Source organism: Rattus norvegicus, chromosome 3 (assembly GCF_021556685.1).
Source record: "Rattus norvegicus strain SHRSP/BbbUtx chromosome 3, alternate assembly SHRSP_T2T, whole genome shotgun sequence".
Lineage (NCBI taxonomy): Eukaryota > Metazoa > Chordata > Mammalia > Rodentia > Muridae > Rattus > Rattus norvegicus.
Genome location: NC_141536.1, coordinates 121481543 through 121614379, shown reverse-complemented (window position 1 = coordinate 121614379; position 132837 = coordinate 121481543). Strand labels below are relative to the sequence as shown.

Sequence of the window (132837 nt, the reverse complement as noted above, 5' to 3'; positions counted from 1 at the left end):
GTAGCAATAAAAAAAGGAAAGGGCGGGGGCTCCTTTGAACACACTTAAACACTGGTGGAGTGGAGATTTGGTTTATCCCTTTTGGGAGATAGCAGTAAGTTGTCTGGTAAAAGAAGAGATGCTATTATGTTCACATTTTTCCAGTCTCTTTACCAAAGTAGAGGTCAGAATTCTGTCTGTCTGGATGAGTCTTAGTGAACATTCTTCACTAATCTCCCTCTCAGGTTAGGATAAACTATAAGTATAGTAAGTGGGATTCTGCTTAATCCTAGTAATTTAACATTAGTTGCCCTTTGCAAAGTCTTTGCCATCAGAATGTAGAGTCACCAATGGGCCCTTTCCTGGAATTGCAGTTACTTGGGTGGAAACTGTATGATTTAGACAATATCAGTGCTTTAAAAGGACAAACTGCTTGTCAGATTCCTGAGTTACAAGTCACTAAAGCAATGCCTGCCCTTTCCACTCATGCTCTCCGCACAGGTCTTAGGCACACAATAGATTACAGGTTGGCCACTTGATTATTTTGACTATTAGCAAATATTGCGCAGTGCATTTTGTTTCTCGTACTCTTAACAGCTGTGTAAAATAAGGTGCCAAACCAGCTGGTCTGCAGACTTATACTTACTGGAAAATCGCTTGTCACCTGTCTCTAAATATTTTACTTTGTATTTAGGGTTTTATTTTTTGAAGCAGGGTTGTGCTGGGTGTCTAGAACTCAATGCCTGTCCCAGGCTAGCCTCAAGATTCCCAACTCTCCAGACTTACAATCCTCTCCAACTTCCTAAGTGTGCTGTGATACATGGCTTGCACATTTCTGATTTGCAACTGTATTTTCAAGTAGCACAAAGCAGAATGATTAAAAAGCAAGTTTCTATTGTCTATTAATCTCTGCTTTAAAACTACAGATCTGTTCTTATGAGTTAGCAGGACCGTGAGTCCCTCGCCAGATGACATAAGCAGTTCTACTGGTTAGTTCAGATAATAGCCTTAAGAAACCATCTATGAGTATGAGAGCTGGGAGAATGACCCCATTTATAAAATGAGGACAGTAAGTCAGGGTTCAATGCAAGTCAGAGAATGTTGTGTATTGAAATGGGATTTTTGATAAAAATAATTTTTAATGTGACTCTCTAAGGTATACTTGGTAAGCAGTGGGGTAGAACAGAAAATTGGAAGATAATACAAAAATTAGATAGCTTGACTACTAGTTTTTAGGGTACAGTTCAGCTCAAAGGAATGTACAACAGATTGATAGACTAAAAACACGAGGAATAAAGGTAAAGAGACTGTTAGGTTTGTCCTCACAGTGGTGATGAAAAGCCCACCTCTTGGGAAGCTACTGACTACATGCTTCATTGGTTTTCCAGATATCGGATGTACAAGGCTTGGCTGTTACAAGGTGGGAATAAGCTGGGATAACTGAAAATTCTCATCTCCATCGTTCAAAAAACAAAAACCTTCATCAGCCCATAAAGAGCAAGAAAAAAACTTCTCTCTTGGCCTGGTCTCTGTGCAGACAAAGGAGTTTTCTAAAAGCAAAACCAAAAAAGTAAACAAAACATTTCTAATGTGAAGGCTAAGGAGACAGGAGGGTGAGGGTGTGCTGGCAGAAGCAAGTTCCAAAAAAAAAAAAAAAAAAAAAAAAAGCTCTAGCAAACATCCCCAGCATGGCTTAGGCATTCTTTGAATTCAGTGTGAAATGACAGTCACATGAGGAAGCTGCTCAGCATACAGCAGATATGAAGTTCAGACTCTGAAGCCAGGAATGTGTATCAGAAGTTGGGAGGTTGAAGAAGATGGGAGATAAAGGCAGACAAAACATAAAACATATTCAAGGACACATAGATTACTAGTCACACAGATGCTGGCAAGCACCCAAGCACACACTTGTACATGTGGATTTCACTCATGGCATTAGCATATGTGTAGACCAGCACAAAAGCTGTGGGTAGTTTCACAGTCCTCCACAGTCTAGCTGACAAAGACAAAGGGGGAGAACATTCACTTCTGCTCTCAAGGGCATATTTCTGCGAAACACACAGAAGTATCTTTCTTCCAGGAATATAGCATGCTTCATCATTGTTAACTGTAGGTTTCTGAATGTCTAATGTCAATTAAGTCATAATGCCCTGAATGTCTGGTGTCAGACACGTTTTAACTGACTCAAACCAGATGTCTATATTAGCACCATGTTGTCCAAATCCTATATTAGCACCATGTTGTCCAAATCCTAATTGCCTCAAGAGTTTTCTGTTCCCTATAATAGGATTAGATTGCCTAAATCTTTGAGATAATGAAAATATTAAAACAAAATTTGAAAAACTTTCCAAACAAAAGGAGGTTTAAAGCAATAGAATACTATATTTAATGTTCACCTTCATTAAGATCATTACATAATTTCTGCCCACATGATCCACCTTACTCTGGTGAGACAACGCAGAGGGGATTTCAACTTTGATGGCCCTTTAACCATTTAATTGTGAGATATTCTTTGGAATATTATTACATATCATCATCATCATCATCATCATCAGCTTTGGGAAACATCATAATGGTATCAATATACTACAGCTTAGGACTTCTTTTTCTTTTTAAAGATTTATTTTTATTTATGTGAGTACACTGTGGCTGTCTTCAGATGCACCCAGAAGAGGGCAAATCTTATTGTTGCCTTTACAAACAGTGGAGGCAAAGAATGGGAAAGCTCCCAGAAGGCTAAGCTCTCTTTCCTCTTCCTGCTTCCCATAACTCACACTCCTCCTCCAGTCTCTTCAAGAGTCTCCTCCTCAGTGAACCACAGTCCTCATTAGATGTTTGCTTCTGTCATTTTAAGGTTGCCCAGGAAGCAGGTGATTTCCCTATAGAAAGGCATGTGTGCCTGTGTCTTCCAAATCCTTCATCACATGAATATTCAATTTACAACCTCATGAGGGAAGTTCTTGTTTTAAAGGCATTCTCCAATTTCTTATATTCATTCTATAAGTATTTTTTTTCAAATTGGAAAACATTGCACTTGCGACTCCCTCATTGTTTCACAGGTCTGCCTTTCACACCAAATATTCACTATTGACCTAGGAAACATTTACTATGAGGGACAGTGGGTACCAGCACAAATCTAAAGGCAGATTGCTTGCTTGACTATAGTCCCATCCACATTACTATGTGGGCCAATCCTTCTAGCCAGCCAGATCCAGAAATATAATTAACTTTATCTCTGGAATGAATACTGAGCAGAGTCTAATTCATCAACCAGATCAATGTTTGCTAAGATTCCTATCATTTGTTTTCTACTCAGATGCAAGATGCTACACTTCAATCTCCTCTGCCTCCTTCACTCTCTTCTCTAGCCTTTTCCTGACTTCTTTTTGCACATTACCCTGGGTTTCTTGCTTACAATTGCCAAATCCCTTTCTTCCTTTTTTCCTTCCTTTTTTCTTTTTTCTTTTCACTCCATTCACAAGCCATTTTTCCAGCTCCGAAACCTTTATATTTGAGTAAAGCAGGTTCCAAGGAAGTCCAGGTGGAATGGAGAGCTCCACCAGGTTTCATCATGTCTACCCAAGAGTGATTCACTTGGAAGTTGGTTGTGGATTTCTCCAACATGGGAAAGAACTCTCCTCTTCATCCATCCCTGTCACCTTCACCAGTGCCTCAAGAGTGGACACAATGGTTCTTGGGGCTTTTCTCTCTATGCACTTTAGTATGCTATCCCCACTCGTGGCCTACTGTCTTTTGAGCACCACAATGGTCTCTATCTACGGAAACAATCTGCATCAGAGAAAGCAATAATATTTAGCTTTCTTTAGAAGAATAGACTAACTCAGTGGGGCTTAGAAAGAAGTTAGTCTCACTGTGGAAGTTTGTTTTTTTTTTAAATGGCCTGATTAAAAAAACTATAACTTTTTTGCTTTAGCTAAAATCCCACAAGGATTCATGGTATGACTCAGTGAAAACTGTAGGACAGATTTTTCACTCTTAAAAGCCCGAGGCATACATGAAGGCATCATTGGGCAGAAGAAGATGCAGATAGACCCGTCCAGTAAGTATTTCTATTTCCATCAACCACCATGAAGTAATAATCTAAGAAACCTTCTCAACTCTGATTCTCTCCCCCTCCCATTCTGTGTATGCCTCTGTGTGGGCATGTATCTGTGTGTACTGATGCACACACACGTACAGTGTCTTTATCATTCCCATTCTGTGTATGCCTCTGTGTGGGCATGTATCTGTGTGTACTGATGCACACACATGTACAGTGTCTTTCTCTATTGCTCTCCACCTTACTGCTTGACACAGAGTCTCTCATTGAACTTTGATCCCACCAGTTTCCTTTTTGTTTCTGTTTTTTAGTTTTGTTTTGCTTTCTTCTATTGGATTTTTTATTTACATTTTAAACATTATCCCCTTTCCTTGTTCCCCCTCCAGAAATCTGCTACCCCATCCCCACCCACCCACTCCCTCCCACCTCCCACCTCCCTGCCCTGACATTCCCCTACACTGGGGCATCAAGCCTTGACAGAACCTAGGACCGCCTCCCATTAGTGCCTAACAAGGCCATCTTCTGCTACTTATGTGGATGGAGCCATAGGTCCATCCCTGTGTTCTCTTGGGATGATGGTTTATAACCTGAAAGCTGGTGGGGGGGGGTCTGGTTGGTTGATATTGTTGTTGTTCTTATGGAGTCGCAAACCCCTTCATCTCCTTCAATCCTTTCTCTAACTCCTCCATTGGGCACCCCATTCTCAGTTCAATGGATGGCTGTGAGCATTGCTTCTGTATTTGTCAAGATCTGGCACAGCCTCTTAGGAGACAGCTATATCGGGCTCCTGTCAGCATGTACTTCTTGGCATCCACAATATTGTCTAGGTTTGGTGTCTGTATATGGGATGTATCCCATGTATGGCAGTCTCTGGATGGGCTTTCCTTCAGTCTCTGCTCCACATGTTGTCTCCATATCTCCTCCTATGAATATTTTTGTTCCCCCTTCTAAAAAGGTCTGAAGCATCCACACTTTGGTTCTTCTTGAGCTTCATGTGGTTTGTAAATTGTATCTTAGGTTCCAGGGATTGATTTCAGTTCAGCAGACTTGATGATAAGTGTGTTTAATCACACACATAGATACTTTCCATGAGGGAACATGCATTAGGGATCCATGCAGCCCAGTGTAGGAAACTCTTTGGAAGAGGCCGCCTTCCTGTTAGAGTGTCAATGAAGGCAAATGAGGAAAGATGACAGAGTATCTTCAGAGGTAGAACTCGCATTCCAGGTCCTGTCCTACTTATGATTCCAAACATTTTGAGAAACCAGATTCCTCAACAAGAATTACAGAGTATTATTAAATGTCGGAATATTTTTCACCAGCAATGCTGACTCCTGACTGGAAGAATCGTAAAATTATTTTTCCTTTTTGCTTGGCAATATCCTGCTCATGGGACCATCAGTTTTAACTCCACCATTTTATATTTCCTCTGCCTTTGAGCCTGTTTCTCCATTGAGAAATTGTTTCCTGCATATGGAAAATGATGCCATCTTCTTTCTGGAAACGTCAGTATCTATCAATACCGTAATCACATTAACAGACACTTTCCTGTTGCTAAGCGCCAGAAGACCAGGCTAATTTGTATGATTCCTATCGGCATGATTTCTGGAAAATCCTATTAAGATAAAAGTGCTGAGAGCTGTGAGCTGGCCAGTGTCCCAGTGTCTATCTGTTGCTCTCTGAGCAGATGAATGTAGTGCCTAGGGGGGCTGCAGAAGGTAGATGTGGACAAGGCTATGCATGGTCACTGTTTACACAAGTGACATAAAGAGACAAAAGGGACAATTGTCATGCATAATAACTTGAAGGTCTCCTGGTGTTGATAATGTTAATATATAACCAGTTGACTTTCTGTGGAAATTTATTATTTTCTCCTAACACTAACTTTATCTTTTTTGAATGTTAATTTTTCCTTTTTGTGGACAAGAAATACAACAGGATTCGTGAACTCCGTGGGTCTTAATTTTAGGAGTTATTCCTTGAGGAGAAAGAAATCCTGCTTAGGAAAGAGAACAGTTTTATTGGAATATTGTCTCATAATAACCTAGAATGGCAGCCAATTCACGTCTGTCGTTTGTTCACAAAAAGGCTTGCCCATCTCTGAAATTTTAGAGACATAACAACCCAACCCAAACCAAACCAAACCATGACAAACAACTGAACACATTGCTTTTGTAGCTCACAGTGAACTGATACACAGACTTGTGTAAATGAAGCCTACTTTGTCCTGATTATACCAAGGCTACTGATGTGAAAGAATTGTACAATGACCACTAGAACCTTGGAAAGGTTCTGTTCCTTTTTTTTTCTTCAGATATAGTGATGATCTAATTTACTAGACTGAAAGGGCCTCTCTCAGCACTCGAGAGATGCTGGATTAAATCACGTTAGCACTACCCCGCCACTGCCTGAGGGTTACTGCATGTCAGCAAAGTTGGTGCTCTGGTCACAATGTTTATCTTATACTTGAACAGAACAAAAACGTCCTTCTGCTGGGAATTTAAAAATGCCAAGTGACTTTGAGTAGTGTTAACTATATATTTTATTTATTTCCAATCACAGAAACTCTGCGAGTGATGTCTTCTTTTCTCATTGATTGGGCGTCATATTAGTTTGTGTGTGTGGTACCCAGGTTTGAAGAAAGGGCCTCATGCATGAGCCAGTGCTGCCCGCAGTCCTTGGCAAGCCTCTTGGAAATAGAATATTCGGAGACAACTTGAAAGGAATGGCATGTTCTCCTCTCATGACAGAGTTAATTTTGGTTAAGTGCTTACATGTCCTCATCTATTTGACTTTAGTCATGATCTTTGCATATGTTACAAATTTCAGTTGCTAAAAATTAGCACATAATCCTCGGCTTTTAAATTTTCTTTTAATATTGAGTGTCACAGTCACAGAATAAACACACACACACACACACACCATCCATATACACATTCATACATATGCAAATACAAGTATACAAACACATACATTCTCACATGTGCGCACACCATTCCTCATCCCAATATGCTTTGGGAAAAGAGTATAAAACCAGAGTCACCATTTTAAGGGGGCCTTGGGATTTTACTTATTGAGACATCCTGTTACCATGTAGGAGTTTAGAGAGGTTTCATTTTCTCTGCTAAGTAATGAGTTCAAAGCCAGGAAATCATCTCAGAGACAGCAGGCAGCAATAAGAAACACATTTTATTTCAGTTTATGAAACACACACACACACACACAGGGGGGAGGGAGGGAGGGATAGGAGAGAGAGAGAGAGAGAGAGAGAGAGAGAGAGAGAGAGAGAGAGAGAGAGAGAGAGAAAGAGAGAGAACAAAGCACACTGAAGAAAAATTCCCTGCAGAGCAGAGGAATGACTGAAATCCATTTCCCCTGGAGCCCTAAGGAAGAGGTTAAATGACCTGGGACAGTTCCCTCTCCCATTATTTCTGATTGGTCACATTAGACAAATAAGGGGGAGGTCTAACCTTCAGTTCAACATGTTCAGGTCTATCCTTGAGCATATTTAACTAGGCTGAACCAGTCAACAGGAAAGGAAGCTCTGCTAGCAGGAGAAAAATAAATCCCTACAGGTCAGCAGTGCAAGGGTGAAGCCCAACAGTTTGCCATTGTTGTTGTTAATCAATGTCCCCTTTCCCGATCTGTCTAGCTCCTGGACCCTCAGTCCTATGCCTGATGCTGTAGGTGCTCTATCATTTATGCACTGGACACCTGGTGAGCCAGGAGTTACGCTCATCTATGTGCAGGGTAACTACAATTTCACATAGACTAGAGCAGCATGGCAGGATGTAGATAGGAGAAATCCTCATTTCTTGTTTCTACCACATCTCCTGCCATTTGGATACAGTGTCTCAAGTGACCACCACAGAAATTACCATTTCCAGGGAATAATGCTTTCAATCTGTCCATAGCCTAAGGTCTGTATGGCTATTGTTTGCTGAGATTATACATTGTTTTTCTGTTTCACAGTGATACCAAATTATATGTAATGGTGCCTGGTATAGGACATGTATGATGGGAATTTATTTATAATGGGAATCAGAGCATTATTATTATAGTGTATAAACTATTTGCACATTTATCCAACACTGGGTAATGCATACAACACAGGGTGAAGCACAAATGAACTTTCAAGAATTTTTAAAAGTATATAAAATTTCACGTAAGTAACATAAAGACTATATTATGTGTGTTCATGTATGACCCAAAAAGACACTAAGCAGATTGTTCCTTCATTCACCCTGATCCCTTTCCTAAGTCTATTTGATTTTAATAAATTTGCCGAGTTACAACACACTTTTTATGTAAAAGTATCCCCATTGAAATTACCAAGGTATCAGTCTCAACAATTTTCTTGTCTTTAAATATATTAATTTTTTGTTAATTTTCATTTAATCCTTGAAACTTCCATACATATATACACTATATTTTTAAATTTATTCACTTTATATTCAGTCCGTCCCCCATTTCCCTTCCTCTTCTCCTCTGAGGGAGTGTATTCCCCATGCCCAGTATTCCCCAACCCTGGCACATCAAGTCTCTGCATGCTAGACACATCCTATCCCTTTGAGTCCACATAAGGCAGCCCAGTTAGGGGACATATTCCACAGACAGGTAACAGCTTTAGGGATAGCCCCGGACCAGTTGTTGGGGAACCCACATGAAGACCAGCTGTACATCTGCTACGTATGTGTAAGGGAGGGCCCAGGTCCACCCTGAGTATGCTCTTTGGTTGGTGATTCAGCCTCTGAGAGCCCCCATGGGTGAAGATCAGTTGACTCTGTTGGTCTTCCTGTGGAGTTCCTATTCCCTTTGGACCTGTAATCCTTCCCCTTACTCTTCAATAAGAGTCCCTGAACTCCATCCAATGTTTGGTTGTAGATCTATGCATCTGTTTTAGTCAGCTGCGTGTTGGATCTTCTCAGAGGACAGTTATGCAAGGCTCCAGTCTACAAACTTATCAGAGTATCATTAATAGTGTCATGGATTGGTGTTTGCCCATGTGATGGGTCTCAAGTTGGGCCAGTTATTGTTGGCCATTCCCCCAGTCTCTGCTCCATCTCCTGTCCTTGCATTTCTTGAAGACACGATATATATTTTGGGTTGAAAGTTTCATGAGCGGGTTGGCATACCTCTTTCTCCGATGGGTTTCCTGCCTGACTAGAAGAAGTGGTCTCTTCAGGTTCCAAATCCTCATGGCTGTGAGTCTCAGCTAAGGTTACTCTCATTGATTCCTGACAGCCCCCCTCTTCCCATGTCCCTCGGACCCCAACTCCTGCCAGCTATAGATTTTCATTCATTCTCCTGACCCTCTGGCTTTCTCTCCTGTCTCTCCCCAGACCTAATCTTGAAAAGCTCCTTTTCCCTCCCTATCCACTCTCCCACCCACTTCCCTCCTCCTATCTGCCTCCTGTTACTAATTTATTTTCCCTTCTAAGTGAGATTCAAGCATCTCCATTGGGCCTTCCTTCTTGTTTAGCTTCTTTGGTCTATGGAGTGCTGTATGTGTATACAGTGCTCTGTGGATAATATCCACTTATGAGTACATACCATGCATATCCTTGTGGGTCTGCATTACCTCACTCTGGATGATAGTCTCACGTCCCATCCATTTGCCTACAAAATTCATGATGTCTTTGTTTTTAATGGCTGAATAGTATTCTATTGTGCAGATGTACCGCATTTTGTTTATCCATTCTTCAGTTGAAGATCATCTGGGTTGTTTCCAGTTTCTGCCTATTACAAATAAAGCTGTTATGAATATGGTTGAGCAAGTGTTCCTGTGTTATAGTGCGACATCTTTTGGGTATATGCCCAGGAGTGATATAGTTGGTTCTTGAAGTAGAACTCTTCCCAGTTTTCTGAAAAGACTGCCAAATTGATTTGCAAAGCAGTTGGTGTACAATATACCTTAATATATAAACCTCTCCCTCTCTCAAGAAACCCTCATTTCATCTCCCTTGCAACTTCATGTTCTTCTTTTATGATGAGCACTTTCTCTATTAATTTGGTTTTTAGCCCTTTGGATCCAATTAATGCTCTTCCTATGCTCAGTAACATGTATCACCTATGTGGACATGAAACCTACCAGTGGCCATTCGTGAAGGAAGGCTTACTGCTGTCTCAGCAATAGGGTCCTATCAAATTCTGATGGCAGCCAAGAGAATGGCAATAACCTGCATTGTTTTAGATGCCTCTGGGACCTCACTGAACCCATGTCACTTGTGGGGAGGTAATCAATGTCTAGCACTGAGATTTTCATTTAATGATATGTCTTCTGAGATCTGCACAGTTCACTAATGTAGGGTACTTCTGTTTAAGTGCTTCCAAAAATTATATGTTAATTGCTTGAAAACAAATAGGATACTCATAAGACTTTCTCATAACTCATTAGTTTTGGTTATGTATCCTATACCCTTCTTTCCTGGCTACTTTTATGTGAGCCTGACATAAGTAACATCATAGTAGAGGATGGTGAATTACTTCTCTAAGGATGTAGGCAAGCCTGTGGGAGCATTTTCTTCAGTTGTTATTGATGTTGGCATGTATGTCGGTGCTCAGCCAATTGTGGATGGTGCATCCCTAGGATGGTGGTCCTGGGTCCTATAAGAAAACAAGATGAACAAGCACTAAGCCAAGCCGGTAGGCAGCACCCCTGTATGACCTCTGAATCAGCTTCATGCCTCAAGTTCCTGCTCTGTCTGAGTTTCTGCCCTGATATCCTTGATGATGGACTACCATGTGGAAAAGTAAGCCGAATAAACCATTTTCTTTCCAGCTTGCTTTTCATCATGTGTTTTTATCATGGTGTTTTAAAATAGCAATTTTAACCCTGGCTAGTTCCTTCCCATAACCTTCCTGTCTCCATTCCTGCTTAACTGCTTAGCTCCCAATATTCTCCCCATTTTTCTTTTCAAATCATATATTGTTTGCTAACCTCTCTTCTCATATCCTGTATAACATATCTTAAAATATGTATATTCCAAGACCACAGGTTCCAAAGGATGCATACTTCCTGCGTACTTTGTTTTGTTTAAGTTTCTACCTGGGCTCTCATTTCCCCATCCCACCAGCACTCCACTCCCTGTTTGAGTCTTTCTGCCACCCGTAGTCCCCCCTCTACTTTCATTTTATCTATGATCTATAACCCTGTGTCCACCCCATCAATGGCCTATTTCTAGCATTCTAGATTCCACATGTATGTGTGTATCCCATATTAAGACACAAAATAAGGAACTTGAAGCTAGGACACTCATATGAGAGAACTTGTGGCATTTGTCTTTTGGGATTGGTTGAATTCACTGTGTATCCCATATTAAAACACAAAATAAGGAACTTGAAGCTAGGACACTCATATGAGAGAACTTGTGGCATTTGTCTTTTGGGATTGGTTAAATTCACTCAGTATATTTTTTCCAGTTCTATCCGTTTACCCACACATTCCATAATTTCATTTCTCTTACAGTTCAGTAGTATTCTATTGTATATATTTTCATTCTCCACTTGTCAGTTGATTGATATCTATTATGCTTCCATTTCTCAGTTGTTATCAGTAGGTGGTAATTAACACAGGTGAGCAAGTGTTTCTTTAGTAAAATTTAAAGTCCTTTGGGTGCATTTTAGTAGTGGGATAGTTGGTTATATAGTAGTAAATCTACGTCTAGTCTTTGGATAAAATCCCCTACTGATTTCCAGAGGGTCTGAACTGCTTTACATTCCCAGTAACAATGTGCAAAGATTCCCCTTTCCCTCCATTCAACGTGCTGTCATTTTGATTTCAATGATCGCCATTCTCACTGGTGTGAGGTAGACTCTTAAAGTAGCTTTGATATGAATTTCTGTGATGACTGAGGACGTTGAACATTTTTAAAGTTACAAGCCATTTATAGTTCTTATTTTGAATATTTTCTATTTTCAGTTTCACACCTCACTTTTAAATAGAGTTGTCTGCTGTCTTGAATTTAGATTGTTTGAGTTCCTTGTGTATTCTAGACACAAACTCTCTGTCAGATATATGACTGACAAAGATTTCCCTTCATTTTGAGGGTTGCCTCAAAATACCTCTTTTCTTTGATGCATGGAAGCTTTTTAGCTTCCTGGGATCCCATTTGTCCTTTACTGATCTTGTTTCCCGAGCTGCAGAGTCCAGTTTAGAAAGCCTTAACTTGTGTCTGGAAGTTGAAATTGGTAGGATTCGCCCAACGTTTTTCTCTAATATTTTTGGGGTTTCAGGTCATATGTTGGGGTTTTGGATCCACTTAAAACTGAATTTCTTGCAAGGTGTGAATTTATATTAAATTCAAGCCCCAATTTGTTGAAGGAACTATCTTTTATTCAGTATATTTTTTCATTTTCACCTGATAGTTATGTACATGGAGCTATATATGGGTTCCTTATTCTATTTTATTAATTCATGTGTCTTTGGGTGCCAGTACCATATTTTTTCTAATACAATGGCTCTGTAGTATAATTTGAAGTTATGTATGGTGAACCCCTCTGAAGTATTATCTTTTATTCAGGATTTCTTTTCTATTTTTGGACCTTAGTACTTCAGTATGAATTTTGAGTTTGTTTTCTCTGGGTCTGTGAGCAAAAGACCCCTAGATGGTAGCAGTCAGTGTTGGAGGAAGTTTCAGTAAGTCTTTAAAATGGTGATTCTTGTTTTACATTCTTTTTAACATTTAGATGTTTATTAAAGGTTTACTATCTTAATATGCAGTAAAATTTTGAGTAATTGTACAAAAAACATAAACGTAGGAGTTTTATAATATATATTCTAACCATGATTTCCTCTCTCCTAGTTCCTCCCAGAACCTCCCCGCCTCCCTACCCACACGTTTGTGTTCATTTTCTCTTCAAAACAAGAATAATAACAACAACAGTAACAACAACAACAAAGACACAAATAAAAGCAAAAGAACAAACAAGAAACCGAAAACACACAAAATTGGTACTCAAAATTTACAGGCAAATGATCAAAATAACAAAGAAATACTCAAACAGAAAACTGAGATTAAAAAGTCTATAAAACGGTTGAGTTCAATTTGTATTAGCCAACTATTTCTGGGTATGGGACCTGCCCCAAAGTGTAGTTAACATACCCACTGTGATTCATTGAAGAAAATTGTTTTTCCTTTGCTAGAGGATATCATTTTCAGATAGTTGAGTGTGTGAGCAGAATCCAAATCCACTTACCCTTCTCAGTACTTACCTCCTATCTAGCTTTGCATAGGTTACCACAGAGCCTCTGAGTACATAAGTCCAGTTGTGTCTGGAAAGCACTTTTTCCAGGGAGTCATCTCTCATTTGTGACTCTTACAATCTTTTTGCTGCCCTTTTCACATAGATTCCCAAGCCTTAAGGTCATTGATGAATACATCTCATTTAGGGTTGAGTTCTCCAATGTCTCTCACTCTCTGCACATCGTCCAGTTGGGTTTTGTAGGTTTGCTCTCATCCATTTCAAGAAGAAGACTTCTTTGATAAGGGATGAGTGAGAAGCCTCTTATCTACCCTAGGAGCATAGCAGAATATCATTATGAGTCATTTTATTGCATGTTCCCTTAGCAGAAAAGTAGTATTAATTTTTCCATTACCTGTCTAGTTTCAGACTTTTGACTACTTTAGTAGTGGTAAGTATGGGTTCCATCTCATTTAGGCCTTAAGTCCAATTAAGAAGTAGTTGGTTACAACTACAATTATCACAATAGTACTATTGTGATACTATCACACTAACATATCTTGAAAGGAGGTCACTGTTATAGGTCATAGGATTTGGAGCTGGGAGATATTGATGATGAGATTCTCTACCAGAAGTCATCATAGTACCATCCAGTACCATGAATGCTAGTCAGCAGGGATGACTTCTAGTTAGGTACCAACTTGACCTCTCCATTTGTAATGAGCTATGTAAGTGCTGTCTTCAGCAATAGGTTTTATCATCAAGTTTTATAGAACATTCAACGGCCTTGGCAATAGTTTGTGCTGTTTGGGGATAGTTAGGAGAACTCCTTGACCAATGACTCAACAATATGAAATCCATTTTGAGCACTGGAGGTTTTACTTGGTGGTATCAGATGTCTAGTTGTGGCATCATCTCTGTTATTTGGAGACCCATTTAGACTCCTTTCATATGTTGACATATTTTAGGAAGCTTCTATAATATGATTGTTCCAACTGGTCATTAGTGTTAGTTGTCCTTCTCGTATCCCCTTTTGCACACTTTCTTCCATTCCCCTCCTTATTTAATTCTCCTAGATTCTCCACAGTCAAGATGACTTTTCCCCTTCGATCCATTCATTTACTTTAAAACTGCATAATTTCATCTTTTTAAAGAGCTGAATAATGTTCCATTGCATAAATGCATCATATATTCGTTACCCGTTCATCAGCTGATGGGCATCTAGGCTGTTTCCAATTTCTGTCTATCATGAATAGAGTAGCAGTGAACATGGATGAGAGAGTGTCTCTGCAGTAGTATGCAAACTTCTTTGGCTATGTGCCCAAGAGGTACAGATGGATCTTGAGATAGATTGATTTCTGGTTCCCTGAGGAACCACCACACTGACTTCTTTAGTGGCTGTTCAAATTTGTGCTCTCACAAATAATGAATAAGCATTCCCCTTGCTCTGTACCCTCACTAGCATGTGCTCTTATAAGATGAAATCTGAAAGTAGTTTCAGCTTGCGTTTCCCTACTGACTAAAGATATTGAAGTGTTCTTCAGTGTTTCTCAATGATTTGTGTTTCCTCTTTTGAGAACTCTGCTGATTTTCATTGGGTCATTTTGATATTCAGGTGTTATTTATTTTGTTGTTGTTTTTGTTTTTATTTCTTTATACATTTTTAGATAATAACCCTCTATCAGATGTATAACTGATACCTTTTCCAGTCTGTAGCCTTTTGATAAAAGCAGATGCTTTTTAGTTTCATGAGTTCCCATTTAATAATTATTGGTCCTAATACCTATGCTATTGTGTTTTGTTCAGGTTTTTCCCTGTGCCAACGAGTTTGAGACCATTCCCCCATTTTCTCTTCTATTAGATTCAGGGTATCTTTTAACCCATTTGGAATGGAAGTTTATTTGGGTGATAAATATGGATGCATTTCCATTTTTTTCTTTGTTTTACTTGCAGCTATCTTGACTTGAACCATTCAGTGCATTTCTTAGAGACTACTGTAGTAGGGTTACTGGGTTCTGGTGAAAGCATGTAAGTTTCGTTGTTCCTGCTTGTGCTTTTGTGCTGGGGTTAGAGGTACATTGTGGCATCTGGAGTTCTGATGTTTTGGGCGTTTCTTGGGTGTTAATGTCTGCTCTTGTCTCTGTTGGGTAAATGTTCAGTTCTTTTTGTTGCTGTTGTACTCTCTGGATCCTAGGCAAATGTGGTGACTGTGTAAGGAATGCTTCTGTTAGCTAGTGATGGCAGGAAGGAATGGAGATCAGATAGGTGAAAGGGTAGAGGGGCCTGTGGGAGAGGAAGAGGAATTGGCATTTATATTAAGAGGTGGAGTCCCCAGAGAATTGAGGTAGGGTTGGACAAGGGACTTTTGCAGGCAAGCTGCAGGCAGAATGTAATGTTTTATAATATTTTTTTGAGATTTACTGGAATGAGTAAAGTTGCTTGTGTATTTGTGTATGTGTGCATGTGAGTATACATGTATGTATATGTGTACAAATACATGTGTATTTGTAAGTATGGCAATGTCTGCATTTGCATGAGTGTAGGTTTGTGGGGTTTCATTAAATCCATAGATTTTTTTTGTAGCATGGCTATTTTCACAATATTAATCCTATTAATCCACAAATGTGGGAAGTCTTTTCATCTTCTGGAGTCTTCTGACGTTTTTCTTCAGAGCATTAATGTTTTCATTGTAGAGATTTTTTTATATGCTTGGTTAGGTTTTTTCCTGAGCATTTATTTATTTTTTGTGGTTACTGTGAGTTAGACTGTTTCCCCTATATCTTTTTCTAGATTATTTTTATTGGTGTATAATAAGAGTCCTTACTGATTTTTGCATGTTAATTTTGTACTCTATCACTTTGCTGAAAATATTTATCAGTTTTAAGAGTGTTTTTTTTTGTGGTTTCCTGTGGACAGAATCATATCATCCATCAATGAAGATGCTTTGACTTCTCCTTTTCCAGTCTGTATCACTTTTATTTCCTCCTATGTATTATTAATTAATCTAAGACTTCCAGCACTACATTGAATTAGAGTGGAGAGAATGTATGTCTGTTATCCCCATTTTCATGAGAGTGTTTTGATTTTTTCCCCTCTCCATATATATAATTTTGTTGTATGGTCCATCCATCCCCAGCCTTACCATGACTTTTATCATGAAAGAAAGTTGGCTTCTGTCAAAAGCTTTTTCATATTTGATGAAATTAGATTAGGCAATTTCTGTCCTTAAGTCTATTTATGTGAACAACACTGATTTCCAAATGTTGAACTTTTCCCAGGTGTCTTAAACAAGGCGAAGTTGTCATGAGTCACCAGGTCGATTGGTCCTTAATTTTCATTTCTGTTGTGTTTTAATCTAATGAAGTTATCAGGGTCTAGTTTCATGAAAAGAGTCCAGAAGCTTGTTTTTAATAAAAAATTTAAGTGGCATTTTTGTTTGTCCATTTTTAAAGATCTGGAAGAATTCTGCTGCATGCATCTGCTCCTGAGGCTTTGGGGGGTACTTTTAAATTGCTGCTTCAATTTCATCACTAGTTTTAAGTATGTATTTCATCATGGTTTAATTTTCTACATTATATGCATTTAGAAATTTTCTTAAGATTTTAAAAATATAGTTGGATAGAGGCTTTACAGTGTGCCCTTATATTCTGAATTTCATTGTTATTTTTGTAATGTCTCCTTTTAAAAGAATTATTAATTAGGCTCCTTTCCTTTTAGTTAATTTGGTTGAGAGTTTGTCTGTTTTATTTATTTTTCAAAGATCCAGATCTTCATTTCATGAATTCTTTGTATTATGTTTTTCATTTCTATGTTGTTAATTTTGGTCCTGAGTTTGATTATCTCTTTGGTTCTACTATTTTGGATTAGTTTTGCTTTTGTTTTTCTAAGGCATTTTGGTTCATCATGAGATAGTAATTTTAGGTTTTTGTTTGTTTTGTTTTGCTGTTTTTGTTTGTTCTGTTTTGTTGCTGACACTTAGTGCCACAAACTGTCCTTTTAGTATTGGCTTCTCTGTGTTCCATAGATTTTGGTATACGGTGTTTTATTTTCATTAAATTATAAGATTTTGTTTATCTACTCTTGATTTTTTGATGTGGTTGTCACTAAGTGGTGTGTAGTTAGTGGCTGTGAGTTTGGGTACCTCCTGTAGTTTCTACTATCATTGCTACTCAGCTTCATTCCATCATGGTTAAACAGAATGTAGGATGGTATTTCAGTTTTCCTGTGTTCATTGATAGTGCTTCGCATCTTAATATGTGATTCATTTTGGAGAAGATAGCATGGATTTGTGAGAAAGATATGCATTCTTCAGTGTTTGGGTGAAATGGTCCATTTGATTTATGATGCCATTTAACTCCAATGATTTTCTGTTGAATGTCTTTGTCTAGATTGCCTACTTGAGAGAGTGGGATACTAAAGTCACCAACTATGATTGTGTTGGGGCTAATACGTGGTTTTTAGATAGTATATCTTTCATGAAATTAAAATTATAGAAGTATATATTTTATGAAATTGTGTATACCTGTGTTTGGTGTGTTTGTGTTTAGAATTGGAATATCCTCCTGGTTATTGTTCCTTAATAAGTATGAAGTGACCTTCCTTATCCCTTCTGACAAATTTTGCATTGCTCTGTATTTTGTTAGACACTAGACTATTAATGTCTACTTTTTTCCTGATCCATATACTTGAGAGAACTTTTTACATCCCTTTACTCTAAGGTAGTGTCCATTATTATGGTGAAATCTGCTTCTTACAGGAAAAAAAATAGACCTTGATTTCTGGTCTAATCTGCTACTCAATTCATTCATTTCTTTCTCTCTCTCTCTCAATTCATTTCTACTGGGGGAATAGAGACTGTGATGGATAGTTCTGTGTCAGCCAGCTTGACACATGCTAAAGTCATCTGAGAGGAGGAAACCTCAATGAAGAACATGCCTCCAATAAGATCTGGCTGTAGGTACGCTTGTAGAGCCTTTCTTTAATTGGTGATTGATATGGAAGGGCCTGGCTCACTGTGGCTGGGGGCCACCACTGGGATGGTGATCCTAGGTTCATAAGAAAGCAAGCTAAGGAAATTAAGAAGACCACACCAATGTGCAGGACCCCTCTACTGCCTCTGCATTAGCTCCTGCCTCCACACTTCTTCCCTGGCTTGACTTCCTTCAGTGGTAAACAATTATGTGGAAGTGGATGACAAACAAACGGTTTTCTTTCCAAGCCGCTTTGGTCGTAGTGTTTTCTTGCAACATTAGAAACAAAAACTAAGGCAGAGAGCATTAATGTTGAGTTATTATTGAAATGTATGTGTATTAATTCCTGTCATCTTGTTGGTCTTATATTTTCTTGGGCATCATTTGTTTAACTGCCCTTGCAGTGTTTGTTTGTTCGCTGTGTCCTCTTTGTGTGTTTATTATTTTCTTCAGACTGAGCTACTCTATTATTCTTTGTAGAGTTGGCTTAGAAGTCATTAATTCTACTGATATGTTTTTATGATGGGTAGTTTTATTGCTCTTCAGTTGTAGTAGTTTGGTTGGGTATAATAACATGACTTGGTAGTTGTGGTTGTTCCAAACTTGGAATACATCTTTGGAGGTTCTTTTGGCCTTAAACGTTTCTGTCAAATAATCAGGTATTTTATGATAGTAACTCTTTTTATAAGAGTTGGCCTTTCTCTATTGCAGCTTTCAAGACTAATTCTTTTGTCTATGTTTTTAATGTTTTGATTATAGCACGTTGTGGAGAGTTTCTTTTTCTCAACTGTTCTCTTTCTTTAGTTTTTCTTAGGCCTCTTGTACCTGGATATATATCTATATTTATTTTCTAGGTCTTCTAAACTTTTTTTAATGATTTCATGGAAAATATTTTATGACTTTGGTTTGATATTATTCTGCTTTGTATGTGCTTATAATCCAAAGGTTAGGTCTTGTCGTTGTCTCTCAGAGTACTCTAATATATGTCTTCATATATTTCCAGTATATATTCATAAGATTAAAAAATTTTGTCCTGACTTTTACTGGGTAATCCATTTTCTCTACTTTGTCTTCTCTCCTTGATTCTCTGTTTTCTGCATTATCTGTTATGTTATTGATTGAGTCTTTCCACTGAAGTTTAGTTCAGATTACTTTTCTTTTTCATTTCCAGCATAATTTTAGTGCTTTCCTTCAATAAATCTATCTTTGTTGCAGGATGTTTTTATACACTATACTGACCTTCTTATTTCATTTGACTCTTCGATTTTCTTTTCTTGGAGTATATTTATGTCTTCTTTTTGTTTTCTGAACACAGTTATAATCACTTTTTAAAGCTCTTTCTCTGGACTGTCTTCAAGATAGTTTTCATTAGGGCTGTTACCATAACATCAGTGATTATGACTTGATCCTTCCATAGTTTTTTTTCCCCTGTGCTGGGACTTGCACATATTAAGTAGTTTGTTAGTTCTCTCTCTCTCTCTCTCTCTCTCTCTCTCTCTCTCTCTCTCTCTCTCTCTCTCTCTCTCTCTCTCTCCTGCCCTCACCTCTCTTGTTATGTTCAAGTTGCTTTTCTGTTTAGAGTAGAATTGTTTACAATGTTCAGGAAAGGACTCAAAGTAGGGTTGAGATATGAATTTCTTCTTTAGGGCCTTGTAGAAAGTTCCAGGTGGCATAGCTGGACCTAACAGGGGAATCTGCAGTCTTCTACTTGGTGCAGGAGGATCTTTGGGATTTTTTTTTCCTGAATCAAAATGCCCAGGAGTTGTGTGTGGGTCTGCTGTAGGAAGCCATCGTGGCCTAGTTCTTGGAGTGAGGCCCCTGGGTAGTGTGAGCAGAGTTAAGAAGGGAAGCCGGGGTTGGATACTTGGTTCAGGCGCTATTAACCACTTCACATGTGATATGGATCTTAGTCTTTTAACTGCTACTTACTGAGGATGTATAAGGAATAGGTTATCAATAGCCACATCTAATACTTAGAAGAGTACCAGTAGTGGTCAACACCTGCTGGAGAGCTGTCGGTACCCACACCTCTCCCTGTCACAGGACAGGTTTATGGAAGGAGACTCTATTCTGTGAGTCATGTTTAAGTGTGAGGTGCTTTCCTTTTAGATTCTTTTCGGTGGAGTTCTCCTTCCTGTCCAAATCCAGATGATTCACCTGAACAAATGAAGTTCTGATAGAAATGTACAGAGCATTTCCTGCTCTCAGAGAAGAGAGTTCAAAAAACCTTGCTGCTGAAGTTCTTTCAGCTCTGACTTCTAATCTCTCAACTCTGTGACCAGTGACACCTCCACTGTTAGTCCAGTCTACCTGTGGCCCCAAGAGCAACTCTGCTCTAAGAGTAATCTTTCTGCTTGATGTGCCTGTTACAGAAGGCATCCCTATCTGCCATCTACCTCCCATCTTCCTTCACCTGAGCAATGTCTTTAAATACAAGTAGCAGATACTGCCATGTAATTTTAGGGAGTTATGTGGACTAAAACGTGAGGAGTGTTTCTATACATAAGATGAAATGTTTTGTCTAAAATGTCTAAATGCCTAAAATTTACTTGTAAAAAAATAAGTGAACTCCTTTTCTATGCCTTCTGTCAGGAAGACTACAGTGTGTGGCTTGGAATGGCAGCACTATAGCTGTAGACATACTGTGTCACAGGCCTCTATGCTGGGGACTGTTCATGTCAGGCATGCAAAACAGCCACCTTTAGGACAAAGCTGCAGGCTCTTCCAAAGAAAGGAAAGAGGGATAGGAAAGGTATTGTCTTGGCAACTTTGTGCTCTAGCCCCACTTTAACAGTCACAAACACCAACAGTTTGTAGCCCAGAGTTGTTTGTGTGGATCAGAACCAGCTCAGTCCCAACCACCAGAGAGCCACAGTTCATTCTTTTCTTACGACTCAAAGGAAAGATCTGAGCAGATTTACTGAATCAAATGTTTGTTCCACTTTCATAACTAGTATGGTCCATGGCTGGGTGAAAACATGGGAGAATGCTGTGAGATCTGTGTGGGGTGGTTATTAAAGAGATACTCATTATACTCGTGCGTATATGTGGGTGAGGTCAGAAAAGGGGGCTTCAGATCCCTGGCGCTGGAGTTATAAGGCAATTGTGAGCTGTCCAATTTGGGTACTGGAAAATAAACTCAGGTCTTTGTAAGAGCAATAAGTGTTCTTCACGGCTAAGCCATCTCTCCAGTCCCATCTCTGGAGGATTATGAAAAATAAGACTAAAGAGCCCAACATATTGGCAATTACATAGCTTTATTTGAGCACATTAAAAATTTGAATTTCTGTGTGATAAAAAGCTTCTAAAGTCCTGAATTAGAAGTACCTGAACTAGCCTGATTAGAAAGCCTTTTACTGAAGACCTAGAGATGTAAAATACAATATTTTAAGCATATTTTACAATGTTTTTCTGAAGTGGCAAGAGAATTGGATATTCTTGTAAGTCAAAGCAGAAACTCCAGACTTAAAAGATCAAGGAACATCTGTCAGACAGGTAAAAAGCTGAATATTCTCACATGTATCTGCTGAGCCCCAAGAAGAAAGCATGCTGGGGTTCGCAGCCATACCAGTGAGGGGACAGCACAGAAAATCTCATTTGAAAATTGGAGACCAGAAGGACAATATCCATGGGGAAGGGAGTACATCGTGGATAATTGCCCATCTCACACACTGAATGATGTACAGTGGGAAAGAAAACAAAACAAAAGAAAAGGTACTAATAAGGTCTTGGGACATAGGCAGACAAGCCCACCCACTTAGGAATGCTGAGAGCAGGAAAATTAGTCTTCCCACGAGAAGAGCACACCAGCTGGCATATACAATGTCAAATAGTCAACCCTGAAAACACAAATGAAATTACTCAGAGTGAGCAGGGTGTATTTATGCATTTAGGAATATATATGTATTATATGTACATATATGTATTTGACAATAATCAGTGAGAAGAGAAGTCATGAATTTGAAAGAGAGCAAGGAGTTGATGAGGGGTTGGAGGAAAGAAAGGAAGGAAGAAATTTTATATAATTATTAATCTCAAAAATAAAGTGGATAATCTAAACACATTAAAAACACTCTACTAAGAGCAGTCATAACTCAGAAGTCAGATGTTGAGCTACAGGCTCTGTGCTGACCTACACATGGCCATTCGGAGTCTTCAGACCGACTCCCTGAGTAAGTTGGTGGCTTTTGCAAATTAACTTTTGGTGACATGTTCAGTTTTAGAATTTTGAGCTGCAAACTCTTACCTGTATATTTATAAATATATCATGACTCTGTGAAAACGTATCATCAAATAAGAGAGGAGGAAACCCAGCGGGGAATAACCACACTACTATCTACATCAACAGTAAAATTACTCAGTGTTTATCAGCACAGTGTAGAGCAAGCTGGAGTGAGCTGACCCTCTGCACCCTCCCTAGGAAACTGTCCGCCAAGTTCTGCTGCTCAGAGAATGAGAGAAAACTTTCTACAGAGGCCTGTCAACATTTACATAACCTTTAGCCTCAAATGAGAGTCAGCACCTCATAGGAGAGCAAAGCCCTCTTGTTAAAATTTTACCCTATGACCTTAACAAAAGGTGCAGAAAGGGTGCTACACAGATAGAGGCAAATTGCCTGTCTAAGACTTGGGTGTGACAGAAGATGGGGGCAGAAGGGAGAGAAAATTAAAAGGAAGAAAATTAGAAGAGAAGAGGAGAGTAAAGGAATAAGAGTATAAAGTAAAGGGAAAGCAGAAATCCGAGACATGGACAGAAATAAAGAAAAGACAGGAAAAGGAGTAAACTTGGGGGCAATAAGAAAAAGGGAGGGGATGGAGAGAAAGAGAATCATGAAGACTGGGAAAACATGAAGAGTGGGCTTCACAAGTTCTCTAATATGAATATTTAAACCTGACTGGAACAGCATTTAAGGTGTGAAAGCAAGTCAAGAATTTCACAAAGGGCTCGAAATTCCTGTACAAGATTCACATTTAGTTCCCAGCACCCGTGTCAAGTGCTGCTTACAACTGTTACCTCCAGCTCTATGAGATGGACCTTGCCTCTTCTTGTCTCTGTGGATACTGTCCTCACATGCATAAACTATCTCTCTCTCTCTCTCTCTCTCTCTCTCTCTCTCTCTCTCTTTAACACACACAATTAAAAATAAAAAATTCTTAATTAAGTTTAATGAAAATATACTTATACATGCATAACAGAAAATGCTCTATACTCAAAAAGCCTGTCAGTCAAGTATAAAAACATCTATTATGAAAAGGTTTCACAAAGATAGAGAATGAATGGCCATAATCCTATAAAAAGAAATGCCAATATAGTCATAGGGTAGTCATGAGTAGCTATGGAAACATACTTTATACCTGGAGAGGGCTGTCTTCTGCCATCTACAGCGCCTGGAGTTCTTGCTGACCTTTACAGCCAGAGAGTGGAAATAGAAATACTGAAGATGCCAAATGATACCAGCTGATGCCAAAGACGACAGAAATGACTGATTCGTCCCTTGAATCCTACCCGTAATTTCAATAAAGTGTTTCTTTAAAGGGCAAAAACAGGAAATCAGATAATCTTCCAACAAGAGTCTAAACTACATATTGGGTAAAAGCACCGAGAGGATGGAGTGTCCTTTAGCTCAGGCTTGTGTTTTACTGAGATTTAGGAGCAGGTAGTGTTCCTAGGACAGTCTTGTGGCTTGGGAACTATCAAAGGGGCTGGGAGATGTTGGGACAGTGTTATCGAAGGGTTTATTGTTCCACAAAGGAGGATGAGAAGTAAATTAATTTTATTAAGTCCAGTATTAAAAATAAAAATCTCCAAGCTCCTGTGTTTTGGCCACTGTGAGTAAGAGGATGTGAACATTTGCATGGGAATTATTCTGATTCCAGATTTGAGAGGAGGGTTGCTATAGCTGCACGCAAATGTATCCTCTAGCCATGTGAGTAAAAACTAAACATGTTTGGCCCAGTCTTTTCTTAAGGATCCTGTTGTACAGGCCTTCCATGGAAGTTTTACAAACTGTCTCTGGAGAAAAAATGCAATATTTAGACAGTGTGGTTTTCATGAATTAGCAAAGTCGGTTTGAAACCCCAACCCCTTTTATTCCAGCCACCAAGAGGTTAATTTATGAAATTATGTGAGGACCATATATGCATTTCAAAGTTTACTTTCAAGACATCACTCCAAAGCCACCAGTGGCCTCCAACACTACTGCAGGAGAATGAAGTTTGGTTGGTCAGTTGGTTTCAAAATTCAAGTCTCCTTTTTTATTCCATTTCTTGCCCAAACCCTAGCTCTCAAACAGTATTGTGAGTCACGGTCCCAGGCATGACTTGGTACAACCAGAGGCTGAGGTCAAAGATGCAGATGCTCATCTGGCATCCGGTTTTAGAGGATGATCAGCTCTTGGTCCAGAACCATACTTTGAAAAATCTCTGGCCCTGATTTCCCTTCTTTGGTATCATTAGGATTTTACCTGCTTAAAGTTTATAAAACAGTACTAAACTGCCTTACCACCCTGATTATGTAAGTTGCAAGGTACAAATAATAATTTTTAGCAGTTGTCGCAAAGGGTGGGCTGCGGAAAGGAAAGGTTCTTTAATTTGCAAGTTTGGAATCTTCTGAGCAGCAGCCAAGACGTTTGATCGACTTCCTTAATGATCCCGCTAATTGTCAAACTGGGGCAGTTAGGACTCCTTTGATCAACTTTCATAACGATTTTGCTAACTGTCAGACTAGGATGCCTGCTCATCAAAGCGACGCAGTTGGTACATTCTCACAGTAACTTTAGACTGAACAGTTTAAAGCTTTACAATGCTGTTTTTACTATTTGTGAGGGTTGTTGGAGACTGACCCCTTCAATCGCAGTTTTCATATGTTATTTATACTGATGTCTGAACCATTGGGAAACATTACAATAGTCCTATGTGTAACTCAGTATCAATCCAAGCAGTAAATCATTGATAAACCAAACAAATCCCCTTTGATGCAATCAAAACTCTTTTTCCAAAACAGTTTCAAGCTTATATTCATTTCTGTCTTTCTCGGTCCATTACCATGGACCCATTCTTCACGACTACTAACTAGTTGCTTTGTCAGGACTATCAAGGAGTAGTTTATCTCCCGCTGCTGTCAGTGATCATCAGTCTGGGGATTTTGCATGACTGTTGATTAGGCTCCATGTGCCTCCTGTGCTTTCAGGTTCAAACTAAGCTGTAGATCCCACAATGAAGTTATGCTAATACATTTTTCTCCTTGGACCCTTTCCCATCTATGAAATAAATTTAGAGATATTTTTACATAAATTTAGAGATATTTAGAGATTTTTAGAGTGTAAAATAGTTTGATTCTATACTGTATCCCATTCACTTAATGGAGCTTTGCAAAGCATGGGTTAAGACAGTTCTTCAAAGAGTCTGCCTATATAAAGATCATTTTTAGATGGCGATCCTCAAGAGAGTGTAGAAGATAACATGAACTAAGCAGGTTATTGACATGACCCGAGTGCAAAACAGAACAGTCTTTTAAAAGCCAAGGAATCTCATGCACTTTCTTGTATCTTCAAGATTCATGCTGATGTAATTGACATTAAGAAAGCATTTCTTTTTTTTTTAAGTCAATTCATAAAGTAGAAGAAGGGAATGGGGGAATATTTGCTTCATATCTGAAGCATTGCTTTCTCCTCACTGTAAGAGAATTGCTGCTACTAACACTTCAAAAGGAAAAGTCGTTTACTCTGGTCCATGGTTTCTTTGCCCCCATGCATTTGGGTAGGACACCACAAGGACAGATAACAGAGGGGAGTCAGTCATTTCTGGCAGGCAGGAAGTAGAGAGGAGAGGACAAATACTACAAGATATCAATCACCATGGGCCTTTCCTCCATGACTGACATCTTCTTATTAGACCCACCTCCAAAAATTTCTAGAACCTCCCATACAATCATCTGGAGGCCAGGCATTTAACATGCGAATTATGGTGGACATCTCATACTGAAAATCAACTCCTATTTTCACTAATGAGATTGCTTCACCCCAACTTAGTTTGGGTTTTGTCAAAATAGCACTGCCTGACCAGTGTTCAGTGGAGATCAGGAAGTGAGGCTAGAAGAGACGCCATATTCTGTCAGTCAGCACATGTTGTGGGCCCCTGGAGCCTGGAATACAAGACACAGACTGAAGAGAATTCTTACCTGAGTTGGAATTATTGTGGCTAATGCTTTACTCCCTTTAACTTCTTTGAGGACATCTTTTGCCAAGCACCCACTCATTCCATGGTACTTCGAGTACCACTTGGATTGGAAAGTGAGGCTTCAAGTTCAAGAGAGAAAGTTCTTTCAGGCTTATGCATTTGGAATTCAATGTTGAACATCTGTAGAGTAGCTCACAGTGTGGTCTACTGGGTTGAAATCCAGGCCTGGCTCGGGTCAACTCTATTGTTTCATAGCCATGCATTGCTCACCAAATATTCTCCAGCTATTCCAGGACAGAGAGGGATTCAAGACTACAAAGTCTTCCAGAATGGCACTGCCCTCAACCACACCAAGAACAATAAAAAAAATTAAACTTAGCTATAGTGCTTTCTGTACTAAAACCAAGTCCTTATGATTGTGTCAGATTTATATTATACAGAATTTCTGAGGTCACTGTATACTGATTTTACCCTATAACCTTTTGTGTTGTTTTTTTATGGTGTGTGCATTATAGAAGTATGAAAGGGAAATGAGGAGGAGGTTCCTTGTGTGTGTCAAAGCAAAATGCAAAGGGGTGGACTGTGGGAAGACCAGGTCTGATGGAGAAGTGAACCAAAGGGGCTTCAGGTCAGTCCCTTACCTTTTGATTCATTCCCCTGCTTTGTCAATTATACCAACCCTACCCTTTCTGCTACCATACCAGCTCTAATTCTGCATGCATTTGGTATATTTGGTGGCTAGCCTACAAATGAAATGTCAAAGTCTAGGCATACAATGTTTGCTCATTTGGTGTGAGCAAGAGAGAATTAAATATGAACTTTGGCAAAAGTCTATTAATAATTGACAAATAACGGAATTGTCCGGGCATAGACAGCAATCCATGAAAACCCTCCAGAGTATCTAAGGTTGCCATCCCCTGACACAATGTTGCCTCGGCTTGTCTGCATCAGTGACTATGAACAGCATGCCCGGACAGTGCTTCAGAAGTCAGTATATGATTATTACAAGTCTGGGGCAAATGACCAGGAGACTTTGGCTGATAATATCAGAGCATTTTCTAGGTAAGAAATTTGGATATTTAAGCATGTGGTCTTTTTTTAACCACACAAAGACATTGCATGAGGATGAAATGTAGTTTTATGTGACGGTATAAAAATAGTTGCCAGGATTTGTGCTTAATAGAGTGGAACATTTCCAGCATGTGAGAAATCTGATGTGTTAAATACTGGTGGATGGGTGGCAAAAGTGATCCATATATTGTCTTGAACTGTGGCAGTAATTAATTTAGCTATACATACAAATTGTCATGAATGCTGATGGCTCCATTTACTTTGCATTAGAGCAGGACAGAGAATGAGTGTGTTGATAGACTAGGACCGCTTCAAATGCAACATGGCCACCCTGTCCAGTTGAACTCAATGAGATTATTGCTGCCCATGTTGCCATCCTATTGGCTTTCTCCGTTATCATTCATTTTGCTTATGGGTTGCCCACACGTCTGCTTCAGATTGCAGGATGTCTGGGCAACATCTATCTTTCACCCTTGCTGCCTCACAGCTCCCATAAAGTGCTTCATCTCTCGTCCCACATTATTTTCCCCAGGCTTTCATAGCTCAGACACAAGACAGTAGGTGTCATAGTTTATGTTTTCTTTTTGTGTTAAAAAACAAAAAATAAGATAACTTTAAATGGGTCTCTCTCTCTCTCCCTCTCTCTCTCTTCCTAGCCAAGTAGCTGAGGGGGCTTTCCCACATCTCACCTCTTCCTGTGCCACTCCTCTTCCACTGTAGTCCTGAGTGATGGCAGTGGGGGCAGGGTTCCCTATTTATGATGATTCTTTAAAGGGAAAGGGACAGACAATATCCAGGGAGGAAATTTGCCTTCTTTCCTATTTCTTTTTTTGATCTGGAGCAAAACCACTCAGAATCTCCTTTTTGTTTCTGATTAGGAGAAATTAAATCATTTTAATCAAGGCAGTCTCTGGGTGGCAGCGGCCATGTTACACACAGGTTGATAGTGAAGCATACGGTGAAGGGTGAGATGTCTTGCCAACCTTTGAAGTAGTTGATCAGGCTTTCTCTGAATCCTTCCCGAACACACAAATGCTGGGGAAGTTGTAGATGGGGAGTTGGTTAGTAATGCAGGAGCTTAGCGTTCCTAACTTTACCAAATTATTATTATTATTATTATTATTATTATTATTATTATTATCATCATCATCATCATCATCATCATCATCATCATCATCATCATCATTAACTTCTTCAACATTTTCTGCTCTTGCAAATGTTCCTTCTTGGGGTTCCTGAGTGTTTTCCTTAAACATCTTAGCTCTACTTGGCTTTTATCGACAAAGACATTCCATGCCCTTGACTGATATATAGGGCTGGTGTCTGAGCACTGTTACTTGTGGTCACCAATCTCACTCCATGCAGTCTTCTCTACCCCTTTAGACAGCTCAGCTCACATGGTCTAACTTATTAACTTATTTCTAGTTCCATTAAATAACTCCACGTGATATCAACCCGGCCATTCACAGCAGGCTGGCCTGGGACTCACAGTCACCCTGCTAAGTCTGCTTCCTGACATATACAGGAATGTGCCAACATGCACGGTAATTGATTGACTTATACTTGGAACTGTTTCACGGACAAGATAACTACAAGCTCTGGACTCAACAGTGAAACAGATATAAAGTTCCTGCCAGCAGAAACTTGCCATTCAGTGACTACACATTGACTTAGTTCCCAGAATTTAATGGGTAGAGATGGTGTAAAATACCCACCCCCAAACAGCTACCACAAGAGAAGAAGAAAAGGACAGTAACACATACTGCCTTGCTGGCTTTGGAAATTCTAGAGTTTCTGAGGCATAGTAGACTTGGTGACCTCCAAGTTCTAACCGAGCAGAAAGAGTCTCATGGCTTCTGTGACTACTATAGTAAGTACTTCCAGTAGAATACCATCCAAAGTGTGGACTCATTCATCCCCATGACAGAATAATGCAACTGGGAAAGACAAGTGCTATGTCTTTCATGGAACTTGATGATTCTTTTGTTTCTTTAAAGAAATAAGGGGTGGGGAAAAAAAAGAAATAAAAAGGCATCGAGCAAAGTTCCTCAAAGGACAGCTGGTTCTTAGTATTTGTATTCCAACAAATGTCAGATGTGATCATCCCCCTGACATCTCAACTCCTTGCCTTGTGGTTCTCTGCATGTCCTGTAATCTCTTGATTTGTTCTATTGAGGTGGTCACATGTAAATAAGAGAATTTCTGCCGACTTTGGTAGCATTGGTTTGATAGCAGGAAGGAAGTCTCCCTGAGGCTTCTCATTCTGTTTCAAATAAAGGCTATACAATAATCAACTGAGAGGTAACAAAAGGTTAGGTTGTTTCAAAGGCATCTGTGAAGTTCATCTCCTTTTTCTTGGCCTGTACAGGGAGCCTCCTCTCCAGCACTGTCCATCAGCACTCAGATCTGACAACCATATTTTAGAGTTCTGGGAGCTTGGGCCACTTGTGTGACCCAGAAGCTAGCTGGAGATGTTTCTTGGTCTGACTCGGGACTAGCAATATCATAACCAGAAATAATACCATGAAAGGATGTATAAATTGAACCATCCAGAGGAAAATTCCCCATTGCAAATATGCTAGGATAAGGTAAAGATCAGAATGCTGGGCTGCTTCATTTTGAACGGCCTGACCAGACTAGAGTTAATTTAAAAAGTGTACTACACCATTTCTTCTACACACTGACATAAAGGCACCTTCTCGCCCAGCTTCATCACACATCAGGCTTTTCCTGACGGTTTCCTGACAGAAACTTTCTCTGCAGTTCTACTATTTAGCAGGATCATGACATCAGAAGGAGAAGCTGCCCCCTTTCTGCAGCATCTTGATTGACACTGACTAATGGGAGGTTTAAGGCCAACTCTCTGGATAAAAGCTATGCCAGCCTCAGTTGTTATTTGGGAAATATTACACACTAGTGGCATTTTTAGTATTACATAAACAGAACTGTCACAGCCTTTCTCTGCTGATCCATTAGCTAAGTGAGGAAGGAGCATTTTCAATCATTTGCTTTAAATCTGTGGAGGGAAAAGTTAAGATAAAGAAACTGGAACACTGTATGCTGGTGTTTTAGAAGTATGGAAAAGTGAATTCCGATGCTTCACCGTGGGGTAAGTGAGCATAAGGCTTCGCACTATCGAATTTGTGAATTCTTTCCAAGAGTGGTTATGTCCAAGGGAGCATGCGTCTCTCTCGAGGTTTTGATTAGTTAGAATTTAGGCCTTTATTCTATTCCAAGTGTAGGTTGAAACTCCTGTTATAGCTTCCTTTGTTCATTTTGGTCTTTTAAAAAGGTTTGTTACTCAAAGGTCCAGCTGTTCTTTCTGACTTCACAGTCTCTTCCTAAAGTAGACACCACGTGAATGCAACATAAGGTTATGATAAAGAGTTATTTGTTGTATAATTGGGGCAATAGCCATTTAAATGTGCGGTAGTTTTGGTTGTGTGGAGGTCAAAAATCTGTTGAAACTATCTGATAAAGTTATTGTTATTTGTAAAACATCAAAACCTGGAGAATGCTTCAAACGATGTACACTCTCCCGTTTCACTCATTTTATTTAATTTTGCCCAGAAACGTAGCAGTTGAAGAGCCTCTGTAATATTTGAAACAGAAAATGTATTTATGGAAAGTGTGAGCATGCGATTATTAAGGTGACTGCGCCACCAAGTGGATAAGTGTAAGGCTGTTGTTTATTGACAGAACAAGCCTTGGTTTGTAGATGGGTGACATTTATAAAGGTACCTTTTACATATGCACATGCACAAATGCATGTCCAGGAGCACGCACACACACACACACACACACACACACACACACACACACACACACAAAGTGTTCCATTGTTCTTTTAGTCATACATAAATATTAATATTAATGTCTTTTAAAGCTGATGTGTCTGTCTCCACTATTAAAATCTCTTCCTTTCATTCTAGCAACACTCTTAGAGATGATTTGTAATTAAAACCTCCCTCCAGGGCTTCTGCCTCTCCCTTCTCACTTTGGAGATCAAAGCAACGTGCTGTAAATTTCCAGGGTGAGGAACAGATTTCCAGGAACAGAACATGGAGTGTGATGGAAAATGACAGTTATGATGGCCAAAGAACAGCTCAGGGAGAAGCAAGCAAGCAAGCAAACAAACAAACAAACAAACAAACCAGCTTAGGAACCACGTGCTAAACTTATTTATCACCTCATTCAGGAATGAATTGTTTTAGTTTACTGTGTGACAAATGTTAGATTGCAGACTTCTATCAGGTCCTCAAGGTAGAACTGCTGCTTCTGATGCTCCTCCTTCTCCTCCTCCTCCCCCTCCCCCTACTCCCTTTCTCCTCCTCTTCTTCCTCATCCTCCTCCCATCCCACAGAGAAAAGAGATTTTATTCAATAAAGGGCTTTCTCCTCATTTCTCCAATATGAAGTCACTTTTTACTATATTTGCAAGAACAACCTCAACATCATTAGAAGTAGAGTTGAATCTAGAAAACCAACATCAGGACTGTTGGTTAGGCTTGTGTGTGGGTCTAAACAAGGTATTTCATAATGCCAAGTCTTAGTCTGCCCGCAGCGAGGAGACTACTTGCCATAAGCCAGTAGTACAAAATATATATTCTGCTTCTAGGAAAGAAAAATTAGCCTCCGGTAAGATACAATTTTGGATCACTGGCTTAATAACTTCTGCTCTGACTTTGAGGACTCACAGAAAAAATAATTTATAATAATTTTCAAGAATTAAAACTTTTAGTTTCTATGAACTATTCTGAGGAAAAGGCTTGACTAATAAAACAAGTAACCGAATGTTTAACTCTTCCCTTATGCTCATTGGTCAGCAGACACAGCATTTAGTAATAACTTTGAAAAATATAGTCATAATCTTAAAAGCAATTGCCTTGAGCTATTCTCTCTTACAGAAGGAAGATATATACCTTCTCCATTCTGAATGTAACCTCTAGGACTTAGTATATCGTCATCTAGATCTGGGGAAAGTGAAATAAAATCCACATTCACCCCAAAGCCTATAAGTGGATAGATGGTCATAGTGACTTTGTTTATCATCGATACAAAATGGAAATATCCTAAGTATTCCCCAGGAGTGGATCAGCACCTAAGGTTCCCTCCAGGAGGTAAAGTCTATCAGCCCAATGGTACAAACTGGTGGTAAGTGCACCAGCACGGAGGGCTGTCAAGGACCAGGTCAGGCTAGAAAGGCTGTCCACTGTATGAGTCCATCCTGTGATATTCTTTAAAAGCAGAAGTCTGAGGATGAAAGATACAGACCAATGCTTGTCAGAGGTTTGACCAACAGAAGTTGAGGTGGGGAGAAAATGTCACTATGTAAGGAAATCTAAAGGGTAACTCACTGTCTTAGATGTGGCTCTCTCTGCCAGCCCATGGCTGCCTGGTTTTGTCCTAGCTCTCAGAACTATGGGCAGACATAGATGCGTTCTCCTGTGTCAGTCTTACCTCACTAAAATTTATATGGGATTCCATTGCCATCTCCACTTTTATATTTCAAAACTGTAACAAATTCACAAGGAGTACAAGCAGCAATAAGATAAAATACCATATAATGTGATGTTCATTGTCTTGTGTACTAGCAAAGACTAAAATGCTCCCTTTTTCTTTAGCTTTAGGAAAAGGATTTGGCTTAATGAAAATTATTATTTTCTATTTTAAAATAAAATATGTTAAAGATTTGGTTACACCTTTGAAATTCTAAGATTATATATCTATTGATATATAACTTAATGTTATTTTATTATAACATAATTTAATATTATTTTATATTCCAGGTGGAAGCTCTATCCACGGATGCTGCGCAACGTTGCTGATATCGACCTGTCGACTTCTGTTTTAGGACAGAGAGTGAGCATGCCAATATGCGTTGGGGCTACGGCTATGCAGTGCATGGCTCATGTGGATGGGGAGCTGGCCACTGTTCGAGGTAGGAAAAGAGAGACAAATAAAATGCCCTTCCCATGATGCTTTCATTTTAAAAAATTACATTCCTTTGTTCTACCATCAACTTTCTATCCTGTGGTTCAGGGCAAGAGCCTCTCTATGTGCTTGGTTTTCCTCTGTGAATCAGGGCTCAAACCAGTAATTGTTGCCATCGGTTGCTGTGGGGGGAATCACAAAAATTATACGTATAAACGCCTGACACAGAGCAGTGCTCAGCTAACGTTTTTAATGAGTAGTAATATCGAGGTCTTTAAAAACAGAGATCTGAGAACTAGCTTGCCCAGGATCACAGATCTCCGGTGGCCTAGCTGGGGTTATTCCAAACTGAAGTGATTTGCATACTAGAAGAGCAAAGGCAGAGACCTAGTTGGTTCTGTTTTTTTCCTATGATATTGGAAGTTGATTCTGTTTTATGGGTGGATTCTTTTCCCAGTAGAACATTTCCTATTGCAAAGGAAGGAGCAAAGGAGAAAGGAAAAAGACTACAAAGTCATTTCTCTCCATGGCCAATAGATTAACTATCTAGTTCCCTAGCAACGTTGAATATGTGAAAGGCTATACATACACCTCTGCACATTCTACTTTACAGACTATGAAGTGTGGCTGAGGATCCTATTTGATATCTTTTGATGCCAAGCGGGCAAGAAATGAAGGGCCAAAAGAGCACGAACTCAATGCTATTTTAAAGCCTTTTAATTCTGAGAACTAAGAATCATGCAACTCTGCCTTCTTCATTGAAATGACTCCCACAGAACGCTGCCAAGAACATCAAAATTTTGCTTTGACACAAAAAGTTTGCGCGGCATGAGCATAGGTCAGAGGCTAGCAGCATCCTTAATGCTGGAGAGGCGCATGCTGCCTGAGTGCTCCCAGAGCCCAAGGGCTTAGTGTGGTAATCCAGAAACACACAGCTCCTGGGTTGGGGGTTGGGAGAGATGAGAGAGCAGACTAAATGAGTATAGAGGGGCAGGTCTATTTAAAGAAACTTCAGGCAACAAAAGTGGAGAGGTGGGCATGTGATTTTGTCGAGTGCAACAAAATTTTCATAAATACTAAAAGGAGATATTCCATAGGATATTGCAAGGTTTTTGAGGAATTGAAAAATAGTTGAGACAATAAGAGACTGCAAAGGGATAATGTTCACCTGGTGTCAATAACTGTAGAAGAAGAAAATGGTACAAAGAGAAAAGTAAGAAAATAACAAATTCATAAATGGAGACAAGAGTCAAAGGGAAATATTCCACTGATATGCAAAGGAATGCCATATATCTTATTTTCTGTATGAGAGATTATTATTTTAAGGTCGTGGTGTTTGGTGTGATTTTGGAGAAATTCAAACATGGATAGGAAGAACAGAAAGCAGAGGAAACTAAGAAATAATGTGGCAGTCTGCATCAAAGATTTTAGATGGGAATTCTACAGGATACTGTAACTTTTTTTTTTGAAAAAGATTTGTTCAAGAATGACCATGATTTTAATTTTATTTGACAGATGTTAGAAGATTTGATTTCTAGTTAGAGATACCATGCAAAAAATAACAAGCATGTCAAAAGTAGCAAAAATTTCAAAATGATACAGAAATTGATTATGAACTCTGTCTTTTGTCTCTTTAAAAAAATCTTTCTTTCCTTCTTTTTTTTTTCAATTTTTATAAGAATTTATTGTATATCTGAGCCTGATCCTACTGTCTCATCCTCCTGGTTGTTGGGATTATAGATATACTAGCTACCATAATTGAATTATTTCAATTAGCAGTAACAATTAGTAGCAAGGCACACTATTTATATGTCCTTATTAGTGGACAGAAACAATGTTAGGGAATCTGTGTTGGAAGATGGAGATGCTTTTTGTAATTTACTCATTTTTCAAAGTGATGAGTAGGAGATTATGTACTTCTGGGTTTTAGCCCATCCTTATAAACTATATTTGAATTATTGTTCAAGAAGGAAACAATGAAAAATAGATTTGAAAGAGGAGACAAAATCAGAAAACAACTCAGAGGATAGAACAGAGGGAAACAAGTAGGTGGGTGAGCGGAACTCTCCTGGTAAGTCATTCTGAGGCCACGGAACTTGGCATGACTCTCCAGGTTTGGGGACAAATTGCTAGGGTTTTAGAGAACTGCTTATATACCATAATGACATGCTATACTCTTTAACTTCCTCCCTATGGTTCCAAAGTCCCCACGGGCTTTGGCGAGGAAGGGCTGGAGTAAAATGAAAATGCTTCTTTAGAAACCTTAAGGGAGGACTGTTCATCAAATGTTATGTCCTATGGCACTCACCATGAACTGATATTAAATGCCCATTTGTTCTTACCCTTTAGACTTATTTAGCACAAAATTACAACCTTCCAGGCACTTGCCTAAGTACATCACGGCTGTCAAGTTCTCTTATTCTCAGAAAGCCCAGAGAAGCAGCTACATTACTGAAGCCTATTTCACACATGATAAACTGAGGCACATATAAGAAGAGTCACTTGCCCAGGGCTACATGATTCATAAGTGACAGGAAGTATCCAGATTCCCAGGAGTCTGTCTCCAGAACAGTAGCTTCTAAATACCCTGTGCTGCTTTGGAAATGCTCTGAAGGAGTTATAGCATCGGAAGCCATGGGTTTATAGCTTTAAGTGTATACCAAGCAGGACTCTGGGACAGTGAAACATACAATCTACCTGTGAATGAGGTGGAAGGGGCATAAGGAATAGGGTTCCCAGATTCCTGTCTTCAAGAATCCAAAAACATCTGAGTCATAGCATCTCCGTTTATAATGCAGATGTACACCAGAAAGTTCCCTCAAGGACCTCCGCCTTCTTCCGGTTTCTATCTGTGTTCTCACCATCATCTATGATGTGGCGTTCTCTTTGACATTGGAATGAATCAGCTCAGAGCACAGGCTGATGCTTGGTTCCTAATGTGGGCGTGGTCTGTGAATTTGGCCAAGCTCCGTGCATTTAGGTGTGGGATAGTGAGTTTCTTAGGCAGGAAAAGGAGGAGCCCTGGAGCTGATGCTGCCGGTGAGGGTATCTGAATTCATTACTTCTTCCTGCCGCTGTTGGCTTCTGGAGGAATGTGGACTGTGATGTAGCTTGGGGAAGGATGTAGTTAGCCACAAGTAAGTTTAAGCAAGAGTGGAGCAACCTTCATGTTTAGTAGATTGCTCTCTGAAAGGCCAGAAATTATCACAGAATCAAGAATCTATTAATTGATTTATTCTGTTATTCCCAGGAAGACTTAGGCAATCTAAGTCTGACCCTTGAAAATATTGCAAAATCTGATCAAGTTACTGTGGAAGAGTTGTCTACCTCCTAATTATCTGGCTCCCAAATTTGGTATTTCCAGTGAAATAGCCTATGTGTAAAGAAAGGAAGTTGGGGTCAAGGTCAAAGGACAGAGGTTAGTTTGTGATCTCAGGACAAAGTGTCCCATCAGCCTGGAAAACGAGAATAACTGAGGGTCATTCACATCTACAGGGAATGGTCTGACCTGTGACATTAGCATGTTCTCTTGACAGTTCTAGATCTGACCCCAGCACCATAGTCTCACAGTCCCTGTGTGGTTTCTGGATTTCTTCCCAGAATCTGACTCAAGGCCCCTTCACATTGTCTTGTCACCACTGTGAGCACAAATCGACATGACCTACACCTGAAAATAGGATCCCATGTTTTCCCATGGTCTGACAACTATAGAATGCACTGCATGCTCTGTTTTAAATTTTGAGATGCAATGATGATTCAGACAAGGAGACCAGGTTAAACTCAGGGGCTCTTTACATTTTACTGAACAGCTAGTCACTTAATGTAAGTGAGAGCTCTACATTCCAGGCGTTCTAGAGTGGAGTCATGCTAGAAAAGCTGACAGCACTGGAGCATGCCACTTGCTCACTTCCTCCCTAGACCCCCCACGTTCCCAAAATCTTCCACTTTGCATATATAACCTCTCTCAGGAAAGCACACCCTATCCATATATCTTCATAACAAAACCCACTCTTTTGAACTAATATTCTTGTCTTACACTTAATGCAAGGACCTCAAAATTTACCTTTAAAGGCTAAGCTTGAGAAGTTTAATGTCTGCAGAGTAGAGGCTGTAGGGAAACGCACAGTCTATGCTCAGTGCCGAAGGTAGTGATTGCCTGCTGTATCCCAAAGGGGGCAGCCGTGCCCTTGCTTCAGCTGGCTGCTCCTGAGGGAGTGAGGAGAGACTTCAAATATCTCAAAAGAAGCCAGACATCTCAATTTTTATGTACAATTTCTTGTTTTTATATGTTGGCCAATAAATCAAAATTCTTTAAAACACTATTTGGGGCAACAGCGTGCGGGCCAAAGCAAATACTTTTGTGGGTTAGAACTGTCCCCATGCTGTTGAAGCAAGGACAACCGATTTATGTGCAAATTCACCACTGACTGGTTTTGCATCTTAAGGCCGCTCCTTTTCACTTTCTAGGGTTACTGTCTCCTCCCCGATAAAGTCAGCTGCTAAGGAAGTCCAGGCTTTTGGGGGGATGTTCTGAAGGACCTTAGAAACTTAAGTCATCGCTGAACATGCCTGCTGTTGTGAATTTAGGGTTTTTTTTTTTCTTTTAAGTTCTTTAGGCGAAGCTTTCCCCTGTTAAACAGTTCGTGACTGAAAACCTGTCAGCATGAAACAAAACCAGCTCAGCATGGCGGCTCACCTGGCTACCTCAGCACCAGGAGACAGGGGTGTGGGTCTGGGTGGGGTTGCAGTGAATTGGTAGCCAACTAGAATGCAAGGCCAGTACCAGGTAGGGCTAGATAGCAAAACAAAATAATCATGTCACCACAAGACCCAAGAAACAAACCAGAGAAAGATACCAAAGAAAAGAGAACACAAGAATCCAGGAAAACCCTGAGGAGAGTAAATGATCTTTGCACTTAAAAAACTGGTTCAGAATAAATCACATTGAAAAATTCACCAAGTACCGAAGACAGTTCAAACTATATAGCTGCCCTCAAACGTTTTCCTGGGGTCCTGTCTTTTTTTTTTTCAAGTGTGTTTTAAGGCAGCAGTTGGAAAGCTTGGACAGGGTGTCAGTACCTGCGTGAACTTGCGGGTTTTTTTTCACACTGCACCCCTGGAATGTAGAATATGAGTGGATGCATACTTACCTTTGAATCTTGACAAAGACACAGATATTATTTGGTAAATATTTCAGAAACTCAGAAAGTGATACTTCAAAGCCCGTGGAAAGATAACCGACGTTTATCGAATCATTGGTGTGTCTCAGATTTTTAAATTTATCTCATCTGTTGCTTAACACTATCCTAAAACACACAAACCCAAATAAGTCCCTAAGGTCTGGTCTTTAACTTTATTAATGTGGAAACCGAGGCTGAGTGACATTAAACATTTTTGCTCAATGTTGTTATTCCATTAGTCGATGCTGACTGATATCCTTCCTGGCCAACCACTTCTATTTCCCAATGTCATTAATTGCAGCAAGAGACCCAAGGCAAGTCCTATGTGCCAGTCTAAGAATATTAATCAAAACCATAGCAGTTTTTCCCTTTTGATTTTTGAGAAGAAATAAACCAAAGAAAATGAGAGTCATTAGGAAATACTTGGTAGTCTTGAATTATGCATAGAAACTACAGTTTCTAAAACTCTTATGAAGTGGAGGGGTGTGGCAGGGAACACGATGGTTTTTTTTTTCTTTAGGCATTATGCTGTGACTAAATGATTGGCTGCAGGACATAACTTAACCTTATTACTTCACTGTAACAACTAGAAATTGTTTTAATATTTAGTGAATGGTAAATGTCTATAAATAAGAGACTTTTTATTTCAGTCTTCAAGGATAAAATCGCTTCTGTGTTTCACACATTAAAGGCACAAGCAAACAGTAATCATCAATCTTAGTAGCTGGTGAGACAGGTGCTATAGTTAGATTCAGAGTCTGTGTTGCAAGATCTGTAGACCACTCTGATCTCTTGCCCTTTTCATGGTCAGCTTAGCTGTTAATGGCTGAGCCATCTCTTCAGCCCAACTCTGACTTCTCCCATGCTTACTGCTATGTTACAGGTGTTCTGAGGGAAGCTCTCTCATTGCCTAGTAACCCTAATCAAGCTTTACCCCATCTTCCATGGGGCTGCATAGCCCTACTTATTTATTAGCTGTAAACATGAGGAATAATAATGAAAACATTATTTATTCTTTTATTTCGAGCTTGTTTTGTGGACAAAGACCACATGAGGGAGTGCTGGGACCTTATATAGAGAACGTCACTACTGTTTAATGCGTTCCAGGAATGCTCTGCATATTAGCAAATTCGTATTAAACTGTCACAAGAGAAGTTTATAAAGAAATCCCCTCTGCTGTATGCAATTAGAGGCTACTGCACTGGATTTGATGGGCCATAAAACCATTACATCTGAATACTTTCTGTTTGAGCCTAAAACATTCCAAAGTGACGTTCGGGATTCAGCTCTGATTGGCCACCTATTAAGGTGAGGTGGAAAGGGGAGGCACAAAGAGCTACACACTCCAGAGAATGGATTGGCAGTGGAGGACAGCATTCTGGCTGTTGAATTCTCTGGATTTTCCGAGATTAAGTGGTCAGCCTTAACACCGACTGAAAGAGCACTCAGCAGGAAGACATTGTCATTTCCTTTGCTTCCAACTCAAAACGACGCAGTTTTGAAAGTTTTATTGATTTATATATTTATGTTTTATTCTAGGTGACCGGGGAGATATATACATTTCAACATTCCTACTAGGAAAAGAACCTCATTGTTCTCAGTTTTACTAAATGCAGGCAAAGCAGTGGGCTTGTTCAAAAAGACATTTTTTTTTTTAAAAAACTTTTCTGTGAGTAGAGGGTATTTGCTGTCCTGAGTGTAATGTTTGGATTTTACCCCTCTGCCAGGGCTCCTCAAAATGGGCCTGCAGGACTGTTGCCATGTCATTTGACAGTGGAGAGGAAGGGGATGCGTGGGCAAGGAAGAGTCAGTGGGGACAGAGGGATTTGATCTAGGTATGTCTCGCTCCCAACTCTGCCCAATATTTTGTCCATTTTCACTAAGAAGAAACAAAATTAGGAAAAAAGGGGAAGAGATCACCTCACACTTTCTCCACATTATGTGAGTTAACCCTTTGGAAGGGAATATCTTATTTTGGTAAAAAAAAAAAAAAGAAAGAAAGAAAAAGAAAACAAGCACGCCAACAAGTAAATTAAAAATACAAAAATAACTAGTTCATGACTTTTAAAAAATCCTTACTTCAAGCAAATTTAGCTCAGTTTTATGGTTTGAATCTGCTTTTCTAGCAATCGAAAGTAGTGGGGGACGGGGTGTGTTACACACACACACACACACACACACACACACTACTCATATACAATCAGTATATGAAAGACTACTGTACTATATTGCTTGTAGACGTTTCGGACTTAACAATAGATGGTATCCCGATAAACCCATTTTAAGTTGAAATTATTGTTCAGATACAAGGCATTGAATGCACTAAATTTGCTGAGCCCCAGGGCTAGTCATTCATACTGGATGTGTGCTCTGTCTTTCTCTTGGTGACTGGAAGTTGTAGCTCACAGCTACTGTTCAGCATGGCAAGCAAGAGAGAGAAGCATTTGGACTATTGCTGGATCAGGAAAATAATATGGTTCAAAGTTTGAGGTATGGTTCCTACTGAATTCATATTATTTTCTTTTTGCCATGAACTAGAAAAACCAAAAGCTGATCTGTTGTAAGTTAAGGAGAATATGTAATTAAACAAACGAGTTCACATCTAAAAAATTCATAAAAGCTAAAATTCCATTTTTTATGAAAGTTCAGCATCACAATCACATTTCAGAAAATAAAATTTGTTCATCAAAAATGTCTATTAAAATTAGAATCTAGCTGTGTTATATAATTAGAACCATCATCAAATTGTATAGTAAGGATTGGCCGCAAAAAAATGTAAGCAACTGAGTAGTTTTGTGAAGAGAATGTGATTGCTTCTGTGACGTCTTAGTGATGTTAGATTGTGACAGGGAGCAATTGGAGTGTAGTGTGTCCCCACACTGAGGGAGCTAATCTGTGAGAGTTGATCGAAGTCACCCAGGATAACTTTGGTGATCTTCAAAGTCATTCATCATAAGGAAGTGTCTGACTGCATGGTGGTCTCTTTCTCATTATCTGCCAGTTATAGCAGGACCAGGCCACTCAGTTAGCACAGGAGGATGACAAAGCAGGTGAGGTGATGTTTTACTGTAACACAGTTTTGTGCCCTAGCAATGGGCTGGAACAAAACAGGCAGGTCTAATGGGTTTTGCAAGCACTTCTGTATGTTAACCAAAAAAAAAAAAAAAAAAAAGAAAGAAAAAAAAAATCTCAAAGTACAGTAGCAGGCTAGTGTGATCCTGGAAGATGTGTTGTCCCAATTCCGAGAATGACTCGTGTTAAAGGAATTGTAGGATTAAGCCCGTTTTCCTCACCTTTGGTGAAAGTACTTAAATTGATTAAAGTCCTTAAATGTTAAGGTTTGTTTTAGCATTTCTAAACAGTTTGAGCATAATTTACAGTTCACTTAGTTAATTTCCTTGGAACTCTTTTTTCCGGAGAAGCCTAATAATACTTTGAGACACTCTTGCAACTTTGGCCACGCCCTTAGTCCTTGCAGGATGAAAGGCCGATGCAGGCAAACGGACATTAAGGTGTATGTTTTTGCAAGTACTTCAGCATGTCAGACCTTGAGTTTAGAGCACACAGTGGCTTGGTACTCTGTCACTACATATTTTCCACATTACACAGGACTTCCTGTGCAGATGACAAATTCGTTTTCAGCACAGATGTTTTGGTGACTAAGCTTTGTAGGAGCATTTTAATCAAACGCATCTTACAATGTTTTAGACCTTCTGAACGAATTAGACCTTTCTCCTTGTTTCGCTCTCTTTTCCCAAAATGTAACTTTGGGAACTCAAGTCTCCTTTTTCCATAAAAGAGAGATAATAATGCTCTAGCAAAGCATTTAAAATCAGGGTTATTTCAAATTGCTCAATGTTCGGGCCTCAGTCAGAGGATGAGAGGGTCTCTAATGAGTTAATGTTTTGAATAATAATCATAACTTCATTGATGTGACTGCTGATGGAAATCTGGCCTATCAGGGTGTTTTTTTTCCATGTCAAACATAAGCATGATGAGCCTTTGTTTTATTTGATCACCCAACATCCAATTCATAAGACTCCAGGACTTGACATTGTATATTTGCAAGCCATTTTATAATTGGTAAATTATATTTCCCCGGGCTTTGATAACCACTCTTTCTCCCTTTCCATCTTTGGACATTTTAATTTGGATTCAGTCCTTAATGTATCCTTCTAATCTGAAATCTAGGAAGCTGAGAAAATGTTGGATAAAACAGCTTATGAAATACATCTGTTGATGGTTAAATGAAGTGAGGGTAGTCACTCTCATGCAGTTTAAGTCCTCGATTCAAAAACAGTAAGAGTTGAATGTGGAAAGAAATCTAGCATATGACCTGTGCCCCTCCCAACTGGGGACCAACAGAAAATGGAAAGTTGTTATGAGGATGACATCAGCAACTGTCAAGCCATGTGAGAGTTAATGCCCACTCTGTTACCCCTTGGTCAGTTTTTCTCCCAGTTTCAGGGAGTTTTATCCAAATACACCTCATGAACTTGTATGAGCACTTCAGAAAGAAAATACACATTACACGTTCTCAGGGAATGATTGATGGTGACCATCCTTGACACTCATCACCTTTAAAGCAATGTACGTCTCAGGACTCAATAGTGTGACCCATTAATCCCACTTTTGAAAGATTTAAGGGAATTAAAATTAGTATGCTAAGCATACAGTTGTATCCTATGTTCAGTTCATCATTATTCAAAATATGAAAGAAACTAAGATCCCATCAATGGATGAACAAATAAAGAAAATGTGGTGTGAACGCATGCACAATGAAATATTATAGAGTTGTAAAGTGATAGAAACCAGAAGCTGTAGTTGGGGGATGAGGACGGAGAAAGGAGGATGTCAGTCTAGGATGACAGAAATGAGAAGGCAAGTTCAGGAGAAGAATGCGGAAAGGAAGGAGTTAATCAAAGTCTAGTGTGGCCTAGAGGAATAGCTACTGGGAAGCTATTCTGCTGGATGAAACCACTCTGTATGTTGATATATTATATGATCCCAAAATTCAATGAAAGAATAGGATTTTTAAACATTTTTTAGTGGTATGGGTTAAACTCAAAGCCTTATACATACTATGCAAGTTCTCTACTGAACTATATACCCGGCCTTGAAGAATAGGTGGTTGATGTTTTCCTCACAAAACTAATCACATATGTTACTCACACAATTGAATATCTTTTCAATATTTTCAATATTTATGAACATAAAGGTCAAAAGATCACATGGTACCACCATCATACACACAATTAACACTTGTCAATTAAAATACATAGATACATGTATATGAGAAAAAGAAACATTGCTGACTATAGGGCATTTTACCTTAAGATGATGCGAAAAAGTATGTCTCTGGCCCCATGAGAACAACAATACCAACCAACCAGAGCTCCCAGGGACTAAACCACCATCCAAAGACTGCACATGGACAGACCCATGGCTCCAGCTTCATATGTAGCAGAGGATGGCCTCGTTGGGCACTGATGGGAGGACAAGCCCTTGCTCCTGCCAAGGCTCGACCTCTCAGTGTAAGGGAATGTCAGGGCAGGGAGGTGGGAAGGGGTGGGCGGATGGGTGTGGGAACAACTCATAGAAGAAGGGGAGGGGATGGGATAGGGGATTTATGGCTGGGAAACCGGGAAAGGGGATAACATAGGAAATGTAAATAAAACAATATTTAAAAAAAAACCAACAACAACAAAACGCGTGTCTCTGATAAAATATAAAGGATTTGACAGGATTCTTGGACTTCCTTTTCCATATTGCACTAGAAATTACTGCACCTGCCCCATCTCAGTTATGTGGCCTCCGTATTTACAGAGGTAATATTCACAGACCTGTCTTAAATAACTGTCTTGTGTGTCTCTAAAGTAGGCAGGACAACTGGCTCCAAGTTACTTTGCATGAGCAAATGTGCTTCCTGGATGAAAGCTGGAGCTATTGCCAAGTCTTGGCTGCTCAACCTGTTGTCACCTATTGCCATTCTAAGGCATCAGCATTAGCTCCAAGCATATCTCTGTCTGCCTGTCTGTCCGTCCGTCCGTCCATCCATCCATCCACCCACCCACCCACCCACCCACCCACCCACCCACCCATCCATCCATCCATCCATCCATCCATCCATCCATCCATCTATCTATCTATCTATCTATCTATCTATCTATCTATCTATCTATCTATCTATCTATCTTCTTTTCAACAATGCCTATGTGTATATGACTATACTGTTGTCTCTTTTGCTGATGTATGAGTACCTGACTTTTCCTCAGAGCAATGGGATAATATATGACTGGTTCTGCCCAATAAAGAGAAAGAAGGAACACAGACTTCAGTAGTTTAGCTGGGAGCTAGAGAGATTCATAGTGGTTCAAAGCACTTGTTGCTCTTGCAGAGGACCAAGATTCTATTTTCAAGCAACAATATGGCAAACTCCCAACTATCAGCAATTATCACAATAACACACACACACACACACACACAAATGCATAAGTGTGTGTGTGTATATATATGTATGTCTTTGTGTGTGTGTGTGTGTGTGTGTGTGTGTGTGTGTGTGTGTGTGTCCAGGCAGAACAGTCATGGACTTAAACGAAAAGTAAGTAAATCTTTAAAATAAAAGTAGTAAGTTAAATTTTTTCAACACCTTATTTTTAATGATGGTTTATTTTTAATGACGTTTTAACCTCTCTTTAAGCCCACCACCCACCAGAGTGGAAAAGAAAGGATATGGGGGACATGGACCTGTTTAGAAAGGGTTTTTGGAGGAACACCTACCTGTGCTGTCTGGAAATAGGCAGTTCAGTTCACATATATCAGCAGCCCCAGCTTGAGCCACTGGCAAACACTTCACGAATATATCAGCAGTCCAGTTCCATAGAGTTGGGATAGCAAATACTAATTAGCAGTGGTGGCACTACCTAGCAGAGATAGCCAGTCCTCAGACTCAACTCAAGTCAGTAGGAGGGGCCAGCAGGAATGCCAGGAGAAGATCTCAGCGGTTCCTCTCTCAGGAAAGCAAAGATCAGTGAAGATTTGAGACCAACAAGGGTAGTAGAGCCAGCTCTGTAAGAATGCTTAGCTCAGTCCCCCCACCCCCACCGCCTCGCTATCTGTCAAGTCCTTCTTTTACTCCCTTCAATCATCACATGTCCTCTAGCAATATGTTTGTCCATCTGACATCACTCTGCTAATCAGCCTGAGTCTGTGGCAAGGAACCAGAGTGAGCTGTAGCACACCACCAGAAATTTTTTGGTGTGTTTCTTTCTATGGAGTCCTGACAAATGTATCTTAACTAAACAATGTAAGGCTGACCAAGGCATGCATTTCGTTAGTGGAGACTCCTTCATCGCATGTTCTTTCATGTGCTTGCTTTAACAAAATATCCTCCTTCCACCTGTGCCTGCTTCAGTGAAATATTCCTTCATGTGTTTGCCCCTTAAGTTTCCACTTCAAAAAGTTTAGCTGCAGATGCTGGCGAGGATGTGGAGAAAGAGGAACACTCCTCCATTGTTGGTGGGATTGCAGACTGGTAAAACCATTCTGGAAATCAGTCTGGAGGTTCCTCAGAAAATTGGACATTGAACTGCCTGAGGATCCAGCTATACCTCTCTTGGGCATATACCCAAAAGATGCCTCAACATATAAAAGAGACACGTGCTCCACTATGTTCATCGCAGCCTTATTTATAATAGCCAGAAAATGGAAAGAACCCAGATGCCCTTCAACAGAGGAATGGATACAGAAAATGTGGTACATCTACACAATGGAATATTACTCAGCTATCAAAAACAACGAGTTTATGAAATTCGTAGGCAAATGGTTGGAACTGGAAAATATCATCCTGAGTGAGCTAACCCAATCACAGAAAGACATACATGGTATGCACTCATTGATAAGTGGCTATTAGCCCAAATGCTTGAATTACCCTAGATCCCTAGAACAAACGAAACTCAAGACGGATGATCAAAATGTGAATGCTTCACTCCTTCTTTAAATGAGGAAAAAGAATACCCTTGGCAGGGAAGGGAGAGGCAAAGATTAAAACAGAGACTGAAGGAACACCCATTCAGAGCCTGCCCCACATGTGGCCCATACATATACAGCCACCCAATTAGACAAGATGGATGAAGCAAAGAAGTGCAGACTGACAGGAGCCGGATGTAGATCGCTCCTGAGAGACACAGCCAGAATACAGCAAATATAGAGGTGAATGCCAGCAGCAAACCACTGAACTGAGAATAGGTCCCCTATGGAAGGAATCAGAGAAAGAACTGGAAGAGCTTGAAGGGGCTCGAGACCCCAAAAGTACAACAATGCCAAGCAACCAGAGCTTCCAGGGACTAAGCCACTACCTAAAGACTATACATGGACTGACCCTGGACTCTGACCCCATAGGTAGCAATGAATATCCTAGTAAGAGCACCAGTGGAAGGGGAAGCCCTGGGTCCTGCTAAGACTGAACCCCCAGTGAACTAATCTATGGGGGGAGGACGGCAATGGGGGGAGGGTTGGGAGGGGAACACCCATAAGGAAGGGGAGGGGGGAGGGGGATGTTTGCCCGGAAACCGGGAAAGGGAATAACACTCGAAATGTATATAAGAAATACTCAAGTTAATAAAAAAAAAAAAGAAAAAAAAAAGAAAAAAAAAGTTTAGCTGCACATGGTGCCCCACATCTGAAATCCCCCGACATAGGAGGTAGTGACATAGTGACAAGAGGGTCTCTTGTTCAAGGCCAACCTAAAACACTATCAAATTCCAGGTCAGACTAGAATGTACAAGACCAAGGAACTAAAGAGCTTTCCCCTGATATTTGAGGGTTCTATTCTTGAAGGTAAACCTTCAGGATGGTGAAAAGAGGCAGGAAAACTAAGAAACCAAAGTTCCAAGATGTCACACGGGATTCTCATTTACTTGGCAGTGTGTTCTCTTGGATATGTTATATCAAATTTATTATTATCATCACTGTGTGCATACATGCGTGTGTGTGTGTGTGTGTGTGTGTGTGTGTGTGTGTGTGTGTGAGTCAGAGGGTAAGTTTGTAGAGTTTGTTTTCTCCCTCCACCTTTATGTGGGTTTGGGGGATTGAACTCAGCTTATGAGACTTGCTTGCCAGTATTTTACCCACTAAACCATACCCTAGCTCTGGATGTGTAAAATTTAGCATGTGCTGGATCTTCAACCTGGAACAGTATTAGAAATCTTGAATGAGATTCTAGAATCAGTCAGGCTGTGCTTTCATAGCAACAGTGCCTCCTCTGAGAGCTCTGTTCAGCAGGAGGTGCCTTGGGAAAGCGTAAAATCACCTCGCAGTCTACTGTTCAACAACCACCATCTGGGAATAGAGAGGAAAGCTGAAGCCCAGCTTCATGGAAGTAAATCTACCTGAGAGTAGCAGGTCACAGAGTCAGACCTCACAGGGGTGCTCAACACCACTTGGGAATAACAGGATGAGCATATCTGTGTGTGCAAGTCACCAGAGGAGTTTTCTGACTAGAACTTTGAGACAAAGGTTGCCCAAACTTAGTTGCTTAAAACATTTAAAACATGTAATCTTTAGCCCCCCAAAATGCCCAGGGAGCTAGAAGGGTTTACCTTTATCCCTTGGGGGAAGGGGACATGTGAAATCTTTACTACTCAGTACAGGATTTAACCCATGAAAAGGGATGCTTGGATGTCAGCATCGTGTGCTACAACAGGTGTGAGTGCTGCAGGGCGTCCCAGGTATTATAAGCTGCTGGTCTGTAAAAGCTCCAAGGAACCATCTGTGAGGGGAGGAACTGAAGCCATAGTGAAGTCCTCTGATTTGAGGGACACTAAGGACAGAACAACGATTACTTCACTGCTATGGTTACTTACCTAGTAGAGTGGAAGTTCATTAATTTTCTTTTCTGAGATCAGATATAGCTGAGGCCGGCCCTAAACCTGCTCTGTTGCTACAGGAAATCCTGGACCTCTTTAAACTTGAAAATTTCACACCTCGGCTACCAGAGAAGAGTGAGCACATCTGGGTACATTTCAATCCATTTGAGGAGTCAAAAGGTCATTTTCAGATCTGCTCTTACTTGAACAGACATATTTTCAGTTCGATCTCTAAGTGGGCCTTGTAAAATTCCATATTCCTTTTAGTTTACTCTAAGGTAAAAACATATTGAAAAATAATAGCCACACTGCATCTTTATGCAGAGTGAGTCATCACAAGTGAGTAGGACTCAGAGTGATCAGTAATGTTTGCTCAGGAAGCAGGGAACCTCCTGCCTCCTGTATTATCTCCTGGTTGTAATAATGGCTTTGCCTGGGCAGAGATGATTCACTGTGCTCAAACTCTCCCCTTCCTTCCGTGGCTCTTATTAAGTCAGCAACATTTGTTAGATTCTTGTCACTAGAGACAACTGTAACTTAGCATTTATGGTCCTCACCTCCAACTTTCAGCCTCGATGATGGCAATGGCATACTGTACTAGAACGCTGAAGACCTGCAGCAGGTGGAAATTCCAAGTCTTGTTATAATTTTTGAAGATTGTGAAATTATCCAGATGCATATGAATCAAGTTTTAATACACTGTCTGGGTGGATGAGGCTGTCCATCGCACCATGTCTTTCTTTGGGTTCTCAGGCATGTTTCGGACAGTGGAAGAACTCTGTAACATTTAACAGTCAACATATGGGGAAAAAAAAAGAAAATGAAACATGCTACTTGGGACCATTGCTCAGTGACAGCATTCAGGGATTAGCATGTCCTGGGTTTGATCTCCAGCACTGTAAGTTTGAGACTGCTGACAGCCCGAGCAAATCAGAAGGTTTGGCGTTGGTATGGTCTGTGCATTGTTTTTTAACATTGTCACGTGGAATGCCTATAGATACTCCTAATATGCTAACCAAAGTCTTCGAAGACATCCATGCTTCGACTGGCCGAGCTGTGACTGAGCTCACTGCTAACTTCATGAAGGTCCCAATTATCTGAACATGCCCATTTTCTCATTCCTTTGTGAGGAAATGCTTTTATCTGTGCTTGGCTACCAGAGACAATCATGGATACCAGTCCTAGACAAATAGGAATGCTGAATTTTTCTCTGTTTTTTGCTGCCCAACTCTATATGACCTCAGTTAGGTCACGTCTTCAGGACATCTTTTTCATTTTATTTATTTATTTTTTGTGGTAATGCGATGGTTAGAAGTTCTGACTCAAGCACTCAATGCCCTCTGGTGTTGTTTCCACATTGCTAAATTTAATGAAAATCAGACAAGGATACAGATGTATTATTACCTAGCAAAATGTGTTTCTTATGGACAGTGATTTTCAAGCCATGAGAACCTATTACAGAAATTCTCAAACAAGCTCCTGGGATGAACGCTGTCAAAAAAAGATAGGGTGCACTTTAGCTCACATATTTTGTTTGAGATGACGATACCATCAAAGGTATTGGAAAAATAAGGTCCATGTTTCAAAAACCCAATCCACTTTATAAAGCACTCAAATTTAGACTTCTAATGTTATAAATTAATGCTACTATTTTGATGTTCTAGTGGGGTCAAGCATAGAGGGCAGCATCATATATGAAATAGTCGAATCCTTGGGGTATAATGGGACTGATGGAGTAAGAATCTGAAGGGTGGACCGTGAGGCCCACTTTTATAAGCTCTCCAGGAAATCTGGTTGCTGGTTTAAGTTTGAGCACGGAAGCTCTTGAACCTCTCAGAGAAACTTCATTAACACCATCCTGCTTGATTCCCCTTATTGTCTTGCGTCACTTGGACAAGTACATTTGCTCCCATTTGACACAGGTGGCCTTTCCTATATGAGTGGCTTTGGATGCTTATGCTCTACTTCTTGGAATTTTCTGCATAGCATCCAAGCATCCAATCAGCCTCTCCTCCACTAACACTTTCTACCTATTAGGGAGGAAAGCCCATCACCCGTGCTCTCTTAAATCTTCCAAGACAATTTTCTCATTTATTGCTACCTTGCTCAAAACGATGAATCTGCTTTTGATGTCTAGCTCACACATGTTTAAAAGGGGCAAAAACATAGAATGTGTCTTGGTAAACACTTAAAAAAGAAATTCAGGGCAGCAGCTTTCTGCTCCCAGACACCGTGGGAGAGAGACCCGACCGCCTGGTCAGGTGGGCACTCCTGAGGCTGCAGAGTGGAAGAGACCACCAAAACTGCTCACCCCTGCCCACATCCCTGGCCCAAGAGGAAACTGTATAAGGCCTCTGGGCTCCCGTGGGGGAGGGCCCAGGAGCGGCAGGACACCTGCCTGAGACACCGCCGGAACCTGAAGGAAACAGACCGGATAAACAGTTCTCTGCACCCAAATCCCGTGGGAGGGAGAGCTAAACCTTCAGAGAGGCAGACAAGCCTGGGAAACCAGAAGAGACTGCTCTCTGTACATACATCTCGGACGCCAGAGGAAAACACCAAAGGCCATCTGGAACCCTGGTGCACTGAAGCTCCCGGAAGGGGCAGCACAGGTCTTCCTGGTTGCTGGCACCGCAGAGAGCCCGTGGGCAGCACCCCACGAGCAAACTTGAGCCTCAGGACCACAGGTAAGACCAACTTGTCTGTTGCAAGAAGGCTGCCTGGTGAAATCGGGACACACAGAGGCAGAATTCCTCTAGGACCGGGCACGTCCTGTGTTTACCGGAAGTCCCACACCCGCGGAGCCCGGCCCGCAGCAGCTCTCTGCTCCCAGACCCCGTGGGAAAGAGACCTCACCGCCTGGTCAGGTGGGCACTCCTGAGGCTGCATAAGCTCCCGGAAGGGGCGGCACAGGTCTTCCTGGTTGCTGCCGCCGCAAAGAGCCCGTGGGCAGCACCCCTCGAGCAAACTTGAGCCTCGGGACCACAGGTAAGACCAACTTTTCTGCTGCAAGAAAGCTGCCTGGTGAACTCAAGACACAGGCCCACAGGAACAGCTGAAGACCTGTAGAGAGGAAAAACTACACGCCCGAAAGCAGAACACTCTGTCCCCATAACTGACTGAAAGAGAGGAAAAAAAGTCTACAGCACTCCTGACACACAGGCTTATAGGACAGTCTAGCCACTGTCAGAAATAGCAGAACAAAGTAACACTAGAGATAATCTGATGGCGAGAGGCAAGCGCAGGAATCCAAGCAACAGAAACCAAGACTACATGGCATCATTGGAGCCCAATTCTCCCACCAAAACAAACATGGAATATCCAAACACACCAGAAAAGCAAGATCTAGTTTCAAAATCATATTTGATCATGATGCTGGAGGACTTCAAGAAAGACGTGAAGAACTCCCTTAGGGAAACACAGGAAAACATTAATAAACAAGTAGAAGCCTACAGAGAGGAATCGCAAAAATTCCTGAAAGAATCGCAAAAATCCCTGAAAGAATTCCAGGAAAACACAATCAAACAGTTGAAGGAATTAAAAATGGAAATAGAAGCAATCAAGAAAGAACACATGGAAACAACCCTGGATATAGAAAACCAAAAGAAGAGACAAGGAGCTGTAGATACAAGCTTCACCAACAGAATACAAGAGATGGAAGAGAGAATCTCAGGAGCAGAAGATTCCATAGAAATCATCGCCTCAACTGTCAAAGATAATGTAAAGCGGAAAAAGCTACTGGTCCAAAACATACAGGAAATCCAGGACTCAATGAGAAGATCAAACCTAAGGATAATAGGTATAGAAGAGAGTGAAGACTCCCAGCTCAAAGGACCAGTAAATATCTTTAACAAAATCATAGAAGAAAATTTCCCTAACCTAAAAAAAGAGATACCCATAGGCATACAAGAAGCCTACAGAACTCCAAATAGATTGGACCAAAAAAGAAACACCTCCCGTCACATAATAGTCAAAACACCAAACGGACAAAATGAAGAGAGAATATTAAAAGCAGCAAGGGAAAAAGGTCAAGTAACATATAAAGGCAGACCTATCAGAATCACACCAGACTTTTCGCCAGAAACTATGAAGGCCAGAAGATCCTGGACAGATGTCATACAGACCCTAAGAGAACACAAATGCCAGGCCAGGTTACTGTATCCTGCAAAATTCTCAATTAACATAGATGGAGAAACCAAGATATTCCATGACAAAAACAAATTTACACAATATCTTTCTACAAATCCAGCACTACAAAGGATAATAAATGGTAAAGCACAAGATAAGGAGGCAAGCTATACCCTAGAAGAAGCAAGAAACTAATCATCTTGGCAACAAAACAAAGAGAAGAAAAGCACACAAACATAACCTCACATCCAAATATGAATATAACAGGAAGCAATAATCACTATTCCTTAATATCTCTCAACATCAATGGCCTCAACTCCCCAATAAAAAGACATAGATTAACAAACTGGATACGCAACAAGGACCCTGCATTCTGCTGCCTACAGGAAACACACCTCAGAGACAAAGACAGACACTACCTCAGAGTGAAAGGCTGGAAAACAACTTTCCAAGCAAATGGTCGGAAGAAGCAAGCTGGAGTAGGCATTCTAATATCAAATAAAATCAATTTTCAACTAAAAGTCATCAAAAAAGATAAGGAAGGACACTTCATATTCATCAAAGGAAAAATCCACCAAGATGAAATCTCAATCCTAAATATCTATGCCCCAAATACAAGGGCACCTACATACGTAAAAGAAACCTTACTAAAGCTCCAAACACACATTGCACCTCACACAATAATAGTGGGAGATTTCAACACCCCACTCTTATCAATGGACAGATCATGGAAACAGAAATTAAACAGTGATGTCGACAGACTAAGAGAAGTCATGAGCCAAATGGACTTAACGGATATTTATAGAACATTCTATCCTAAAGCAAAAGGATATACCTTCTTCTCAGCTCCTCATGGTACTTTCTCCAAAACTGACCATATAATTGGTCAAAAAATGGGCCTCAACAGGTACAGAAAGATAGAAACAATCCCATGCGTGATATCGGACCACCACGGCCTACAACTGGTCTTCAATAACAATAAGGGAAGAATGCCCACATATACGTGGAAATTGAACAATGCTCTACTCAATGATAACCTGGTCAAGGAAGAAATAAAGAAAGAAATTAAAAACTTTTTAGAATTTAATGAAAATGAAGGTACAACATACCCAAACTTATGGGACACAATGAAAGCTGTGCTAAGAGGAAAACTCATAGCGCTGAGTGCCTGCAGAAAGAAACAGGAAAGAGCATATGTCAGCAGCTTGACAGCACACCTAAAAGCTCTAGAACAAAAAGAAGCAAATACACCCAGGAGGAGTAGAAGGCAGGAAATAATCAAACTCAGAGCTGAAATCAACCAAGTAGAAACAAAAAGGACCATAGAAAGAATCAACAGAACCAAAAGTTGGTTCTTTGAGAAAATCAACAAGATAGATAAACCCTTAGCCAGACTAACGAGAGGACACAGAGAGTGCGTCCAAATTAACAAAATCAGAAATGAAAAGGGAGACATAACTACAGATTCAGAGGAAATTCAAAAAATCATCAGATCTTACTATAAAAACCTATATTCAACAAAACTTGAAAATCTTCAGGAAATGGACAATTTCCTATATAGATACCAGGTATCGAAGTTAAATCAGGAACAGATAAACCAGTTAAACAACCCCATAACTCCTAAGGAAATAGAAGCAGTCATTAAAGGTCTCCCAACCAAAAAGAGCCCAGGTCCAGACGGGTTTAGTGCAGAATTCTATCAAACCTTCATAGAAGACCTCATACCAATATTATCCAAACTATTCCACAAAATTGAAACAGATGGATCACTACCGAATACCTTCTACGAAGCCACAATTACTCTTATACCTAAACCACACAAAGACACAACAAAGAAAGAGAACTTCAGACCAATTTCCCTTATGAATATCGACGCAAAAATACTCAACAAAATTCTGGCAAACCGAATCCAAGAGCACATCAAAACAATCATCCACCATGATCAAGTAGGCTTCATCTCAGGCATGCAGGGATGGTTTAATATACGGAAAACCATCAACGTGATCCATTATATAAACAAACTGAAAGAACAGAACCACATGATCATTTCATTAGATGCTGAGAAAGCATTTGACAAAATTCAACACCCCTTCATGATAAAAGTCCTGGAAAGAATAGGAATTCAAGGCCCATACCTAAACATAGTAAAAGCCATATACAGCAAACCGGTTGCTAACATTAAACTAAATGGAGAGAAACTTGAAGCAATCCCACTAAAATCAGGGACTAGACAAGGCTGCCCACTCTCTCCCTACTTATTCAATATAGTTCTTGAAGTTCTAGCCAGAGCAATCAGACAACAAAAGGATGTCAAGGGGATACAGATCGGAAAAGAAGAGGTCAAAATATCACTATTTGCAGATGATATGATAGTATATTTAAGTGATCCCAAAAGTTCCACCAGAGAACTACTAAAGCTGATAAACAACTTCAGCAAAGTGGCTGGGTATAAAATTAACTCAAATAAATCAGTTGCCTTCCTCTATACAAAAGAGAAACAAGCCGAGAAAGAAATTAGGGAAACGACACCCTTCATAATAGACCCAAATAATATAAAGTACCTCGGTGTGACTTTAACCAAGCAAGTAAAAGATCTGTACAATAAGAACTTCAAGACACTGAGGAAAGAAATTGAAGAAGACCTCAGAAGATGGAAAGATCTCCCATGCTCATGGATTGGCAGGATTAATATAGTAAAAATGGCCATTTTACCAAAAGCAATCTACAGATTCAATGCAATCCCCATCAAAATACCAATCCAATTCTTCAAAGAGTTAGACAGAACAATTTGCAAATTCATCTGGAATAACAAAAAACCCAGGATATCTAAAGCTATCCTCAACAATAAAAGGACTTCAGGGGGAATCACTATCCCTGAACTCAAGCAGTATTACAGAGCAATAGTGATAAAAACTGCATGGTATTGGTACAGAGACAGACAGATAGACCAATGGAATAGAATTGAAGACCCAGAAATGAACCCGCACACCTATGGTCAGTTGATTTTTGACAAAGGAGCCAAAACCATCCAATGGAAAAAAAAATAGCATTTTCAGCAAATGGTGCTGGTTCAACTGGAGGGCAACATGTAGAAGAATGCAGATCGATCCATCCTTATCACCCTGTACAAAGCTTAAGTCCAAGTGGATCAAGGACCTCCACATCAAACCAGACACACTCAAACTAATAGAAGAAAAACTAGGGAAGCATCTGGAACACATGGGCACTGGAAAAAATTTCCTGAACAAAATACCAATGGCTTACGCTCTAAGATCAAGAATCGACAAATGGGATCTCATAAAACTGCAAAGCTTCTGTAAGGCAAAGGACACTGTGGTTAGGACAAAACGGCAACCAACAGATTGGGAAAAGATCTTTACCAATCCTACAACAGATAGAGGCGTTATATCCAAAATATAGAAAGAACTCAAGAAGTTAGACCACAGGGAAACAAATAACCCTATTAAAAAATGGGGTTCAGAGCTAAACAAAGAATTCACAGCTGAGGAATGCCGAATGGCTGAGAAACACCTAAAGAAATGTTCAACATCTTTAGTCATAAGGGAAATGCAAATCAAAACAACCCTGAGATTTCACCTCACACCAGTGAGAATGGCTAAGATCAAAAACTCAGGTGACAGCAGATGCTGGCGAGGATGTGGAGAAAGAGGAACACTCCTCCATTGTTGGTGGTATTGCAGACTGGTAAAACCATTCTGGAAATTAGTCTGGAGGTTCCTCAGAAAATTGGACATTGAACTGCCTGAGGATCCAGCTATACCTCTCTTGGGCATATACCCAAAAGATGCCTCAACATGTAAAGAGACACGTGCTCCACTATGTTCATTGCAGCCTTATATATAATAGCCAGAAAATGGAAAGAACCCAGATGCCCTTCAACAGAGGAATGGATACAGAAAATGTGGTACATCTACACAATGGAATATTACTCAGCTATCAAAAACAACGAGTTTATGAAATTCGTAGGCAAATGGTTGGAACTGGAAAATATCATCCTGAGTGAGCTAACCCAATCACAGAAAGACATACATGGTATGCACTCATTGATAAGTGGCTATTAGCCCAAATGCTTGAATTACCCTAGATCCCTAGAACAAACGAAACTCAAGACGGATGATCAAAATGTGAATGCTTCACTCCTTCTTTAAATGAGGAAAAAGAATACCCTTGGCAGGGAAGGGAGAGGCAAAGATTAAAACAGAGACTGAAGGAACACCCATTCAGAGCCTGCCCCACATGTGGCCCATACATATACAGCCACCCAATTAGACAAGATGGATGAAGCAAAGAAGTGCAGACTGACAGGAGCCGGATGTAGATCGCTCCTGAGAGACACAGCCAGAATACAGCAAATACAGAGGCGAATGCCAGCAGTAAACCACTGAACTGAGAATAGGTCCCCCATTGAAGGAATCAGAGAAAGAACTGGAAGAGCTTGAAGGGGCTCGAGACCCCATATGTACAACAATGTCAAGCAACCAGAGCTTCCAGGGACTAAGCCACTACCTAAAGACTATACATGGACTGACCCTGGACTCTGACCCCATAGGTAGCAATGAATATCCTAGTAAGAGCACCAGTGGAAGGGGAAGCCCTGGGTCCTGCTAAGACTGAACCCCCAGTGAACTAGACTATGGGGGGAGGGCGGCAATGGGGGGAGGGTTGGGAGGGGAACACCCATAAGGAAGGGGAGGGGGAGGGGGATGTTTGCCCGGAAACCGGGAAAGGGAATAACACTCGAAATGTATATAAGAAATATTCAAGTTAATTAAAAAAAAAAAAGAAATCAAAACCATATATGTAATGGAAAAAAAAAGAAATTCAGAACTAGAAAAAGGAAGAGAAGCCTGAATTCATCGTGGTTTTATAACTCATTAATGTTTAGTTTGTTTAGGTGGGTTATAATTTGTACAAATATGGAATCATGTAATGAATGTTTTTGGACTTTTTAAAAATCTATCTACGTATCTTTATTGTATTAAGATGCATCTATAAGTATTTTTTAAAGACTTATTTATTCTATGCCTATTAGTACATTGTAGCTGTCTCTAGATACACCAGAAGAGGGTGTCAGATCCCATTACAGACGGAAGACTAAAAAGAACATGGGTGAGGGGGTTTCTTCCCTAATAGGTAGAAAGTGTTTAGTGGAGAAGAGGCTGATTTGGTGTTTTCATGTTATGCGGAGTGTGCTTGCCGGGAATTGATTCAGGACATCTTGAAGAGCAGCCAGTGCTCTTAACTGCTGAGCCATCTCCCCAGTCCTATAAGTATTTAATAATTATAGCAACTAGAGTTCTCCAGAGAGATGGGATCATCTATCTCCCAATACAGATAACAATGTCTGTCTGTCTGTCTGTCTGTCTGTCTATCTATCTATCTATCTATCTAATCTTTCTATAATCCTTCTTTCTTTGTATCACCTATCTATTATCTATCTATTAACCTATACTACTCTATCTATCAACTCCAAACTACTACTTAAGATAAGGATTTATTTCTAGGACTTGGGTTACACAATCATGGTGGCACCTAAACTCCAAATCTTCAGACTAAGCAGAAGGCTGAAGAATTTGATGGAAGGTGATATCAAAGTCAAGTTCAAAGACAGTCAGCTGGGAGAATAACAATACCTCATGGTAACATCCAGATTTATTTGACCAAATATTTGAGCATTATGCCCTAGACAAGCTGACACATAAATTATCCTTCATAACAGTGCTATCCTTAATGGTTGTATGTATTTTATAAATTAATTATATGCACTATAGCCAGTACCCTAAGATAGTCATTTCGATTGCTCTTGGTGTCTCCACCTTCAGCTATCCTTGGGTTATTTACTTATTCTTCATCAAATGATATAATAAACAGAGGGTGAAATTCAATGCATGTTTTATGTGTTTATGCTTAAAGATGTGATTTCATGTTGACAGGTTGTATTTGCAGAGGTCTTCTTGAATGAAACACTAGTCTTAGCAGGGGGAGCTGTGTTAGGTCTACCTCGATTTTCTCCTTTCATTGCAGCCTGTCAGACCATGGGAACTGGCATGATGTTGAGTTCCTGGGCCACTTCCTCAATAGAAGAGGTGGCAGAGGCTGGCCCGGAGGCACTTCGCTGGATGCAACTCTACATCTACAAAGATCGTGAGGTCAGCAGGCAGCTAGTGAAGAGGGCTGAGCAGATGGGTTACAAGGCCATATTTGTGACTGTGGACACCCCTTACCTGGGAAATCGCTTCGATGATGTGCGGAACAGGTTCAAGCTACCACCACAGCTCAGGTAAGTATGATCTCAAAGATTCAAGTGGAGTTTTTCTTTTCCTTTCATGGGCTATTTCCAGAAGCTGCCTTCTTTCCTTTTTTTCTTTTTTCTTCTTTCTTTCTTTCTCTTTCTTCTTTCCTTCCTTCCTTCCTTCCTCCCTCCCCCCTCGCTCTTTCTTTCTTCTTTCTTCATTTATTTATTTTGCAAGCAGATACCATAGAGTAAAAGAGCTCCAAAGAGACATTAACCATAGTGATATCAATCTTATCATTAAAAGGCACTGGAAATGATTTGTTCTGTGTTTTAGAGAAAGTACTGCCATATACTGCTTAGGGATGCCACACATTTGAGATATTCGAACAGGAGGGATTACTGTATATTTTAAAAGACAAAAGATTTTATTACCAAAGTGCATTAAATTTTTTGGGAAATATGAAACAGCATACGGATTAGTTTTTTTTATAGGTCACGGTTTTATTATTATGATCCTGGTAACCTATTTTTCCATGGAAATCAAAGACTCACATTCACAGTTTAATTTTAGTTGAAGTAGGAACAGCTAGAGCAAGGCAGTCTGATTAAAGGACGGACGTGAAGGTAGAAGCAGCCATGCCTCTGACCCTTTACCTTCTTCTTCATTCTGCTCCTCTTTCATGTGATTCATTCATGGATCAAGATCATCCTGAGTGAGGTAACCCAATGACAGGAAAACACACATGGTATGCACTCATTGATAAGTGGATGTTAGCCCAAATGCTCGAATTACCCTAGATGCATTGAACACATGAAACTCAAGAAGGATGACCAAAACGCAAATGCTTCACTCCTTCTTTAAAAAGGGAACAAGAATACGCTTGGGAGGGAATAGGGAGGCAAAGTTTAGAACAGACACAGAAGGAACACCCATTCAGAGCCTGCCCCACATGTGGCTCATATTAGATAAGATGGATGAAGCAAAGAAGTGCCGGCTGACAGGAACCGGATGTATATCTCTCCTGAGAGACACAGCCAGAATATGGCAAATACATAGGCGAATGCCAGCAGCAAACCACTGAACTGAGAACAGGACCCCCATTGAAGGAATCAGAGAAAGGACTGAAAGAGCTGAAGGGGCTTGAAACCCCATATGAACAGCAATGCCAACCAACCAGAGCTTCCAGGGACTAAGCCACTACCCAAAGACTATACATGGACTGACCCTGGGCTCCAACCTTATAGCTAGCAATGAATAGCCTAGTAAGATCACCAGTGGAAGGGGAAGCCCTAGGTCCTGCCAAGATTGAACTCCCAGTGATTGTTGGGGGGAGGGTGATGATGGGGGGAGGAGGGGAAGGGGAACACCCATATAGAACAGGAGGGGGAGGGGTTAGGGGATATTGACCTGGAAACCAGGAAAGGGAATAACAATTGTAATGTAAATAAGAAATACCCAATTTAATAAAGATGGAGAAAAAAAGATTTATTAATTCACCCACTCATTCATGTTGGCATAAACCATGCATCAAATAATCTAAAATTGAACTGATATTTTATCAGGACATTCTACCTTCTATTGACTTTGAACTGTCTCTTCCCTGGTAGCATTTTAGGAACTTGAGTCAAGGCCAGAGCCTCAGTGGAGCTCATTGAGAAAGGACTCTAGGTTTCTTCAGCTCTAGTATCTTTCTTCATTGCTTTCTTTTTCTATATTCTATACCAAAAGGGCCTCTTCTTCATTTCCCATACCATTTATGATAGATGTATGGCATTCCTTGGGACTATATGTATCTAAACACATATCAAACCTTTGAATTAGTGGATGATATTTGATGTTGTGTGACTGTGGATACCTTCCAGGAAGTCTAGGCTCATTGCACAGGGGATGCTGCTCACTCTGTCCACATTTTGTTTGTGTTTGGAACAGCTAGGGCTTTAAAAACAGAAGAAATATAAAAAATAAAGCAAAGAAGTCATGTGTAGGCATCCTCTGTTTGACCTCTGAAAAAGTTCAAAATGAACAGAAGCAAAACTCTAGTCAGGTTTCCCCAAAAAGAAGACAGATCTTTGGAAATGTGACGTGATATGCATTTTAGACAAGAGTTTGCTAGCCTGTGAAAGGACCACAAAACTGTCATTTACTATAGCCACCAACATACTTAAGAGACTTTAAAGAACTACAGATAAGATTTTGCTATTGTGCTGTGTGTCAACTGGTGATGTAATTAGTGGGAATGCTTATCACCCCCAGATGGGTTTTTGGGGTTATTATTTCTGTATATGGTACCTCAAGTAAGCTAATGAAAGACTTGGTTGTAAAGCTATGCCAGCGGTCCGATGAATAGGCTACCTAGGTATGATGTAGGGAGCAAACAACTTCCAGCCTCTCTACTATGCGATCTATACTCACTTTCTTTATTTTGACTGCCTACTTTTTATAGACCTTCTAAAATAATTAGTTTCACACTGCTGCAGTTTCCTCCAGGAAACACTCCCTTTGGTCGTTTGTGAAGGAATGGCCCATTTCCTCTTTTCCTAATGACATCACTCTTAACAACCGTGATGGTGATAGAACCATGGAGTTTGCTTTGTGCTTCCTGATCTTGGTTGCAAATGCTAAGTATCTAGTCTTGTGGGCAAGAGAATACTGCTGTGTATCCTGGCTGGGACCCCTTGCTTCTCAACGCAGGGTGACTGCATGATGAGCCGCAGGCCCTCCCCCTCCCCCCTTTCCCTTTGCCCCTGGACTTCTGCCCAGATGGTGTGGAGAGCCATGAAACAAAGACCCCTTTCAGCTGTTAGTGTTCACAGGAGTGGCCCAGCTTGTCACAGCTCTGTTCTGAAGATGATCAAATCGCGACCAACACATCCAGGTTATGGGGAACATGTAAAATATCCTGCAGCTGGGCACACCCCATCCGAACCTCACACACTAGCAGGGCTTGTCCTGACGGCATCAAGGCAGCCAGTGGCTTCTGCTCAGCAGCACCTCAGTGATCCACACTCTGTTAGAAGACAGAACACACAAACTGGAGGTCAAGCCTTCCGCTTGAGGCTTCATTCATCCACACCCCACCCCCGCCCCCGATTCATCTGTGAACAGCCCGATATGAAATCAGTTTCTTTTTGCACTGACCTGACTCATAGAAGGTGAAGCCTGCTTTTCAGAAGTGAGGTTTGGCAAGGGAGGGAGACAGGAAATCCAGGGGAGAATGAGTCGCTAAGCCTGGCTCCTTCCAGCCCTTGCTACTTCCTCTGCCCGGTGGAGGGGAGGGCCCTGACTCTTGGCACCTGGGAGCAGAGAGAGTTCAGAGGGTTGGTAATGGCCACTTGGTCTATATGCAAAACATATGCGTGTGTGCTCTTTACAAACCATGCAAGTGAGAGACAGAGGGGAAATCTTCCTCTCCTGAAGAAGCAGAAAAAAAGCCAGTTTACCACGCGGATTCCAGAGCCTGTGAGGCAGAGGCCTTTTGCTTTGTCCCTGCTCCATGGACATGATTCATTACTTTGTTTACGATTTGTCTCTTCCCCTCCATTCACGGTACCAGACAGTTTAAGGAAAAGTGACAAGAGCGAATCATTGTTAGGAATGCACACTAAGGCAAAAGGTGTCTGTCCATTCCTGATCCCCGGAACCTGATACCTTCCATGGGAAAATGAGCTTGAGAGAAGGGATTGAGTTAAGGATCTTGAGATGGGAGATGATCCTGTTTCATCACATTAGATATTATATGCAACGAAGAGTTTTTGTTAGGCAGAGACATTTATGTTGGGCAGAGGAGGAACTGAGATGCTAAAGCAGAGTTTGGAACCACGTACCGTGGGGGAGCTGGGCTGGCCACTGTGAGAACACATGGGGTCATCTATTCTTGTCTAGGCAGACAAAGGGACTGGACACCCCTATACACCTTAAGTTGAGCTCATGGAAAACCATTTTGATCTTTCTAATATAATACATTTGTAACATTCCAATTTAGTTTTTATGTGTATGAGTGTTTTGCTTGCATGTGTATCTGTGCAGTGTGGTGTCCCACTGGGGTCAGAAGCAGGCACTGGGTCCCTTGGAACTGGTGTTATAGATGTTTGTAAGCGGGCATGTATGTGCTGGTAATGGAACATGGGGCTTGGAAAAGCAGCCAGTGTTCTTCACAGATAAGCCATATCACCAGCCTTCAAATTTGTGAAATTGTAAATCTCTACATCTGTGGTCATTTTGCAACGCCAATGACCACAACCTTATTGAGTTCATTTTTTATAGTAGCTTTACAATGATCTACCCATGTTGCCACACTTAACATGTGTTTTTGTGCCTTTATTTTTCCCTGTATTTACATTCCAACAAACTTGACAATTTGCATGTTTTTTGTGATGTATGGAGATCTCTTACTCGAGCATTTATTAAATACTACAACAGTGACAGATAATAATAGGTATTTGGCATGTAATTGTATAATCAGCATATGAAATTTACTGATACATATGGGAATTTCCTGATATAAGGTAACTAGGAAAAAGTTGAACAGTTTTGGAACTCCAATTTTATGGCCCTGGTCTGTCTTTAGACCACTGGGCCACACTGAGGAGGAAGTGACCAGGATATTCTCTGAACATTGTGCTTTCCTAAGCACAGAAGAAAGGCTGATGCCTGTCCTTATCTCCTGGGAATTGTGAACTTCTCTTCTTCTCTGTACTCTGATGGAAATTGTTAACGTAGCTGATTTTTATTTTCTTTATTTTTGGGAGTTTTCAGTGCAAAGATGCAGCTTTATCCTTAGTATTGTACTATCAATATTTTTATAAGTCATATGTTACCATCAATGCTCGTTTATAAGTCATATGTTACCATCAATGCTCGTTTTTATTATTAGACTATTAGTTTCTTTAAACATAATTAACTTTAGCAATTATCACTGTCCCTTGATACTGACTTACTAAAATCAAAGTCAATTTCTATGTTAGATTAAAAACTATGTCAAAAGCCACTTCCTTTACAAGGAAGAAAATTGATCTCTTTGCAGTATTTACCAGCTTAGGATTCTGAAAATTAAGTTCTAAATAGTTATGTTAATATTTTGGTGTTGTGTTTTCATTTTTTACAAAATAAATATCAGAAGGCACTTTAAGGTTTAAAGACTATATATATGCACATATGCATATGTATATATGTATATATACATACTATATTATATACATATATATGCACACATATATGTCACAATCTGAATAAAAATAGCATTCATGGCAGTTTCTTTCAGAGCCATCAGTAAAACACTCCATCGTGGTTCTCTGTCAAGATATCTGAAAACTTTTTCTTGGCTTCTGGCTTTGAACAAAGTTTAGAGTAACAACAAGGCTTCATTGTGCCCTGAGATTTCTGTAAGGCAACATTCATTCAAGTGTTGATCTGCATTGCATGGTCCAAGAATAACAACAGTTATTTATATAATTTTATCCATGTTTCTGTTTTTCCTATCCATCTCACCCTTTCACCCGCCCCTGCCGAAGCAGTGCCGCCTGTTTGGAGTGGGGGCAGGGACACTTGCAGATGGTTTCCTTTTTTTCCCTTCTTGTCGGATGATGGGATAGATTGTGCTTTTTTTCTTTTAACAGTATTATTTATGTTTGGAGTTTAGTATTATTGATGTAATGGGGTAAGTTTCTCTCCCAAGAATATACTTATTGAACAGAAAGCTTAATCCAATTCACATTAAGGAGACCACAGACGACCTAGGATTGTGACATACTGTATAACCCTAAGTGCTTTGACAAATAGAAAAGCTCAGGCATTCCATCAAAAGCCAATAACTAGATGGACATCAAGTATTTGGGGGTTCTTTATGTCTTTATGTCCCTGAATCTACAGGAGTATGTTCAGCCTACGGAGGAGGCTGCCATGACACAGTGGCTTGCTTAGGGTGGTTTGGAGCTCACAGTTAGTCTCCATTGGATGGTCTGTGCTCCCCAACTACTCCATGGATCATTTTAGCTGAAATGCCCCGAAGTGTAAACTAAGTATCAACCAATTTTGTATGAAAAGAATGTCTACAAGTGATTTGAAAATAGAATTCCTAGATGCTTCCGTCTGCCGACATGCAGTTTTAGCCATGGCTCTAAGATCTTCTCTACGTTCAGTGGCAGAGGTGGTGGAGGGGAAAATGAGCCAGGACTAATCCAACAGTTGTGTTTTCCCCTAAGAACGGCTATCAGCTCCGTTAAAGTGTGTAGGAGAGCGAGTTGAGTTCCAGCAATTCAAGAGAAGTCTTTCATGTGATTAGTGTGCAAGTAAATTTGGAGAGTGTAGACTGCTAAGCCACATGGAAGGAACCATTTGCATGCCCACATTGCCAGTCATCCATGAGGAATGATCAGAGCTGCAAGCAGAGTGACCTCTTTCTTTAGCTTGTGAGACTGTCTAAATACATCCAGGAAGGACATGTTAGAGCAAGGAAGAGGATTTCAAGCATGGGGGATTCAGTAGTAGAGGCTTGGTTGTGAGTTAGAGAACTACTTGGTCAACTAAATCAACAAGTTAGAGTAGGAGAGGATGACAGCTCAGGAGTAGCATCGCTAGGCTGTGGGTCCCTGGGAACAAAACAGCCATTGGCCCAGTGTATTTCGGAAAGTGAAGACTGTTAGCATATAGGAAAGTATGATCAGGAGAGGAAGGCAACAAAAGGCAGAATTGTGTGAAGACTGATAAAACTGTGGGCCCCTGAAGCACCTAATCCAGTGAGAACATTCTGGGATCATTATGCATACTACATCTCAGAGCGAATCCACCCAGAGGGGCAGGAGATGACACTTCCAGTTTGCTGTGTGGTAATGAAGTCTGGCACTAAGACACACGCACAGGTACATGCACATGCACATGCACAAAAGAAAGAATGATGGTTGGTGATCACTTGAAAGCCAGGCTCTTGCCAAGGTTCTATAGAAGATCAGAGTCTGAGAGCATAACCAGGCAACCAGAGAGTACAGGAGACACTTCCTGACTCCCATCAATGCCCACAGTCCAACACATCTAAGCCAAAAATATATCATTATCAGTCTAATGATACAGGCCAGATCCCCAATAATGTCCTGAGCTAGCTTTCTTCTTGGTCACTGTGTTCCGCACATGAGTTACTATTTTTTTTTATATAAAATAGGAATTGTAGTGATTCAATGTTACCTTCTAAGAAATTTTCAAAAGGAGAAATGTACAAATATGAATATATAAAAGGTCTTTGTAAACCATAAAGCAAATGGTTTCTATTATGCTGAATTTGCATGGCTGGCTGAAAATAACATCCAGTCTATTGTTTGTAGTTGTAAACTGACCGAAACAGGAAACATTTGAACATGGCCACATATCAATAATCAAAACTGATTTGTCTGAATAAAGCACACTTCTGTAAAGTAAACTTTAGGTGGCCAGTTGAAATCACTGGATGGTCACAGTTAGAACACACTCCTGCACCTAGAAAAGTTGCAGACAACCAACCCGTAAGTGACTAAGTATATTTCAGACAGGGGGACTCTTTTCCTTATTTTTCACCAAGTCAGATATAAGCTGTCTCTAATTCCTCTTCTATGTATCAAGTCAGATATAAGTTGTCTCTAATTCATATTCTATATATCTATTCTAGGATGAAAAACTTTGAAACCAACGATTTGGCATTTTCTCCTAAGGGGAATTTTGGAGACAACAGTGGCCTTGCTGAATATGTGGCACAAGCCATAGACCCATCTCTCAGCTGGGATGATATTAAATGGCTCAGACGGTTGACCTCACTGCCCATTGTTGTAAAGGGAATTTTGAGAGGTTTGCCATTTTCCTACTTTCTTATACACTGATTTTATGATCATTTACATAAAAATTCATGGCAGATGCCCTATCATTTGATAGAACAGATGATGTTGTAAATTGAAAGATGTACACTCCCCTTTCTCTCTCAAAAACATTTATGTATGTCCATATGCCTTCATGTCTACATGTGCATTTCATGTACATAGAACCTTCAGAGGTCAGAGGAGGGCATCAGATCTTATGGAACTGGGTTATCAGCACTTGTGAACCTTTATAGATACTGGAAACCAAACCTGGATCTTATAAAATAGCAATCTCCTAAGTAATTCAGAGTTATTAAGTTGCAGGTATTAATAAATCCATCTCTGCTTTTGGCATTTTCATGTATGCAAATTCTCTTGGAAACTACGAAGATTACAGTGACTATTCAGTATGTGTTCATCCATGGAAATGTCTTCTTGCCTTTAAAAATACCTTTAAAAAATATGGCCCTAGAGAGACTACCAAAACGAAGTTTAAAGTAAGGAGTTTAAGATGAGAATGTCTACTAAAACCTAGAATCTAAAGATACAGACTTGAACACATACATGCCTTTATTTCCATACGTGCTCCATGAGTGCATAGAGACTTCATAAGTCAGAGGAGGACATCAGACCTTGTAGAACAAGGTCACAGGCACGTGTGAGCCACTATAGGTGCTTCAAACTAAACCCAGGTCTTCTGCAAGAGCGGTCAGCATTTCCTATTCAAGTCATGTGTCCCTAGATTAAAGCTTTGGAAATGTAATCTACTTTGATTCTGTCATCTAATATATACATATTATCATAAAATTATATATCATAAAATTAAAGGAAGAAAATTAGTCCACCTCTACTCTGCAGTAGTTGAGAAATGTTTAAACAAAGCTTAGTGCTAACTTTTGCTTTTGAATTAAAAAAATTATACTCTACTCTGTTGAGTACTGTCATAATAGAAATGCTGTGGATTCTACACCTCAGTGTGCATCTTGTATCACACACTGCTTTAACGGTACTACCTTATCGACTGACTATTACTATGACTACTACTGCTAATTTTTAGACCTATCATCAATGATGAGTACCAAAGAAATTCTGCCTGGAAGTTCTGCACCATTAATTTCATCCACTTAATTATGCATTCATTATGCTGGCTCTGTGCTAACTTTGAAATATAACAACTTGATGACAAGTATTGGCATATAATAAAATAGAGAAGATGGTGATGGTGTATCTTAATCAGGGTTTCTATTCCTGCACAAACATGACTAAGAAGCAAGTTGGGGAGGAAAGGGTTTATTCAGCGTAATCATTCACATTGCTGTTCATCACCAAAGGAAGTCAGGACTGAAATTCACACAGGGCAGGAAGTAGGAGCTGATGCAGAGGCCATAGAGAGATGTTACTTACTGGCTTGCTTCCCCTGGCTTGCTCAGCTTGCTTTCATATAGAACCCAAGACTACCAGCCCAGGGCTGGTACCATCCACAAAGGATCCTCCCCACTTGATCACTAATTGAGAAAATGTCTTACAGCTGGATCTCGTGGAGACATTTCCTCAAGGGAGGCTCCTTTCTCTGTGATAACTCCAGCTTGTGTCAACTTGACACACAAAACCAGCCAGTACAGGGTAGATAGAAATCAATGGAATAGACTGTAGTAGATATAAAGTGTTATCAAGCAATTTTAAAGGAAGGTTAAATAATCCCATTTCAGGGTGAAAATTGATGGATGAATTTAGAATCTTATCAAATTGCCAGACTACTCCGTACAGACATACTAGTAGAATAAAGCCGCTGTAGGTAACATGTATTCAAACTAAAGAAGGTAGACTTGAGAAATTAGCATCTTAGTTCATTCCTACCTTGTGTAATGGCCCTAACACCATGTGCACCATTCTGAAGTCAGGAAGCACAACTATTGTGTGGGCTGATTGTGTGGAAACTTAGAATAATACTAGTGAGAGACTGGACATATGCAGGCGATTAGAAGATTAATACAATTGATTCTAGAGGATCAGGTTTGAATACATAAAGATGAATGAAATTTTACTTTAGTTCCCAAGTTGACTCAATTAAACAGGGGGACAGATGAAGTAAGAATGTCGTTTCGGAAGTTTTCTCATTTAACTGGCATCACAACATATATCAGTTCATACAACTTTATTCTGTGGCATAATCATGCAAATCTACTAACTTAGGTTTGATAATGGGTAGTTCATTGAAAGACACTTCCGCATCTAGTTCTGTAGCTTGCAATCACTGTACCTAGGACTGCCCCCCAGCATCACCACATCTCTTCTTATCCAAATGGATCATCTGGCTCATTTCTTCATCTTTCACAATATTTAGCGTATTATAGATAAAGTGTTTACTAGGTAAAATGTTTAGTGAAAACAATGAATCTATCTAATTAGAAAGAGCTCAAAAGGCAAGATTAAGAGAGTAGGGTTTGAAAGGAAGTTATTCATACATGTAAAGTTTATACTGTCTGGTTTGTCTGTAACTGTTTATTTCACTTATTTGTTAAACAAAAATCATCTCCGTGACAACGACTGAACCAAGGAACACATATTCTCAGCCTGAACTACAGGAAAACCTAAGGGAGTTCTGAGAAGCCTGATTCTCATCAATTCACAAGTTTTCACCTAGAAGTCACATGGGTGGACTGAGATGATTTCCTTCCCTCCTCTCCCCTTTCCTTTTCTTCCTTTCCTTTCCCTTTTCTTTTTAGCATAAGAGCAAAGATTATGGTTTTTGGAGTGTGAAACCAAGGGTAGCTGGGAAGTTCTAGAAGCATCCACCCCTACTACCTTTTTGGGAATTGCATTTTAACAAATGCAAATCGGAATGAGAGATGTAATCTGTTGCTGTGGTTAAAATCTGCCCTGGAAGAACATTAAAAAAGTTCTATTCATGTGCTTCAGACAGGATTTTGTCTTCACTAGAACAAACAGAATCTATGAACAAATTCATAATGCTTCTTAGAATTTCCGTTTTTTTGGAACTGCCTCTTTTTTCACTTTCATTATGAGTTTTTTTCTTTGAAGAAACATTTCTCTAATTAGATCTTTTCACACACACTTGGTTAGAAAATTCTTAACGAGTATTACTTCATTATCCCTGGATGACTTTCAAAAGCGTTGACACATATCTAAAATATTTTGTTCTTAAACTTATGCAAGTTACTGAATCTCCAAGTGCTTGAGATTAACTCTATGGGATTTGAACTTGTCTTTGGTAGTTTAAATATATTAAGTAATGTATGACATGACAGCATATGGTGAGTTACCCTCTGATGCTTGTCTTTCTTAAACACAACTTACTTAAGGACAAAAGTACAAAAAAAAAAAAAAAAAAACAGAAGGCCACATCATGTTCTCTGAGGATTAGTGAAAATGTCAATGATTTGTAAATATTTTGCCAAGCCAGAACATTGTGACCCTTTAAGCAGCTTTTGGGTTTGAGTTATAAAATAAATAATTAAATTAAAAATTAGAACGCAAACTCATGGGCAGGTTTCATAAGAAACCTTTTTATCTAACCATGTTTCTTCCTGTCTCACAAACTCATAATTCCATCATAGCAAGTCATTCTGTCATTTGCCCAACAGCCCTGCAATGCCTAGGGAACACGGAAAATGACTCTCAGTGATCTGGATGACATAATTTTTTAAAGTGTTGTTATTTCCTCAAATGGAAGAGGGTGTCTAATCTTATCCTGACTAAAGTATGACTTCCTTGTTTCAAAACATTCAATAAATGAGTCTTGTCCAATTTTCTCTACCTGCTCAGTGGAGTAGCAACTACTCCTTTTCATCCTTAGAAAATAGAAACAGCAGTTCCTTTATTTCTAAGTATTCAACATGTGTTGGGCACTTTCTCAACACCCAACTTCTTCACTCCGCAAACCCATATAATATGGATCACTGTCTTCACTGGGTGGTTCAAGACATCTGCACAGAGAAGGCAAGAGGCTGCTCGCTGAACAGATCAGCTGCTTGAAGGCAAATAGGAGACCGTCCACATACTTGGTCCTGGACTTAAAAAAAATCTTACTTTTTAAATACATTTTGCTTGATATCTAGACAACCAGAGGCAGCTCCAGCATGTCAAAATGTATTTTTAGCTATATCGATATTCTGTACCATGTCTCCTTGTGGCTGCAATGTCAAGTGTGGTGGCATCTCCCAGTCACAGGTGGCTATATAAATTAATAAAGATTAAAGTAAAACTTCAGTTACTGAGTCAGGATGCCACATTCTTTTCTATTTTAATTTTTAGTTAGCACACAAGATATTGAGTTCCATTATGGGATTTTAGAACCTTAATTTGTACCTGTTCAGTTAGGCTTCATCCCCATTTTCTCCCCGACAACCCTGGCCCCCTTTCTATCCTTCTACACATGCTACCCTCCTTTCTGTTAATACAGTATGTGTCCTATTTTGTTCCTTCTCTTCCTCAGCTCCTTGCTTTCATGGTCTCACGCTCTCCTTTCTATTCTTGGGGACTAAACCCACATGGATGGACACATATATGTGAACATTGAAGCCAGCATCTGCATTTGAGAGAGAACACATGTCTGTCTTTGTGAGTCTACATCACTTTGCTTAGTTAATATTCACTTTAGAATCCACCCATTTCATAAAATTACATTATTCTCTGCAGTTGGCTAAAATTCTATTGTGTATATGTATCATGTTTTCATTATCCATTCAAGAGTTGATAGACAGCTAAGTTGATCTCATTTTTCAGCTCCCGTGAATACAGTAGCAATCAACATGGATCTGTAAGTATCTGTGTGAGCATGTAGAGCCCTTTGGCGATGGGCGTGAGTAGTTTAACAGGGTCAACTGGTGGTTCCATTTGTTCCCTCTTTAGTTTAAGGGAAGGCACATTTACCCTCCCTGGGTCTGTGTTCATTTCTTTTCTTTCTTTCTTTTTTTTTTTTTTTTCGGAGCTGTGTTCATTTCTACCCCACCTCTAGCCCAGTGGTGAATAAGTGTTTCCGCTCCCTCACAGCCTCTTAAGCACTAGCTGTCTTTTGATTTCCTGATGATAGTCTGGTTGACTGAAGTGAGATAATACGAAGCAAGATTTATTTGCATTTCCCTGTAGGCTAAAGGTTTTGAACAAGTAAAAATATTTATTGACCATTTGTGTTCTTTTGAGAGAAGTATTTTCCTTTTGTTAGCCTATGCTGACTGGTAGTTTTGTTTGTGTGGAACATTTAAAAATAATTATTTATGTGTAGTTAAAGTTGTATTTTATGCATATGGGTATTTTAACTATATGTATGCTTATGTAGTACATGTATACATACATGCATACATATGCATACAGTACCTCATGCAGAAGGCAAGAAGATGGGTCAGATCTCCTGGATCTGAAGTCAAAAACAATGGTCAGTGGAGATCCAACCTAGGTCCTCTGGAGGAGCAGCCAGTACTCTCAACTGGGGAGGCGTCTTTCCAACTCATGGTACTTAAAATTTCCAGTTAAAAAATATTGTAGATATTAACATGCTACTTGACATATAGCTGACACATATTTTCTCCTATTTTAAGGCTTTCCCCCTCCTTGGTTGGTAGTTTACTTTGTTGTATAGAAACTTGATAATTCCATGTACTACCATTTGTTAATTCCTGGGTTTTTTTCCTTTGCAATTGAAGTTTTGTTCACCAAATCTTTATCTGTTCCTATATTTTGAAATAGTTTCTCTGTCTTTCCTTATAGTTTAGTGTTTCTGGTTTTTAACTAATTCTTTTATTCTTTTTTCTTTTATTATCTTTGAATTATTTTCTGCATGCAGGGTAGGGTATGTGGATCTAATTTTATTTTTCTGTAGTGCATACCCAGCATTACTAGTACCATGTGCTGGTTAGGCTGTCGTTCTCTACATAGCTTACTGGGAAGGCCTTGTGTCCATTTCCTTCCTGGGAGTAAGGGTGGGCTACCATACCCATCTGGCATTTACATGGGTCCTGGGAACTTGAACTCTGTTCCTTGGTCTTCTATAGCAAGTGCTTTATATGTTGAGCTGTTTGCTCAGCCTGACTTCTTAGTTGCTCAAGAGGAAAATAGAGTATAAAAATAGGTATGAAACACTAGAACTAAAACAAAAATGTAATTATTGAGTAGTTGGACAAAAGTCAGTGACATTTCCCCAAATAAACAAAATAACAATGAAAATAAGACCAATAAAACAGTATAGCTAAGTAGATGCTAGGATATACAGACAGGTTTAAAATGTCAAATATCTAACTGACATACTTTTTAGGCAGAAAACACACAAGGAAAGGACAGGAAGACATTGTTAAAGATATATAAGTCTGAATTTCGGTGATGTAAACCATTAGACTAAGAAACAAATTATACTATATCATAGATGATATAGGAGAAAAATAAAATGAATATAAAGTGAGAAAAATCAAGACAAGAGTTTATTATGAAGGACTACAGGCAAGACTGTCATCTGTCTTCAGGTCAACAATGGTTTGGATCAAACAAGGAGAGAAGTTTGTAAGGTTCTGTGGGAAAATAATTGCCCAACCTTGAGTGTGTTACAGCTTATCTAAGGAAATACACAAAGGGATCAGATTTAACGCAGAGGAAACAGAAGAATGAAGGTAAGCAGTAAGGCCAGAGAGAAACAACTGCAAAGCAAGCAAGAAGGCAGAGGGCTCTGAACAGCTGTCAAATGATGAGAGAAGGTAATTGAAAGGGGCTACCGAGAATAATGGAAAGCTTTGAGATTTTGATATTGAAGTTTCATAATAACTGGAACAAAGGAAAGACAACTAAAACTCTATGTAAGTCAAGTCATGCACCAAAGTCTGAAAGTCCAAGCATGAAGCAACAATAAAATGCAAAGTAGGAATGGCTGGTGTTGGAAGCCATCTTGAAATCCCCTTTCCTCCACATATTTAACAAATTTCTTTTAAAAAAATGGAAACAATGTGGCTAAAGAAATTAAATTATGAACAGATGAAATTTTTCCTCTTTCTATCAAAAAGATTGACAGTTTTCACCAGTGCCAATAATCTGCCATAGTAAATAATACACCAGTTATATAGAGAGGATTAATCCAGGATGTCTAATGGTTAGGACTCTTTAGTTCATCAAAGGAATAAATTTAGACCAGTCACTCATATGAAAAGAAAACAGAATATTTCTCTTTATAAAATGTCTTTGGGGCTGTCAATTAGAGCTTATACTTTCTAATTTTATTTTATTCTTTTAAAAGCTACAGGATAGAAAAGTAATTCTTCTACTTCATATATATATATATATATATATATATATATATATATATATATATATATATATATCCATTATTCTCCTCTCTCCAAATACTCTGTGATAATGTTTTCAAATTCATGGTCTCTTTTTCTTTAATTAGTAATGTTACACTCAAACACACACACACATACACACACACACACACATACACACACACACACTAAGTTTTAGTTAGGGTTTCTACTGCTATTATTAAACATGACCAAAAAGTAACTTGGGGAGGAAAGGCTTTATTTCAGCTTACAGTTTCACATCACAATCTAGCATCTATCATGAAGATCATGAAGGGAAGACAGGGCAGAAAGCAAGAAGTAGGAACCGATGCAGAGGCCATGGTGGGATGCTGCTTACTGGCTTGTTCCCTAAAGCTTACTTATCCTGTTTTCTTATACACCCCCAAAACCACTTGTTGAGGAATGATACTAACCACCAAAGGACTGGGACCTCCATATCCTTCATCAATCAAGAAGATGCCCTAGAGGCTTGGCTACATACCTATTTGGTGGAGGTATTTTTTTCAATTGAGGTTATTTTTGTACAAAGCTAGCTTTTACACGTTGACATAAAAGCAACCAACACACAGATGACACTGACACAGACACAGGCCTACACACACATGCACTTTATAAATAAGATTTGCTGAATCCATTTAGTGTTCCTCATATACATATTCTTTTAGGGCTGACCCCTGTTATTGTTATGTGGCTTTTTTACCCCATGATTTTGACTTTGGGAAAGATGACTCTCCAGGTTTTAGCAATTCTTAAGTTAGAATTTCAGATAGCCACTAGTAGTAATATTAGTCACAGTGATAATAGTATTAGGTTCAACAAAATAATAAATACAATAGAAGTTTTTTATGGTTCCAAGACTCAGAATAGATGGTTTCTTGTGAGGGCCCACCTCATCTCTTTCTTCAAAGAGGCAAGAAGGTAGAGTTTTTTCTTATAAGGGAAAACTCTTTCTCTCTCTGTGTCTCTCTGTCCCTCTCTGTCTCTTTGTTCCTCTCTGTCTCTCTGTCTCTGTCTCTCTGTCTCTCTCTCAACTTTTAGCTGACTTTTTTGAGAATTTCACATTATGCATCCAAATCTCCCTCATCAACCCATCCCTTTCTATCTTCCCTCTGCCCTTGCAACCACCCTCCAAAAGAAAATAACGTTTAAAAAAGTTTTATTGTGCTTCACTTTCACGAACATGTCCAATCCTAATTGCCTATCAGAAATTCCATCCGGAAATACTATATCAGACACTAAATGTCTTAGTTTCCATTGCTGTGTGGAGATACCATGACTAAGGCAACTCTTATAAAGGACAGCATTTAATTGGGGCTGGCTTGCAGGTTCAGGTTTTCAGTTCATTATCATCAAAGTGGGAGCATGGCAGCATGCAGGCAGATGTGGGGCTGGAGGAGCCAAAAGTTTAACATCTTGATCCAAAGGCAGACAGAAGACAGTTTCCCATGCTCCTGGGAGTGACAAACCCTACAGTGACAAACTTTCTTCAACAAAGCCACATCTATTCCAACAAGACCACACTTCCTAATAGTGCCACTTTCTGGGCCAAGCATATTCAAATCACCACACTAAGGTTTCAAAAGAATTTGGGAAGGACAGAGGTACTCAGACCACAACATGTTGGTGTAATATCAATATTACCCATAATTTAAAAACAATACTATTACTGTCATTCTTAAAAGAAGTTCAATTGTAGTATTCCATGACATATAGTGAAAAGTGGTATAGCACAAAAAATTACAACAATCAGAATTATAAATAGTTGTGCATCTTTTGTAATTATTCTTTATTAAGTTTGCCTTTGATCTCCATTACTAGATTGATAGATTGGTATATTTCCTGTATCTACCTGCTGAGTATGTCAAAGTCTGACTTTCAAGACAATGTCAAATTGGTTTTTTCCTAATATTACATTTAAGAGCTAACAAAATAGGGGCATCCTAGAAATAGCAGTTTAGAAAGTAAAATTTAATAATCATCTTAACAGTTTAAAATTTTAATCTATTTAAAAATGGATTTTAAAAAATAAATATACTTGAAGCACAATTTGTAAATTATAATTTTAATATCATGTTTATAATATAATCCACTGAGCAAAATTTAACTATCTAATAAACATAATAAAATAGTTACTGAAATTAAACCATCAGTGTATTAAATATTGTTTGGAAGAGATTTACTCATTGGTGGCTACTTTTATACTGCTTATCACATACATACTATTTTATTTTCCATATTGTATGTAATAGTTTTGCTAAATGGAAAACTGATATGATTTTATTAATTAGAAATAGCTAATATGGGCTGGAGAGACTGCTCAATGTTTACTGCTCTTACAGAGGATTTGAGTTCAGACCTAGTAACTCCACCTCCAGAAGAGTCAACAGCACTCTCTTCTGACCTCACTGGGCTACCATATTGATGTGATACACATGAACTCATGCAAGCACACACAAATATACACAAAGACAAACACACAAACAAACAAACAAACAAGTAATCTTAAATATATATCACTAACAGATAAAGTAAATTTTATTTAATGTTGTGACATTTGATATATTGACCATACTCCAAAGCAGGACACATGCCCAGAACAGTATCAGCCAATACAAACTGGACCTGACAGAGAAAGAAAGTGGAGAGGAAGACAGAAGTGAAGAATTTGGCAGGGAGGGAGGTGGGGAAGGATTTGGGAGTAGTTGGTGAAAGGGGATGAATATGACCAAACTACATTGCATGGCAGTCTCAAAGAACTAATAGACGATTACATAATAAATAAATAAAGTTAACAGGAGTATGTCTTTACAAAGACAAATTCTTTATTAATGATAATTTGCTGCCTACTCATAGTTCTACCACATAATTAAATTGCTCTAATTCTTAATTTTAGATGAAGAAATAACTACTAATATTCTACGTGTACTTATTAGGTGTGTTTTAATGCTGAAATTACTAAGCAGAACAGGTGGGAGAGAGGCCCTCCTCTCTTCACTGGAATGCTTGAGATTTGAAGTCCAAGCCTTTTGTCCAGTGGCTGTTTCCATGGATGGTGTCTTGTTCTTTTCAGGTGATGATGCCCAGGAAGCTGTTAAACATGGTGTGGATGGGATCTTAGTGTCGAATCATGGGGCACGACAACTGGATGGGGTGCCAGCTACTGTGAGTTTCCACTGAGATTTATCCACATATCTCTTTTTCAAATGAGGACTCTCTCTCTCTCTCTCTCTCTCTCTCTCTCTCTCTCTCTCTCTCTCTCCTCCCTCCCTCCCTCTTTCTCTCTCCTCCTCCCTCTCCCCCGTGTGTGTGTGTGTGTGTGTGTGTGTGTGTGTGTGTGTGTGTGTGTGAACACTTATGATAAAATGTGTGGTGCTATGTGATAGCTCAGATTTTCAGTGGTATGGAATTATCTAAATTAGCAAATACATGTATTTTTAACTAGCCAAATGTCTATTTATAAACTTTGAATGGGGGGCCTTGTTAACTAGTAAGCAAAGAATTATTCTTGTGAGCACTTACTCACAAGAGTACTTACTCAGGTACACTTAGGTGTTTTATGAGTTGAAGAAGGAGAGAGAAGATTCAGACATGGCAATCTAAAGGAAATGAAGTGGCTGAATCTTCAGACCACTTGGGTTAAAGTACAAGGCAGTAGGGAAAACTGCTATGCATACAGTGCTCACACATTGTTCCTAAACCGCTGAAGAGTGCAGCAAACCAAGTCTGTACACAATGGGATTAGCTGCCCAAGACTAAAAGTCATAAAGCCGGAGGCTGTGAGCTCCTTGATCCTATAGATACAATGTCTTGGGGGATAAAACATTGCTCACAGGTGAAAGAGGTGAAAAATGGTGCCCCCCACCAAAGCAGGGTGCAGAAGCTGGTCACAGCTCCAAGTGTTTCCCCAGGTTTATGCCTCACTTGTGCAAAGACATAGACTTAGTGTTCAGGCCAAATTAAGTTTGTTTTCTAAAAATAAACTGTAAATCTTCTGAAATAAAATCTAACTCGGTTTTAAGGGGAAAATACCTAAATGGTGTGGTTTCTTTCCTTCTGGCTTAGGACATATGGAAAGTTATCTAAAAGGGCTTTTTGAGATGTGGTCTCACAGGCTGTTTAGGAAACAATAACCATCCCTTTTGCAGGCTGCGTGCACGAGAGGATATACTTGACTGTGTTTTGCCTCATACTTACAGCAAATGTAAGGCCCCTGGTGATGAGGGAAATGTATGAAAACACTTTGTCTATGGCAAAAGGTGTTTTTCCCCTTTGATGGGTGTACGGGTTTTGAGGTGAGCAGTCAGAGGCTTGAAAGGAGGAGGCTGTGGTATAAGCCTTTACACTGGCTGCATAGAAGGTCTTACTTCCCCACAGACTTGGTTGCATCATAAGCACAGGCACATGGGAGGAGTTTTGAAATAGGCAGCTTGGGTTTGAGTTATTTTCTTGTCTCTGTCACATACAGGAGACAGAGCAGCAAGTCATTCAGACTCTTCCGCCTGAACTCCTCCTGGTTCTGTGTTGGTTCTATAAAGAATGTGTCTGCACCATACCGCTCTACAGTTCTCTACTTCATGCATTCCCTTGTATGGAGAAAGACTTGCTGCCTGAATTTCCAGACTAGGCATATAACTTCTGGTTATCTTGACACATTATTCTTTGGCTTATTTGAGTCCTTAGAACATTCTCTTTTTTAAAAAAATTGTGTTCAGATTTGCATTTCATTTTGATGCCAATAAGACCCAAAGCAGTTACAGTTATAATGACTTACAGTTATAATGTTCTTTTCCACTGTAAATCTCTCATCTGCCAAACACTTGCACTGAATAAGTGTTTATGCTGTTAGATTACTAACTCTCAAATTGAGTCCTTAGGCATGTTCTGTACTGTCTAAGAGGTGGGTTTCTTTTTCTTTTAAAAGGGGGGTCCCTTGGGCTAGGCATGGTGCTCAATGTTAAGATGCTTGTTAGCATAAAGGAGCCTCTACATTGAATCTGCAGCATGGAGTGTCACAAAAATCCAAAATAAAATGTAAAAGCAGGCTTTATACTTGTCATCCGTGACAGGTACTGAGTATATTAATTGGCTTTTGCAGTATAAAAATAAATCTGAACGTACTGGCTAAAATAACTCCCATTTATTTATGTGCCAGTTTTATGTTTGGATTTTGGCCTGAATTGTGAGGTTCTGGGTTCTGGTCTTGGTGGGCTAAGTCCTGGGTTCATGAAGTCAGTTGCTTGTGCGGTAGTAGATCAGCCTGGTGTGGGATAACCTCGCTCTCTTACATCTCCTAGAGTATGGGCTTGGTTTGTTTTTCACAAAGGGGTCATTTCCTAAAGTGTCATCCAGCTTTGCTATCCATACACAAAAGTACCACAGGATGCCCCAGGTGGATAGCACCCCAATAAATTAGAGTGGAGCAGAAATCATCAGAGCCGTTTTGGGGCTCGCTGAATCTCTGGAGTGGCGATTTTCTGATTGTGTTGGGTGGAACCCCTGGTGAGGGATGGGGTGTGGTCCAGGAAAGAGTCGGAGGATTGACCATGGCAGCTGTGCCTCTGGTCTCCTCTGCTCAAAGGGCAGCAGTTTGATTGATGTGCTGCTTCTTTGGTTGGGTCATTTGAGTGTCCGTCTTCAAGAGAATGACAATGAATACTATAGGGATGTGAAGGAAAGGCAAAAAGGAAGCATGAACAGGGCCATACTTAATGGGCTTGTCTGCTCACTTATTTATTCTTTCTGCCGGGATCCCTTGACTTTATGTAATGTGTGCCCAGTGAAAGCACAGCTCTGGAAAGAGAGGGAAGTTAGAATTACTCAGTGTTGGATGAGACGTACCTGTCTCTAGGCACAGAGACACAAATGCAGGCTCTGTTTTATATTCCAGGATTCATATCTTAAGTGTCCTTATTAGTGTTCTTTTAGGCCGGGTTAGGCACTGGAAATAACCTAAACAGACTTGATTTGTGTGACTTTGAAAATGTGTATTGAACCCAAGCTAGCTAATATTTTTCTTTGGTTCTGGTTTCAAATGGGGAAATATGCTTAATTACGGCTTGCATCATGGCTTGGAAATTGTAGCATTTATATGTTGATGTAACTCGCCTGAATGTAAAAGGGGGGACTATGTATAGGTAAGGGGACATATGTAAATGGATCCGAAGCATGTTTGGCAAGGCATGGAAGCCAAAAGGGAAAGGGGAAAATTGCATTACCTGCCAAACATTTAGGGGCCACTTGCCAAGAGTTGTCTCTACTTCCTCCAAATTGTAGCTGTGTTTGGTTTTCAGTCTTTTACATAAAACTCTATTTAAGTTGAGCCACTAAACTTCTAGGAGAGAAGGAGGAAAGCCTTTGAGTGATTTCAGCACAATTATTTCTGGAAAAAGTGCAATTTAAGAGTGTGGTGGCTTTCATAGCATAGGTAAATGGAGTCTGAACTTCATTTTGGATCTAAATGTTTTTGGGGACAAATGTGGGTAATTTCTACAAATTTTCACCTACATCTAATGAGCCAGTTGTATCACCTACTACTGTGGCTCTAGGGGGAAAACCCCAGTGATTTGAACTGACAATTGTTCCCTTGAATCACTACTTGGGTTTTCTGTTCCAGGCTTGGGACTAGCCTGCTGGCTGGGTTGTAAGTTTTAGGATTACCTGAGTGAGGCTTAGAGAGCTGTGCCTCCATAGCAGTCTCCCTGCAGCCCAAGCTTTGTGGAAACCAATCCTAGGGTACTCCTATCTCGTGACAAATGGCAGAAGTACAAACCTAAGCAGAAATACTGACATAGCTTCAGGTCTGTGCCCAGAAATGGCCTCCTCTACCTTCTCTGCACACATGTGATTGGCCAAAGTGTGTCATGTAGCTAAAGGCAGTGTCTAGGAGTGTACACGTACACTATGTTAATGGGAGAAGACTATATGGGGGCCTTAGAAAGGCAAGGCATTAAGAGGAGTCTGGGGTATCAGGAAGGACAATATAGCAACTACCATACCTTGTGAAGGTCTTACATTTTCTAGGATAAACTAAGCCCGTTGCCAAGAAACAGCTAAGACAGGGACCTTCAGGGTTCACATGATCATATTCCTATAAGACAGAGTAAAGTGCTTTCCCAGTTACCTAATGCTTATCTGGATGTAAAGTATGTTAGAAGAGGAAACCAGAGAGGAGCTATGCTTGCATGTTTTATATAGGGCTGCTTACAACATCTAATGTGCATTTTTAACCATTGCTTTCCCGGAAATAACATTCAGAATAATGTACCCCAGTTCATTAAAAAACACTTCACTTACTTTCATAAAAAAGAAAGTATGTAAGACCAAAGGGTTTTATAATCATGTTTATCATAATTTTTAGACACAATATTTGCATTTAAATATCAGAAACAGAAAAATTAGTGCTGGACTTTGAAAACATAGAAACTAGTCAATTCCAAATTCATGGGAGTTTGCAGTACCCAGCATTTGTATATATTCCTCCTGGAGAAATTTGTCCACCACCAATCTTAAACATACTTAACTCTTTTTAACCTCTTTTTCTTTCCCTCCGAGCCTCAGTTGCGTGGGTATGGAGTCAGTGGAGGTGACAAGCACAGTGTAACATTGTTCTTCCCCTCTCCCTAGATTGATGCCCTGCCAGAGATCGTTGAGGCTGTGGAAGGGAAGGTAGAAGTCTTCCTGGATGGGGGAGTCAGGAAAGGCACCGATGTTCTCAAAGCTCTGGCCCTGGGAGCCAGAGCTGTTTTTGTGGGGAGACCCATCATCTGGGGCTTGGCTTTCCAGGTAATTGGACAAGAAAGTAAATAAATAAAATAAAGCCGTTAAAAAATGAAATAAATACATAGAACCTGACTACTTTATTCAATACTTCAATATCTTATACTTGCTTAGGGGGAGAAAGGTGTTCAAGATGTCCTCGAGATACTGAAGGAAGAGTTCCGGCTGGCCATGGCTCTGAGTGGTAAGGCTTGGCACTCCTTGCATTTGCGTAACTATAACACAACAACTGATGGACAAAATTGACCAGAAGTTGTCATTATTTGAGCTCATGTTTTCTTAGACTTTCAGTCCATCACCATGATGATGGCTTTGTGAAGCTCCTGGCAGAAACTGAACTAGGGGCTAAGTTATAGCCTTGGAAAGCCTTAGTATCTGCTTCTGCTGTCTGGTCCCCACCTCCAAAGGATTCCAGAACCTTCAACATGGCACCAGCACTGAACAACAGGCTTTGAAAATATGAGCCTGTGGCGAACACTCCAAACTCAAACCTTAGCAGATTAGGACTTTCATTTACCAATTGTGTGTTTCCTGTGAGCTTTAAGCCAGGTTTCATGAAGCAGAGATTTGAGGGGAAAGAAAACAGAAGGTTTGGGACACTGACTTTGTAGGTGGCTTTATCCTTCCGGCTCGGAGGAACAGAACTCCGACTGGGGATGTTATGGGGTGCACAGGTTTGTGGCAGTTACTGAGCTTCAGCTTCAAGCATCCCATGAGGGATGCCTTGGTGAGCAGGAATACTTTAAAGATGAGCGTAGCATCATTGTTTTTCTCATTTCTTTTTTGTTGCTTTTATAGATTATTTTATTTATTTACATTTCAAACATTATCTCCCCTTCCCAGTTTCCCCTCCATAAGCCCCCATCCCCTCCTCTTTCGCTCTGCTTCTATGAGGGTGCTCACCCACCCACACACACACTCTTGCCTCAGTGTCGTAGCATTCCCCTATCCTGGGTAATCAAGCCTCCACAGGACCAAGGGACTTCCCTCCCAGTGATGACAGATAAGGCCCATCTTCTGCTACATTTGTAGCTGGAGCCATAGGTCCATCCCTGTGTACTCTTTGGTTGGTGGTTTAGTCCCTGGCAGCTTTGGAGGGTCTGGTTGGTTTATATTGCTGTTCTTCCTATGGGGTTGCAAACCCCTTCATTACAGTCCTTTCCCTATCTACCCCATTAGGGTCCCCAGGATCAGTCCAATGTTTGGCTGTGTACATTTGCATCTCTATTTTTCCAGCTCTGGCAGAACCTCTCAGGGGACAGATATACCGGGCTCCTGTCAGTAAGCACTTCTTAGCATCAGCAATAGTGTCTGGATTTGGTGTCAGCGGATGGGATGGATCCCCAAATGAGACAGTCTCTGGATGGCCTTTCCTTCCATTTCTGCCCCACTCTTTGTTCCTGCATTTCCTTTTGACAAGGAGGAATTGTGGATTTATAATTTTGAGGTGGGTGGATGGCCTCATCTTTCCACTGGGGGCTGTGCCTATCCACTGGATATGGTCTCTACAGGTTCTATCTCCCCTTTGTTGGATATTTTGGCTAAAGTCTTCCCTGTTGGGTCCTGGGAACCTCTTGAGTTCCTGGCATCTGGGACTTTCTAGTGGCTAACCATAGTTTCCCCTCCCCCACTGCTACACACCCACTTTCAAATTCCTGACCCTCTGTACTTCTCCCCCATCTCTTCCCCTATCTGAACTGGCCCCCTTTCCCCCTTCCCCTCCTCTCTCCCTCCCAGATTTTTTTCTCACTTCTTAATACATGAACAGGTAGAGGCAACTCGCCAATCAGTTCTACAATGTGACTAAGTGCGAAGTCAGACACCACCCTTTTAAATCTAAGCCTCCAATTCTCTTATTACACATGTTCTACCTGCAGCCTTTCACTCCCAGTTCATGCTCATGCCGAAAGTTCATTTGCTCTGTCCCAAACTCTCAAGACTTGCCCTGTCTTTCACATTTTGCCATCCAAAGGAGGTGACCCCCTTTGCCACCTCCACCATCACCACCACTTGGCTGTGCGATCGGTCTTTTCCTTTTGCAGTGAGTATCAGAGGTCTGCCTCTTTGTCTACTTTGCCTTCCCTCAGTCTCTTTTGATCACAGAAGCCAGGGTGACTATTTAACTCATGTTCTTCTTGTGATCAGTACCCGTCAATGACTCCTGGCTTACTTAGCATAGATGCCAAGGTCCTTACAATAGTTTACAAGACCCTCGTGCCTTGTTACCTTTTCAGTCATAGCTGTAACTCTGTCCCCCAAGCTGCAGAACTGAGGCTTCCTCTGCATCTTTAAAGTTCCTTGACTATCAGACAAGCTCCTGCATCATGGCCTCTGGGAGGGATCTTCCCTCATCCCTGATGCTCCCCAGATGTCTGCATAAAGAGCTTCCTCCACCCTCCAAGCTTTCATGTAAAATTTTCATTCACAAAAGGACCACCGTGGTTGCTCATCTTTCCCCGTGGTCCAGCTTTCTGTCCGGGTTTTTGCATTCCTTTTCCTTAGAATCCATCACTGTTTATAAGTCATCTGTCACCTAAGTTGTTTTTAAGACAACACACATTCTGTATTTTGTATTTCCTCTCTAAATATAAAATTCGTGACCAGGGATTTTTCCCTCTTTTATCTCACTGTAGGGCTTGCAGTGTTTAAATGATGCCTGGCACACAAACAATAAATGTTTGTTAAAAGAATTAGTAAGTGCTGTGTTTACTGAGGATTGCTTAGAGTTGGATTCAAAATGGACCTTATGCTGGGGGAGGGGAATCTTCGAGTGAATTACCAGCTTCCCCAATTGAAGGTGAATGGAGATTCATTTTCTATGATCCACAAAATCCAAATCACCCTGATGGCTGCAAGTCCCTAGATGGATTGTCTCCCTGCTACTGTGCAGCCTGAGCCTGTCAGAACTTTCAGGAGAAGAATGCCATTCTGTGAATCCTCACTACACATTTTAATTTGCTGCAGACATCTCCTAAACGAGAGCTTTCAGCCTCTGGCTGTCTATTAAATGTGGCAGAAAGAATACACTCTTTGTGTTAATAAAAATATGTGCCAGTCATTTTGTATTAAGGACTGTTTAGGTAATAAAAATGGTCTCATGCCACATAAGATTTGGCAAGCCTACCTTGAATCATAAACCTTCCATTTGTCAAGTTTTACATTCCTTGGGAAAACGATTACCTGCCTGATTATTATTGCATTCATCTCATATTAAATGTACGCATTATTTTTTTTTCAGGGTGCCAGAATGTGAAAGTCATCGACAAGACATTGGTGAGGAAAAATCCTTTGGCTGTTTCCAAGATCTGACAGTGCACAATATTTTCCCATCTGTATTATTTTTTTCCAGCATGGATTACTTGACAAAGAGACACTGTGCAGAGGGTGACCACAGACTGTAACTCCCCACTTCAACACAAAGGGTGTCGTTCTTTTCCAACAAAATAGCCACCCCTTCTCCTTCATTGCTTTTGACTTTTCAATGGGTGTCCTAGGAACCTTCTAGAAAGAAATGGACTTGCATCCTGGAAATATATTAACTGTTAAAAAGAAAACATTGAAAATGTGTTTGGGCAACGTCATCCCCTGGCAGGCTAAAGTGAGGGGGAACAAAAGATATCCTCTGGTGAGATTGGAGGTAGCATGCCGAAGTAAAAGACACTGACCTCACTGTTTATTAACCTGTCTTCTGTTTAGATTTCCTTAAGACAGTGGCTCTTACAGTGTGCGCTGGGCTTTGAAATGCCGGAAATGCCCAGAGAAACATGGGGTTTGGATTTGCCGTGTTGAGAAAATAGCACCCGATAGAATTGAAACGGATGGTGGTAATTTGTGATTTTTCTAGAGACTTTTCATTTTTTAACACCCTATTTCTTTGAAGGTGGATTTCTAGCTATATATCGCATGTCTGAATATGTCTGGCTGTTTTGTGGCACTCACTGTGTTTGAAAGGAATGTGTCTAGTCCACTTGGGACCATGCAAAGTTATTTTATTTTTGAACTCTGTCTCTTCATTCCCATTTTAAAGTAAGTGTTGACTTCCTAATTCCCCTTGAATCATTTTTATTTTCTCACTTCTCATTTATAGTCACATTCAGTGTCAAGTATATATTTTGTGGGGTCCATGGTGAATAAAGCTTTAAAATTCTTGTCCAGAAAGAAGGGAAAAAAGTCTTTCCTTTTATCATACTAATGTTCTTAATCGTCCGTGTTTTCTTTTTCTCTTCTGTATTTCGTCTATTCAGTGCCATTCTTCCTCAGGCATGGGCTAGCAGAGGCAGTCTACCAGTTGAAGACTCTGTAAAGTGACTGTAGTTCTTCCTGTAACTTGTCCTTCGTGTACCCATGCTCAGGACTTGCAGAGTGCCTGAGCCAGCAGCCAAGAGCCTGGTCCTGGGGCATGAGGGGGTATCAGAAGGGACAGTGTGTCATTCTTGGCTCAGCGTACATGCCACTTGTCTCCTTGAATGCCTTGGGGGTTCCCAGAGACTGAATCACCCATTCAAGAGCAAGCATGGGCTGACCCTATGCTACCTTAGAGGCCCCTGCACATCTGTAGCAGATGTACAGCTTGCTCTTCATGCAGATCCCCCAACAACTGGAGTGATGGCTTAGCCTGACTCTGTTGCCCTTAGCCCTGCAGTGACTTGATATGCCAGGGTGGGGTGATATCCATGGGGGCTCCCCCTTCTCACAGTAGAAGTGGGTGTGGAATAAATACAGGGAGGATCTGTGTGAGGGGGACTGGGAGGAGAGGGAACCTGATATTGGGATGTAACGGGAATGAATAAATTAATTAATGAAAAAGAAAAAGAACAGAAGAGACACGATTCCAAAGGTAAAATTGTTAGTCGTTTAAATGTAGCAGCCAAGGAGAATCAAGCCCTGAACGTGATGAGAATCCTTCTGGATCTAAAACCCTGAACACTGAGGGTTAACAGCACAAGGTTGTTAGTTTTAGTCCCAAAGAGAGCTTTCCACAGTGGGAGCTACACTTGGCTTCTGAAGTCACTTTTTTCAAACATCATGGAGTGTTGAATGAAGCCACCTTAAAGGATGGCTGTGACACTGCTTTATTGTTGTGTTTCTTGTCTTGTGATCTCCTCCACCAGCTTCTGAATCTCAGACCATTGCTAAATGATAGCAATGTAAACAGAGATTCCCCTTCTGAAATTGTGTGTGCTAGATTAAAACACAGTCCTTTACTCTGATAAAGATGGGGTAGTCGGCTTTTATCTTTTCATCTTTCCCTGTGAGGAGGAAGTGACATCATCTTCATTTCATATCATGCTGTTACTTGCTAGTTAATCAGTGAAGAAGTATTCCCAACTGGTTAGTAAATACCCTTGCTATTAGTGAGTGATATCCATCGTGGCTACATTGTTGGACGATGCCATCCTAAGATGTTGATAGTGGCTTAGGAAGTGAAGCTCCACAAGAAAGGTTTGTTCAAATTCCAATGAGAATCGCTAGAGATGTGCACATTGCCTATAATTTTGTGTAAGGTCAGAACTATGGAATGTAGATTCCTTTTTCTGTTTTAGGAGCTAGAGCATGTGTGAAACCTCATGTTGGACAGATTTTCCAAAACCAGAAAGATAGAGTTGTTTCTTCTTTTTTAAGAGAGGGGTCAGATTCACTGGAAACAATAAGGATACAGGAATGATTGAGACAAGCATGGACTGTGTCCTTCGCATATCCCTTCCCAGGAGTCCTGCCAATAAATTTTGATTGTCTTTTCTGTTTCTGATTTTTTTTTTAAAAAATTAAGTTTCTTATTAAACATATACACAAAACGCAAACATCATATACAATCATGCTGTGCCTTGGGGCTTTTGGCACATGTGTATATGCATATGTATGCATACTGTTTAATCCTCATCTGTTCTCTGAGGTTTTGTAAATCTTGGGGAGGAAAGAAAAAATGGTTTCGTTAGGCTGCCTCCTTGTCTGTTGTGTGATCTAGACCACAGTGCAGTAGGACAGTGTTCTACAAACCATAACCTGAATCCTAACAACTTGGACGTGACAAAGCAGACTTCTGTGCCTATGAGCGGCGTCTTCTCATCCAGCGAGGTCAATGAGTGTAAGCTGTAGGGACAGGCCATATGGCACCTAGAAATGCCAGGCACTCTCTTCACGGTTGATTCTTCCCGTTTTATTTTATAGTTGACTGAGGCATCGAATACCTACAGGGAGCATGTAGAGCTGTAAAGACAAGTGTGTGGGTGGATACATTTTATACAACCGTAGGGTCACCTGTAGATCCTGATGTAGAAAATGTCCATCTTCCTCACAGAACCCTGCCTTTCAGAAGTAAACGGCATTGGTGTCTGTGGCCAAGGACTGCTGATAGGAGCTGCTGAAGATCACGTGATGCAAACCTTATGGGATATGCTTGGGTATTTGCAGTCTTCTGCTCACTCCATGTGGAGCTCATCTATCAGCAGCTACTTTTATTTATTGATCTATAGTATGCCCTGATCCATTGTGAGACTTTGCCACAGCACAGTGATCACTTCTTCCATTGGTAGGCGCCTGGGTTGTTTACAAGTTCTTTCACTCCCCCCGGAAGTTGCCTCTGCTTTGCATTAATGCCCATGCGCTATCAGTTTATGCTTTTTCCTGGAAAATCTATTCAGTTTGAACACTGAGATGGTCATGTTCTATGTAGATGGGGCTGACATCTGGTTGAAGATCACTAAGTGCCCTCCCCCACTCCACCTCTGCCCCATAACATCTTCTTATCATAGCTGTGTTTCTGTCAGGGCCGAAACACTTCTTCCACCTGATACAGAGTCATGCCTGGAGCCTGAATAGCTTGGGATGGCTGCCAATAGAAATCTCCAGAATTTCCTTTGCTTAAGCTTGCTTATATTCTACTATCTGGAAGAGTGTGGGTGTGAAATAAACTTCCTCCTTACTACCAAGCTTGGGTACCCAGTTCTCAGGCCTGTTGGGCTGAGTGTAGTGGGACAGATGCTGCTTAGCGTGCAGTTTGCAAACTGCATCTGTATCCTAGCTGTGTTATTCATTTGATTGTTTATCTGGCCCAAACCTTGGTGTTTGTGAAACAGCTTGAAAAGGCTGTGGTGCATTAGGATAGCATGAAAGGAAGTTGTGACTTGTTCTCAAAGAAGAAGAAAGGATTTTTTTCTTTCTCTGTAGAATCCATAATTTATTTACATGCCCTGTGTTGCATGTAAGTTGCATAGCAACAAAATAAAGTCTGTGCATGAAAATATGAAGGTTTCGTATTACATAGAGATGGGGGACACACTCTGACCTTGGACTCTTTCATAGTGTGCACTCTGTCATTTGGCAATTATAGAAATATTTCAGGGTGACTATTTTAGGTGCTATGTTAACTCAAGTGATAGCAGGTCATCATTATATGTTTATAGGATGGAAAATTTTTATCTGTTTTAAGAGATAGAATTTCCTGTTCTTTCCAAATCTAACTTGTGCAATAGAGCTCTTTTCTCCTCAATCTGGTTCTCCATAGACAGCCAAGGGAAAAGAAAGGGATGCTTTTTCAAACAAATCATTTCCTGTTTGCTTCTCTAAGGATACTTTTCTGAACTTAGATAATGACAATGTTCAACTGAAAATTTCCCAGTTCCTTCTAGAAGTCAGGAATTGGGGAATTCCAGATGCCGAGATGAGGGGTGGAGTCTCTATAAGCAACATGCCTGATTTCATCGTTTCCTTTGACTCAGCATGGCTGGGGGAAAGGCTCTATGAGGCCCAGCTTCCTACCTGGTTTGCTTAGTTTTGTCGTTCATCTTTAGGGCTGATTTGTTATACTTTGCAGTTGAATTTGCATTTGTTCCTAACAGTGGTATCTCCTTAGTGTTGGATCCTATACAGGAAGGGTCTTTATCCTATACAGGAAGGGCCTTTACGGCATATACTACATTTCCTTATCACAGTCACTGCTTGAAGACCAAGGCCAATGTGCCAGGAAACCCTGTATTAGGATCTTGACGACCTGAGTGCCTGGGCCTGCGAACCGCAGTTCAACCTGAGGCCCCTCCAGTCTCAGCTGTGAATCTAAGACCAGCGTCTGCCTAACACATGGGTTATTATGAAACTAGCAGGGAGAAATGAAGAAAATGTATTGTGACTTGTAAAACAATCTTAAAAGAAAAAAATCTTATTAGCAGTCACTAGTAATAGGGGAGGTAATTTAATGCGTGCCAATGTGCATTTCATGTTTACTTATAAGACATTGATGTTGTGGTAAAAACAATTATTTAAAAATTCAAACAATGCAACAGTGAAGAATAAAAATAACCATTTTAACACATGAAAATAACCTATTGTGTTAGAGGTAATGTCTCAGATACTGCTGGGGATATTTAAGAGATATCAGCTGTATGGACAGATAGAGCTGTCTTTACTAAACTAGGGTTTCACATTGAATATTATATTTAAGTAAAATGTTCATTTTTATTTAGTTTGAGTTTAGTAGAAGAGGACATGAAATATAAAGGATTCAAAATTAAAATGTTTTTCTTTGAAAGGAGATAATATGCATAACCTGGATATTTTAAAATTATAAAAACCTAAGAGCTAGGGGTAATTTTGGTTTATGGCACACACATTTCAATTTTGGGCCACATTGGTTGAGTTACTGCTGTGAGGAAGTAATGAGAGTCTAGCACCTACTTTTCCCCTTTCTCCCGATTTTGTGAGTGATTTTCTATGCTGTCATAGTACTGAACACATACCTTTGTGTCAGCAATGCTGGCATTCGGCAGTTACTTCCCATCTTCCCTGTGTTCTGGCCCTGTTCTGATGCACTCAGTTCCTGGATTCACTGACAACTCTTAACTAGAAGAATGGCTACATTCTATGGGCTTCTACATGTTTAAATTTTTTCTCGACACTCCTGCCCCTCAGTGCTAATATTCTGGGGTCATACTCTTTCTGCAAACATTTTAGGTTGTCTTAGAACAACTAATTTCATCAAAAGAAGCAGACTGGTGTTCTTAATGTCTTCTCACCTCCAAAACCTGCTAGGTAGAAGGCCATTTCTGTGACTTTGGGTTTCAAAATTCCAGCTAGGAGTTCATGCTGAAAATGTTGCAAAATGTAAGTTTGTAACAAAACAGCCTACCCCGTGTTTAATTTTATATATTTAATTTAAATATATGAGAAGCAACATGGATATGTCTAATTTTAATTATTAATATACATTTTGACTCATATAGCAACAGTAATATAATTATTATTTGCAAATTGTTGGGCACTTATTCCATGATGACAAACATTTTAAGAAATTTTTGATGAGCAAACCAACTGCATGTGACCCTTTGGATGTTTTGTAATGAGGGAAATATTTTATATGTTCTTCCTGGTAGAATAACAGATGTGGCTATTGAACACTTGGGAATTATTAATGATTATATTCTTTATTTGATTTTAGTTCATTTAAATTTAAGTAGTCATATGTATCTAATGGGTCATCAGTAAAGGGCATAGAACTAGAAGTTGAGGTCCATGTTAGGAACAAAAGAAAATTAATTGAACAGTTTCAAGATTAGTTGAAATGAACTCATTCTGCTGCATGACTACTCCAGGCAGTTGCAGGGAATGATTTTAATGTAGCTTTTGGACTTATCACAGCTGATTCCCATATCATAGGTATATAAACTATAAGAATAAATAAAATATGATGTATAAGATATTTGCACATAAGAGTATCAATTGAAATAATACATGTAATTATATTTTAAAATTATTTGGAAGGGAAGTTGTTTTCAAGTAGCTTTGGTTTTTGGTTGTTTCCTTGATTAGGTTTTATTATTAAGACTTTTAGTTATGATTCACTGAAACAAAAGCAAGAATTTTGTCTAATATCTTCAGTCCACACACTGAAAGGACCCATTATTTTAATAAAACAATCCTGGATGTTAGATCTCATTGTCTACGTGTCTAGTAATATCATTGACCAGTAGGACATGATGACAAACCGTAAGTAACAATGTATGTGTAAGCTGTTACCAAAGTAGGAGTAAGAACACGTGACCTGTGTTGTGATGACAGACCTTAGAAACTTAAGAATGAAAGCGTAGGTCAGACAATAGGAAGAATGCCCAACTGAGTATTTCAAATGGCAAAATAGGAGCTTGTGTGAAATCATTCTCTAGGGAATTCTGGCTCCTATTTGGTATCTAAAAAATTCTTTATCATAAGGTACAAGTAACATTACTCAAATTGAAAACATTTTTTGGTCTTACATTTATTTATTCATTCCTGCTATATTAACAGTCTTAGTATAAACAAGCAAGTCTCAGCTAAAGATTAAAACCTAGTAATAGACCATAACTCTCCCCAAGTCAAGATTCAATCTCTTTTCCAACATCACCTTATATTCTAATTCTATTGCATAGTTAGCCATTTGTTGTTGTAGTAAGATACCCGAGATAACCAGCCTATAAGAAGGGAAGACACATTGGCTCCTCATTGCACAGACTGCATTTCACAATTATCTGGTCCTATTTTGCACTGGGTGGAAGCAGCATGTCCTGGGAAAACCAAAATAAACAATTTTTAGTAGAGCCATTTCTCTTTTGATAATTAATTTACTTTACACCCCAATATCAGCCCTCCTTTTCCCAGTCCCACCCTCACAGCTTCTTCCCTGTTTTCCCCTCCCCTTCTCCTTTGAGAAAGGGGAGTCTTCCTCTGGTGTGGTCCCCCACCCAACCCCCGCACATCAGTTACTGCAGGACTAAGAACATCCTCTCTCCAGATAAGGTGGACAAGTTAGAAGAATAGGATCCATAGACAGGCAATGAATTCAGGGACAGCTCCCCTCCAGTTGTTGGGAGACCCTTATGAAGACTAAGCTGCCCATCTGCAGCATATGTGTGGGGGCTAGGTCAAGTTCATACTTGGTTGGTGATTCAGTCTCTGAAAGTCTCCAAGGGAGACACATCTTTTTAATGATGCATTTACTGATGGTGCCACAAAATAACAACTGAACCTTTTTCTATGACTTTTATATATGACTTCGTGGAGTGTCTAGATCCAAGCTATAACACATCCAATATAAACATTAAAGAGTAGTATGCGACAGTCTTTTGAAAAATTTGAAGTGTGTGTTTAAATATAATCTGTGTCATGGTTTGAATACCCCTGTTTTAAGTAGTACTTTTTTTTTAAAGCAGTAAGGAATAAAAAGAAAGTTTTTGAAAAAACTCTCGTCATTTGACTGAACACTGTTAAGATTCACTGTTTTCAATATTCCCAAACACATACCAACAACGACAGCAATAACCACACTTAAGACTCAGTCATAAGTAAAACCTCAATCCATCAAAGAAAAGGACTAAAATGATTTATTTCATGAAACTCTTAAATAGTCACAATTAGGCCAAGACAGTGTATACAAAAGCCAGAATGAATACATTTGAAAGGCAGCCATTGGATCAGCTGGTGGATTTGTCCACACAACGGCAAAAACAAGTTACTTGTCCACTCTCCACTAAATAGACCACAGGCTTTGTTGTCAAGTAAACACAAATGCAATGAAATCTACAGATTTTCTCCCAAGCATCATTTTAGATAAATGTTTCTTGGCTGATCTTAGTCTAGGTCTGTTAACAATTTATTCTGGGTTATTTGATTGGCCTTCAGCTCTTTGGCCATCCCTTGTCCATCCTGTACCAGGCAGGCAAATGATGGAGAAAATGATGCATGTGTAAACAGAGAAACAGGGAGGGAAAGGCTCTGGGAAGCCAGGCTCCTCCCAGGGTTATGGCTCTCCTCAGGAAGGCAGCAGTTAAAGGGCATGGGGCATGCATGTTTCAACTGCCTCTGCTTTGAAGCAGCCACACCAAGAGCTCAGAAATGAGAATCTTGTCCCTCTACTAAACACTTGTTAGCATATCTACTTTGGACGCTCTTCTCTGCTACTTTTGGAAGTGAAGGAGAGAGCATATGTTTTGAATGGATCTCAACCACACATTCTCTATTAATTTCCCCAAGCACATACCTTCTTGATGCTACACGTTCAGTCTTCCTGTGATTTTTAACTTGTCCAATAAAAGGAAAATGGTACGAGTGCAAGCTACAGTGAGAAGGGAATACGACTCACATCATTCAAAGATTTAATTTGATTAATTTAATTTCAAAGAGCATTTTCTTTACCTTTCAAAGAATTTATCTTATTACTTTCAGTACATCTCATGCTCTTGTGATCCTTGAAGTGTTTGACTGTTGATCAGAAATCAAACGCAAGCCAGTGATCTCTAGTACTCTTCCCCAGTGTAAAAGTCAGTCTGCTTTCCCATTCTGTATTCATCATGGTTGGGTGTTCCCTGGTCTATGAGTTGGGAAGCAAAATTACAGATACTTGAATCTAAGAAATGGTCATATTCAGAACCAGGTCACAACATGGAAACAGTTCAGTGAAATCAATAATTGTCTTGATCATAAGATATCTCACAGTGACAGTTACTAAAACAATATTCAATTAATACAGATATTTTAAAAGTTTCACTGGAGGATGCCAGGAAGCCTGGGAGGGGCAGTGTTGTGTGCATGATCTATGATTTTTCAGAGCTTGCTTCTGTGCCCCAGATCTCTCTCTCTGAACACCAGGATCATGCAATAATGAAGAGTGGACCAGGAGCTGTCACCCAGGCTTTGGCGTTCTTGATAGTGCCCCCCCCCCCGCATTAGGATGAACTATTCCTTGCATTGCTTTTCACTGTTTTAATATTTAACTTAGGATGGTAAGTTTCCATTGTCGTTAACTTAAGAACTTAAAACCAGACAACTTGAAGAAAGAACGCTGATTTTATACATTATTCTGAAAGTACAAATGAGACTTTATGATCACAAAGTGTCACTGTGAGTTTATTTGATTGACAATAAGAAATAGAAATGATAATGTAATAATATTAAGGAGTATGGTTTTCTTAAATATAGATTCTGATATTTAAAAGTCCTTTGATTCTCCAGTAAACATCAAATTGAGTTTGATAAGCAACAGAAATTCAACAAAGTGACAGAATTTTCACATCCTTGGAGCATGCCAGTCATGTATCAATATGCATTCTTGACACAGGCCAGAGAAAGAATTCTTTAGCCAGGTAAATGGGGCAAAGGTATGGGATGCATGGTCATCCCATGCTTGAGTCATCTTAAAACAAGAGGCATAATCAACATCTCTTCAATGCTCTGAAAAAATCACATTTCAGCATGATGATGAACAAATGATGCCCAGGTGAGATTTTGGAACTCATGGTGATTTGTTGGCAATAAGACACAGTTTGAACTAAGTCAAGAGAAAGGATGAATGCCTTAGAAAAACCACAGGAATAGGCAAATCCCCAAGCTGTAGCCATGGCACGGTGGGTGCTACAGGGTTTGAGGTAACATGGTTTGAAAGCAGCAATGATACTTTGGATTTTCCAATCTCGTTCCTCTAGAGTGTTGCCTTGGTGCTTTTGAGTCACAGACCCAATAGTCTCCTGTAGTGAGATGTTCAGCTATCTGCCATTCCTATCTCCTGTATTTGTTATGAAGAAAACGTCACTTAATTTTTTTCCATCTCCCACTCATGATAATGAGGAAACAGAACTCATACGGACCACTTATTTCTTTCTTGACCTGCCATATGTGGGCAGGAAGAAGAAGTACTAATTTCTATGTGACCCTCTGGATGCTCAGTATTGACCAGGGAACAGCAGAGCTCATGCTGTTCCCAATGTATGACCACTTTACTGGCAACAAAACCGTAGGTACGCTATAGGAACAATGAAATTTGTAGTGAAAATATATCCCAAGTAATGTTTTGGCTTTCAAAATATCACTTGTTATGTGAGATTCAAGTTTAACTTGGCACTCTGCACTGGTATATGTGTGTGTGTTAGACCTGGCAAACCGTCTCTTTGTGCCATTTTACAAACCAAATCCTGTTTTCTGGCTATATCTCCATTTTGAAAAAGAAATTTTGGAAACATACAATTAACTATCTGTATTGGTAGATTCCACACCTACGGACTCAAACCCCCACAGGACAAGCCAAGCTGTGCCTGCATGGAATGTGTGCACATTTTTTCTTGCCTTCTCCAAAATACTACAGTATGACTGTAAAGCCTTTGTATTTTATCATGTTGTTAGTAATAGAGATGGGTTTAAACATATTAGACAGTAAGCATGGTTTATGTGCAAACCCCATGCCGTTTTATCAAAGGGACTTGAATATCTGTGCAATTTAGTTTCTATGGAGGGTCTAGAATTAATTCCCCATTTATAGATACCAAAAGAGGACGCATTTATTCTCTGACGATAATCTTATGGCACCTTGTGAATGCATCATCCCTCGACAACTAGAAAATTACAATGTGCGGGAGCTAGCCCGAGGTCTCATTAAATTATCTTTTTCTTCATTCACTCAGTCTCCCATCAGTGACCCAGAATGAGCATGTCAATTTGAGGTCATGAAATGATAGACATATAGTAAAGCAAATTTTCTCTTTCTTTCAAATTTACCATCTTGTTTGTTTTCTTCTTGGTGTACCTAAATCAATCCCATAAATTTAACATTGAGTCTTGTGTTCGATGTCTTGTATAAGACACATCAGCTACCGAGTTGATTCAAGAAGTTAATTACTTTCCCCAGCCCAAGTATTTATTATGAAAGCTTTGGATAAAGACACAACAGAGGGAAGGGCTGGGGTTCTGTGGACACTATGAAAACTCTACACTTTTGCCCGTTCATCTGCAGTTTAAGAAACTTACCCAGAAAGGGTATGACTTAGCCAAGGTCAGTCAACCGACAGTAGCAGAATCAATGATAACTGATAAGCTTTAAGACAATAAAAACAAGATTGAGTTATAAGAAATGAAAAAAATCTATTCATGCAAATCCCCAGAATAACTGTCTTAATCAGTCTAAATAAAACTAAACATTTCAGGTGAGTATTATTTAAAAAATTACCAACTTTACAATGGAAGAAGTGTGGCCTCCACAAGTGTGGCTGAAGGCATTATATGGAGCAAGGAAGGTACATGAGGGAAGGCTCGCAAGACCAGCAAACAATGAAGGGAATTCACAGAAGAACTGGAAATAGCTGGCACAATGGAGCCTTCAAATCCTAATGCCACCCTGGTACTGTGAACTGCGCTTATGGAGGTCCTCAGCCAATCTGAAGTCTTCTCCGTTGAGTTCGCTGATTACACACAAGGCAGAGAAATGGAATCATCTGTTAGCAGATTTTCTAGGTCACTATCAAGCTACTTTCTTCCTGGACACCAAGAAAGCAAGGAGTATATCAATGAAATATTTTTGACATTGTGATCTTATATGACACTATAGAGAGAGAGTTTCAAAGGTAGATCAACACCTAATTCTGTTCTCTGTTACTCTTAGGTTGAAACGTTCAGTGTTGGGCAAGGGATGGAGGGAGAGGAAATGTGGTTTTTTTGCCTTTGCTAACTCAGCTGGCTTTCCAGCTGTCTCTGGGTATGCATGACAATCCATCATTGCTGTCTCCTGGGTAGTTTTTCTGCAGGTCATTGCCTGTGACTCCCTCCAATGGCTCTCCATCAACCTTGCTCTGGTAAGGACCGGAGCCATGGAGAATATAGTCGAATGCTTGCCTCTGGCTCCTGTTCTGGTCTTGGCAGGGGCAGAGTCCAGGATGGAGACGAGACAGGAATCTGGCTGTGAGTATCTGTCCCAGTCAGGCCTCTTGCCAGCTTAGGATCTGGTCCTCATTTGAACACCTGAGACCCTGTTCTCCATCTCGTTGCTTCTGTGGTCTAGACATTATTTCCACTGTCAGATATGGCACACGGTAAAACCTAGAAAAAACACAGGGCCTTGACAGTGAGAAATAGTGATCCTTATGCTTATCCCAAAGCTCATAGCACATAGCACAGAACAGTTCCAGAAGCCTTTTCTATGTATGGCACTTGTAGTGACACTTCCTATTTCCCTCAGTCCTAGAGTTATCCAGAGAATATTTAATACAGGTATTATTTCCCCAAGAGACAAGGAAAGCAAAATACAGTTGAAAGCAGAATGTGGTGTGTTGACAAACCTACCCACCTCTAGGGAAGCATGCTGGCTTCTGGTTTACTCACAACTGGATGGTGGGTTGCTAACATCATCATAGCCTCTTGCTTCCATATTCAGCTTTATACCGAAATTCCTATGAGCTGGAAGCTGAAAAAATTAGGAGTCCATAATAAAAAGCAGTAATTTGTGGGAAATGTGCACTAAAGAAAGACTAATTACACCGCAGGCCTGTCAGGCTTCATAGTCGCTTCTCCCCCCCCACCCCGCGCCCCCATTTTGTCTCAGCACTGAAGACCTGTTTGATGTGCTGTTATTCAAGAACTTTCAACATCCTTTTTGAACACCTGTCTGGATAATTAGCCAAGCCGTAGACAGAGATCAAAGCTGTGGCTATTTTCTCTGCTCTTTGAACAAGAAGTGCCCTAGGTATCTGTCTGGAATTTGATATAAAAAAGACCTTGCCACAGTACGATAGAAAGATCCCGCCCCCGTGGCATCCATCTCTAGACCCATTGATGCTTTGAGCTACTGACACGTGCTCCCGTTATGACAAGGCATCTAAAGGTTTAAAGTTTGGCTGAGCGGGGGTGTTTTTCTTCTTCTATAAACCCAGAGTAAACATTAAGCAGACAGTGTTTCTTCTTAGGGCTTTAAACGGGAAAGGGACTGAATCTGAAAAAGCTCTCTAGTAAGAAAGGGGAGTTCAGAAAGTGTCCTTTGCCCGGGAGCTACATGAAGAAGCTGCCGGAATGAGGATGGGGTCAGAACTACACCGCGTGGCCTCATTCATAACTTCTCAGCTACGAACATCAGCTGATGAATATTTATGTTACTCCTGGCTTAGACCAGAAAGACAAATAAGGGGCGGGGGGAGTTAGGAAAAGGTCGTCTGAACTCTGTGGGATTTTTAACCAACACTTTCCATGCGCGAGCAGTAGCCCTGAATGAAGTCATTCTGTGCAGGGGCCCGGTCTGGGAGAGCAGCTTGTTCATTAGCGCTCTGCAGAAATTGAACCTTGTGCATTCGTGAGGTCCTGGAAGGGAAACCCTTTTGCTTAAGTCAAACACACTGGGTACATAGCCACCTTAATATTATTTTTGGGGAGTAAATTATTGCAAATTGCTCCTTGCTATATAATAACTTTAATGGTTCAAAGAAAGAGCGAACGAGTGAAGGGGATCTTTTAAAATGTCTTTTAAAGGGGCGATTCTAGTCTAGAGTAATATTTTACAGAGTGACAGTTTCGGAAAAAATGTTTTAACATGTATGAAATCAATTAACTAGGTCTTCTAATTATCATGGTTCAGCAAATTATTTTATTAAAATCTTGTGGAGATTTTATTTCAGGAGACTGGGCCCTCATCCCCTTGCTGCAGAACCAGCCACATTTGATCACTCCCACACTTTCTCCATTCCTCCTTGGCCTTTTCCTTTGGTCATTACTGTTGCCTTTGCCTCTCCTTCGCTTGTGTTACAATTTTCACCCCAGCTTAACCCGAGGCTGTAGAAAAAAAGAAGAGGAAACACGTAAAAATGGGAAAAGCATTAAAATAGCTATTATTTCTTTGTTCATTCCAGTTGATGACAAAGCTAAAATATTTAGCCACAGTGAAACTGTGGTAGGATTTCAGTGTGATTGTCTTTGAAGCTTTGTTGCAGTGCCATTGTGCATAGTGACACAGGTGTCCATTTTCAGGGTACCCAGAAGCACTTTATCCCTATGCAGATGGAGAACACGTAATTGGCTGAGGAACAACTGTCAAGAGACACCAGGAGGAAGTGAGGTGTTTTTGAGGAACAGCTGCAAAGTGTCCCTTGGGTAGGTTCTACCTGGAGAGTTTGTCTCAGAGTTAAGAGTGGCAAAGGGGTTGCACAAGGTTTTGGGGGAGACAGTAGCTTGAATGAAAATCACCCTCATTGACTCGTATATTTGAATTTGTTCTCTGCTCTGCGGAACTGTTTTGGAAAGAATTAGGAGGTGGAGGTGGAACTGGAAATTTTAAAGAGCCACTAGGTCCAGTAGCTAGCGCTCTCTCTCTCTCTCTCTCTCTCTCTCTCTCTCTCTCTCTCTCTCTCTCTCTTCTTCCAACTTACAGATCAGCATGCATGCTATTAGCTTTGTCTCCAGCTTCCTGCTCCCTGAGATAGTAGTCATGGATTAATCCCCTGAAACTGTAGGTAAGTCCCCAACGAAATGATTTCGTTTGTAAGTTGCCTTAGTCATGATGTCTTTTATAGCAATAGACAAGTAACTAAGACCATACCAGCAATGAGACTTTGCTGTGACAGGCCTGAGCAGGCTGCTGTTTGGAACTTTGGATTAGGAAAGTGGTTGAATACTGTAAGTGGGGTTTAAAAGGACTTCCTGAGGATCTTGGAAGACAACTGAGAACAATGTAGACTATGGGGGCCCAGCTTAAGGGGCATCAGAGGGGAACAATATTATCATGTGAGCCAGAGACCATTCTTGTAATATGTTGCAACAAATGTGGTTGCTTCTTGCTCTTGTCCCAAGAATCTGTTTGAGGCTAAATTGGACAGTTTTGAACTAATATCATCGACAGAGGGTATTTCAAGACAGCCTAATATTAATTGTGTCATGTGGTTATTAGCAAATGCTCTTATGAATATCTACAAATGAAAAAAAGTAGGGCAGAAGAGATACAAACTATAGTTTGAAGAAAAAAAGAACACTAGGGAGTGTGATGTTGGAACCAAGGTCTTTTGATGCTGAGAAAGAAGAAGAACTCAGATACGAACAAAAGAAAGTAAGAGTAACTATTGCAAAGCATCATGGGTTTGGGAGCCAGAGGATGGCTCAGTGGGTAGAGAAGCTTGCTACCAAGTATGGTGATTGGAGTTTCATCCCTGGTGCCCAAGTCTTCTGACATACACACACACACACACACACACACACACACACACACACACACACACACACACGCACACGCACACGCACACACACGTGCATGCACACACACACACCAGACTCAGGCTCTCTCTCTTTCTATCTCCAACTTCTAAAAAGTAATATTTGTAGAAACTCTATCTTAAAAATGTAACAGATCAAAAGTACAGTTTGTTGTATGAAATTTTAGCCCTTGTTTTATCATCAGTTTGAAGACCAAGGGAGCATTAATTCACCTAGGCATTTAAACTAGTGGCTAAGGAGTTTTTGTACATCTTCAGACTTACATGACTGATGACAGCAATTACTGAAATACATGATATAGACGACGATCCCAGGTCATAGAGTGAACGGCCTTTTCTATAAACAGTAAAGGTCTATGCAAAGAACTAACAAGGCAGATGCTCCGGGTACTTTACTGAAAACATTCCTAGGAAGTAAATGACTGCAAAGCAACTTCTCTTTGAAGTCAGGATAGTCCAATCCTATCTCTTATATATTTGGTTGTGAGCCTAGGCTTTAATGGCTGAGCCATCTCTCCAGCCCCCGATCCTATCTCAAAGTCCTACTTGGGTTTCTGTACATTGAGAACACCCTAACAGAGCTGAATTGTGGGCCAGTGTCATACTCAACTAGGAATCCGAAGGCTTTCTTGGTGGTTTGTGCCTGGTACAATGCGGATTAATTTTATAGAAATACTCAAAGATCATTTAAATCAAGATCAGAATTCTCCAGACATCTTCACAGTGTTTTTATATTTCCTAAACATAGAGTAGTAAAGAACTGTGAGGCCCTATAATGCCAGAGAGCATTAATGTTTGGGTTCTCAGACACTGAAACTCCCTCTAACAGCTTAGGGAGATGGCTCGTAGCTAAAGTGAAGGAGTTCCAATGCCCAGAACCACCACAAATGCTGGCTGGGCATAGTGATTCCCAGGAATTTCCCCCCAAGGAAGCAGAGACAGGATTCACAGCGTACTGGCCAGCAAGACTGTGTTAGTATGTCCTCTCCTTGGTGACCTGTCTCTTCGAGGTGGGTCCTTGGTCTTTCTGGTTTCTACATCATGACAACTTTTTTTTTTTTTTTTTACAATCACACAAGAGACACACAAGAAATAATTATTAATCACTGAAAATTTTGCAGCCCAAGAAACATATTAGCAGACCCGGAATAAAACCAGCAGCAGCAATAGGGACACGGCAAACGCGAGTGTAGCACAGACCTTCGGCACAGTCAAGGCTTTGGTGATTTTTCGCTCCTCCTTGCCTTAGTTGACCCTCTCCTGGTGTGGTAACTGGAAACTAATTCATGTTCTGCCTGTAGGTGGCGACATCTGAACTCTTTTCTTTGATGCTGAGATTTCGTCCTACAGGCAGGTGCGAATGTAAACGAATGTCCGAAAAGGAAGACCAGGGGCTACAGCTACCCAACTATTTCTATTATATTTGGTACAGAAAACATTCCCGGAGGCAGAGAGCATCCATGTTGAATGTGCACTCAAGGTTGATGGAGAACGTGAACCTGATCTACCGTCTAGAACATATTTCAGTCATTGTGATGTGGCAGAAAGAAGTTTGCATTCTATTAAAGAGTGGCTGGTTGAGTGTTTCTGTACTATTAATACTATCTGCCCATTAACTTTCTCTTTAATTACTGCACTTTTGCTGTCACATATAAGACTTCTTATCCCTAGCCAAAGACCACAAAGAATTTTCTCTTTCGCTTTTCTTTGTAAAGTTTTATAGTCACATTTTATTTAAATATAAGATATTAATTTTAGTTGCATACAAGGTATTAAGTATAACATTAAATTATGTATTTTGTATACTTGTCAAATGCAGTGTTTCAAATACCGACATTTGTCTAAACAACTTTGAAGCATTGTCCCTAATGAAGTGGACTGATGTGATAATTAGTTTCTGGCCTCTTTGTTATGTTACTTATATATCTATTCTTGACTTTTACAGAAGAGTCATTATTTTAAACTTGGACAATGTGAAAATGGGTTCCCCTCTAAGGACATCTGTTGGGCCTTTGCTCCATTTGTGAACGTTATTAGGTGCTCTGAGCTCAGCTTCTGCATCAGTAGAATATAGACTTTTATGAACAGTTGTCTAAATTCATTCCTTCCTCTTTATCTCCCTCTTTCCCACATCTCCAGTTTCTAGGTGGTTCTGGGGTTCGCTCAGATTTTCTTTCTCATTCGTGTCGTTCCACATCCGGCCAGTAGGTGGTGCTGTGCAGCAACACATCCACTTGTTGATGCCTCACATCTTTTAAAATACCGGATTATGTCATCTGCCAGTTGCATGACTTCTGTCTATGCTGTGAAAAATGATCACTAAATTGTTACTAGAACAAGAGTTTAGGAGCCTCTCTCCCTGAGCATCAGAGTTCAGGTTGGAGTTAGGTTGCTCAAGTCTCCACACTGTCGAGATTTAAAGGCTTTTCATTATGAAGGGAGACTTCAGAAGACTATACCATCTTTTGTGATGGGGGTGGAGGGTGGAGGCGGAGTGAGGGTGGAAATGAATAAGAACAAAGCGAGTACAAAATTGTCATAAGCTAACCCAGTGTTTTGTATGCTAATGTAAAGACTTGCAGCAAAGAAAGCAATATGGGGTAATGGCCTTGAAACCCCACAATACAGTCCAAAATGACATTTGAGTTGGTGTTTGTTTATCAAAGAGTAAAAACAGAGATGGTTCTAAAGAACACAAGGGGCTAGCTAGCCCTACTGCTCAAAATAAAATTCAAGGTTAGTTTGTTTGTGAATTACTGAGCCAGCTGGCTGTCCTGGCCCAGTATGACTTTTGTGGTGACAGCTGTTCCTACCAGGATTTGATGGCAGGGAGTGGTGAGGACAGAGTTGGTGGTTTTTGAGATGAGCTGGATATGGGAGATGGGTTGCGAGGTTTCCTTAAAGAGGAAATCCACAGGTTTCAGATCCTCTCCGTTGAAATCATAGTTTCTGCGGCTGCTCTTAATGCGTTTGCTTTCTGGGCAAAGAGAGGTAGGCATGAGCAGTCGGTTGGTTGTTACTCTGTGTCCCCTTAGGTTATGATTTAATGATGGGAGGTTCCATTTGCAAGAGCTTAGACTGTGAGGGTTTCCAGCAAGGGCACTAGAGTAGCCTGCAAAGAATCTACCCTGTGCTGCCCTGGCCAAGAGCCCCGAGGCTGCTGTGAAATCCTGTTTCCTTTCCCAAGTTCCCAAAAGCCAGAGGAAAAGCTCTCCTTGGGGTTGATGGCACCATGCTGGGGTTTCCACGTGTAAATGCTGACAACAGTCCCTCCACAGTGCCTCATGGTTTCGAAGAGCAATTTCAGAAGTGTAATTCTTAACTCTTTCTTTGGAAGTCAGAAACTCAAGATAGGACACTGGAAGCCAAAAGCAGAGAAAGACAGAAGGAAAGAAACACTCCACTTCCCCAGTTCAATCAGATCCCCAATGAAGCTGTCATCTAACCCCCTTCTGTTCACTTTCCTGTGTTATACATCTCAGCAAACTGCATTTTCCTGTTCTGGTTGTTTAGCCCCAACCTTTGGAACTCTCTTTGAATTCCCTCTTCCATGATCTAGAATCAAAGCCTGTTGGTGCTGACTTCAAAATGTCACTGGAATCTAAGCACTCACCACTATATTTGGTCTGATGTGACATCATCTCAAGCATGCACTAAAACAAGAGTTTTTCTAAGATTTCTTTGTTCTAATCTTGCCCCCAATTCATTTTAATTCCAATATGCTAGCTACAGGGATACCATTAAAAGCTAAGTGGGCGCCTGTTTCTTCTCTACTCAGACCTCCACAGGCTTTCCATGTCATTAGAAGGAAACAGAACTTATACTGGGGGGAAAGGTCCTAAATGAAAGGCGTGCCCCTCCCTAGCCATTATTTATGTCATCCACTGATGATGCTTGGCTGTTTGGTCTCCTGTTTGTACACCTGAAAGAAAAATGCCCACCCTCTAAGGCTCTGTTCAGCTACTCTTTCTTTCAACCCCTTCTCCCTGACCTTCATGCAGTGCTGCTTTTCAATATCGCCTTCTCTGGCTGTAGGATTTGACGTTTACCCTGAGGGCAGGCTGGCTGGCTGGGTAGCTCCAGGGATAAAGATGCTTGCTCTTAAGCCTACTGAACTGAGTTGAAACTCTGGATGTCATATGGCCAAAGGAGAGGACTGATTTCTACAAGTTATCCCTGGCCTGGATATGTGAGCTCAAACATGTGTGTGTGTCTGCACACATTGCATAAAAACTGCACACACACTGTACACAGACACTACACACCACACACACACACACACACACACACACAGAGTAAAACACATTCACCCATACACTAAACAGATACATAATAAAAAATATCTCTTTAACACTTCTTCACAAAATTCTTATATTAATATTTCATTTTAGTACGTACTAATACACGTTTCATTTTGCAAATCAACTCTCTTGCTTAACTTCTAAGGATACAAACCTCTTAGAGCAATGACTCTAAGCCTTTATTTCAGCTCCCAAATCTACATCACTCTTGCCATATGTGAGACCCCCCAAAAAGGTGGCTTGGCTCCTGGGCTGACTGTGGTGTTCACCTAATTTCTGCTCTTTACAGTCCTTGGTGGGTCTCCCAGAGGAGAGGACCATTGCATTGGTCCTGGAACTGCAAAGTTCATTACTTAGCTTGGAACACATAATTCGGTTCCCTGCCATCATGGGTGAAGGATGCAGGTTCATGGTCATAGTTCTGGAGAATCACTGTTCTCCATGTGTTTCTTAAGCGATCGTAGCTCTTCACCAGCTTTTGGGACACACTGGCCTGACATACAGTTTTCTTATTAATTCCACAAATATGTAGTGAACATATTCTGTAGTGTAGATATCATGCCCGGGAATGGTCCCAGCCTGGAACCTGGTAGGGGAGAGAGCTGTGTAAAGTTAAACTTGGACTTGAGTGGAATGAGTGTCTCCTAGGCATCCGTTGCTTGCAGTTGATGCAGAGAAGACAAACAAGGTTGGATCTTAAATGGTTCTGAAGAGCTTTCAGGGGAAGTGACTCACAGTCAAAGGGAGGCAACAGGGCAGGATGGAAGACCCTGTGGACGGGCAGGCGTCTTGTCTTCTGTATCTATCGCAGAGACTAGGGTCTCAATACCTCTTGGAAGATTTAGTCTCATGGTCTTTGCATAACCATTTCCAATAATCCCAGGACAATGGATGTCTGGAGAGAAGACATATAGGTTTTGGATTTCTTTGTCTGGACTCCCTTTAAAATGGTATAAAGTAAAGCTGCTCCTAATGTAGAATAACTAAGGATTTTCTTGAATGTTCAAATTTCAACAAAAAACAGTGTAGCCTTTGATAATAATACAAATGGGAGAGATAGTGATGAATAACAGGGGTGAGTCTTCTGGGCTTGAAACTTCAATCTTCCTCAATTCGTATCCCACGAGGAGGACTTAAAGGCTGGTTTGGAACTCTCTGTGTTCATTCTCAGCCATCACTCCTGACCTTTCCAATCTTTAATGTAAGTCTTACATAACTTGAGTTTTCTGTGCTACAATTACTCAATTTTCGAATGTCATATTTATATAAAGTAACATGCTTTGCCTCTTGGTGTTAGTGGCCATGACAAGCACTCCTCACATCTCAGTGCTATAGAACAATACTGTGACAATTTTTGTCCATATTATGTGTCTCAAGAGAGTGGGAAATGGGACAGAAGCATCAATTTTATGCAGTCATTTAGAAATAAAATTTCTGAACCTTTTTAATCATAGCCTTACTACTTGTTTGGTCTCTTTCAGATAGTTGATAAGGAAAAGACTCAAGCAAATATTCATTTTTAACACATCCCAAATAATAGATCAATTTATACCTTAGTGTAAGGGAGATATAATACCTATTTTAGACTATGTGGCCCACCCATTGTCTGTTAAATTGACTTTTTTTTTCTGGAGCTAGCCAGCACTGTACATTATGCAGTGTTTGAATAAAACTTTATTGGTCCAGTATGGCTAGTAGGTATTAGTTTGATGAATGCTGCATTAAGCCCTGTGAAGGCATTTGTATTCCAGTAACAAAAAAAAAACCAAAAAAAAAAACCCAAAAAAAAAACCAAAAAAAAAAAAACACAAAAAAACAAAACAAAAAACCAAAACCCTGTCATATGTATCTACTTAAATAGATAGTGATGGGCCGTAGTTTGACTGTATGCTCAAGGAAACTCTAGTGACAATGGTCACACAGATGTTCACCTCCAACTTATTCAAGGTCAACATGTTCCATTACATGAAATCCTGTTACCAGTTTCCTAAACTCTTTCTCCATTCTGAAGGGGGACGAAACCAGGGTAATTTGCTTAAAATCCCTCTGAAAGACACGTATGTAGATCAGGTCAGGTGGGAGGCTGTGCGTCTGAGCCATGGCAAGCATGATCCCAAGCTGATGATTGAAGCACAGCGTGTTGCCACTGGCAACAGGCAGTTATGAGTGGGAGCGAGGATAAGGATTGTGTTTATTCAGTTTTCTTATATTTTTGGTTGTGAGCCTAGCATTTAACGGCTGAGCCATAACCAAGCAGGAATGGAGGCTCTTCTCTGTGTTGTCTGTCCTGTCTCCTTGTACAGGTCCCTCAGATGGGTGAGAATCCTGCTCCTGCAAGTGTGTATCCAAATATATAATTATAACAGAAGTAATTCTGTTTGCGGTGAAGCATTTGGTTCCTTGTATCTCCAAAGCCTTCCCATTTAATCTATGGTGGATTCAGAAATAAAGGACTCTTTCAGCAGTACTGTAAATTAGGCAGGGCAAACATTTACCTAAAAATAACCTTAGGAAAGTCCACCTATATGGGACTTACAAATAACCTCACAGTCGTAGCTTTCAAGCTCTCATGCTCAAGAAGTGCCACATGACATAGTGTGGAAACAACTGCGACCCTCTGCCTGGCTTCTACTCTGGTGGCTCGTTTTGACTTGCTCACTTTGGGGCAAGGATGGTAGGGAGGCTTTGTCTAAAATATCTGTTGTTCCACATGCACAAGACTGTGTGAGACAGGAGAGGCACAGTGCAGACAGCACTGGTGATGGAGACCGTGCTCCATAAGCTCTCAGTACAGTGCCTCCAGATGCTTAAAGATCCCAACAGAAGCTTCGCTCAGAGGAGCACAGCTTTCCAGATGACCCATAGATCTGTGGCACATATATAATTGACAGTGCCAATTATATATGATCTTATGTTGGGAATTGGTTGAAGGTCCTGGCCCCCAGCTGGCTTCGATTGGTAATAAAGTACTACCATACAGCCAATGGCTGGGCAAAGAGATGGAGAGCTGTAAATGGATACGTGATTTCTAAAGTGAATGAAGCTAGAAGGTGACTTGGCAAGGCTCCAGAATTCATCTTCAGACCTGTAGGTTAGGGTCTTTCAAAGCCTGGGAAGTGTAAGGGCAGTTCCTATGATCTCTGTATTCCTGTATATCATTTTGTTGGGCTTTTATCACATAGTCATCTCTCTAACAGGGATGACTAAAAAGTCCTAGTGTGAACAGTTGGGGGAACTTGTAAGTCCCACTTCACTATTGATTATAGTGTTCTTCAAAACAATGCTAAGAGCATCACTCGGTTACTCAGAAAAACCGTGGGTTGGATTCATCCTGCCTTTGAACAGATTTCCTACATCTTTTAAGTTGCAGAGGTCTACTTTTCTTATCTTAGTAATGACTCATTTGTCCCTGTGTCTCCGCCAGGACAAGTTACTATTATGCTTCAAAGAGCGAGTGCAGTGACCTAACACCCTGTTTCTTTGGGGAACTCTGACATCCATCCTGCAGTATGGCTCTCTTGAAAGCACTCTTTACCAGGCCTTGCCCAGTTTGGCTCTGTAGCTCTTTACTATCTCTCTAAGGGCAGAGGCCTCAAAAGTTAAGCCATAAACTTTCATCACCTTCCCTTGGGGTACTCGTTCTCAACCTGTGGTTTGGGACCCCTTTGGGGGGTAATGGAAAGACCTTTTTTTTTTTTTTTTATTAACTTGAGTATTTCTTATATACATTTCGAGTGTTATTCCCTTTCCCAGTTTCCGGGCAGACATCCCCCTCCCCCCTCCCCTTCCTTATGGGTGTCCCCCTCCCAACCCTCCCCCCATTGCCGCCCTCCCCCCATAGACTAGTTCACTGGGGGTTCAGTCTTAGCAGGACCCAGGGCTTCCCCTTCCACTGGTGCTCTTACTAGGATATTCATTGCTACCTATGGGGTTAGAGTCCAGGGTCAGTCCATGTATAGTCTTTAGGTAGTGGCTTAGTCCCTGGAAGCTCTGATTGCTTGGCATTGTTGTACTTTTGGGGTCTCAAGCCCCTTCAAGCTCTTCCAGTTCTTTCTCTGATTCCTTCAATAGGGGACCTATTCTCAGTTCAGTGGTTTGCTGCTGGCATTCGCCTCTGTATTTGCTGTATTCTGGCTGTGTCTCTCAGGAGAGATCTACATCCGGCTCCTGTCGGTCTGCACTTCTTTGCTTCATCCATCTTGTCTAATTGGGTGGCTGTATATGTATGGGCCACCTGTGGGGCAGGCTCTGAATGGGTGTTCCTTCAGTCTCTGTTTTAATCTTTGCCTCTCCCTTCCCTGCCAAGGGTATTCTTTTTCCTCATTTAAAGAAGGAGTGAAGCATTCACATTTTGATCATCCGTCTTGAGTTTCGTTTGTTCTAGGGATCTAGGGTAATTCAAGCATTTGGGCTAATAGCCACTTATCAATGAGTGCATACCATGTATGTCTTTCTGTGATTGGGTTAGCTCACTCAGGATGATATTTTCCAGTTCCAACCATTTGCCTACGAATTTCATAAACTCGTTGTTTTTGATAGCTGAGTAATATTCCATTGTGTAGATGTACCACATTTTCTGTATCCATTCCTCTGTTGAAGGGTATCTGGGTTCTTTCCATTTTCTGGCTATTATAAATAAGGCTGCGATGAACATAGTGGAGCACGTGTCTCTTTTATATGTTGAGGCATCTTTTGGGTATATGCCCAAGAGAGGTATAGCTGGATCCTCAGGCAGTTCAATGTCCAATTTTCTGAGGAACCTCCAGACTGATTTCCAGAATGGTTTTACCAGTCTGCAATCCCACCAACAATGGAGGAGTGTTCCTCTTTCTCCACATCCTCGCCAGCATCTGCTGTCACCTGAGTTTTTGATCTTAGCCAATCGCACTGGTGTGAGGTGAAATCTCAGGGTTGTTTTGATTTGCATTTCCCTTATGACTAAAGATGTTGAACATTTCTTTAGGTGTTTCTCAGCCATTCGGCATTCCTCAGCTGTGAATTCTTTGTTTAGCTCTGAACCCCATTTTTTAATAGGGTTATTTGTTTCCCTGCGGTCTAACTTCTTGAGTTCTTTGTATATTTTGGATATAAGGCCTCTATCTGTTGTAGGATTGGTAAAGATCTTTTCCCAATCTGTTGGTTGCCGTTTTGTCCTAACCATAGTGTCCTTTGCCTTACAGAAGCTTTGCAGTTTTATGAGATCCCATTTGTCGATTCTTGATCTTAGAGCATAAGCCATTGGTGTTTTGTTCAGGAAATTTTTTCCAGTGCCCATGTGTTCCAGATGCTTCCCTAGTTTTTCTTCTATTAGTTTGAGTGTGTCTGGTTTGATGTGGAGGTCCTTGATCCACTTGGACTTAAGCTTTGTACAGGGTGATAAGCATGGATCGATCTGCATTCTTCTACATGTTGCCCTCCAGTTGAACCAGCACCATTTGCTGAAAATGCTATCTTTTTTCCATTGGATGGTTTTGGCTCCTTTGTCAAAAATCAAGTGACCATAGGTGTGTGGGTTCATTTCTGGGTCTTCAATTCTATTCCATTGGTCTATCTAAGACCTTTTTCTTAATTATTTACTTTACACTCCAATCGCAGCACTCCACTTTTCTCCTTCCAGTCCTACCCTTACAAATCCCTCCCTCCATTATTCTTTTCTATAAGGGGAAGTTCCCCTTCGGTGCCACCCCACCCTGCGACATCAAGACCCAGCAGGATTAAACACAACCTTTCCCACTTTGACCCAACCAGGCAGTCTATTTAGCTGAAGGGGAGCCAATAGCAGGCAACAAGAGTCATAGATATCCTCTGATCCAGTTGTTATGGAATCCACATGAAGACCAAACTGCACATCTGCTCCAAATATTCAGGTGCACAGGTCCAGCCCCTGCATGCTCTTTGGTTGTGGTACAGTCTCTGTGATCCCCTGTGGTCCCAAGTTGACTCTGTAGGAAATCTCATGGTATTCTCGACCCTTCTAGCTTGCTCAACTTTATCCCACAGTCTTCCACAAGACTCCCTGAGCTCTGCCTGATGTTTGGCTGTGGGTCTCTGTATCTGTTTTCATCTGCTGCTAGAAAAAGTCTCTCAAGAGACAGTTCGACCAGGTTCCTGTCTGCAAGCATAGCAGAATATCATTAATGGTATCCAGGGTTGGCGCTATCACATGGAATGGGTCTCAAGTTGAGTCATTCATTGGTAGGTTGTTCCCTCAGTCTCTTCTCTGTCTTTATCTCTGCACATCTTTTAGGCAGGGCAAATTTGGGGTTGAAGGTTTTAAGCATGGGTTGTTGTCTCCCTTCCTGCACTGAAAGCTGGAGGAGGTGGCCACTTCCGTTTCTGTTCCCCTCAGTTGTAGAAATCTCAGCTAGAAATGCAGATCAAAACAACTCTGAGACCCCCATCTCATACCCATCAGAGTGGCTAAGATGAAAAACTGAAATGACGGCACATGCTGGTGAGGATGTGGAGCAAGGAACATGCCTTCATTGCTGGGGAGACTGCAAACCTCTACAACCACTTTGGATTGTGCAATCCAATTTGGCGGCTTTTCAGAATGTAGTTCTACCTCAAGTCTGAGGTACACCACTCTTGGGCATATACCTAAAAGATGTCCCATTATACCACTAGGGTACTCATGGCTCAGCTATGTTCATAGCAGCTTTATTTACAATAGTCAGGAACTGAAAACATCTTATATGTCCCTAGACTGAAGAATAGATAGACAAAATGTGGTACATCTATCCAGTGGAATACTATTCGGGTATTAAAAACAAGGACATGATTAAATTTTCGGGCAGATTGCACGATGGAACTTGAGAATATCATCCTGAGTGAGGGGACCTAGACCCAAAAAAGACACGTGGTATGTACTCACTTATAAATTGACATTAGTCACAATACAGGATAGAAAATGTTCAGGATAACCACAGTACAATCCACAGAATGGAAGCAACTGGGTAATAAGGAGGCCCAAGGGAGGATGCATGAATCTTATTCAGAAGGGAAAACAAAACAGTCATCAGGAGTGAGTGGAGAGTGGGAACGGGGTGGAAGAGGGGGTGAGGAGGCAAACGAGGATGGGGATCAGGTATGGGATGGGGGAGGGTAGGATGTGAGAATGAAAATCTGTGGTAGGACTGGCTGGAGATCTGGGACTCTGGAGAAGGGTGACTCTGGTGACATTTCAAGCTATTCCTATGAGTATATCTCTTGGGATATGGGTAGAAGAATTAAGTCATATTCAACGTAGAGGTCATTCTTTATGAGAGTGTTAAGTGTGGCAGGGAATTCAGAGATTTTTTATTTAAAACTGGAAACAACTAAGACGGTTGCTATAGCCTGAGATGAAATTCTTTTTATGTTTCACTTCTTGAATACTTTATTTTCTTTATTATTATTTTTTGTTAGGGAAAAGACTCAGTAGAGAAAGAAAGTAGACACATAGAAAATGGGTTTCACTAAAGGTAACAGAGGCTTTTACAATTTTGAAAAGGTGTTAGGTTGAAAGCTGGAGTTACGTACAGGTCACAAGCATGTATTGCCTATGCACGCTTGGAAATTTCTTGTCAAATCAATGGGTTTTAAAGTTTAATATCTCAACAGTGACAGGAAACAGAAGCAGCTAGTTCTGACCCTAGATTCTTTGCTGATCTCCTCGTACATAGGCACAATAGGGTGATCTCAGGGCCAGCTAAGGTCTGAACTCCCAGCTTCCTGGCTTTTGTTCGTCTCAATTTGTCACTAAACATACTTCAATGTGGACTTTTGGGTGGGAATGCCTTTGATATTTTTCTACTCCTGAGGAATGCCAGCTAAGGAAGAGAAAAATAGGATATTGCTCTAATCACATGTAATATATATCTTAAGATTTTCCATCCATCCATCCATCCATCCATCCATCCATCCATCCATCCATCCATCCATCCATTAATCCATTCATTAATCCATCCATCCATCCTTCCATCCATGTATCTGTTTGTCTGTCTGTCTGTTCATCTTGAACCTGAGTGCTACACTAGTGACTTTGCAAGGCTTTTTTTTTAAAGGGCAACTCTGTGGTGGTGTCTTAGAGAAAGGTACACTCCCAGACACTGCAAAATCCACAGGTTACAAGAAACAATACCCACAGGTTGGCAGCCTACATTTGAATGGAAGCCGAAATTGTTCTTATCAGACTTGAGAGACTAAACTGAATGGGTGCCCACTTTAAAGAAAGGACATGAGCAACTCTACCAAATGAACATTCTAATGGGGTAAGAATGGGGACCCTTTACTGCTTTAGTAAATGTTTCTCTTGAACAACAATCATCAGGGGATCATTAGCTAACTATGAGTAATAGGCTGTTAGATTTTCAGCCTTTTTGCTTAATGTGGTTTGTTCAGTTGCTTTGATTGGGAGAAGTTTCTGTTTCCATTTGAATGAGTGGGGCATGTCTGGTTGGGGGATGATCCACAGGCGTCAGTTAGAGTGATGGAAAAGCAAAGAGCCGCAAGAGTGAGTAACAGTGATTAAAAAGCTAAGTAACAGAGTTAAGAATGTTCCCTATGACTACAGAGTGTGAGGCACACTTTTGACGAGGAATCGAGGTTGGGGCTGCTGTGCGGGAAATAGATTGGAAATGTGTCATTTACGTTCGGTGTTCCAGTGTGTGTAAATGTATCATTTTTGTTTAGTGTTGCAGTGTGTGTATATAAAGGTGCTTGTGTATAGTATATACAACCCTACCTTTAATTTCCCAAAGAAACTTGACAACTACTTGCTCTAAAGGGGCTCCACTGTATTATCCTGGTGGCACTTTATTTAGTGCTATGATTTGAACATATGAATCTCACTTCCATATTATCGGACAACTGTCATGTTAAGCTGTTCAACAGAAAACACGCTCTGTATTTTACTGGCTCATTCACAGTCTATGAGGTTGGGTGGTTTACGAACAACTGGATGAATGAAAATGTTCTGTTAGCAGTGCCGCAGCACAGTTTTCAATGTAGACATAAAATAATGTGTGCTACTTTACGGCTTTTTACAAACCACAGTAAGTGAAAGAAACACCAGGATGTAAACATTGGTATAAGTGAGAATCTGAGTTTGTATAACGCACTGTGTGCCATGGCTAGGAATCACTGGTATTTATTCTTTTCAAATTAATAATCAACCCTGTCGCATCTGAAGACAACCTGAGAACATTCATTTGGTATTATTTCTAGTAGTGGATAGATTTTCCTGACAGTTGTTTGTGTCACTTCATTCATTCACTCACTCATTGATCCATCTATCCATCATTCATTCACCCGTCCATCCATTCACTAATCCATTCAATGTATTCATAGGTTTGTTATACAGTGTTATGAGGGGCGAGTGTGCATAGGTGAAGGTGAGGATGTGGATGCCTATCTGAGCTTAGTATTTAGTTTGGGAGTGGAAGGTACTGGAGTAATTTCAGGTCACTTGGAAAATGTCTATAAGATCTGCACAAATCACTCTGTGTGGAGAGGCATGCATGGGTCCCGAAAGTTTACTTGGCCTCTTCTTTCTGGCTAAGAAACTCACCAGCAGGCTCAGGGGTGGCAGTTGCGGGATGAAAGGCTGGCTTTCTGTTCTGCCTAGAGAGCACGGAGTATGAAAATGATCACAAAGTAAGAAAAAGCAGGCATGTTTAGTTTATGGGATCTGGAAGTCTGAACAGTACTGAGGGTACCAGGAACGGTGAAGACTGGAGGATGAAACTGGAGGTAGAAAATGTAGATTTAACTGTTAACTATGCAAAGAGCAGTGGGGACTGGTCCTGAATTTTAAAGAGCAGTGCGCTATTAACGACTGTGCTTAAGAGAATTCTAGAAAAATATAGTCTATAATAGGAGTTTTATTCAAATGTCTTTACAACAGATAGGAGTTACAGAGAGGAACAAGCCCTCCTCCTCCTCCTCCTATTTTGAGTAGACAAAATGGCTTGTTCATGGAAGATGTGGCTCTTCTCCTCTAATTTTCCATGGTCCCCCTTTCCCACGATCCCCTTTTTTTCTTTTCCCTAATTTGTACCTTCCTTTTCCTCCATCTGTGTCTTCTCTTTCCTCCCCCCTTTTTTCTTTCTGACCCCATTTCCATTAAATGTATTGGTCTAGGAAACACCTGTGGCCTGGATAAGTCCTGTGATCCCCTGAGTAGCATCAGAGTGGTCCTGGTGTGTGTGCTCATTCTCCTGACGATGCTCGACAAACAGTGGTGCTTTCTTATTCTTTGATTCTTGTTGTATAATCAACTGCCAGAGAACCATGACATCACCTCAAGCAAGGTAAAAGACAAATGCACAGCTTACTGCTTCATAATTGTGACACCTGAGTCCAGCCTTCTTAAATTTCTCTGGACTGCACGAGTTTTTGGTCCCATTTTTTCAAAGCATTTCTAGGTCACCTCCCCTCATGGATTATTCCCACAGATGGCTAATTTGGTAAATTTTATACCAACTTGTGCTAATTTCATTCTAGGGGATGAATACCTTGTGAACATATTCCTTTTTCCCCTCAGTGAGCTTGAGGAGTTGTTTCTATGTCACTTCTAATAATCATGTTCAGGTTTTATGCATGCATGTGTATGGGCGTATGTGGTGGACAGAGGTCTGCACTGTCTTTTTAAATCATTCTGTTTTAATTATCTGAGACAGGGTCTCTAACTGGACCTGGACCCCACTGATTTGGCTAGACTGGCCAGAAAGCCGCAGGGATCTCCTGTCTCCACATCCCAGTGCTGGAATGACAGGCTCATGCTGCCTCTGTTAGGGTTTTCTTATGTGTACTGAGGGCTCAGCTCCCGCGAGTGTAGCTGTGTGGCCAGCACGGTATCAGTTGGCCTTGCCCCCAGTCTCTGTCTTAGTTTTCACAGCCCCATTGGAAATCCTAGTTCATTTAGACAGGGTGGTTTTCTCTACGTGCCTGGGGAAGTGTATCCCAATGAAGACAATTTACATTAATGTGTGGAATGATTGGTAGTCAACCCATCCCAATTTAATGTTCTCTTCAAAGTGAGGGATTACAAACCAAAATGAGTCTCAAGTTGGATAAAAATGAAGTGTAATATTCAGTGAAGAATACCAGACAATTTGACAGGAAGGTGTTAGATTCTTTAATAGCTACTGTGCTTAAAATAAGATCGTCATTATTCATGCAGAAAGGGGAAGGTAATTCTGGGCTGGTCTAAAGCAGTCGTATCAAGGTTGGAAAGTAGTTGACTGTATCCTAAGTAATTCAGTTTGCAAATCCATGGGAGAAGGAGGCTAGGCTAGACTAGAGTTGGGGTAATGATAAGACTGAGATGTCACAGAGCTCTTATGACTATTACAGAATCCCTTGTTAATATGAGAGTGAAAGCAAGCCCAATTTAATTGAGTTAACGTATGTTAAATTAAACTTGTGTGTAAGTCAATCGCATTCATAGTATAACAATGAACACAAGTTAAACTAAGCCAAACCACGGCAATATGGTATTTACAGGTGCATTATTTATAGTAATAAAGTTCCTCTCTTTTTAACCTCCAGCACTCATAATCCTCTTTATTTCTCAGAGATAATTACGGTTCATTTCTTATATCGCTTTCAAAATTTCCTAGTTTAGTGTGCCAGTCAAGGTTCTGATGATTTCAAGCCACACCAACTTAAGCCCCACCCTCAAACTGACTGGAAAGGTGCTGTGGTTATTTTGCTGAACTAAAGCAGGGTTAAACCCCATGGTCTTTGGAAGGGGGAACTAAAGGAAGGTTGCCAGGCATCCCAGTACCCTGTGTCCGATGCTGCTGCTAATGTAAGTGGGCTGCAGTCTTCAAGCCTCTGCTATTTTGGATTTGATTCCAAATGTGAAAGGCCAAGCTAGATGGGTTCAGTGATTCTGAATGGGGAAGAGAGATGATGAGATAGACAAATCTCACAATGTAGAGAACTGAATGTCCTTGTTGTACAGGAAGAATGGTCCCCTGAGGACACATTGCCCATAAACACATTCCTGGTTAGTCACAGACGAACACATGCACATTGCAGGTCTTGATTCTGAGCCAAATACCGTTTACATTGTAGTACTTTTGTGTGTGGATGTGTTCGTGGAAGTGCAGGTGCCTGAGGAAATCAGTAACTTTGGATCTCCTAAAGCTGGATCCATACCAAATGGGTGCTGAGAACCAAACCCGGGTCCTCTGGAAGAGTAATATATGCTGTTAATGGCTGAGTCATTTTTCTAGCCCCAAGGACACGTTTTGTAATTGGGGCTGTCTTAGCATTAGCTATAGCTTCAGACACTCCATTTCCTTCCCTTTCAGGCACATAAAGTAATGAGATTTTTTATAGGTTGGGCTTTTGCACAACTTTGAATAATAATATTTGTTTCTAGCCAAGAGTCCCTTATGTGTTTACAAAGGAATGAGTCCTCGGATAATAGTCATGGAAAGGGTCCTCACCACTACAAACAACTACACAGCTTGGTTTTAGAAATAAAGTAAAATGCTAAGTGCTGTGGGTGCAGTAAAAATTAAGGTGTTCTAATAGTCATACATACAAATTATAACATGATGTTTAGTCCTCAGCCTTCAGAGATGAGAGACTAAATTCTAGGCTATGTTGATTGAAAATACCATATTTACAGAAATTATTTACAGCAACATTCAGCCTCCGAAAGATTACACAATGTTTTATATGTACACTAAAGATTATTTTTAAATTGACAGGTAATACTGGGTCTTATATCCTATCTAACATGAAGTTTTGAGGTCTATAAACACCCTGGAATGATTCTGTTTAGCTAATGAACAAATACATTACCTCACACTGTAGTTTTATGGTATAAGCACATAAAATTCACCCTTTAAATTTCTCAAGAATATAACACAGATGTTACTCAATATATAGATAGTGCTGTTTCCAGAGAAACACATCATGAGGTGAAAATGCTTTCCCCAGCTCCACCTAGCCTGTCAGACATGCTCTTACACTAGTCTATAGTGAGGCAGGATCCACCAGTATGAAGTCTGGCTCATGTCAAGTACTGAATATCACATGCAATTTCTGCATATTGCTTGAAAAATGAAAAGCAAACTAATTGTATAGATATTCACCATAAAATCACAACTAATGTATATTTAAGCTTAGTTCTTACTGATAGTTTCAGTAAAATTTCATTCTTTTTGTGAGTGAAGAGTTTCCTGTTGTGCATACACACCACATTTTCTTTGTTTAGTTTATCTGAGGGCCGCTTAGTTTGGTTATCATTTTCGTTATATGTAGAACGCTGTTATAAAAATGAGAATTCAGATAAGTCTTTGACTTGCTGATCTCCTTTGCTTTGGGTAGATACACATTTCTAGGTCATATGGTCATTCTGCTTTCATTCTGGGGAACCCCACACTGTTTGCCAACACAGATCTTCAACTTTACATAGGCATGAGCAGTGAGTCAGCATTCCCTGTGCTCCATATTTCTGCCAGCTCTTATCTTATGTCGTTTTGAGTGATAGCCATGGAGTTGGGGTGTGGTGCTATCTGTTGTGGTTTTGAGTTGTATTTCCCTGGTGACTGGCAATACAGAGTACTGTATTTCCATATACTTGTTAATCATGTCTATACCTCTTTTTGAATAATGGCCATTCAGGCCCATTTTAGCATGATCTTTCTGTATGGAGTTGTTTGTATTCTTTACATATTCACATCACAAAGCCTAGTGAGGTGTACTGAACCTTACAACCTGTAGGTTTCCTATCGGAGGGACATAGTGAATCTAAAGTCATGAGTCTTGAGCAGTTTCATTCACTACATAAAGCCCAAGATCCTGTTAAGTCTTTATGGGGTAAGTCTTCTAGCTAAAACAGAACATGAGGGGCTGTTCTATCTGCTTTAGTTGAAATAACAAACATGATAAAATACTATGATGCAAAGAAGAGTTTTAGGACATTAACTATCAGATAACACAAGATAGAGGTAGTAGAGACATGGAAAATGCAAGAGGAGGAACAGCAATTGTTCAGCTTGCTTATGGCATTAGAATTTAAAGACTGATTGAGGAAGGGAGAGCCAAGGTAGAGATTGGTAGATACTAAGGGGTAACAAGGTGTTCAAAGGACACCTTGAGTGCTGGAGAAGAGAGGTATCTGTCCTTGTCAGACATCCATGTGGATGCATTTGGTACCTTGATTTACACTGAATATCACATAGTCTACTAAGAACACAATTCTTTACAGTGATTCATAAGCATTCAGGACTTTTTCTGGAAAAGCTTTTGAAATGCAACACATCCTTCCTTTTCATTTCTACTTAAAAGTATTCATCAGCCATTATTAAGATAGATAAGAACAATTCCTGATTCATGCCCAATTTGACAGCTTCTTCTGGATCTATAGGACTTTGGACCTTCAGTTCTGCCATCTCAGAATGATCTGAACAGTGCTTAAACCACTAGTATGGAGAAACAGCAATATGAGACCCTCCAGGACACTGCCTGGAGGGTCAGAGAAGGGTGGAAAGGGATAGAAAAAGGCAGCCACTTGTTGCATTGGAGTGATGCTGGGTGTGATGGGTGGGGCGAAGTCTGAAAAATATTCTCTTCCTATCGCAAAGATACTCTTTGGGACTGGTTCCCTGAACCAGTGGATGAAAACTAAAGAGGTGGCTTTAAACCTTCTGCTGAAAAAAACTCTGTCTATTTCAACAGCTCAAATATGGAGCTAAGGAATCCATTTCAGTTTGATTGGACAGGGAATCTCACTATGTAGCTGAGGGTAGCCTTGAAACTGTAAGGATCACACTGTCCCTGTTGTTCTGGGATTGTTGTCACCACATGGGGTATTTCAAGATTCTTATTTTTGCATGAACTTTGTCCATTTGACTTCAATATCCTCTAAGACTGAACCCATAGAGCTACATAACATAATATATAGTCCTTATAAAATGTAATTTATCCATTACAACACTATGAACAATGCTTAATTCTGCCTTGGGCAACACATTTTATCAGAGCCTGACTATGATTAGAACTTAAAATACTGAGAACATTCTTTCTCCCTCCTTCCCTCCCTCATTCCCTCCCTCCTTCCCTCCCTCCTTTCCTCCCTCTTTCCCTCCCTCCTTCCATCCTTCCATTCATCCATCCACTCCTCCCTCCTTCCCTCCCTCCCCCCTCCCTCCCTCCTTTCCTCCCTTCCTTCCTTCCCCTATGGTTTATTTTATGTGTATGAGTGCTTTGCATATTTTCTTACACATGTCCCTGATGTCTGCAGAAACCAAAAGGTGGAGTCAGATTGCCTGAAACTGTAGTCATAGATGTTTGTGAGTCCTTACGTGAGGGTGCTGGGAACTGAATCAGAGTTCTCTACAAGAGCAGCAAATGCTCTTGACTCCTGAGCCGACTCTCTAGCCCTAGCTGTCTCTTCTTCAGTAAGTCACATTTCCTCAAATTTGTCTGTCTTTATTCTTTCATCTGGGTGATATTCTCCCTCAGAGATTTCCATTTCCTAACAGAACTGGCTATTGAGATCTTTTCTCCTGTTCTTTCAACTCCTTCATATTCCTAAACCAAAATTGTCAAATTAGATCTGCAGTACACAAACATGAAGACATGAAGTTTTTTAGCTTGGCTGTGTTTGTATAAGATCATTCTCTCCACAGAAAGTTTGGCATTGAGAAGTTCCAAATGGGCACACAGAGTAAGGTTGGAGGGTAAATCCCTTCTGTACTAACTGCAAAGTGAGGGCCGAGTGGAACAGTTGCAACCCAACAGTCATGAACCTGCTTTCGTCTCTGCCCTGGAAATTTGGATATAGCATCATTTCATACTTAGCTTGGAGTCTTTTTTCCAAGACCCCTTGCACACAGGTGGGGCACTATTAACACATTATTTATAATAACTCAATGTTATCTCTCATAACTAGGACTGAGTTGGGGAGCAGCTGTATAGCTGCTCATATCTGAAATAAACAAAGAAGCAGTGTCTCTTAAAAGAAAGAGCTCAATTCATAACAACTCTGCCCACATTTTTAATATAGGAAATAAAGCTGTTTTGTGGAGCTTTCCCTCAGACAGTGAGATATGTTATTTTATGTGTTAGAATTGACAAATTTTAATATTTCAGGAAGAGCCCCTTTTCAAATATTTTAGAGTTGTGTTGTCTTGCTATTTTGTCTTTCCTTAAATCAGTTGGGTGAAGACTTTCTGGAGGTCAAACACTTGATTGACAGCAGAACTCCGGTGTGAGCAACCAGAAGGCACCCTGTGATGGCACAGACAACAAAAACAGAGGAATATTCAGTAGGAAACAGGCTAGGGCCCTGGGTGAGGAGTAGTGCCATGTGCAGGAAGTGAAACTGAGGAAGCTAAGGATGAGGATGGCAGAGAACCAGTTGAGAGGAAGATGATGGTGGGAGATTTCATCAAAGACAGAACTGAGAGGGGTGCTGTGGAGTGTTGGGATGGGTTCAGGTGAGGTGGACATTTTTGTTGAGGTCTATGTGTAGAGAACTTGTCAAGTCGCAGTCCTGAACTTGAGTACCAGGTTGGTTAAAGGAAAATCTATGAAGGAGGTCAGGACTGTTTCCAAGATTCTGCCATGATTTTCAACACTCTCAGAGTTTTGGCAGATTTTCTCTATGCAGGTGTGCAGACCCCACATTCCCTTCCCTGAACCGCAGGGTCACCCACATTGTAGCAATCAGTGAATAACTTTTACAGGCCAAACTTTCCTCTCCAAAGTCTGATTCCTTCTTTGCTGGTATGCTTGTTCCTTGCTGGAGTTAATTTGACAACTGACTGGGTGTCAACGACTGATAATTTTTGTCCTCTCTCTCTCTCTGGTCATATCTTCCCTATCCTTAACAAAGTCAAGTGGAAATTCTACTGGTTTGGGAGCAAAGAAGCTTTCCCCTGATTTGTTCAGATGGAAACTATGAGTAAGGAGGACCCTGAGCATGTGCACTTTGCTTCTAGAGTAGCTGTATTTTAGAAGATAATAAAATAAAGATAGATATCACTAGGGAGAAGTGTCAATCAGACACTGGAGGGAGACTGGAAGCAACCTGTGTGGATAGGCTGGAAACTTGATCAGTGATGGTTTAGGTGGATAACACAAAACATTTAAGGTAATTGCATGAACTATTTTTCCTAAACCATAGTTTCAGTGAGTATGTTTCTCCAGGATGGCTTCTCTTTTCTCCTATGCTGTGAATGCAGCCCAGCCTCCATTCTGCTAATGTTCATTGGTTCTGTTACATGTCTGAGATGGAAAAGGTTGCTTAGGTGTCAGCCAAGACACTCCCTCTGCTTGGGGGAGAGGGAGCTGCCAGCCCAATTCTGGGTTTCCTGCCAGCTTAAGGAGCTTATGACTCAGAGTCAAGCAAAACACTGGACTAAAGCAAGAGGCAAGGGAGGGAACCTAAACTCGGATCAAGGCTTGAGGGCCAAACAGCATCGCTGAACATTTCATTTAGGGCAACCCAAACCCATAGCGCTTGAGGCTGTGTGGTCCTGGGCATGCTCTCTGCTTTGAAAACACCTGCCTGTGTGAGCACAGAGACTCCCTTTCCTTCCTTCTCATAGACATATTCTGCACGAGATGGAAATCTGAAGCTCACTCACCTTCCTGCAGGAAAAGCTTCTCTCAGAAGCCAACACTACTCTTCATCGTCTCTCAGGTCCTTTGACAGCAGAAAAGTCCTCACCAGATGCTGTGACTCACCTAGGGTTTCCACCCGTTCTGTGTTTCCATTCCTCAAGGAGAGAAGTGTTAGGGGAAGACTATGGACACTTCTTGGGAATAACACTGAAACCCAGACACTGTGTTTCAAAGTCCTCTGTGGTTTCAGTAGCTTACTGGAGATTGCTTTAGTGGCTGAGCTGTTGCCAATATTGACTTGCTGGTCATATTAAAGCCAAACTCTACCCCCGAGGAGAGGTTCTGGGTGAATTGAAAAGCTCTCATTCTCTACCTCTTTTCAGCCATTTTTCTTTGAGTAAACCTTAATCATTTCCCTGTTTGAGCCCACCTCTGTGAGCTGGAAATGAATAGAAAGTTCTCTGATATTTGCTCTAATTTGAATCTTAGGTGTCCCTAGTGCCTGTATTGAAGATTTAGTCCTCTGCTTTGGTGCTAATGGGAAGTAATAGAAAATTCAACAGGAAGTGTCCATTGTAGGGCTTGGGTCTTTAAGTTTCTGGGAGAAAGTCCTTTCAGGCACTGTGATATAATAATTTCTTCTCCTTACATTTTGCCTCCAGGCTGTGAGAAGTGCAATTTTACTGTATAACATTGTATACCATGATATGTCTCCTTAACAAGGACTCCTTCCCGACACCTAAAACCTCTGAGCCCAAATAAACTGTTTCTCTTTACAAGTTGATGTATGTCAGCTGTTGCTCAAAGTAATGGAAAGGTGTTAAACCTAGAACTCAGTCACAAACGTTTGTGTCAAACAGAATTTACAGTGTGACTCCTCCATTTCTGAGTACATGGGTATGCACAATCTTTTAAAAATTCAATGCATGTCATTAACTTTAAAGAAACCCTAGATACTTCACATCATCCACGTATGATGTCTCAATGCCCTTTGGAAATATTCCTCCTGGTCTGCACTCAGCAGTCTAAATATTCTAGTCCTATATCACCCGGTCCACTTCTCTTTATATTAGCTGGACTGCTCTATCCAATCAGTTAATCACTCTTCTTTTTAGACTGTTTTTCAAACATTTATCTAGTTCGAACTTAAACTTGAGCCTGTGTCAATCAATTATGTTTATTGCAAGGGGAAAGTAAGGGCAGTGACTAGGAGGAAAAGACAGCAAGAAAGCAAGAACAAATAAAGAGATTGGGTGTACAGTGATCCTGGAGAAAACCTGGGCATAAGGAATTCTGAGACCTCATGTGACTTCCTTAGAGAAGCTCAAAATATAGACTAACTGTACCAAAGAACTGTCAACCCCTGCCAGGGAACTCCAGTTCATAAGTTCTATATGAGACCACTCATTCCTTCAACTATGTATGGAAACTTAAAATATAGACTCATTGTACTGATGAGCTGTCAACTCCAGCTGGAGAACTCCATTTTCTTCCTTCTAGGGTGAGGTCATATCTTCAAACTTAACAGTGACAGACACAAGGGAATTCATGTCTTGATAGATGCAGTGAAGGTAGAGAGACTTGGAGGAAGTAATGAGAGCTCCAGTTTATCCTCATTGCTCTCAAGCTTCTGAGCGTTCAAACCTTCCTCAATGGTCGGTGTAAACTGCTGGAGGCAGGTTCTCAAGGTTAAGCGACATGAGGCTGCCTCCCATTCTTGTCAGGCATGCTTTCATATCCTGTCATATGCTTACACGCCACTTCTAAGGAGGTTAGAAGGTTGGCTCCTCTGTATCCTTAATATGAGACTGTACATCTCAAATGCGTTACCTGAAAGCCTGAAAGAAGGCTTCCTGTAGCCTATAGTGAAATTTCTTTAAGGTGCTGAAATCAATCAATGTTGGGTACAGTTTTGTCTCTGTCAGCTTTTTGGTAAATATTGCTGGTTTACAAATAATCTACGACATTTGTGAACTGTGAGAATTTGAATTGTCCAGAATGTGTAGTCTTCAGCTTCATCAGTGATTCAGAATGACTCGTAGAAATTCCCAGAAACCTTCAGGACAAGAAAAACAAAATGAATGTCAGAAAAGGGCTTTGGATAAGTGAGGAGGGACACAGGGTTTACACTTACTTAAAACTACAAGTTAATAATTGATATATTATTGTTTTGATGCAAAGCACTTCAGACATGTTGAGACAAAACAGATCTTGTTTCATAGATTAAATTAAGGCTTGGGAAGTTTGATTATTTTATTCAAACTCAAAAAGTGGGTGACCGAACAGGACAAGAATCTACATCTTTTAATTTCCACACAAATGGAAACCACCCTCTTAAACCATAGTGTAATTCTAGAGTGTAATTGAAGACATAGTTTCTGAATTTTTGTACCTTAAGATGGGTTTCCAGGATCCAGCAGAACAATACACACTAACATTAGGCAATTTCATTTTTGTTGGCAAATAATTATGTCAGGAGTTCTTTATGTTCATTAATAATGGTAAGTACTGAAATAGACTTTGTCATGGTTTCCATGGAGTTAGACAAAAATTTCAACATGAGCTGTATGAAGCCATTGGCATAACCACTCCAGATGTCATTTCCAAGGTAAAGATTGTGGTGATGGTGACTCCTCGGAGGGAGTCAGAACTTTGAACTTTGGGCAAATGAGTTTGAACGCCATTCTTACATTTATTTATTCTGGGCTGGACATGGTTTGGAAATCGTGTATGTATTTCTTTTGCCTTCATGGTTGATACCCTGAACTGAACTCAGGCCCACTGGAAAAGCCTGTGCTCTTAATCAGTGAGCCACACTCTAGGCCTTCAAATCAGTTTCACAAAAACTTATGAATGTATTTTCTTTGGGTACAAATGTGAATTAGCTAAATAAATGCTAGCTTTAAATATTATGGAAAAATACTAATATAATACACTTTAAAAAATAAGAATCAAGGGAGAGAGATGTCTCAGTAGTTGAGGGAACTGTCTGCATCTTCAGAAGACCTGGGTTCAATTCTCAGCACCCATAAAGCTACTCATAACACTCTGTAACTCCAGTTGCAAGGGATCTGATTCAGTACTCTGGCATCCTCAGGCGCCAAGCCCACATGTGTTACAGAGACAATATATAGGCAAGACACATATACATAAAATAATAATTTAAATAATTAATAACTTAAAAAATAACAGTATATTTGATAGCCAGTCAAACGAAGTTCGTTCATTTTATGTACTTAAATAAATTTTGTAATAACATTTTAATTTTGAAAAACTAAGTTTGGGTAGTGATGAAAAAAGATTTTAAGGATTACGTTGTAGATAATTTGTGTCCTTTGAATTGTTTTCAGTATTTTGCCTTATTCTTTCAATGGACTTTTTATTTAATAATTATAAACAACAAAATAAATGACCTCACTTATTGAATTGTTACTAAGCCAGGAAAATTACTATTCAAAGAATCTCAGTGACTTTGACTTTAAACAGGTGTTACCTCATTGTAGGCAAGAGGCTCCTTCCATTGATTTAAATGACAGTTGGGAAGTCCAAGTGCTCACCTTGCTGAGCGTGCTCTGGAGAAATAGAATTTGAGGGTAAATCTACTCTCTTCAAATAGCTAATTAGACTACAGATACAAGTTCACACACCAAGCACACTCATAGGAGCATGTTTGATTCCTTGTGTGCCACAGACTTGAATAGTAGCGTTAATTGAAGAATCGCAGCTCAGTAAACTACCAAGGAACATGGAAACACAATTCCACCAGGCATGAATCATTTACTGTTAGCAGCATTATGTCCTGTGTGTTTTATAACAGTTCAAGAAGAGAGCCTATTTGAGCAATCTTTAGTCTGCTTGGAAAAGGAAGCTTAATTATCTTTTGCGGTGTTTAGAAATTGAGGTTGATATAACTCACCTAAGACAGGCTGACAGACAGACAGACAGACAGACAGACACACACACACACACACACACACACACACATACACACACAACTTATGTCACAATTTTTTTCTTTCAGTGTTTTTTTTTCCCCTCTCCAGAAAACCACCTTGTAATCTAAAATAGTTTAGAGGAGGCTTTTCCATCATAAAAAGCAAATGAGATGGAAAGCACAAGAACAATAGAATTCTCTGATTATTATAAACTATTAAAGAAAACTAATTTAGTCCTGCAAATAAGCACAAGATTAAAGGGTAGAGATGAAAAGCGCTCTGCGGTCATTCTTATTTTCCTATACATGTCTGTATCCTGGATACTGAGGGAGAGCCCCATGGACTGGCAACTGGAGCATCTACTGGGAGCCTGTTAGAAATGCAGAATCTCTGTTCCCACACAAAGCTCAGAATTTGCATTTAACAAGATCCCCAGGTAATTCCTGCTCACGTTGAGGGTTGACCACTGATAATATACAGAGCTTTCTTTCCTTTCAATGCCCACAGAGCTGAGCTATAGAGTTTCTCTGATGATGTGGATAAATCAAGACGCCCCACCCTTTCCTATAGGAACAGAAATTGAACGATCTGAAAGCATCAGTCCAGATGGCTAAGAAAGGACTCTTTCTCTACTGCAGGGGTGGCTTCTGAACATCCGCCAAGTCTTCCAGGGGTCAGATGTGCATTGACACCCCATGCGCGCCTTGTTTATTCATCTGCTTTTCACAAGAGGAAGGGCCAGGGTTATTATAAACAGAAGGAGATTGTTTACTCATGTTAGATTACACTCCTTGTTTCTGGTGAAAATTAATTTTCCCTTTGGAGAAGTGTGCTTACTTCCTAGGGACTGAGGAAATAAAGTACCTCACTGCGGTGAGGAGCCCAAGATAGATTTAACTATTATACTTCTCTACTTCTCTGCCTGGTCTCCGAATGGAATTGACACCTATGCTTTGGAGGCTGTGTCCGAGCCTGTTGCCTTTACTAGTTAAGGCATGCTCAATTCATTTTAATTCCTTTTTTTTTATTTTAAATTTTGGCAGCCGTGTTGACGGAAGAGTACTGTGTAATTTCAGAACTAACAAAGAGATAGCAATGACATATGTCTTTATCTTTAAAGATGTGGACTGAGGATGTGTAGAAGTACCAGAAAAGGAAATAGCTTACCTCCTGTGTATGCAACGGACTTGACTCACTCACGTGTGAGGCTGGGGTGGTCCCTAGGATTTCCACAAAATGAAAGGAGGGGAGCAAGCTCTATTTTACCCATTAACATGCAATCTCTTGGAAGGACAGGTTACAATTCACAATGAAGCACTAATAATGCTTAAAAATGTTCACTGAATACCTAAGTGAGCAAAGGGCTTTCTCATTTGGAGGTGAGGTTGACAGTCTTCTTAGGAGGTGGCCAAGGAAGAAAAATCAGTAAAGAATATGCAGATGTGTCTGCTCATCCTTGAATTACTGACTTTCAACTTTCCAGCATGTCGAGAAGGCTTTCAAATACCTGGTTCTCATGCAACTGTCACGGAAACAAACAAACAAACAAACAAACAAACAAAACAAAACCAAAAAAGAATAAAAAAAGGACCAAAATGTCATTCTGTTACATAGGAACACAGGCCAGATGTGGTCCAGAACAGTTAATTATACATTGCAAGATGGCTAGAAGAGCAGAGTTCCAAGGTTCACAACACATAGAAATGATCCTACTTTAGGAGGCAGAGATGGTAATTATCCTTATTAGATCATTACACACTGTCAACATGTACTCAGTTAAAATGCCACCCACAAATAAGCAAACATAAGTGTAAATGAAAAATAAAACGGGAGAAATCCTGTTCCAAGCCCCGAGCTCTATTGTAGACACTGCAAGAAACAGCATCAAGCGAGGTGGACATTCTACACACAAGCTGGAATAAACAGAAAATTTTAAACAGAATGACTAAGTAATGAACTCTAGAGAGAGGTTTTTAGATAAGAGGAAAATAAACAGGAAAATATAATAACTCATGTCTTTTTACTCATTCATTATATATGTATTTATTATGACTCAGAGAGTGGTTACACTCTAATTTTTAAGAAATACCAGAAAGCAAAACTTATAGTTTAGGTCTGACAAACAAAAGTAGTATGTGGCCTCTCAAGATATTAGTGAAACCTTAAAATAGGGATTAGTGTCTTTGAGGGAGCTTTTATTATTATTTTATGTTATTTTAAAAATCATATACAATAAAGACTATTTTATTGTATGTATTAAAATTATTGATTTTTGTTTGGAGACACAATGGTTGTCTAATTTTATGTATTGAAATATTGCAATATTTTAGATTATTATATATAATTTAAAGCATTTTGAAGATTATTGGGAGATAATTTACATATTTTAGGAATTGGCCTATCTCCAAGTAAATTATGTGCTTTCTAATTTTGTTATAAACTTTAAAGCATTCTAAGGATAACATGCTTCTTTTAACTTTATCTATGCATCTGACAACATTTTGGCAAGAAGTTCATGCTAATTGGATTGAACAATGAGGTTGTTTATGTTTGGGGCCTTAAACCCTTGCTTATTATGTATTAGTAAGGACTCTGTACTGTTCTATTGGAATTGAGCAAATAGAACTCTAGAGATGAACGTGCGTAGATGGGACTCATAGTTAAAACTTTAAGTGACAAAGAGGGGTGGAGAATTTAGCAATACAAGATGCTTGAAAAAGCCATAAAACATTATTTTTCTGTAATCTCATATCTATGTATAGATATGCATTCATGTGCATGTGCATGTGTGCGTGTGCGTGTGCGTGTGTGTGTGTGTGTGTGTGTGTGTGTGTGTGTGTGTGTGTTTATGGAATTAGGTGGTGGTAATGCTCTCCCAAGAACCATGAACTATCAACGAAAACTTCCAGTGCCAGATATGGGAAATTTTCTCTTACATTGTTGGTTAGGGGAATGTAAGACTCTCCCAAGGCAATATGACCAATTACCATTGCCCTAAGTTGCCTTCCAGAATACGAACTTGCCTATTGTTAAAGACACCATACACTTCAGACATAGGACTTGGAGGAATATAGCTGGAACTAACTTTGAGTCCTCCATGAGGCCTGGTTCTCATACAATCTATGAAAAAGCCTATGAACCACCCTGACCTGTCAATTAATACGCCATCAATGGTTCAATAGTGGCACTTTTATCTTGGGAATAAGTAACATGTGCTTCTTTGGACTTACTCTCAAGGGAAGGGAATTCATGCCTGGTATTATAAAGCTAGCCAAGTACCCTTTACTAGAGAGTTCATAGACTCTAGATGGGAACCTACTAATGTCATTTCCTAAACCAATATGAGTTTTAACTGAACCTAAATATGTATGATTATACCACAGATAAGTGTAACCTTCATCCATCATCGAAGAGGCTTCCTTATGTAACAGGGACTATTAAAGAGAACTGAGATTGGTTAAATGTATGGAATAACTGGCTATAGAGTACCCAGGCCCAGTTGGTACATCCACTATATAATGCCTACAGCTAAGATTCCAGGAACATTATGCAAGAAAGGGAGAGTGCAGGACTATTGTAAGAATCAGAGGACTAGACTTCACCCTGGAAATCAAGTGCCCTTGACAGGAAAGGAAAAATACACCCAGGAAATCACAACAATATGGTCACTTAAACAAGACAAATGTGGGAAATTCTGCAAGGTTTCAGCCCCTTGATGAAGAGCTATGGGCTGCTAAGAGGGAGAATAAATTGTCTTGAATGATAAGCTCTGGTATAGGTTGTCTAACCTCCAGTGATTAGCTCTCTCTCTATGTACATATAAACAATGCTCAATAAACTTAGTAGGATCTATATATACACATATATAATATATGAAAGAAAATGGTATATCAATAGTATAATTAAGAAAATGTCATCAATTTGGAAGGGCAGAATTATAGAGGATGAGGATGGAGGAAGGTGCTATAGAGGCAATGGTCATTGATGAAGCACACAAAAGTAAAATATAATTTAAAAACCAAACAACAGAAAAATCCTTAAGTGACAAACCCAAGAATAAGGATGATCTCAACTACCAGAGACACACTGGGCAGAAACCAGTGAAATGACATAAACCAGAACCAAGTTTCAGATTCTGTTTAGGTTCAGAAGTCAGCTGCATGAGAATGAGCTGGCTTGGCCACAGCACAGATGGCAAAACTCTGGGATTTCCATTTGATGACAGCCATAACATTAGCCAGTAGCATCATGTGGCTGTTACAAAAGTAGCCTAGCACCGTCTTAGGTTGCATTTATAAAATATTGCATCTAGCACAATGGAAGAATAGAAAAGTTGGAATAACTAAATCCTGTGCTAGAGAAACGGCCTTGAGAACGACTCTGTCAATCCCTTGTACTGTGCATTAGCCCTTCTCTGTCTGGAGGACACTCAGGGGGAAAGAACACTGAGTTCCCAGTACCATCTCTAGTGTAAAGTTGGGAGCACAGGATATTTTCCCTGAGAAAAGACCAGGGATGAATATGCAGAGGGTCCCTCTCTATGTTCACAAGACAGACAATGCTAAGTAGAATGTTGACTTGAAGACAGAGAGGGAGAAATTTACTCTCACATGAAGAACATCAGCAGCATATTTAGCCCTTTGCGTGTGTGTGTGTGTGTGTGTGTGTGTGTGTGTGTGTGTGCATGTGTGTGTATGCATATGTGTGTGTTAAGTCCACTAACATGTGTGCACACACATGTGCACACACTAACCACTAGCATAATTTCAGGGGATTTTTTTTAAGCATAAAAAGTTCTCTATACATTTATGCATCTATTGGGACATGTGACTCACTTGCAAAAACAACATTATAAGGACAGGATCAATATGCTTCTGAGGCTGCATCATATGTACTAACAGCCTCTCCAATGTGCTTTCACAACCATGAGCTAGAGATGAACAAAAATGTTCATCTCCCAGTGAAAACAAGAGTCAGACAATATTTCAGTAATCCATCCTGAATAATAAGATGTCCAAAATGTGTGAGGTTAAAGCACTATTATTTTGCTCATATTTAAAGGGTTAGGAGTTCAGAGAGGTTGTGTGGGAAATTCCCACGTGAATTGTCTGCCACCTTGCAGTTATGAACCATAGCCCTGTCAAAGCCTCACCGAGTTGGATGTTCTAGGTGGCTCTGTCACCTGGCCTCAGGTTTTGCTGGCAGTTGGCTGGGAGCTCTACTAGAGCAGGCAATCACATATGGCCTCTGTATGTGTCATCAACTTACTCCTAAAATGATTGTATCCAAGCTGTTGGGCTTTTAGCTCAGGGATATGAACGCACATTGGAAAGACCGTTAGCTCATAAGGCGAAACCTCAGAAGCATGTTGATCCTTTTTTTTACAATGCTCCTTTTGCAAGTGAGTCAGGTGACTTAAACTACGCATAGATTCCAATTTTGATGAAATGGATATACAAAATTTCTACACATGATACAAGCAAGTAATTTGCTGGAAACTGTAAGCCTTTTTCAAAAGAAAGAATGTTACAGTGATTTGAGTTATATCTTTAAAAGTACCCAGTAAGTAATAGAAAAGGAAGGTTTTCCAAAATTTCTGAAAACTAATGCTTTAAATCTAAAACATGCATGGTTTCATTAATCACCGGAGTACAAATCATCTAATGATAACCATTTTAGTTATGCATGTATCTATCACCACATGACAGACAGTTGCTCTAGGAGATTTTGCAGAATGAAGTTATAGCATCATGGGCCTCTGCTTGGTAGCTCAAGCACTATCTTACCAAGTGCTCCTGGGAAGAGCTAGACTTCTTGTGATTTGGGCAAAATGTCCTGTGCATGTAATCCTCAAATCCAGCACTCACGGAGCTGAGAGAGTAGAGTGAGCCCACCCCCACCTCTCTTTTACACACATACATCACACACACACACACACACACACACACACACATACACACCTGCCATTATAACATAATTGTCACACATTATTATTTAAGAAATACTTGTGTTTTACTTGTGAAAACTTTTATTCTGCTCCCTTGGGACTAGTAATTTAAAAAATAAAATGTTCTTCATCTACCAAGGCAAGATTCAGTAAGTGTTTGGAAATGAAAACACAGCAATAAAAACTCTATCACAGATACCACCTTTAATATTCTCAAATGTGGACACCTTCTTTTATAAATTCTACTGGGTGATATAAAAACTTTTTAAAGGAAATAGAGAATGTTAAGATATTCCTCTGGATATTTTCATTAATATCAGGATTTTCTTGAAATTATTATATGACCTGTGACATAACAACATTTCAATTTGACATAAGCATATGGTATATGTTGTACAAAAT

At 40.2% G+C, this 132837-nt stretch overlaps 1 protein-coding gene and 1 long non-coding RNA gene across 3 annotated transcripts; one reads left to right on the top strand and one right to left on the bottom strand.

Annotated features, from left to right (window-relative positions):
• Positions 1 to 27280: 27280 nt before the first annotated feature.
• Hao1 (hydroxyacid oxidase 1) lies at positions 27281 to 85862 on the top strand. Of its 2 annotated transcripts, none has more exon segments than NM_001107780.2 (8): positions 27281 to 27431; positions 33229 to 33380; positions 58593 to 58848; positions 66438 to 66613; positions 76999 to 77090; positions 81552 to 81710; positions 81819 to 81888; positions 84943 to 85384. In NM_001107780.2, coding segments are annotated over 8 exon segments (1113 nt in total). In that variant the 5' UTR covers positions 27281 to 27294; the 3' UTR covers positions 85014 to 85384.
• A 13178-nt stretch (positions 85863 to 99040) lies between these two features.
• Positions 99041 to 102207, bottom strand: LOC103691897 (uncharacterized). Its single transcript, XR_015683810.1, has 2 exons — positions 101879 to 102207; positions 99041 to 99248 (listed from the first exon to the last, which is right to left on the bottom strand). It is a non-coding gene; the product is annotated as an uncharacterized LOC103691897 (long non-coding RNA).
• Positions 102208 to 132837: the final 30630 nt, after the last annotated feature.

Bases quoted from the DNA above. Each gene is read 5' to 3' on its own strand.
- Hao1 (XM_087652174.1), top strand. From the start codon at position 33,248: ATGCTGCGCAACGTTGCTGATATCGACCTGTCGACTTCTGTTTTAGGA. The intron at 66,614-76,998 runs GTTTGCCATTTT...TGTTCTTTTCAG, and splicing joins TGTAAAGGGAATTTTGAGAG to GTGATGATGCCCAGGAAGCT. The intron at 77,091-81,551 runs GTGAGTTTCCAC...CCCTCTCCCTAG, and splicing joins TGGATGGGGTGCCAGCTACT to ATTGATGCCCTGCCAGAGAT.